At 40.1% G+C, this 144,179-nt stretch overlaps 1 protein-coding gene across 2 annotated transcripts; it reads left to right on the forward strand.

The window, feature by feature from the left end:
* Positions 1 to 21,288: 21,288 nt before the first annotated feature.
* On the forward strand, positions 21,289 to 102,538 carry LOC117426305 (probable RNA-binding protein 19). 2 transcript variants are annotated; one of them, XM_034043751.3, is made up of 24 exons: positions 21,289 to 21,607; positions 22,556 to 22,738; positions 23,781 to 23,906; positions 24,726 to 24,764; positions 25,162 to 25,372; positions 25,698 to 25,888; positions 27,447 to 27,506; positions 29,181 to 29,259; positions 29,462 to 29,533; positions 30,602 to 30,805; positions 31,441 to 31,571; positions 32,855 to 32,979; positions 33,522 to 33,618; positions 34,211 to 34,321; positions 39,043 to 39,243; positions 39,917 to 40,171; positions 42,885 to 42,945; positions 43,296 to 43,375; positions 44,175 to 44,230; positions 45,186 to 45,302; positions 73,623 to 73,728; positions 75,397 to 75,517; positions 90,569 to 90,653; positions 101,687 to 102,538. In XM_034043751.3, the coding sequence occupies exons 1-23, from the start codon at positions 21,572 to 21,574 to the stop codon at positions 90,640 to 90,642; spliced, it is 2,736 nt and encodes a 911-aa protein (XP_033899642.3). In that variant the 5' UTR covers positions 21,289 to 21,571; the 3' UTR covers positions 90,643 to 90,653; positions 101,687 to 102,538. The 2 variants fall into 2 exon arrangements, with proteins under 2 accessions (XP_033899642.3, XP_033899641.3); XM_034043750.3 differs by having other exon boundaries at positions 21,290 to 21,607; positions 25,695 to 25,888.
* Positions 102,539 to 144,179: the final 41,641 nt, after the last annotated feature.

Here is a 144,179-nt window from a genome sequence, read left to right on the forward strand (position 1 = left end):
GTGCAAGCTGTATTCGTGTACTGCGAGTTTCTGTGGGTGTCATTTATAAATTCTGTTATATGGCTACATGCAGTATGCAGAAACCATTTGAACTACATACCCATCTGAAGAGTTTTGGTTTTGACATATTTGCAAAGCATTTAGCTCCAATTTAGCAACACAATTTAGCAACACTTCCATTAGCTGTGTGGCATATGGACAGTTTTGAAAGAAACACAGGTACAGAAAAGGTCTCTTGCTGCAAAGGGTGGTTAATGACATGAAAGGTGGTTTTGAAGGACTGGAGTAGATTTACCTCTCAAAATGAAAAGACCTAGGAAGTGCAACAGAACTGAAAGTAAGGCATACAAACTGAGAGCTTACCTTAACCAAATATAGTAACAAATAGCATGTATTAAAATACAATTTTACTATGACATGAGCATAGTAAATGGAAGAACATGACAAGTCACTGTGTGGGATTATTTCATTAGCTATAACCACTTACAAGACTACAACTAAACAACTAAGTGATATAATTCAAGGTTCATTTTATAACCAGATTTTCTACCAGGTAAATTAGATATTTGAAATCATGACCCTTATGCTCATTTTGTTTAGTAGCTTAGGAAATCCCTCCCAGTTCCCCAGCTCTAAGCATTAGACCACACTGCCTCCTATTCTCTCAGCTCTAACCACTGGACCACACTGCCTCCAATTTCTCTGTGACCTATTAGGAAAACTGGAACCAATTTTCTAGACATGAAACAAAAAAGCTATTTGGTTTTGCTTTGCAATCCCTTGGTGAAAAACAGTTTTATTGGAGCGTTTATAGGCTTTCCTTGGCAATCAGACACAGTGGAGAGCACCTGGGTTTCATTAGAATGCGCATCTGCGGCTTTATGATGTAACCTGATGGGATTTCATTGGCAGTGCCCTCTGAGCTTTAGCCAGATTTCAGTGTGAGCTAGTAGCTGTGCCATTAGCTTTGCCAGTTGCATAGGGTGCCTTATAAAGTTGCCTGCATGTTTTTAACAGATCTCCCACTCGTTACACAGATTACTTACAGTGCCCATCACTGTTTTGGGAGAAAAATTTCACGAACATTTCCCAAGCATTGTGCCTGAAGGCTTCTTAAGCTTATTATTAATGATGTAAGCTTTGCACAAGAGTAAAGGCTACACATCCAGCCCTAAATATATATGCTGTTTACTTTAAGAAAGGTAGTGATATATATATATATGTGTGTGTGTGTGTGTGTGTGTGTGTGTGTGTGTGTGTGTGTGTGTGTGTGTGTGTGTGTGTGTGTTTCCTTCAGTCTTTAATATTTAGTGTAACATTTATTTCTCTTTGAAAACTAGCTAGTTTGTTATACACATGTATATAAAATTAGGGGATAATGCTTTGGTGTGTTACAAAGTAATAATGGAAGTCCCAGTCAATTATTTGAACAATTTAGTTATTTATTTAACTTTGTTCGTCTGAAATAATAAATGAAGTCTACTGAAATAATGAACTTGTAAAGGGCTCGGGTGTCCGTGGCAACATGTGTCATTAATTAGTGTCTCATTTGTGTTTTATTTGCCATTCCATTCTTGAGTAATAACAGAATGGTTGACCTCCATAGAAAGCAATGGGCGAGCAGTGTCTGGATGTTTGCAATCAATCTGAATGGCTCTTATTGCAATTGCTAAGATATTGTGTTTTTAGGGGACCTTTATGCATTGATCGTAGTAAGCGCCAGCACCCTCTAGTGTTTCCCTTTATTGCATACCCCCCCCCCCAGGATTTAAATCGCCTGCTTCCAATAATGAAGTAATTTACCCCAGTTCATTATTTGGAGGTTCCATAGCCCACTGCCAACTAACTGGACCACAGAACTCCCTTGTGATTTTGTTTGTATGTTTGTTTTTTCTACAAAGTGCTAATCCTTCCAACTGGAAACATCTTGTACCCTTTCCAAAACCAACACTGTCTCCAGAACTGCAACGATATACACTGAGCCAAGCGACACGGGAAAGCTTTGTCCTAGTAATTACAAATCAAAGGGAATGGGATAGGCAAGAGAGAAATATTCATTTCCTAAAAACCTAGGATCGTGATTCTGAATGAATCGTCTTTTACCGGTTATACTTATTATTGCAAATGTTGGAAATAAGTGGAAATGTTTTTGTTGGTGTTTGGGTCAAGACAAACAACTGCTGTATGCCAAAAAAGTTTTAATAAGAAAACAATTCTCCACGTCCTCTCTATTCAAAGAGTAACTTCAAATGTCTGAGTGGTTCTGAGATCTGTTTCTTTAAATCTGCCTTACTTTGAGCTGCTTTGTGAGCTTGTCTGGACTGAACTGCCTGTCTTGATCCAGTCAAATCCGGTGAGAATGTGTTTAAATCGAGGTAGTACACTATGACTGTAGTGCTATTGTGTCCTTTATCATATAGGAAAATCTGTCAGTATATATTAGGGATGAGATATTAGGCATCGAGTCTAACTCTTCTATGGTTGCTCCAAAAAGGGACATTTATTTCAGTGCAATTATTGGGGATGTTTAGAAAGATTTGTTCTTGCTCTGTTAAAGTAAATAAGAATAATGTTTATCCCTCACCTATGTATAGTCAATTTGAAACTAAAGTTCAGGGCACGTTTAGATTATTAACTTACACCTTTGTTTGTTACTGGTTAATATACACAATCTATTTCTAAACAAATAAAAAAGATAAGCTGATAATATATATTATAAACCTCACGAACCCTGTAACCTAAAAACACATTTATAATAGCATTAATACCCCACAGCAGTCGTTACTGCAGATCATTGCCCTGTAAAGCACACTCACCTTCATCTTGGGAGACTTACCTGTTTGTGGTCAAGTCAGAAAGAAATATCTGATTATGGCCTACCTGCAATTATCCCCACGATGAGTGTAATCAGCACACGTATTCATGACTCGTAGAGATCTGGTATTATTATTTGTTTATTTAGCAGACACCTTTATCCAAAGCGACTTACAGAGACTAGGGTGTGTGAACTATGGATCAGCTGCAGAGTCACTTGCAACTACGTCTCACCCAAAAGACAGAGCACAAGGAGGTTAAGTGTGTTGCTCAGGGTCACACAATGAGTCAGTGACTGAGGTGGGATTTGAACTGGGGACCTCTTGGTTACAAGCCTGTTTCTTTAACCACTGGACCACACAGCCTATAAGATCCAGGGAACAGCAGTATATGCCACTCAGTTTGATAGGTTTCACTACACACACATCATTTTAAACACACCCCATACGTTTTAATGAATAGCTTGATGGTATATTAGTTATGTTTGTCTTTTTAAAGACCCATTCAAATACAGGGAGTGCCTGTCTGTTCTACACTGTGAACACGAGGACTGCACTGATTTTCCATCAGTCTTCACCAATCTTTTGTCATGTGCTCCTAGCCCCTATAAGCATTGCTGGGTTGCATTTGGCTATGATCCGATAAACTCTTTACAAACATTTTTTAATATTTACAATACTCGATTTCTGAGGACCCTCTGTCTCACATCTGCAGGATTTCTGAAAAGTTTTAAAAAGCATTGTGGAAGTTCCAGAAAATGTGTAATGTTTAAATGTGTATGGCAGTGCTCTCTTCTGTCTGTGGAAACTTGTATACACCCTCATCGAAAGAATGTCTTTGCACATTAATCTTTCACTTTGGAAAGGATTTGATGGTTTAGTTCTGTAGTCATTTCCACAGCTATTCCTGTCATTTTTCTCTGGTTGGCCTTATAAGTTTACTGGTGAATTTTGCTCAATTTAGTTTGTTGAAGAATGGAGTAAAATGAAGGCAGTTATCTTGTTCAGCATGTAGAGTGTGACGGATGTACAGACAGACACGGTGAACGCATTGGGGTCTCTGGTTTTTGAATGAGGACCCTAAAAAAGATGAATGCAAAAATATAACTACCTTAAAATGATGAATGGGATTTACTGTTTTCATCAGTGAGTGATTACTGATAAGTGATCATTAAAGCAGATGTTCTCATTGTAAAGCCCAGAGAAGTATTGTAAAGCATGTTAAAATAAAATAAAATAAAGCATGGTAAACCACAGGAAGCGTTTGTAAATGCCAGAGTATAAGCCTGGAAAACTGCAAAAGCAGCTTGTACATTTACCATAGGAAACTTTCACAAGGAACACTATTCTAATCTGCGTGTTACAGTGCTTGTATGGTGCCTTGTAACACTAGCTATGTTCTAGAATTAAATATCTTGTACTGTGGTATTTTCAACACTCTTACTGAGGTCTTGGTGCAGCATTTCGTGGTAGGCAGTGCCACCTGCTGGTGTATTGGTGATATTACAGTGGGCATACTGAACATGAGAAATCTTCAGGAGATACATGCTTACTGCTGCATGTCTGTCTCTCTGCTGCTGTTTCTTACAAGATATATGTGAGTCCAAATATAGTTGATAAGAAATACAATGAAAAGTGCAGTTATGAGGCCCTGTTCACATTTTAATTGTAGGAACTATATACTTTGGACTCCTTGATTCTCGCTGTCAGCAATTTCTTTTTATATTAGTGTAGGTTACAATTACATTTCTACAGCTGCAGTCAGCATGCATTTCAATATGACAGCGATTATAGGTCAATGAGCATAATCAGGGTATAGAAGTCTACTGTAAATTGTATATCTGTCCAAACACATTTCACAGATACAAAAATAGCCAAGGAAGCAGAAAGGCTCCAGCCATGTAAAGATGTTATATGTACAGAAGAGGTCAAATTATATACAAAAAGGGTCAGCCTTTTTTATATAATATATTATATAGCTCATATATTATATATAATATATGGGCTATATAATATATTATATAGCCCATAAGGGTGGATATGTAAAAAAGTTGGATAATAAATCCTGTTTAAAATACCATTATACACAGTTGTAACAATTACTATATTCACACAATTATTGTTTTGAGATTCAGCTTTTATTAGGGAGCTCCACTGAATCCCTTGTTAGAAAGATACAGGGTATTAATGCTTGTGACAGAGTAACGGTCTGCTGTGTGGATGTGTACATTCACTGCTGATTGACAGGCAGGAGATCGAGACGGTGGTTGAAGTTGATAGGCCCTGCAGACGAACAGGATTTTTTTACATATCAACACAGTGAACAGTTCACATGACACTACCAGCAATGGTAGTGCATGGAGTATATACAACACATTGTACTAAAACTACAATCTCTGAACTAATCTTCTCTGTTCAATAATAAATGAACTCCGGCTACTCGCTAAGCTGTCGGCGATTCTGACTTGCTTATGTAAGACCACCTTACGTAGTCCTACTATATTACTACAGACACACTAACTCTGCCTGTAGCAAAGCAAAACAAAACCAACATTTACTACAGTACGATACCAGTACAAGCAAAACTCTTTTAAAATAATATTCAGACCCTACAGTAGTTATTATAGGCTAGTGACTTTGCGTTGTGTTATTTTCTTATTTCTTAATTTAGTTTTAAAATAAAAGTAATTCAACCTTTTGATATTTTGCGGGTGATCAAACACAGTTTTATTGTTTTTCCTTCTTTTGTTGGTGCAGTCACATCCAGACAGTCATCCAGTCTTCACAACAGAAAACAAAAACATTGCTTATGCAACAGATGTAAAACACTAAAATGTATTTAAGATCTTCCAAAATAAAATACAAATGCTCACCATTCCTGTATAACCATGAATCAAAACTACTTCATATCACTGCATCATAAATCACAAATCATAAAATAACATGTTTTGACAACAAATATAAATCAAAGGGTGTTTAACAGGTACTTATTAATTAATATCAAATGATAATAACAACGGATGGCAATTTTAAAGTAAGATTTGAACATAGATAAAAAGGGAGAATCATTCCATGTGGCTTACCAGAATCACCGTCGAGCCCTCTTGAGGTGTCGTGGGCTAGTCGACGAAACACTGAGGATGGAAGGTGCCCACTTGAAAACCCCAGAGATGTACCCTACTTAGCTCAATCCAGACGGTTGTCATGCTGATGCGCTGGGGAGGCCGCACTTTGGTTGATCCCCGGAGCCAGCATCGCAGCCGTTGTGTGTGCTGATGCGCCAGGGAGGCAAAATAAGCTGATCCCTGGGGCCAGCATTACACTTCAGCCATTAACACCAGACAGAAGGATATCTACATCATCATATGGAAGGAAACGTAAATGGATGGAGACACATATGGATCACATTAGTTTACTGTAAAACTACGTCTTAGTTGGTGCTTATCTTGGCGAGAGCCGAGTTCAAATCAGCATGAAGTTTTAACATCTACTCTCGTGTAATGGAAATCATGAAGATCTGGATACGTCCAGTGACTGCTGTGAATAGTGCAGCTGGCAACAAGGGAAAGACCTTGTGACAGCCTGGAGAGACAGCTGACAGGAGGAAAGAGACCCCATTGGGGCTGGTAAGGGTTAGCTACCCTTGTCGGCAGTATCCAGCTCTGTGTTTACAGGATGCTGGAGACACCCGCCCAAGGCTTCTAAGAAATTAAAGAGAAAAATACCCCTAGAGTCTGCGAGAGCGGGGGCGGAAGATGACTCAACGTTGGACAACACGGTTAACGACTTAGGAACGGAAACGGATATGAGTATGGAGAGTACTTCACAAAAGACTAGTTCAAGATCTGCAGTTAACAAAGACATGGAACTCCAGGTTTGTGTCTGCGGCTGGAGCAAGGCGACAACGGTCAGGGGTTTGAAGATTCATCAAGGGAGAATGAAATGCTTGAGAGAGAAGGGACAAGGGCCTCGCATTGATCAGTACTTCTTACGAAGTCAGTCAAGTCAGTCGAATGAAATCCAGCGACAGGAAGCAAACCACAGTTCGCAGGATATCAGCACCCCTGTCATAGATGTTAGGAGGACTTGCATGGACACAGTTAGTGATGAACCTAATGATCCTTGTGAACCCGGTCAGACAAACCAGCATAAGAGAGAAAAGAACCTCAACGGGCACAAGCCTGGAGTTAAATGGCCAAGAGCTTGTGAGAAAACTGCATGGGACACAGTAAACACAGATCTCTGCTTTGCATTGGAAAGATTAAGTGGAACAGTTGAAAAGAAGCTGGATAAATTTGGGGACATCATCTACGCATATGGAAGTGAGAGGTTTGGAGTTGAAAAAAGGAAGGAAAAAGTACAAACTATTCCTGGAAAGTCTAGACGGCAGCAGGAGATTGAACGCTTAGTTAGAGAAAGGAGACAGCTGAGGAACCAATGGAGAAGAGCAGAACAAAGTCAGAAGGAGGGACTCAATCTCTTACAAAGGGTCATAAAAGATAAGCTTGCAACATTGCGCAGAGCTGAGCGCCTACGGAAACGCTACAAAAAGAAGGAGCGTGCGAGAGCTAACTTTTATAAAGACCCATTCAAATTTGTAAAGAAGTTATTCACCAGTGAGAAGAATGGCACACTAAAAGCATCTAAGGTTGAGCTGGAGAGATATTTGGAGGAAACACATACAGATTCAAAAAGGCAGGAGCCTATGTCAATTCCGTCGGACATCCCACCTATCAATCCACCAGAATACCAAATGGAGGACTGTGCACCTAAGTGGAAAGAAATAGAGCAAGCTGTGAAAAAAGCAAGGGCTTCATCATCTCCAGGGCCTAATGGAGTTCCGTACAGAGTGTACAAGAGTGCTTCAGGAGTTCTACGAATTCTGTGGAAATTGATGAAAGTGGCATGGGAAAAACAGGTTGTACCAAGAGCATGGCGCCGAGCAGGTGGAGTCTTTATACCTAAAGAAAAAGATTCTACAAGCATCAGTCAGTTTCGTCCCATTTCCCTATTAAACGTAGAAGGCAAGATTTTCTTCAGCATTATTGCTCAGAGATTGTCAGCTTACCTATTAAAGAACTGCTTCATTGACACTTCAATACAAAAAGCGGGCATTCCAGGTTTCCCAGGTTGCTTAGAACACATCAATGTGATCTGGCAACAAATTCAATCAGCTAAAAAGGAGAGGAAGGAGCTCCATGTGACATTCCTGGATTTGGCTAATGCATATGGTTCAGTGCCACATGAACTACTTTGGGCAGCATTTGATTTTTTCAGTGTACCGATGACAATAACAAATTTAGTGAAAGCCTATTTTGGAGATTTGCAATTCAGTTTTTCAACTTCAGAATTCAGCACTACATGGCAATGCCTAGAGGTTGGAATAATGGCAGGATGCACCATTTCTCCACTGGCTTTTACCATGGCAATGGAAGTAATCATTAGGGCATCAAAATGGGTAGTAGGAGGAGAGCGCTTGGCTTCTGGAATGCGACTACCACCAATTCGAGCATACATGGATGACATGACAACCATGACTACAACAGTAGCCTGCACTAATCGATTATTGGGCAAATTAACCAATAACATTGAATGGGCACGAATGCAATTCAAGCCCACTAAATCAAGGAGCATCTCTATAATTAAAGGCAAAGTAGTAGATAAAACATTCTTCATTAATGGTGAGGCAATACCAACAGTGTCTGAGAAGCCAGTGAAGAGTCTTGGGAGATGGTACGACGGGGATCTAAAGGACACAGTTCGTGTGGGAGAAGTTAGACAACAAGCAGTGGAAGGGTTGAAGAGCATAGACAGCTGCGCTCTACCAGGTAAACTAAAACTCTGGTGGTTTCAGTTTGGTCTACTGCCGAGGTTGCTGTGGCCACTGACTGTGTACGAGGTTTCTTTGACAACAGTAGAGAAGCTGGAAGCTTTAATCAGTTCATACATCAGGAAATGGTTGGGAGTTCCACGCTGCCTCAGCAGAGTGGGACTTTATGGTAAAGGAATACTGCAGCTACCAGTCTCTGCTCTAACCGAGGAGTTTAAGTGCGCCAAGGTCAGACTGGAAATGACATTAGTAGAGTCACGCGATAAATGCGTAAGGGAGGCAGCACCTGTGTTGAAAACTGGAAGAAAGTGGGTGGCAAAGAAAGCTGTGGAAGATGCAAAGGCTGCCCTTCGAATTGGTGATATCATGGGGCAAGTTCAGCATGGAAGAGGGGGTCTTGGTTTCAGTTCAACTCCTCCTACATGGCACAAGGCAGCCCCAGCTCAAAGGAGGAAGCTGGTAGTCAACGAGGTGCAAAAGCAGGAGGAGAGGATGAGGTGTATAAAGGCCATTTCCCAGGCCAAGCAGGGAGAATGGATGAGATGTGAGAGTGTGGAACAACGCAAGATTGGCTGGCAAGACCTATGGTCAATGGAACAGAGCAGGATCAGTTTCCTCATCAGGTCAACATATGATGTTCTCCCATCACCACAGAACCTAAACCTCTGGGTAGGAGAGGATCCCTCATGTCCTTTGTGTTCATCACCTGCAACATTAAGGCACATTTTGACAGGATGTAAGGTGGCTCTTAGCCAAGGACAGTTTACTTGGCGCCATGACCAGGTGCTGCGATGTTTGGCCTTAGCATTGGAAGACAAGCGTAACATGACCAATAAGTTGTCACCTGTTCCATCAAAACATTATACACAAAAGACAACATTCCTCCGCCCAGGAGAGCAACCACCAAGAAAAGGTGTTAAAACCAATCCTCGCCCAGGACAACTGGAAGCTGCTAGAGACTGGAAAATGCTGGCAGATGTTGGTCAACGGCTTATTTTTCCACCGGAGATTGCCACCACTAACCTTCGACCAGATATTGTCTTGTGGTCTGGATCAGCATGCCTTGTTCACCTGGTAGAGTTAACAGTGCCATGGGAGGATGCTGTAGATGAGGCGTATGAGAGGAAGAAACTGCGGTATGCTCAACTAGCCACTGAAGCGGAACAGCGAGGATGGAGAGTTCGGGTTTACCCAGTGGAAGTGGGTTGTCGAGGATTTGTGGCACACTCTACAACCCGGTTTCTCAGAGACGTCGGATTCAGTGGCCAAGAGTTGCGTCGCACAGTGAAGAACTTATCTGAAGCAGCAGAGAGGAGCAGCAACTGGCTGTGGTTGAGACGGAAAGATTCTGGCTGGGGACAGGTAAGTAAACTGGGCTGAGTTGAGTGGGGGACGGAGGGGGGTGATGCTGGGACGCCAGAATCACCGTCGAGCCCTCTTGAGGTGTCGTGGGCTAGTCGACGAAACACTGAGGATGGAAGGTGCCCACTTGAAAACCCTACTTAGCTCAATCCAGACGGTTGTCATGCTGATGCGCTGGGGAGGCCGCACTTTGGTTGATCCCCGGAGCCAGCATCGCAGCCGTTGTGTGTGCTGATGCGCCAGGGAGGCAAAATAAGCTGATCCCTGGAGCCAGCATTACACTTCAGCCATTAACACCAGACAGAAGGATATCTACATCATCATATGGAAGGAAACGTAAATGGATGGAGACACATATGGATCACATTAGTTTACTGTAAAGCTACGTCTTAGTTGGTGCTTATCTTGGCGAGAGCCGAGTTCAAATCAGCATGAAGTTTTAACATCTACTCTCGTGTAATGGAAATCACAACAGAAAACAAAAACATTGACCTCTGACATGTGGGAAGTCACAATAGAATAGAGGGTACAATAAGACATTTCCACAGGGGGTCTCAATTAAACCAGCTCCCCCTGGTGGTAACAAACAGAAACTGTACTCTAGGCTACACTTACTCACTCTTCAGTATCCAACTCTGGTTCTCACTCACACACACACAAACTCACACATACACACACACACACACTGTGTTAAAAAGCTTGATCATGGCGGCTATGTGACGGGAGGATACACGATGGATTACTGTATATATAAAAAAGTGGGTGCCAAGTTTATCTCAAATGTGTCTTGTTTAACTTAGCCACAATACACTACTGTATATCTTTATAGGGCTGACCCTTTTTTGCAGATAACTTGGCCCATTTTTGGCCTTGTCGAACTATCACACTGAGTGCGGTGTCAAAAGAGCCAGAATTAATGGCAAAACAGACTAAAATTATTAACTTCCAGAGAAGTCTTTAAGCATCCTTTCAGGAGAGCTTGTATGAGTCTGTCAACCTGCTGTCGCTGACAGTGCACCGACCACAGCTAATATCTCATAAACCAGCAACTTTACATTTTCAATGTGTCGGCACCCTTCACTGACCTGTGAACTAAGATGACTGCCATATTGGGGTCATGTGACTTTTTGGTTTCCGGACGATAAAAAATTAACGCAAGTTAAATTGTGGGTGTCATTAGAAAAAAATTAAGTTTCTGAATTTCCTTTTGCAAAGTTGCCACCACTACAGTGTCAAAGCCTTGTATCTCTGAAACCATTTAAGATAGTGACTTCATATTTCCAGGGTTATATAAACTCTTCACGTTAAATGTGTTGCTAAAATGTACTTCTAAGCTAATATGACTTCCATTTTGAAGTTATAGATTTAGAGACAATACATGCTGAAAAATTGTCTTAATATTTGATACACAGCTGTATTGTTTGATTTTCTTATTTAAATTCCATTACCAGTGTTAAAAATTAACTCTTTCACTGTCACATTGCTTTAACCTCTCACCATATCAAAGATACAGACCACGTGTTATTGATGTGGGTTTTTTATAGTTGGTACATAGCTGTATTCTATGATTCTCTCAGTAATGTTATATTACAGGTGGTGGTGTCCTGTGAACATTAACCATATCACTACCATATTTTTTTAACCTCTCGATATACAATATGAATGATACAATCTTTTTCACTTTTCAAACCATTTGATCAGATATGATTTAATGTATTCCTTTTGTTCACTCCCATTTCTAGGTTAATTTAGGTTCAGAGTTTTTTTGAAGACTGTCGCATAACAGGTTCATTTTGACCTTCCTAGTCTCATTGTCCAGAAGTCAGGACGTTAAATCAACTGGATATATTGTCTTGATTTCGGTTCTCATCCTAAGGGGGGCAGACCTTGGTATCACCTTTCCCCATGATGGATGGCCTGTCAGCCAGCAAACTTCTCACCATATCTCCAGGCTTCGACAATCCGCCAGGCCGGGAGTCCCAGACGTGTAGTTCTGGCTCCGTAGGGTTGACTGATCTTACACTTTACGGATACCTGGATCGTTTTTCTGATGGGAAGTGTTGTATGTAACACATTCCTGGCACCCCTCGGCATTAAACATTCCCAGCTTCCTGTGTTGGAGCAGAGCGGAGCGATGTAGAGCTGTCACAGCAACATGATGAAGCCAGGCCCCAGATCAATAGGGGAGAAACCGGAGCTCTGCTACAAAATGGGGCTGTTATTTTTACTCAGACACCCTCTCATATATAATGTCTTGCGTGTCATCAATAACAGAGTTTCACTTGTGTTAACTGTTCAAGCCTATTGATCTACCAATGCATCTCTATTTGTTTTGTACCTACCACCCTGCCTGCCTGCCTGCCTGCCTGCCTGCCTGCCTGCCTGCCTGCTTTATTTCTCTGTCTGTACTTTATATGGCTGGTTTTACAGACCCTCATTAACCCTAATATTGGATTACCTTACACAAAGTAGCATTAAGTAGTGCTAATCAGGGTCTGTGAAACCAGCCAATAATGTTTACCATATTAAACAAGCACAATCAATTCAGTTTGCCATGCTTTGTCCATGCTGATACTGTGCTTACAATAGTTAGCCATAGCTTTGGCATACTTATCAACCATTAAACAGGGATAAATTAGGTGTCCATATTCCAAGAGTGTTTTCATTTTCCTTTTCATTGTGTTGCTGGTCCAGTTCATTGTGGTACTTGGATGCTCCTTGAATCACCCAAAACAATGAAACCTGGGCTGGTTTGTGGTTCTGAGGGTGGGGCATTTACATCAAGGAGCCCTACAGCAGATATCTGTGAGCTTCTAGCACCTGGAAAAGAAGGGCCTGAAGGTGTCCTCTTGAGGTGGCTGGCCAGTAGGGGCCGCTGTCGAGCAATGAAGAGAATGTCCCTGACTGGCAGCAGCACCAGTCAATGCACCTCTCCCTGTAAACTCCTGAACAAAGACCAGCAACATTACACAGCCAGGAGCCTGCACTGCCCTGACTGTGCGCACTACACAGCTGTGCCTTTACCAAGTTAGTCACTCAGTGTTTTATCTACTAAGACTTGCTAAATATCAGTTGGATGTCACAATTACTAGAAAATATGTAACTTTGACTTTAGCCATTTTTAATTGGTTGTGAAAATCAATGAACACATTGAATTAGTGATTGCAGATACAGTTTTTGTAAAATGTTTAAGTTATATTTTTGATACTGACAGTAAGTTAAAAAAGATCTCTATGGGGACTCACAGGCATGCAAAGGCAGGGGTGAATTTAAGAGAGCTGTAGGGATTCCTACAATCATGTTTAAAACCATTTTCATAGCTATATAACTATTTTCTAGAGTATTAAAATGAAAATGTGGTCCAACAGCTGGGAAAACTGAACTAGTTACAGTGTCACAGAAATCACGGTGATATGTGAACCACTTCCCCCTGCTGCTCTTTATTATAATTTCCACCGCCCTCATAAATTGAGTTACAATAGTGGTGAGATTAAACAAAAAAACTCTTTGGTACAATTATATATTGATCCATGCTGAACATTTCTGGATATGGAACTCAACTGGCAGTCTCCTCTCCTCTTGAAACCAATACATTTTCTATCAATAATTTTCTTTTTTTTTTAAATCCCGTACATATATATATTATTTGTTTATTTAGCAGACACCTTTATCCACGGCGACTTACAGACACTAGGGTGTGTGAACTACGCATTAGCTGTGGAGTCACTTACAACTACGTCTCACCCGAAAGACGGAGCACTAGGAGGTTAAGTGACTTGCTCAGGGTCACACAATTAGTTAGTGGCTGAGGTGGGATTTGAACCGGGAATCGCTTGGTTACAAACCCTTTTCTTTAACCACTGGACCTCACTGCCTCCTATACAAATTGTTCTGTTTAAACTACAGATATTGCTTGATTATAAATATGTTAAAGACCATAATTATAGAATATTGTTTCAGCTTCTATCTGAAATGATATACATGTCTTGTAATAGATTCCATGCCTGCTTTCTGTGTCAACTGATGCTTTTTTGTTCTACAGTTTAGTACGGATTCGTAATTTGAAAGATTGTAATATATAATGCTAGTTTTATTATACATTCTTAAGCACACTTCACAATTTATAGAACCTTATTTTATAATTGTATATCATGCATGTGCATTATGTGCATCATGTGAATTAACTACTGAGGTTTAAAAAAAATGAGGTTCGGCAAAAGCCCTTCAGCTTTGTAGAAAGAAAAGATTCATTAAATCATTTAATACCTTTGTCTGAAACAGCACACCATGCATGCAGCCTACCAGGCAAGACATATATGGAGACAGGCACTACAAAGGGATCGCAAGATACCCAGTTCTGCAGACTGGGGTTGGCAGAAGAGTGACGGTTCTGGATGGAAACCAATGTGGACAACCCTTAGTCACACTCATGACGCATGCTATGAGCTGAGGCACTGTAGCTGTAAGAGGGCATACAGAGGCCAGTGCAAATTCTTCAAGGCCAGCCTCAAATGTGCTGCTCTCTGTAACTGTTCAGGAAACTGCTTCCATGATTACTTAAATGGAGATGTCTTGCTTGACAGTACGATTGTGCTCATTTTGTTCTGTTACTGTTGAATATGACAATAGAAAATATGATAACAGATACAAGTTTTAAATGTATTATATTTTTGTTAGAACCTGTTTTAACAACAATGTATGATCAATTGAGTAAATTGTTTTAGTGCGGTTGCAGTTTTCCGCTATGTACTACACACAAAAATAAAAGTTTAACATTTTTCCACTTAGGAAGATCTGAGAGGGTGGTTCCATATCAGAAAATGTTGAGAGCATATTAATGATTATTCATACCAAGTTTCATGTTTCTAACCGAAAGCACAAGGTTTTGGCAATATCTCTGTTTAACCACACCACTACAATGATCAGATCCTTATAAATGAGATCTCATTTTAAATCCGCTGTTTATATGTGTACCATTATGGCAGGGCAATTTATATAATAAATGACTTATTGATTATCAATTAGGCCTGGCCACATGCTATAAAAAGGAGCTGGAAAGACTTTGTTTAACCAGGGTGAGCCAACAAGGAAGACAAACCAATTTTTCAAATGTCCACAGAACCTTTAGAGGTAGATTTATTTCAGGGGATTCTTATCCCACACCAGTAAAGAGATGGGTGAGTCAGGGTTGAAGGATTCTGGAGCAGGACCTTCCTTACAGTGGAAGCAATGCTCAACGACGCCTGTTCACCTTGTTTTCTTAGTTGTGTTACATAACATTTGTAGCTGTGTTTTGGTATACCATGTGTGTTACCTGAGCAGCCTAATGCTATGGCTACCATTGGTGCCTGTGTGGCATTGTCATCTGCAATCTCTGTGCCTCTCTCTCTTTCTCACTCTCTTGCAACTCTTGCAACTCCCACCACCTCTTTTGAACATATTACCCCTGTTTTGGCCTCTTACACTGGCTCCCTGTGCAGTATAGAATTGATTTTAAGATTTTGCTGTTAACTTACAAGGCCCTGAATGGATTAGCAAATCGCACTCTGAGATCACAGGATGCGGGGCTGCTGGTTATTCCTAGGGTCAACAAAAGCAACACAGGAGGTAGGGCTTTTTCTTGTAGAGCTCCGAAATTATAGAATGCTCTGCCTTCATTTGTCAGGGAAACTGGGACCGTTACAGTTTTCAAGTCAAGACTAAAAACGCACTTTTAGAAAATGGCTTTCTTATCTTAGTGGGTTTTAATGTAACTTTAAAATTGCTGCTTTTGTCTTATTATGTGTATACTGTTATTTAAATGGTCTGATTGTGGCAGTTGTATGTGTGACATGCTATACAAATGTATTGTGGTTTGTTCTTTTTTTCTGCTGTGTGCTGTACAGTGCTTTGCGATACTTTTGTATAATAAGCGTTATATAAATGCAATAAATAAATACATTTTACAACCATAATGCAAATAGAAAAATGTGCTTAAGTATCAGGAGAGTGCTTAAACAACAACAAAACACATGAAGGGCTATTAAAAAAGAGTTGAAGAGACAGAAAAAATAAATCTAATGGAAATCCATTTACTGTTCACTTTTGTTTCAATATATAAGGTTCTGGTGTATAGTAATGCAGATTTGTAATCATATTAGTCTCCTATTAGGGGTGGAACCACTACTAATTTGAGTCCAAGAGTTGAAGTGAAAATAGTCAGATATGTCAACTAGTCGCCACTTTATCATGTAATGAGGTATTTGATAGCGTCTTGTGTTCTATTTGTGAGCGTACTGTTTCGTAACATTTAGCAAGATATTTTAAAACAGCTTGGAATTAATTAATGCTCTTAAATCTAATTTATACGTTAATGGAAAGCAACCTCCGTTGTGCTTCCGTCCATCTGAAAGCGCACGCTTCACAACTACATCACAATAAGGTGACATGAGATTAGTGGACGAGCAGGGTCTGAGGTTGACTGTCACTTTTCTATTCCACTAGTCCACTATTCGGTTCTACCCCTAGCCTCTACACCTTGCATTAACTCTGATCTTCATTGTTGGAGGTGCATATACTCAGACACAGGCCTCTATGGGCTTCTGCGTTTTATCAGAAAACAGTGTGTTTGCTTGATTATACTGTAGAGAAATGTATTATTGTAATGAACAAGATGTCACAATATCTTGAGATCCCTCAATAGCTAAAAACAGGCATCAGATTTTAATAAGTCTGTTATCCACTAGCGCTGCTGTGGCACACTGTCTCTTTACAGCACAGTGTGGCTGCTGGTCCAGCTCAGGTTTCAGGTCAGTCAGCTCACTTGCCAGGTAAAGTCTAGAATTCTCCTATCTGGGTTTAGATCTGTATGGAAGTTAATAAGGGTCTGCCAGCACCGAGTAACACAAGCCCACTCCCTGTGCTCATTACACAGTGACTGAGATCAGGCTCACAGCCCTGGTATCAGTGGGATCTACTCTAACCCTTTTCATTTGCACTTGCATTTGTTGGGCAGATCAAGTGTTTTCTATCATTGTATTTCCCCTTCAATAATTGACTTGATTATACGCTCTGCAGCATATTGTGCACGTTGTTAATCTGGAGAATCGGTTATCAAAACGTGAGAAACATTTCCTTGCCATTACTTATTCTATACTACTCTGTAACACTGTTGATTAACATCACTGTTTCATCATACTGCTGGCTCTAGTTATGAATATACAGCCATGGGGGGGTGGGTGTTACTGACACACTTGTTAATTTATGTTCCTGTTAAAAAGGTACTATACAGTGCTGTTGAACTTCCAGGGAATCTGGGCTGAACTTTGGGTCAGATTTAAACGGACTATAAAACCCATGTCAAATGATCAATGAATCAGCCATCATTGCGCTCCACGTTTTGGCGAATGGAGGCTGCCTTCAGTGATGCAAATCGGGGGAGGATATCTCCGTCTCTGCCTGCCTGCCACTGAAGCACTAGAGCAAGGCTGGAGCTGAAATGTCTCATTTAATTAAAGTGATAAGATCGATGAGGAGTTAGATTAGAGACAACACGATGATGGCAGCTGTCAGGGGCCTGATTAAAAATGCATTCTGCTCGAAAGGTAACATTTCTAGTGTCTCCGAGCCGCAGCTCTGCACACAAGGTCGTGCAGAGAAAGCTGACAGGGCAGTGGGAGGGAGAATGCTTTTCTCTGCAGTTCAGTTACATCCCTTCTGATGAAACCCTCTGTGAAGAGGATATTGTGAAAGCGGTTCTATGTGCATTTATCTGATTACCATGAGACTATTAACCCTCCTGTTATGTTTCGGGTCAATTTCAAACACACTTAAACAGCCTTGAATTGATAACATATTTTTCTTTGCATAGCTTTTACTCTTTTGTTAAGGTGACCATATGGCTCCGTGTTCAGTGAGACTGTTTGGGACAATTCAGGCTTTTCAACTCACAACCCAATGCATCCTGGTATGTTTTACCTGTCAACCCAATGCATTCTGGTATGCTGTACCTCTCTCAGGTGCCATTCTTTCCTTTAAGAGAAGCAGGACTATGCTTACCAGAATGCATTGGGTTGCGAGTTGAAAAGCCTGAACTGTCCCAAACTGTCCCGCTGAACACGGTCACCTTATCTTTTGTTAAATATTGCAAATTAATATAAACTCTCATTATAATACACTGTGACAGGACTGAGACCCTCCAGGTTAAACTGTTTGTTTCTGTGGCTGGCAGCCATCTTGGCTCAAGAGTGGAGGAACAGCCTGGAATCAAGATGTCCACCCTCTGCACATCCACATGGCTATAATGAGTTCACTGGTCTGGTGTGCTGTCTTTCTGGGGAGGTGATTGTCTGATAGATCAGCCCAAGAATGCTAGCCATGCAGTTCCTGGTTGGCTGATCAATCAGTCAATGAAGCACCTGGAGAAGACGCCACACTATTTAAAAGAAGAACAAAGAAAAGTTTGTTTGGGAGGAAGGTTAGTTAGAGAGAAGACTGCAGCAGGTTGTGCTCCCTATGCGTTGGGATAGCCGTAGCTTGGGTGCTATTTCTAATTGGATTTGTTTATTTAAATCTTTTAATGAAGTACTAATTATAGCTATGGTACTTTAATTTTCAGTAACATTTCTTTATAAATGGGTCAATGGGTCATTTATAAATGGGTCATACAGCTTGCCAGCATTCCACATTACATTGACATCAGACTAAAGGACAAAAGCATTGTACACCAACACATCAACTATGTTGCAAAATCTGAGACAAAGAGAAAGTGAGCTAGCAAAAACAAGGTTTAGCTTCACACACACACAATTAGGAAATATATATAAGGCATGCATTTGAGACGCCTTCAAGATCCTCTTTGAACACACACCAGCACACATGTCCGATGCACTCCAGAGATTAGGTATCTAATCTGATTTCTGCACATAACTAGTGGCCTCATTATTGTGTCTAATGATAAAGATTATAGACATTATATTAGTCTCGTAACAGCAGCAATAAAATCAGCTTGAAATTGTCTGCAGGGAAGCTCACACTGTTACAGTAGGTTAGCCCTGGATTTACTTGAACCAAAGCTAATTGAAATGGTCTTTCGCTGCTATGAACCTGGCTAAGCTTTTTAACAATAAGAGATGAGAAGGTGTTTCTGAAAGCCTTCATTTAGACCTTTGAGTGATATTGCCCTCGCCAAAGCAGCTGCTCTTCTGCTGGGATTATCCTGGAGTTAGTTTGACCGGCCTTGCTATGGCAACGGAGTTATACCTAAACATAGGGAGCAGGTGTTTAAAGCCATTCCACATTCAAAGGATCATATCAAAGGCTGGCATGTTGTATAAAGATGATTTAAAGCGCTGCTGTTTTCCAGTTGAAGCACAAAGACTCGAGGGGAGTCTAATCTCTTTACAGCGGTTAGGAATACAAGATGGGGGTTAACACACAGACATTTTAAAGGTAATATCATCATCAGACCTTAAATGGGTAACGCTTTAGTTTAGGTATCTGTTATAACTGATCATAAACTATAAACATATTATTAATAATGCTATTAACAAATATTTAATGTAATTAGAAATATTAAGAATATTATTATACCATTTTTTGCTACACTATGTTATAAAAGTGTTATAATATACATTATAACGTGATTTATAATGTGATTTACAAGCTAATAACAATCGAGAGAGAATATTCAGAACCATTTATTAAGCTTTTATAAAGTATCTTCTGTCCTAAGACTTAGTTTCATTCAACTGTTTCCTTTTGTCCTAGTTTCTGTACTGTAAGAACATAAGTGGTAAGAGCTGAGGGACTGGTAGGGAGGCAGTGTGATCTAGTAATTGGAGCTGAGGGACTGGTAGGGAGGCAGTGTGATTTAGTAAATAGAGCTGAGGGACTGGGAGGGAGGCAGTCTGGTCTAGTGGTTAGAGCTGAGGGACTGGGAGGGAGGCAGTGTGGTCTAGTGGTAATGGCTAAGGGACTGGTAGGGAGGCAGTGTGGTCTAGTGGTTAGAGCTGAGGTACTGGGAGGGAGGCAGTGTGATCTAGTAATTAGAGCTGAGGGACTGGGAGGAAGGCAGTGTGGTCTAGTGGTTAGAGCTGAGGGACTGGTAGGGAGGCAGTGTGATCTAGTAATTAAAGCTGAGGGACTGGGAGGGAGGCAGTGTGGTCTAGTGGTTAGAGCTGAGGGGCTGGGAGGGAGGCAGTGTGATCTAGTAATTAGAGCTGAGGGACTGGGAGGGAGGCAGTGTGGTCTAGTGGTTAAGGCTAAGGGACTAGTAGGGAGGCAGTGTGGTCTAGTAATTAGAGCTGAGGGACTGGGAGGAAGGCAGTGTGGTCTAGTGTTTAGTGCTGAGGGACTGGGAGGGAGGCAGTGTGGTCTAGTGGTTAGAGCTGAGGGACTGGGAGGGAGGCAGTGTGATCTAGTGGTTAGAGCTGAGGGACTGGGAGGAAGGCAGTGTGATCTAGTGGTTAGAGCTGAGGGACTGGGAGGGAGGCAGTGTGATCTAGTGGTTAGAGCTGAGGGACTGGGAGGGAGGCAGTGTGGTTTAGTAATTAGAGCTGAGGGACTGGGAGGAAGGCAGTGAGGTCTAGTGGTTAGAGCTGAGGAGGTAGTGTATTTATTTTATTTTATTTATTTATTTCAGAGATATGGAGTTTATATGTGAGGCTGAGAATAATAAATGTGAATATGTTTCGTACTGCAGAGTTGTGGAGAGAAGGGGTTGAGTCCTGTATCTACCCGGGGTAGCTGAACAATTCAACTACCCCAGAGACTCTCTGAGCTGCCTGGTTACCTTGGAGCAGCTGGCTCTGCACAAGCCAGAGTTCTGTGTCCCTCACATACATTTAATATGGAATTCAACAACAAAATACATATAATCAAAGAAATGCAGGTTTAGGTTTCAACTCATGTATTTAAACATCCTCCACCCCCGTCTTACATACTGTTTTTGTTTTGGCAGAGAAATTTGTTTCTTGTAAATAGGTTGTCTAACACTGCCATCTGCTGGCGTGATTGGCAAATTACATTAAACAGAGAAATGGGCGTGTGCCCCATTGATCAGAGCTGAGGGACTTGGAGGAATGAAGGATAACGTGGTTAGAGCTGAGAGACTGGGAGCATGGCAGTGACAATACAGAGAAAAGTAGTTTCCGTAAACAAAAAAAACGACTTCACATGGGTGGGATCAGTGCATCAATGTGAGGGCTTGGAAATTGCGTCACTGTAGAGGCGGAGTTATAAGGGTGCCAGGCTTGGGATGTGAGGCTCGTGTCGTCCGTATTGCAAGTATACATTGTTGGAATCTGACCAGTTCATAGAAGATCATTGGATAAATTGGTCAGATTTTGCAGTGAATCTGCGCAGAATAATCTCCTTGAACGCACCCACTATGATCACATGACGAGGGCGCTTTAGAAACACGTGAGAAGGCAGAGCGCGTTCCCTTAGGCCACATGATCAGTGCCCACTAATTTTGATCACGTGTTGTGTGGAAGATGGCTGCGCTCTGAAAGTTCCACGCTTGTCTGTTTACATTTTTTACGTTTTTAAGTTTGACCGGATTGCCAGGCTTGCATCAACTGCGACCATGTCCAGGCTTATTGTCAAAAACCTCCCGAACGGGGTAAGTGAGGGGCAGTCATTGAAAATAAACTAGGCAACAGACCTGCATTGGCAGGTCTATGCGGTGCTGTGGCTGGTGAACGTCCTCTCTAGTTTGTGTAGATTTCGCAAAGAGAAATTGCATGAAGCAGTTCAAAACACATATTACGTATTACTCCAATGTTAATATAGCCCCCATATAAAATGTCGTCTTGTGTTGTGTGTCTGTGCGTGCGTGTGCATTATTGAAATCGAAATGTTGGGTAACGTCACAAAGAAAGGGAATAGAAATAGTTGCATTTGTTTTTTTATTTGTCAATAAGATGACTTTTCAAGTTTTGCCCAACGTTTTTTGGGCGGTGGACTAGCCCCGTGTTCGTTTAGGGATGCGTGGAAGGCAAGGTTAGGTTTATGTGTATTTAGAAAATGTTTCTCATTCATGATTCGCTGTGTCATGAGTTTGTGCAGCAGTATACATCTGCATAAGAGTATTCCTAGTACAATGCAGTATCTCACAATCATTTTATACTGAAATATGTTTCCTTTGAGATGATACAAATATGAAAAAAATAAAATACTAGGAAAAATATTTATATTCGTTCATATAATGAAATGTGTAAGTGGCTAATGTTGTGCAAAGGAAACCAATGCATACATGATGTCTGAAATTATTAGCACATATTTAGTATAGTGTTTCACCTTTCTATAATAGGTTTGTCCAACGCATTAATTGATACTGTTAGAGTATGTTTAATTTCTAAAACATTTCAACTTTCTGAAACACCTTGTATGTGCATAAGACTTGCATGTGTGCAACAATTCTGTGATGAAGGAAATAGCAATGAAAGACAATTAGCTATGCATTGCACACAGTTGCTTAATCCCACACATGAAGGTAAGGTCTGTAGTTGTAAATTTAACACTTGGACACCACTGTGCCTTTTGTTTTATTTTGTCTGCGTGTTTCTAGATGAAGGAAGAGCGGTTTCGAAGCATGTTTGCTGCTTTCGGCACCCTGACAGACTGCAGTCTGAAGTTCACCAAGGAGGGCAAGTTTCGCAAGTTTGGATTTGTGGGGTTCAGATCGGAGGAGGAGGCAGGGACTGCACTGAAACACTTCAATAAGAGCTTCGTGGACACTGCAAGAATAACGGTAGGGGCACTTGCATGAAAGACCATAATGAGTACAGTAGAACCTCAGAGTTAAAAACTGACTGCTGTACCGAACACCCCACTTTCAGCTGGAAGGATGCAATAACTTAACCATGCGTGCAATGCAGCCAGATAGGTACTCCGATAAGCAGTGTGCTGCTCATGGAGAAGGCAGAATTACTGAACCAACAAACATATCCAGACGAAGGTAAGGCACAACAGAAGCACGGGCAATTTTACTAGGAACATTTGAGTTTTAAAACAAAGAACAATTTTTTTTTTCCAAATCCAAAGGAGGATAGGCATTTAAAATCTGTGTTTTTGCTCCAGTTACCATTTCAATGGTAACAATAAATGTAGCCTTGTTCCATTTGTTGTACTCTTTTAAATTACCAATATTTAAAAAAATCCCATATGAGTCTTGCATTACTGTGCTGTATCCTTGTATTATTCACCTGGTTAAGGCTGTAGGTTGCAGGTACACATTTATTAAAACCATTACAAACTCATTTTCAGAGTTACGGAAATTCCTTCCCAAGGTGTTCTAATGCCTCAAATACAGAAGCACTGTATGTATCCATGTCTATGTGGCAAGGAGTGTACCTTCTAGGTTTCTGCTCATTCCTTCATTAAGCCAAGTGAAGGAATTGGCATTTGCTGAAACAATTTGCTACTTTAGGGACCTACTTTCGTTAGTTTAAGTAATATTTTTTTAAGTCTGTTAAATAAAGGTGTATAATGTGTTTAAATAAATCTAGCATCAAGTGTGTATTTCTTTTTTCTATTCAATACTGCTGTTATTTAATTTTGGAATCTAGTATCTTGCATTTATTAAAAATCCTACGAAGAGTTTCTAGCACTGGGTTAGCACATTGAGTGAAGGGTGCAGACGGTTTGCTTAAGATCTACACCGTTTCCAGGTCATGTCGCTCTTACAACCTCCTAATTAATTAAAACACCAGTATCCTTGCATTACCCAGCACTGTGGGTGTGTTTTGCAAGGTATATTTCACAGTTTAGTGAACTGTTTCCCTCTGTTGCAGGTGGAGTGTTGTAAACCCTTTGGGGATGCAACAAAGGCTAAAGCCTGGAGCAAACACTCTCGGAAGAGTGTATCCACTGAGGGCAAAGAGCCTGGCCAGCAGAAGGAGGCTGCGGCAGTGAAGAAGGTACAAGTTGCATCAACTTTCTTTTTGCTTTGCTGGGAGTGCACTGTTACTAGAGAAAAAAAAGACACCTCTGCTGATTTAGCCTGTGTTAATTATTGCTATGGCAGGAGATTTTAACTTAAGAGCATCTCCTGAATTAATTGTCAAAGCACTTCACCACAATCGTAAAAAAAAAATTAATACGAACCAATCACAGTGATTGAAAATAAGAGCAAGAGTAAAAAACAGGAGCCTCTGTTTTAATCTCTGGTCATATCAAGGAAGAGAATGCTAGCTTTGAGATATTGGAGTTTATTACATTGATCTAAGCAGGGTCAGATCTAAATGTTACTACTCTTAGTTAACACAGAAGACTTTTTTTTCCAAGGTGTTAGGGGAATCAAACACCGAATATTAGAGTATTAGAGTATTTCAGGCTCTGGTATCAGTTAGTACCTTGTGGATTGTCCTTTAGCCGTAAAAGACAGAGCAAAACGAACATCCCCAGAATGAGAGTGGCAATACTGTCCTGGGGTTTGTAGGTCAATCCATAAGGGTATCTTTCAGGGCTGGAATCCAATGCACTATGCCATTGGGGATGCTTTGATTATGAGTATCATGCAGTCATATCAATCAGTCCCATGCACAATGCCATTGGGGATGCTTTGATTATGAGTATCATGCAGTCATAATAGTCAGTCCATGCTCAATGCTGTTGGGGGTGCTTTGGTTTCGTTCTCATAACTCTGCATACAAGTTGGTTGGAAACTCACTCAGGGACTGAACAGCAATGATATTCAAAGAGAAGTGACAGTCTGTTATTTCTGTTTGTTTTTCCAGGAGAAAAAGAAGAAATCAATCACCAGCACCCTTGGCGAGGTAAGTGTAGGACAGCTGGGAGAGAGGAACCGTTTAGAATATATCTATTATCCTCCGCTATATGAAATATAGCTGGTTAATTTATTTCACTATATTGTCATGCATATTCATAAACCTATTCCTGCCCCTCTGAACCTGTTCTGGAGTGGCAGGCGGGATACAGGCAAAGATGACAGATGAACCAATTGAAATGCTGCATTTTGTGGGAGGAGTCGGGAACCAATTACATTTTTCTGATTGAACAGGTTGGATTCAACCAGCGGGTGTTGTGCATCCAGAAGACATTTTGACAGGAAGTCCCGATGCATAACCGATGTGAAGTGAAAATTGCTAGTAAAAATTGATTTATGACCAGGGATATGTTCATAAAACCCTCATATACGTTCGTTCTCTGCAGCTGAAAGAAGACCAAGACTTCAAGGAGTTCCTGGCTGTCCACCAGAACCGAGCCCAGGTGCCAACGTGGGCCAACGACACGCTGACAGAGCCCAAGAAAAACAAGGAGCAGGACGAGAAGAAGAAGAAGAAAGCAGCCACAGACTACCTGAACTTCGACTCGGACCAGTCCTCGGAGGAGGAGGAGGAGGAGGAGGAGAGCACAGAGAGGAGTAAGTGCACTTTAATGAGAAAACTTCCAACATTGAAGGAAAATACCAAAGAAAAACATTTAAATAAATAAGTAAACGTGTAAAGATAGATTTTCACCAGACTCCAGATATTTTTCAACATAATCTTGTTGGTTTTGATATATTTATTCATACATTATAAAATCAACTAGGGACTTTTTTTTGTTAAACGAGATTGTTTCTTCTAAATATCACAGTGTATCCAGATCATGCTCCCTCCTGCAGACCGAGAATCTGTAACTTGGCATTATTGCAGTAATTAATAAGTGAATGAAAGTTGTGTTTGTGTTTGCTGTTCACTCAGCAGGCAGGGAGACGGGGCTGTCAGACATGGATTACCTGCGTTCCAAAGTGGTGAGTGAGAGAGAGGAGGAGAGCGAGGAAGAAGAGAGCGCAGCAGACAGGAAGCCGCCCACACAGGCAGACAGCGCCTACGAGAGCGGAGACAAGGGCACGGCTCAAACACTGACAGATAAAAAGAAGGGCAAACAAAACCAGGTTTGATTATTGTTATTAACTGACTTGGAATTGTGTACGACTCCAGGATTACAATAACATCTGAGTATCAAGGGCAGCAAACAATCAGCAACTCATCCAGGCACCTTAATAGCCCCCCCCCCCCCCCCCAGCCATGAAATCAAAGCAGCTTTGAAAGATACTGAAAAATACTTCTAGTCGTAACTTTTGTAATTGAATTTGTTTCTTTCAGTGTTTCTGATTGTACAAAAACAGCCAGGTTAGGAGAAGGGATCAGCCATATAAACATGTGATAAGTATACCGAGCATCAAAAGAAACTTATCACTAAAATAAGGTATAGAAATGATGGACATAAAAGCAATAAAGAAAATCACAGAAAAAAAAAAGAAACAATCGGCATGTTGGAGGCTGGACTAGGGCAGCATACTGTGGCTCGTCGTCTTCGGTGCTCACAGCCAGCAATTTCAAACCTGGCGAGACGGTATAACCAGACACACTCTGTCAATGACAGGCCACGAACTGGGAGATCAAGAGTCACAACACCTGCCCAAGATCGACAGATCATTTTGCAGCATTTTCATGATGTCAGTTGTTAATCAGAACAATAAAAAGTCACTGCACCTGCTCTAAAACAGAGTTTGGCATTTCTCGATCACATCTAGTTAATTTTATCCAAATATAAGTGATAAGTTTCTTCTGATGCTCGGTATATAAAATGACCAACTTGGAAAAAGACTGATATACTTGCATTCATTTAGATTTAAAAAACAGATTTGTGCTACTATCATGAACATTGTAGTGTGAGAGATAGAGTTTGTAATTCTGTATTGTGGAAATAGATGATTGTTTGATCCCTAGGCGTGGGAGTTTGAACTCTCCACAGCGCTCATAATAGAATTCTACCTCCATGCAATGCACACGGTGTGAGAACAGCTGGCATTTTGCAAACTTATTATTTGCATATTGGTTTAAATTAATGTAGTGAAATACCAATTTTGCATGATGGAACTAAGTCGACATTGAAATCTGTCGTGGAAAAGCAGCGATTGGTTCTCTAAGTGAGAGAATGCGTCTAGCTCAGGGCTGGCTCTTCCAGTCCTGGTCTTTGTTCCAATCCTATTCTAAAATGTTTAATTGAACTAAGTAAAACTCTACACAGACCCTAAAGTAGTTTGTTTTACCTGTTTTACCTGTTTAACCTGGAGTGGAATGGCCGCTCCAGGATCGTGACTGGAAACCCCTGGTCTAGGTCCTGGCAGTTTGATTTCTTTTAAAGAAAAAGAAGTGGCAAACATTAAATGTGTGTGTGAATTTTGTCTTAAAGAAAAAAATCTGAAACATTCTGAATTGTTTTGCCTAGAAGGACTCAAACTCCCAGAAACGAGACTTGTGTGTCGGCAGCGTGGAAAAGACGCTCAAAAAAAAAAAAATACTATTAAAAATCCAATACATGTTTAACATTATGCATGCATCTTTCCTATGAGATAAGTGAGCTATGTGAAGTGATGGCGATACATATGATATACTGGAGTTGTTGTGTTCGCTCTGTGTATTTAAACATGTTGTTGTTCTCCTCAGACTGAGCCCACCACCCCGTACACTGTGAAACTGAGGGGAGCTCCATTCAACGTGAAAGAGGTGAGAGCACGAATCAATCCCTTCATTTTCAAGACATTCTTCTTTGTTTAGTTTGATGTGATGTACATGTTTTTCATGAACACATGCATTTTGCCATTTCCTCTTGCATGTTAATGGCCCGATAGACGTTAAGGGCAATCTGATGATGTTCTCGGTCACACTTGTTCTGGGTTCTTCTGCTCCAATATTGACTTCTTGTTCTTGTTAGATTCTGGCTTTACCCAGCTTTGAGCTTGTAAGGAGAATCCTAGGTGCCAGGGCTGTGACAATTTGGCCTTTCAACTACACTTGTCCCAAGGACTACCGTTGAAAATACCATTGTCACACAGTAATTACCCTTTTAATTCTGGAATATTAGCTGCAATGTCACCATCATCGCAATTCTCTTCAATCATGTTTTAAGTCCCATCAAGTGAGATTTTTTTTTTTCATGGTCTCTTTTTACTGCTTAAAAAAACCCACTGTACTACTCAAGAATACATGTGTTTTATGGTTGCGTTTAATGTGCATACCACTCGTGGCTACATTTCCATGAGTTACTGTTATGATATCACATGAAAAGTTAGTGGCTGTACTATTAATTACTGATGTTTTTCATTGTGACGTACTGCATTACAAATACATTCTATTGCTGAATGATACTGCATGTCATTTTAAAACAACACTGTTTACAAAACACTCGGAGTCACAGAATACTGTAAGATGGAAGTAAACTTTGGTCTCATTTTTTACTTGCTCAGGATATTTTAATAGCCTGCTCTGTACTGCTGCCTTGTATAAAGGAATATATTAGCGTACAGTACCTTCAAATGAGATAAGGAGCTCCAGTGTTGTTACTGATATCATATTTATAGAAAATGGAAACATTCGTGACATAAACGAGACACCAGTATGTCATGAAAACCATGACCTATGACTTTAAAATAAAATAGGATACATAACTAGATAAAGTAAACAATGTATTGTATTTATCAATTTGTGATTAGTAAGCCTATACAATCACCAGTAATTTAAAACATCGGCACTGGAAAGATAGCAAATTCTCCCAAGGGCTCGCTTGTTATCACCACGTCTGCCCGTCACAGAAATGCCATATCTCATGGATTTCCTGACATATCCTCAATATACTCTCCCAGTCTCATTTTTGTCTATTAACAAAATAGTCCATCATTAATTTGATTCCATCAGGCATTGCACAAGTAGCCTATCAGGACCATCACATATATTGTGATTCATGTCGTATTGCAACCTGCATGTCATGAAACACATGTTGACATTAGTGTATCGTTGCACCCCTACCACTCTGATCTCATGCAATAGTGGCCGGGACTGAATTCAGTTTTCGATGCCTAGTTTGCAAGGTACTTAACCCAGCATCTCTTTATGGACATGTCACTTGTATACAAGAAGAGAGAGGAACATCCTGGTAGCACTAGTGCTAATCCTTTAGGTTTAAATAACTCTCAGAAACACGATTCTCATTAATCTTACTAAATAATCAAGACCAAACAAATTGCTGTTAATGTCACGATAATACATTTTTATTCCAACCCTAACACACACTCACAGAGAGAATCCTAAAATGCTGCTGTTACATTTTTGGTTTGTCACAGTAGAAGGTGTTAATGCTTTTAAAGCACCGGTTTGTTACTGACGTGTATTTCTTTTCTTCAGCAACAAGTACAGGAATTCCTGGTGCCTTTGAAGCCGGTGGCTATCCGCATAGTAAGAAATGTACATGGGAATAAGACAGGTTGGTTGATTATCAGCGAGTAATAGAGCTCTTGCACCTTACAGATCTTCTTAAAAGTTTGAAATACAGAAGACACAGTGAACAAAGTGCAGTAACCCTTTATAAAGTGAATAGGCTGGGGTCCTGTTAAGCATTCAGTTTACACAATATGTTTTACCTGAATCATTTTTCCTTCAACCTTGTCTTTTTTTTTTTTTCTAAGGTTCCATTTTTGTTGATTTGAAGTCTGAAGATGAAGTCTTGAAAGCTCTCCAAAGAAACAAGGACTATTTGGGTATGTGCGTCTGACAAGCGTCTTTAAAAACGAAACAAGGTTGACTAGCTCCAAACCATTCTGGGCTTTGTTCAGAGATGTGTTGGATTTAAAATTTTAGTTTTTTTTTTTTTTGCGGCAGATAGTGATGTGTGTCTTTGCTTTGAATGAAACCAACACAAAGAACTCTCTTTCAGACATTCTGAATTGTTCTTTGTTAGAGGTGTTAAAAGAAAGTTGTCATATTGCAGGTAATGAGCTTTGGCGTGAAACCGGGCCGAGATGAGGAATTTTAATTAATTTAAATTCTTGTAAAGGAAATAAATGGCAGGCATGTTTAATGTTTATAATTTTTTTGATTATTCTTAATAAATGTATTTAAATATATACATAGATGCTCAATATGGGTTATAGTATAAAAGACATGATTGAACTGCATGGTTTAAGGGAGCACTCTGATTGGCTAGCGGCATTCTAGAGGGGGACCACTGGCTGCCTCCTCATCACACAAACTTAACACTCTGCAATTATTTTAGTATAACAGCCAACATTGTTTGTTGGTCCTATATGATGCTGTTGATGCTCAAGAAAGATAGAAAGTACATTTTTAAAGTTTCTCTTCCTGGTAGCAGCCCGGGTTTCCCCACCACAGAGCTACCAATGACAGGTGATCAGTTTATGATGTCATTCCTTTTAAAATAACTACTTTCTCAGTGGCATTGAGGTGCATTCGCACATTGAGGAAATGCAACAAAACGCTGAATGATAAAATTGAAAAACATGCTTTTGATTTAAAATGTTACATGCAAGCATTAAGCCAACTCCAGGCAGTGTTAAAAGGCCATGATAATGTTTTTAGGAGTGCTTGATGCTAAATTCAACATTCTGAATTGTTCTGAAGAGCTCCAACTCCCACAGGCAACTTGAAAAAGTGCAGTTTTCAGTGTAAAATATTTTTTTTAATAGGTATGAAAAAAATTCTATTAAAAAATCAAATACACATTTATCATAATGCTTTTAAAATGTGAGATCTATGAAGTGGTGATAATACATATTAGATAAGATTGACTTATTGTGTGTGTATACCAGGCGGTCGCTATATCGAGGTGTTCCGTGCCAAGGCTGCCCCTGCAGGCCGACCTGAAAAGCACGGGGGTGAGGAGAAGGATTGGAGGAGGCAGCTGAAGGAGGATGAAGAGGAGGAGGAGGTGTCCGAGTCAGGGAGGCTGTTTGTCAGGAACCTACCCTACACCTGCAGCGAGGAGGACATCTCAGGACTATTCAGCAAGTACGGTAGGTCAGGCACTTTACAAAGAACTGAACACAAAGACACACACAAGTTACAAGTACTGAAAGAGGTCTGGAACAAACCAGTGTGCAGGCAAGATCACAGTCGGTTTATATATTAGGGATAGAATAATAATATTCGATATGGACTATCTTCTACAATCCGTATAGAGAAAATGTAATGTGTTTAAGAAAATTTGGGAGCTAGTAGTATTTTAATACTGTACTTGGCATAGGCCTGTATGTATGTGTCACATTTTTGCATATGTCTTGAGAAACGCTTTTCATCTTTGAGTGAACTTCCTAAGGGTCTTCCTTGGCAGTTAATATGAGTATCAGAATGTGAGTGTATACTGAGGCACCTCTGTTCGTACGCCTCGCTTACATTTGCACAGTTCCAAAGAAGCACGTCTTCAATTGTGACAGAACTTGGTTGGAACATTTTGTAGCACAAGTTCTAGGGAGAATCTGCAGCTATATGGAAGCATCGGTTGATAAGTCTTACTTAAAGTATTGCATTCAACACGCCTGGGTCGTGTTCATGGTAGCTCTCGGTTTGCATTTCCACTTGGGATGTAATACATGCTGCGTGTTGTTTTTGGCTTGTGGGTTTAGCTGTCTCTCTTCCTCTGTGCCCCCAGGCCCCCTGTCAGAAGTGCACTTTCCAATCGACAGCCTCACTAAGAAGCCCAAGGGTTTTGCCTTCATCACCTTCCTGATTCCAGAGCACGCCGTCAAGGCACTGGCTGAGCTCGACGGGCACATCTTCCAGGTACGCAGGAACGGCGAGGTTACTGAGAGCATCACCAGGTACGCAGGGACACTGTGCAGAAACGGCGAGGTTACTGAGAGCATCACCAGGTACGCAGGCACACTGCGCAGGAACGGCACGGTTACTGAGAGCATCACCAGGTACGCAGGCACACTGCGCAGGAACGGCACGGTTACTGAGAGCATCACCAGGTACGCAGGCACACTGCGCAGGAACGGCACAGTTACTGAGAGCATCACCAGGTACACAGGGACACTGCGCAGGAACGGCACGGTTACTGAGAGCATCACCAGGTACGCAGGCACACTGCGCAGGAACGGCACGGTTACTGAGAGCATCACCAGGTACGCAGGCACACTGCGCAGGAACGGCACGGTTACTGAGAGCATCACCAGGTATGCAGGCACACTGCGCAGGAACGGCACGGTTACTGAGAGCATCACCAGGTACGCAGGGACACTGCGCAGGAACGGCACGGTTACTGAGAGCATCACCAGGTACGCAGGGACACTGCGCAGGAACGGCACGGTTACTGAGAACATCACCAGGTACGCAGGGACACTGCGCAGGAACGGCATGGTTACTGAGAGCCTCACAATCTCAGGGTATTGGAAGAGGCCTGTCCCTGTCTGTTCAAAGTTAATAAGTACATTAGTGTTTGAAATTTGGGTAAGTATAGTGGGGGCTCTCTGTCCTTCAGTTATGACCGCATGTTTACATGATCATGCAGTGGATGTAGGTCATTGTCATCTACTACGATACTGATGGCTATTTTATATTTACATCATTTTGTATTTGGCAATACAATTAGACAAGTGTTTCCATAACTGTGTACTAGTAGCAAAGGCTGCTGATGCCTCCTTCCAATCACTCTTGTAATGTGATTCTACGGGGATTCCAGAAACCAGAAAGGAAATGCACTTAAACAAGATGTTACAGTAGAGAGCGTCGCCTGTGGCATTCAAGTTGATGTGATTGACTTTGCGTTGGGATCGGAGGACACCCACTATGCTGTTCTCCTAAGCTGTTGTAAGGGAACAGAATTGGACTTTCTAAAATGGGGAGAAAAACATGAAAAAGAAATGCTTCAAATAGTGGATTTTTTTTTATTTTATTTATATAAACCGATGAAGGCAACATCAAATATATTTGCCTACTTGGGAAGTGGATAATTGTGACACACACACTATTTACAGCAGCAGGGCAGCAAATAAATAAATAAAATAAATCTATAGGCGCATTAGTTTTTAAACTGCTCCCTCTGTTTTTGTGTTTGTGTCCAGGGCCGGATGTTGCATCTCTTGCCCTCCACCATAAAGAAGGAGAAGGTGGAGGAGGGTCCCAGTGCACCTGGAGCCTCCTCCTACAAGAAGCAGAAAGACTCCAAGGACAAGGCCAGCGGTGCCAGGTGAGCCAGATGCTCTCTGTGTGCGTGTGTCTGTCTGTCTGTCTCTGTGTGCGAGATGGTTCAGAGTCTCATGAGCCAAAATTTTTTAAATCCGATTATGTCTTGCGGGCACTATTGCAACAGTCTCCAGTCCAGATGAGTTAGTCTTACAGAACCCCCTGCAGGGTTTACAAAAAACACATTACTTTGTCTTTGCTCTGTCCCATGCTGTCCATGTTGCAAAAAAAAAAAAAATTCAACATATTCCTGATAGTTTAGATATTTTTTTTATTCACACACATCGGTAAATCAACAAGGGATTTCTTTTTGTTTTTCAGGAACGCCAGGAGAAAGAGATTGTATCTTCTAAATATCATAGTGTATCCAGTCTGCTTCCTCGTGCCACCATGCTGGTGCTCTGATTGAAATGTGGGTACAGAAAACCAGCATTGTTTCAGGAGGGAACATGATCTGAATACACTGCGATCCTTAGAATCCTTTCTTTTTTTTCTCCTGTTGATTTGTGAATACCATGAATAACATCTATTCCTTCATTCTCTCAGCTCTCATAACTGGAACACACTGTTCGTCGGGACCAGTGCAGTGGCTGATGCCATCGCTCAGAAATACAACACCACCAAGAGCCAGGTTCTGGACCATGTGAGTACACTGCAGAGCTGTGCTGTGGAACCATGCTGTGATGCTGTGTGGTATTCATGCAGCACTTCACAGAGGAGTGCTAGCCATTAAAAAATGAATTAAACAAACAACCAAGTTACTAACTGAGAGAAAAGAAAGTGTGAGAGCAAAATAATGACTTTGTGGGATGTAGTTCATACTTGCGCCAATGGTTTACCTACAAGCAGACCATAGATGCGTTTACACCTACAAGTCAGACTTGAGCTGGTTTCGGGTCAATCATATTGAAAGATTCTTATCATTTGAGCTACCCATTTGCATCCAAGCACAGACCTAGGCTGGCTTTGGCCCCGTATGCCCCTGAACTGTAGTGCGTGCCCGATGACGTCATAATGACCACCCCTTGCGTGACGACACTTCATTCCCCAAAACACAGAAGCGGTAGTGTTTAAATCAACAAGCAGCCTGTCATTTGTGTCACGTGTGTGTTTCTACTTCAAGGTGGGCGTTCCGTAAAGATTCCTTGATGTGCAAATAACACCTGTTTCTTTAAATTTCCACTTCCAAAGTCTCAAAGACTTATATTTATTCACCTCTCTGTCTCCCCCTGCAGGAAGCTCGTGGCAGTGTGGCCGTGCGCATGGCTCTGGGGGAAACCCAGATCGTCCAGGAGACACGACAGTTCCTCCTTGACAACAAAGTGAGCCTGGACTCCTTCAGTCAGGTCAGTGCATATCTTCACATATCATTGACAGGCATTACATACATCTATTAATTAATGTGTTTATTTCAAAACAAGAAAAGCTGTCCTTCCTTCACCTTCACAATCAAGTACCAATCAATGGCAATTAACTTCCGCACTGAGGCTTTTAAAAGCCGTCTGGAAGCGAATTTTCCTCTCATCCGGGGCTCTGACATTTTTACTGCCGTACTGAGGCCGTCTGTTTAAGGGAAGGACGGCTTTTCCTGTTTTGATAACAGCAGGTTAATGAATGGATTTATTTAACACTTGCTAATTTTTTAAAATACTTCTTAAAGGCAGTTACGAGTATCAGCACCCCCCTAATCATTTCAATGTGCTGTCCATTCTGTCCCTGTTAGACACCACTAACAGTGACAGACTCACGCCTGGTTCATTTCACAGCTGCTTGTTTGCTTTTGATTTACTGAAATACTGTAGGTTTTATGAATTAAGGTAAACATGGAATTAACTACTTTGTCAAGGATGAGACCAGACATTTGAACAATGTTTTTACCATTAGTTAGTTCCAAATATCCACATCACATTCTACGTTGAGCGTTCTTGTTTAGATGCAGCTCGTGCCACTAGTATTGACAGAGGTAGGCAATTGATCAGATTACCTGAATCCCTGGACTGATTCACCACGGTGATCCTGGCGGTACTGGAGACTTCTCTGCACATCTGAGAACTATGTAGCCAATGCACAATATGTAAGGTGTATGGAATGATTTGGTTAGCTACAGTTACAATGACAAGTGGCATTGCCCCTCTCTCACGTTCAGATTTACAGTAGCATTCATCAGTGTCTGTTTGTCTACTACATTATTCTCATTGTTTCACTTCTACAAATAAGCAGGTATCGTGCTTGCAGCAACCGGATGTTACAAACGGAATCTTAAGGGATTCAGTCTAATCTGACAGATTCTAATTGGAGTCAATGAAGAGAAGCCCCTCATCTAGTTATTATTATACTCTGGTTAACTGCATTCATCAGACATGCAGCTGATATCCACCCTACAAAGCACATTGGGAAATAAGTAAGATCAGAAGGTTTACATATAGGATGTTTGCTGTAAACTACAATATGTAAATGCCAGGAGTGTGAACAATCAGGCCCCTGGTAAATCTTCTCTGAACTGATCACACCATGTCTGTAGGTTTACTAATAGAAGTTGTTCATGCAGCTATAATGTTGGAATAATGTATTTAACATCAGACTTGATCATTTAAATAATACTTCATTGAGGGTAGTTTTGAAACCCAGGACTGGGTGCAAGGCTAGTGTTTCAGATCCTGATATGACATTCAGTCTTGGACAGGCAAGTACTGGAAATCCAAACTGTCTGGAAGGGTTCATTTGTACAGCATTGTGTGTTTCTGTGTCTGCCTTGCTTTCCTGCACAGTGTGCTTTGTGTATTCAAACTGATTCTCTTTAGCTCATCTGTTGTAAATAGAAGTAAACGTGTGCCTAGCAGCCTGGAGCAACAGACAATAAACCTTAACGTTTGTGTGTGTGTGTGTGTGTGTGTGTGTGTGTGTGTGCCTGTGTGGTCATTTTGCACCCTGCTGTATATTTACAGGCTGTCGTATAAGTCAGTACGGGCCACCAGTAAGCCAGCCAGTGATCGAATCCAGTCTCAAATCTCATTGACCATATTTTATATGAAAGGTCTTTGCTCAATAAAATCTGAAAGAAATTCATTGTCATTTTGAAGAAATCGTGTTATCGAGAAAAACCTTCAAGATGGTTTCTAGAGATGGGATAGGAGATCAAAGTCATGATCACTTCAAGTTCCAAGATTCAAGTCATTACAGCAATAAGCTGAAGTGACTATATATTTTTAACATTAAGGCAATGCAAGTACTATATTAGTTTAAAATTATAATTTATGTAAACTTATATTCACAGCAAAATTATTGTAAAAAGGGACGCAATTAGTCAGATCATTTACTCCAATGCGTTTTAAACAATCGATTTAAAATAAGCTCCATGTTCATTTCACTAATATAAGACAAGTTAAAACATGCTTTTGTTGAAATAGATCGTCATTATCATTCAGTGACCTGCCTGTGAGTGAGAGTCTCTGTTGCCACTGCTTCAAAGAAACCCACTCAAGGACAGTGAAAATGGGATCTTGATTATAAATCACAGATGAGAGATGAACCAGTCATTGTTCAAGGGTTTTCAATATTCCAGTCCATCTTCCTGGGTACAGATGTCATCCCATGCATACGTCATAGTTCTGAAGTTAAAGCAACAACACTTGTATGTTTCTTCGTAGTTTGTTTTTGTGATGTATAATATAGTGTGTTGTGTGAATAGTGTATTGTCACAGAAATCATTTTACACAGTTTAAAACCCCTTTGCGGTCCTCTCGCCCAAACAGCACAACATGCCGTCTCGTGTAACAGTCAGAGACACCCTGCACAGGACATTTTAACTTGTATAACAGTGTTTTGATGATTTAGTAAGCAGTGGATAAGTAGCAAGTTTTTCTCCCAGTTTGTGAACTGTGGTATTGCTTGGCATGTCAAAAAATACAGGGGTCTGATCAGGGTCTGAGATTGTAAAAGCTTCTCTTCAGATTCCTCAGGAAGCTAATGGCACTTCTTTGAAAATGGCTGCCTGTATGTCATGGGTGATTCGAGATCAGGCAGTAACATTTTGGTTCGTCTTTTCTCGGCAGTCAGTCACGTTGCTGTTTGTGTACTCGGGTAGTCACGTCTTTTGGTGGTGATTTTAATACACGCATCACTACACTGTACTCGAATTTAAAACGCAGGTGATTTATGAGAAGCAAAAAATTGTTAGTGCGTCTTGAATTCGGAGGAATACGCTAGTTAACAAAATAATTCCATTAATCTTTCCTTTTGTGCACTTCTATTCATTATGTGGGTCTCAAATTTGCTGTATTGAAAGCAACAGATGGAATGGTAAAAAAAAGTGCAGTAGAACCTGTCCTATCTGACTGAATTGGTTCTAGGGGTCCATCGGATATGTAAAAATATCGTATCTCAGAGGGTGTCATTATACCGCTTTGTAGTTGATTTATTAATGTTGGGGCATTATAAATTAACAATTTCAGGTACATCAGTGTGTCTAAAACATCAATTTACAAAACGGCATTCAAAAAACAGTTCTTAGCATGCTTTCCCAGGCTGTGCCAGAGTAATGCCACAGGTTTTATTTGCACCGTGCATGGTAATCCGAGACAGTAACAACAAGAAAGCGCCCACACAAACACATCCCGGTATTAATGATACAAATCTCTTGCTTTCTGGTTTGCCAGACCCATTGGTTAAAGAGGGTATCGTATCTTGCAGGATCGGATTTGACAGGTTCTGCTGTATTTTATTTTAAAACATGATATCTGTATACTACTACAAGGTACTAGGTGACGCTGTTGTATAATGTTGAACGTCCCCAACCCTGAAACCAGGTTTTCCTGTCATTTAGCAACCAGCTAGTTCCCCTTGTTGACTGACATACTTTTAGCCTGTAACAGATTCCAGTTTAAAGCATTATATAACCTAATGTAGTACCAGATATCTTGTTTTAAAATTCAAAGTATATGTTTGCTATAACATGTGTTTCTTTCAAAACTGCACCTTTGCATGTAGGTAATGGAAGTGCAAAAATGATTTATGGAAGTGTTTTGCTTTCTACTGTAATTTAACCAGCAATTCAATGGATGTCTGACTATGGAACCACGGTAAAGATTGAAACCAGGTATTTTTCCACACAGTCCCTGGAGATGGATGTATTGGATCCTGGTTCTCTGTGCAGTCATGCATGTCTCTGCCTGCGTCACAGTGTGTGTGCTGATCAATCCCAGAGCCGCTGTGCGGAAAACAGCCTCCCGGCACAGCTGACTGCTGCTGCTGGGGGAGGGGGAGCCGACAATTGCAACAAGACCATTTCGAAATGTAACAAAAGAAATGGCATCAAACGCTCTTACCTACCAAACAGTCTTTCTCAATGTCTTAGACCCCAAAACTGCTGGAATGTGGAGAACAGCTGTTGCTCTGACCGCTTACTGAATGTCTTGGTACCCCTTAACAGATTTCATTTCTGCAAGTGCCAAGACTGATGCAGCATTCAATTAGATATCAGTCTTAGCAGACATCATTGCAGGAACCCATTCCAACATGTCCCCTGGTCCTGGTTTCTATACTGCACTTAATGTACTGACTGCGGTAATGTCAACTCTCTTTTAGATTTGAACAACCAATGAAGTTGTGGGGACCCCAATGAAGTACATATCTTTAGACACTTAATATTCGGTTCTCTCCTTTGCAGTTAGGAACCATAGTTGCAAGATTATCCTTTTTATGTGCTAGTGGAATGGCATTATGGGACAAAGGCAGCCATTACCATTATGCCTTATACAGGGATGGAAATAAGACTTCCATTGCATAGCAGTTTGCTCCATTCCTGGTTTTACTGTGAGTTTAATAAGACTGTGCCTGTTAACTATACACTGGGGCTATTCAAGTAGTAGCAACACCTGGAATGGGTGAAACTGCTATGCAGTAGGAGTCTTCTTTCCATTCCTATTATAACTGGTTCCACTATGAATGGATGACTTCTAAAGGGGAAGCACTGTTACTCTAGTATAAAACAAAAAAAACTAAAGTTTCACAGACGTTTGGGCTCATGCCTTTCACCAGTGGAAGCTGATTCCTGTAATTCCCTCCCCAGGCGTTGGGCTCTCGCAGTGGGACAGTGATCCTGGTGAAGAACCTTCCTGCAGGGGTGCAGGGGCCAGAGTTAGAGGCCGTGTTCGCTCCGTTTGGATCGCTGGGGCGAGTGCTGCTGCCCCCTGCTGGACTGACTGCCATAGTGGAGTTCCTGGAGCCAACTGAGGCCAAGCGTGCCTTCACTAAGCTGGCCTACACCAAGGTAAGAGAGCGTGAGAGGGAGCTCAGAGACTAGCTCAGTGTATCATTCAGACTGTGTGTGTGTGTGTGTGTGTGCCTCTGTGTATTGTTTAGACCTTGTGTGTCTCAGTGTATTGTTTAGGTTGTGTGTGTGTCTATTGTTTAGACTGTCTTAGTGTGTTTAGACTGTGTGTGTGTCTCGGTGTATTGTTTACACTCTGTGTGTGTGTGTCTTGGTGTATTTTTATACTGCGTGTGTTTGTGTGTGTGTGTCTATGTATTCTTTAGACTGTGTGTGAGAGTGTCTTAGTCTGTTCTTTAGACTTTTGACGTCAAAAGAGTAGAGCTTAGTGCTCCCACTAGCCCTGCACCCAGAGTTTCAGAACGTCCCTTCCTCAGGTGTATTATTGGAATGACCTACTGCCAGGCATTTGAACTCAGGCCTCTTTTAATTCTGGTCTGAAGTGATCACACTTCCCATCACAGCGTGAATAAATCATTACCTAGTAAGAGTTGTTCATGCAGCTGAAATGTTGGCACAGTTTACTTCATGTCAAGCTCCTAGCTCCTGATCATTTAAATAATCACTGAAGGTAGCTCTGAAACCCGGGACTGGGTGCAGGGCTAGTGCCAGTCTGAGTCTTGTTTCAGACTGTGTGTGTCTCCGCTTTGCTGTAATCCCGAGGGTGTCTCAGTTTCAGCACGTGCCCCTGTATCTGGAGTGGGCTCCCATGGATGTCTTCTCAGGACCCCTGCCCAACAGTGTACAGAAACAGGAGCCCCTCTCCTCCCCTGCTCTAGAGGTGAAGGAGACGAAGCCTGAGAGTTCAGGGGAGGGGGGCAGTGAGGAGGAGGAGGAGGAGGAGGAGGAGGAGGAGGAGAGCCAGCCTGGCTGCACACTCTTCATCAAGAACCTTAACTTCACCACAACCGAGGACACCCTGAGACAGGTAGGCTGACACACAGAGCTCCTTCCAGCTGTTTCTCTCCTGTTTCATTTATAGGACTTTTAGCACATGCTGTTGAAAGTACAACATCTGGGGATATTAAATATAAATAGACTTTTTCTTTGTGCTGGAACAAATCTTCACATATGTGAACAAACACTTCTTGAAATGCATTTGGTGGGAAAAAATAACCATTCAGATTCGTTCATTTAACATAGTTTTTAAATGACTAGAAGGTCATGCAAGGCAAATAAATAACACATTCTACTGTACAGAATGGTGTTTGTATCCTTTCTTTAATAGATGATCTGATGAGGCATGGGATTACTTTACTCCTGGAAAAATTATACTTTCTGTTTTCCTGCTAATGCGAAATTAAAAAAAAAATATATATATATATATATATATATAACCCCCATTTTTCCAGTTTTTATTGAAATTTAAGCAGTTCAAGTCCAGTGAATAACCTGAAATGGTACAAAGGTAAGCGGTAAACTGCCAGAGGTTAAAAAAAAAAGTTTAGGTTACCAAAAACTGAAAAATAATGTACATTTCAGAGTTATACAAAAAGGCCTTTTTCAGGGAACAAGTAATGGGTTAACAACTTACAGCCGTTCTGCAGCAATGGAAGTAAATTAAGCTGTGAAAGTTGATGCTAACAATTCCTACAGGTGTCCCAACTTTTGTTAATTACTTACAAACCCTCTGTCTGTATAAAAGCAGTGTTGGAACAGACTGTGTTACTACACCCTCTTAAGCATTATTTGGACAGTATTGTACTGCAGGAAGTAGTATATTGCTCTCATAATGGCGAGAAAAAGGCAATTAACAAAGGAAGACAGACAGACCATTATAACCCTTAAAAGTGTAGGTCTTTCCTTTAGAGAAATTGCAAAGAAAGCCAAGGTGTCAGTGAGTACAGTTTCCTATACCATCAAAAGGCACTTGGAAACTGGAGGAAACTCTGACAGGAAGAGGTCTGGCAGACCCAAAGCCACAACAGAATCAGAAGACAAGTTTCTGAGAGTCAACAGCTTGCGTGATAGGTGGCTCACAAGCACAACTTAACACTGGTCGAAGTAAGCAAGTCTCAGTTTCAACTGTGAAGAGAAGACTTCGAGCTGCAGGTTTGACAGGTCGAGTGGCAGTAAGAAAGCCATTGCTAAGATGGCAAAATAAGAAAAAGAGGCTTGCCTGGGCCATGAGGCACCGCCAGTTGACTACTGAAGACTGGAAGAAGGTCTTATGGACCGATGAATCAAAATTTGAAATCTTCGGTTCATCACGCAGAGTTTTTGTACGCCGTCGAATAGGCGAAAGGATGGTTCCTCGGTGTGTGACACCAACTGTCAAACATGGAGGAGGAAGCGTGATGGTCTGGGGCTCTTTTGCTGGATCCAGAGTCGGCGACTTGCACAGAGTGAGTGGCACCCTGAACCAAAACTGCTACCACAGCATTTTGCAGCGCCATGCCATACCGTCTGGTATACGCCTAGTTGGTCAGGGGTTCATCCTACAGCAAGATAATGACCCAAATCATACCTCCAGGCTATGTCAGAACTACCTTAGAAGAAAAGAACAAGACGGTAGGCTTCAAGTCATGGAATGGCCAGCACAGTCTCCAGACTTAAACCCCATCGAGCTGGTTTGGGATGAACTGGACAGAAGGGTGAAAGCAAAGCAACCTACAAGTGCAACACATTTGTGGGAACTTCTGCAACAGTGTTGGGAAGAACTTTCCGAACAATATTTGATTTCCATTGTAGAAAGAATGCCACGAGTGTGTTCGGCTGTTATATCTGCAAAAGGTGGCTACTTTGAGTCAAAAATTTAGATTAAATTTTGTTAAACAAAACGATTCCATGATTTCTTTTTTTATCTCCAATTGTTTATTTGTTCTATGCTTTTATTTCAGAGTACATTGAGACATTAAGCTGCGGAAATTTCAATAAAAACTGGAAAAATTGAGGTGTTCTAAAACTTTTGACCCGTAGTGTATATAGAAAGTATTCAAACATGAAAGAAAACAGATGTAGAGCAGGGTAAGACTACTCTTTCCCTTCTAGAGCAGGTCTTATTCCCAACCATATTATTGAGAGTTTGGCATAAGATGACTGCAGAGGTCATGTAACCTTGGTTTCCTCTTTGAAATATTGACTTCATACTCCGTACATAAGTGTATTCTATGATGATTGATTGTGGGTGCTGTGCTGTAAAAATGGATGCTGCATGTTTAGGTGACAATGACAATGACATTGACCTCTGGCCTACATTATGACATCACAGTGGACTGGAATTTCCAGGTATCTCAACAATACAAAGCCCATGCTTGTTGTATGAAATGTGATGAATGAAAGTTATTTTCGATCAGATCCTCCTCAATTTCATCTCAACACACCTTCTATATCAGTTTGTTTTAAGGAATGATTAGTAAACTAGCACTTTTAAAGCCTCTTGATTATTAAAGCAAATTTGTGTTCAGAGGGTTTTGTTGTTGTTGTTTATCTCATTCTTATGGTTTAACTTAAGAGTGTTTATAAACACTATAAAAACAACTCCATCAAAAACATTCTTAAAAGTCCTTAGTTTCATGAATGGAGCCCATTGTAACAGGAGCTGTAGGAGCTTATCTATGCCATGCGGACTGTATTGTGTATTGGTATAAGAGATGCCCCTGGATAATGTCTCCACCTCTGCCCTTCTCTTGTCTTTCCAGACATTCTCTAAGTGTGGGGCTCTGAGGAGCTGCTCTATCTCCAAGAAGAAGGACCGATCAGGTACCGCTCAACTCTTATTGCTGTCTTCAAAATATGTGACCTAATAAATAGCTTAAGCAGTTCACCTCCAGCCCCCTGAAAACTTAAGTGGATAAAATGGCAATAAATTCAAACAAAAGTCTTTGAGAACAAATACTTGGGTGCTTTTTTTTTTTTTTTAATAAGGTAGGTTGTAGCATTTTTACAATGCAAAAGAACCATCAATAAAGAAAATGTCATTTTAATCTGCTTTAATAGAAAACAGATGTAGGTAGAGCGAGATCTTCAGGTCCACATCCAAAGGGACAGTCGGCCTGGTCTTCATGCTGTATTTAACCCTGCTCTTGCTTTCTCCTCCTGCCTCTCTCCAGGCAACATGCTGTCAATGGGATATGGCTTTGTGGAGTTCAAGAAGGCTGAATCGGCACAGAAGGCTCTCCGGCAGCTACAGGTGAGGCAGTGCTATAGTACCTGGTCTCACAATACAAGCAGTGTTTAGCATTGGATTAACATTGGACTTGAAAAAATGTATTGCCAGTCAGGTCCTGCCTGTAATCTGTTAATCAAGAGTCACCTAAGATACCAGCAAAAGCAAAATGTGTGCATTAAAAGATTTACACTGTGAGGTCACGGGGAGGCTCACCTGTTACAAGCACGGCCGTGTGCTGTGCAGGGCATGTCATAGTCAGGGGAGAGCGGGTTCCTGGCTGTGTGAAGTTGATGGTTTTCACTGGGGATTCAAGAGGGGGTATCTCATTGGCTGTGGTACTCCTACAGCGCACCTGGTCAGGTGCACAGTGAGCTCAAGCGGGCACCTGCAGGGCTGTCCTCCAGAGCCTGGCACAGCTATAATGTAATTTGCTTACCAGATTACCATTTATACGCTTTTGCCTGTTTTAGAGAAAGAAAACACAATGTAGATACCTAAGAGATACAAAACCGAAGAATAGATAGCAAATCATACATGGTAAAAACAAAACAAACAAAAAAAAAAACACTTTCTAGGTGCAACTCTTACAACACAAATGTTTCCATTTGTTCATTATACCTTTTGTACCTCTCCAATGAATTAAAATAAGCTTGTACTTAACATAATTTCTTATGATGTAAATTAATAGAACGATCCATTCTGGGCAGTGCTGCTGATAGCTTCTAACAGTTGTCTGAACTCTTGCCAATGAGAGTGTAAGGGTTACTTTAAAAGGGAGTGTCTGGACTCGCTGACTCTCTGTGTCTCTGTGTTTCCTCAGCACTGCATGGTGGAGGAACATCAACTGGAACTGAAGCTGTCAGAGAGAGCAACCAAGTAAGTGACAGCCCACTTCCTGCTGATCAAACTGGGCCCTCCATGGCTATATGTAGTAATGTGGCTTCCTAGTTATGGTGTTGATGCTGGATCACCTGGATCCTTTAACACCCATCTTGACAAAGTTCTGAGCTACTCGGAGCCGGACAAACACTGATGGGTCGAATGTAGGGATGCAACAATCAATCTTATTGAAGTAGTGCTTTATATGTGGTAAATTTGAAAATAAACCCTTTTATGTTTAATTGTTCATTTAAATACGGCGTTTCGGCTGTGCAGATGTTCAATATGATGTGCTTGAATAAAACTTTTGAGTTGTATCTGATAGTTTGTCTTTTAATATTGCTGTTGTTTAAAATGTAACCGTCGTAATGACTGCCGACGGTGGTTTTAGGTATGAGTATAACCGCGACAGTCAAAGGGACATCTGATGCAGACGCATGCATATTCTTTCCAGTTGTTAAACACTCAAGTCCTTTGTATTTCTTTTTTAATAAGTGTTCTAAGTTGAATGCAAGTTGTTCCTTTGTGTTTAACTATTATGCACAACAGTGTTTTTAGTTATTGGGTCTTCTGTTAAACTAATGTTTGTTCTTTATTTTGAAAAATAAAATGTCAATGCATTGATTTATCATAGATAAATGCTTATTTATTTTGAAGAAGTACATCAAAAGAACTACTTGTGTTAATTTGTACGTTTCATCACAATTGAACAAGTTATATGAGGGATATAAGGTAGTGCCTGTTTGTCCATCTGCAACCGCACGCTTCACAATTGAGTCAGAAAGATGTGCGATTATTCGACTACCAGTTTCTGAGGTGGACTTTTCAGTGCTACCCCTGTAATATGCTAAGATTTACGTTTTGGCAAAGTTGGCTACAGTGTACATGCAGGGCTTCCCCTCGCCTCTCTGTCTTGCTTCCCTGTAACCCCAGTGTTTCTCTGTGTCCTCAGAGCCACAGTGACGTCGGTGCGGAAGAAGCAGCAGTCAAAGAAGCAGACGAGCTCCAAGATCCTGGTGCGCAACGTCCCCTTCCAGGCCAGCGTGAGGGAGGTGCGGGAGCTCTTCAGGTACGCACAGCTGTTCATTACACTGCTGAAATAAGAGCAATATCTGTACGGTGGTGCGTTATCAACACCTCCACTTTCGTCTGCAAGGATAGTGCAACCGAGCGCACTATGGCAACTCGAAGTGCATCATGGGGTCTGTAGTCCCCAAACAGCACTAAAATACAGTACAGAGGCGCCAATGTGGATGCAAGTTTATACATTTCCCAATATCCTTTGGACTCAGCTGTTTGCACGTTTTGTTTAATTCACATTTTTCTTCCCTGGGGGGGGCTCCAAAATAATTTTGCACGAACAGGAAATTCGTGTTGAGTGAATTCATATTATAAGAAGTCATTTACAATAAACGACTGCTTAATGTTGCTGGGACCTTGTAGAAACTTGGTACTTTGAGGAAATTCGTCTAATCCGAGTTTGTTTTAACAAGAATTGACTGCACTTAGAGTTTTATTAGGTATTATCCTCTTGTTACACATCAAGACTCTGGGTTTCCACTACACCTCTGCTACACCACCAATTCTCTGTTAAGTACATTTTAAGCAATTTGACAATTAGCAATCCGTATAACAAATAGCTAGATGACATTAAGCATCATCCTAAAAATATGGGCATAAAACCCTTTCATCTGGGAGGAGGTATTAGTTATCAGGGATAGCAATGAGACTCCTGTTGCATAGCAGTTTCACCCGTTCCAGGTTTTACTGTGAGCTTGATTATTCACAGTATATAGGTAACAAGCTCAGGAGTTTCCTAAAACTCATAGTAAAAACCAGTCTTGGTTATTTTTATCAAAGGTGAAGACTAATGTATTTAGTCCAGATGTTATCCAGGCAAAGAGAAACATACAATTTGTAATATTCTAATTTTAAATTTACTTTATAAAGAAAGTTATTAACACTGAAATGACTAACAAATAGTAGGCTATCCTGTTGAAGTTTGCAGTGTTTTTTCAGTTTACATTTTTCATCTTTTTTTTTTATCGTTATGTGGTCTAGCATTTATTTTTCTTGTGTGGGCGATGTTAGAGATTATTGAGTGTTTTAGCCAATGCAATGTAAATATCCAAGCAATTGTCGTGTTAAGTCTATTAACAACCAAGCAATGCTGTTGTGAGCTCTCTAAGCAAGGGTCTTGTATATTTCACCCACTAGGTGGCACCACTGAGAAGCGATCAGATGTGCCAAATTATATTATTATTATTATTATTATTATTATTATTATTATTATTTATTTCTTAGCAGACGCCCTTATCCAGGGCGACTTACAATCGTAAGCAAAAACATTTCAAGCGTTACAATACAAGTAATACAAGTAATACAAATTATAGATGCATTGCTTCGGTTGTTCGGCAGATCAATAATATACCATTTTAATTCTGTTTTGAGTGTATACATTTTTACTAGAACTACTTTTCTAACAGAAGCATGATGGTTATAAAGTCATTTTCTTTGCTGTTTTACTGTTCTCTAATGGGAATGTTCAAGTATTACGGTGTGAGACAGATTAGAGGAGTTTAAGCAGCCTGTAAAGCAGTATCTGTTACTAACTGTTCAATATATGAGAGGTGTAATATGAAGGTCATTTTATAGGTGTTTGCATTAAGTGTACAGTGTAGACCAATGTCTGTCGTTCAGTGTTTCTTCACAGTGTTTCATATATGCAGCGCACATGCACGTCTTCACAAGGACACACGCTGCAGTGATGTATTAAATAGTGATGGAGGGCTTCGTATCATGACTTTTCTGATGGGCTCCCAATTTGTTTAAAAGTTTGAAACCTGTTTAATCCTAAAATGTAAATGTTTAGAAAATTAAACGGAAACTAAGATTGCATATATTGAAATATATAAAGTGATAAGGAACAGACATGTAAATAGTGTTACTTGATATTACTTGAAGGGCAGCAGTGTGGAGTAGTGGTTAGGGCTCCGGACTCTTGACCGGAGGGTTGTGTGGGTTCAATCCCTAGTGGGGGACACTGCTGTTGTACCCTTGAGCAAGGTACTTTACCTAGATTGCTCCAGTAAAAACCCAACTGTGTAAATGGGTAATTGTATGTAAAAATAATGTGATATCTGTATAATGTGAAATAATGTATTATGTGATATCTTGTAACAATTGTAAGTCGCCCTGGATAAGGGCGTCTGCTAAGAAATAAATAATAATAATAATAATAATAATAATAGTCATTACTGATCTACTGAAGGATGTAAAATCTTAATAGTCGTCCTGACTGTAATCCAATATGAAGGCTGGAAGTGTGATAAATGAAATGCTTAACCCTTCTGTATACATTGTTGTTTACTGTTTAAACCGCCACACACATTTGAAATACCAGTATTTATAGTCATATTTTTTTAGTTTTGCATTTCAAACCAAGCGTTTGGTTTCCACATTTACAATTACAGTGGTTTACAATGCGTTGAGATGCAGGATAAGGTTTACAATGTGTCAAGATTTTTTTTAATTGAAAATTAGTGCATAATCCTCTTAGAAGTACTTTTTCAAGTAAACGTTCAGTACAGTAACATGCAGTTTTAGGATTTTTATATTTGTTTATGGTTTGCCTTTATTATTCATCAGCCTGCTACTACTAGTACTACAGCCACTGCACCTTACTGCAGATCTTCCCTTGTTTAGGTATAGTGTTGAAATGAGCAGGTACCAGGAGTTTGAACAGTCAGCCCCTTGGTAAGTGTGCTGTGAACTGATCACACTCAACACAGCATGAATAATCACACCTGAGGTTATGTAGGTTCGCTGATAGGAATTGTTCATGCAGCTATAAGGGTGGAGCAGTTTATTTAATATCACTCTCCTAGCTTCTGATCACTAAATACAATATGAAATTGAAGGTTGTGAAACTCAGCGCAGAGTGTAAGGCCAGTGTGAGTTTCAAGCCCTGTTACTAGATTGTCTTCTGCAACCATTTATTTGAAATGAATAAATACTGTTTAGGAGTGGGTCTTTATGGCACAACCTCTCCTGTCCAGCAGGTGGCAGTGTGGCTCCATGCGGAGTTGCTGACCCTTTTTCACTGGGGCTGAAGAGATATTAGAGGACACAATGAAAATGCTTTGGTTCAGCAGCCCAGGGGTGACTGTAATATTGCATTAGAGCAGAGCTGCTGTGCGCCCTGGCATGAAGATGGGCATATTAAACAGCACACACACACACCATTTACATACACACCTTATACATATACACGAGTACTGATTGGACATTCACATAATCCCCTTTTAAATATTTGAATATTATTACATTTTTATTTTGTTGGAGAATTATATATTTCATTCAGCAGTAACTAAGTAACGTTAATGAAAAATATATACAAATGGGCATTTGTATAGAATAATACTAATTTACTGTTGTTAAGTGGAGTTCTCTTTCTTCTACTACTGGAGTGGTGTGCAGTGTTGAGTGGATTCTCTTTCCTTGAACAACCCTCTGGTGGTCAAACACTGCATCACAGAGTCTCCTTCCACTAACATGTTTCTTTTGCATATCATCCTCCAAATCCCAGGATGCTTTGACAATGTTTTGCAAATTATGAACCCCCTGTATATATGCAGAGATTATTTAATAGGACTCAAGAACTACAATAAAAGTGTTGATGGCTACTAGTCACATAGATGCACTCAAACCGCTTCTGTTTCGGTTACAGTACTTCTGGTTTGTAAGTGTTATAGCAACATGTCATGGATATTATGTCGGTTTTCATAGCGATTTGACTTTCAGAGTGGAAAGCAAGCAATTGACTTTCACAGAATCCTCAGTATGCCAACCAATCCAGTTTCTTGTGACAAATCCACAGTTTAGTCAATTAATAAAATCAAAAGGGGGTGCCATAAAAAGTTTTAATTATGGATATTAGACTGAAGGCCTTTTAAAAGGGGCATGTAGGAGCATTGCTTTGTGTCGTTTGCGGTACAGTGTTGACACCATCTCATCTCTGAAGGTGAGGCACAATTGCACGTCAATCCTGACTTGAACACCCCCTGTCTGTAATTATGAACATTTTAGGAAATTAAAATGAAGTTTCAGCTCTAAACATGCTAGCATGGCATCAAAAGCAACATTTTAATATCTGTGGATAGATTGAGAGGCAGGTAGTCAAAAAAGGAAGGAAAAAAAACATTTTTGAAGAGGCAAAACTTAGTAAAACCAGACAGATGATAAGTCGTAGGAAATGAGATGAATGCAATGCAGTGTTGCTGCTGTAGTTTGCATTTGTTTTATTAACTGTCTTGACAACCTCAGTCACTCTTAACGTTACATTGTTAAAGAAAAGGGTTTGTAACCAGGAGGTCCCGGGTTCAAATGCCAGGTCAGCCACTGACTCACTGTGTAACTCTGAGCAAGTCACTTGACCTCCTTGTGCTCCGTCTTTTGGGTGAGACGTTGTTGTAATTGACTCTGCACCTGATGTATAGTTCACACACCCTAGTCTCTGTAAGTCACCTTGGATACAGGCATCTGCTAAATAAACAAATAATAATAATAATATTAATACTCTTTTCATATGCAATATTGCCCCTTTTTATAGATCATGCATCTTTATGAGGCCGGCCCCTGTATTGTCACTTGGCTGTTTTTGCACATGGAAAATGTTTTTGGACAGATACTCTATAACAGTATAGGTATCATTTCAGAATAAGAATTGATGAATAGGCACTGTACTGTATTAATTGACAGCAACATTCTCAATTCCGTCCTCCAGTAGTTGATAATAGAGTGTCTGTTCTCCATTCAAAGAGAATTAGTGACAAATCTTTCTGTGTGACAGATGTTTATTAAATGCTTGCCAGCTAAATGTTTCAGTGAGACAGTGGGTGTTATTAATACAGTGCATCATCACACTAAGACTGTTAATAACCACTCTGCTACAGAGCTGCAGCTATTCTCCTCCCATTGTGTTTAAACTTGGTAAGGACATTCTTTACACATTTGTCTGTCAGTAGATATGTACAATGCTGTACATACAGTCGATGTTCCGAGTGCTCCACTTTCATGATAAAAAAAGAACCACATCTTGTTCTTTAGCCACTCAGTGTGGATCATTTGGCCAACGTACCGGTACGCACTGGTACTGTTGCAAGTGCTTGTTCTGAGATATTGGACGGTCCGTATTTAGAGTGATATATTACATAATTAATAACTAGTGTGTTTATAAGTGTTACTTTTAATTGCTACATTATATATATATATATATATATATATATTGTTTTAAAGGCATGAAAATGTAATAAATAAATCAATGAATGAATTCTCTGGTTTACTCCTTTTGGTCCATGTGTTTTGATTTGAAGTTTGTCAAGCCAGTGTGCAGTGCAGAGATGACAGGGATTTAAATGTTATGTATGTACCACCTGTGCAGAAACAGGTAGAATAATGGTCTTTTATTCAAGGCTGAATTTGTTTCTCGTTGGAGAAATCCTCAACCACGTTTTGTTTGTGATTAGTCCCAGTTTCCATGGGTTATGCGTTGCGCACATGATGTACATGGCACTACCGTGCTGTCTGCTCATCTTGGTCCATTTTAATTAAATAGATCATCTTACTTCATTGCAAAATTACGCAGAATCAATGCTTGAGATTCAAGAAGCCATGCTCAGACAATTGAAGTGTCTCAAAACTCGAGCTGTATGTCAGGTTAGTTTAGGGGTGTAGAAGATGCTGGTGTCATGATTGGACGGCAGTAATGCCTGCTTGTTTTAAAAGACCACTTTAAAAAAGGAAAGAAATGTGGACCCTTGCGCACTGACTGTGTCAGTCTGTCTGCTTGCTACACTCTACTTGGTGAACACAGTAATATGCCTTGATCTTCACCAAACTTTTATCACAGATTTTCCAGATTGTATTTGACTTTAATGTGATTAACTCTTGATTTCTATTTGTGATGCTTCTGGTACTGTGTGATTTATTACTCACTTATGATGACCCATTTCGCTGGTCTCACATATTCCTATATAAAAAACGCACACATTATGGTGAAGGTGTTTTAGTTTTTTTTAATAGTCATTTATTTGAAACTGTTCGTGAATAGAATGTAGTGATCGATCCTCGCAGAAACCTTGCTACACTTCAGTTATGAATTGTTCTTCCCATAAGAACTGGAACTCCCATAAGAAACTTGTGTGGGTTGCATTCCTTTCAACGGAAAGTGCAGCGTGCAAAAGATGCTATGAAAAATACCATTAAACATCAAATGAGTGTTTAACATAATGTGTGCATCTTTCAAATAGGACATGACATGACGGTAATACATATTATAACCAAACCAAGGCAGACAGCTGCGTTTTAAATCACCAGCCAACATGACTTGCCAGTCGTTTCGACACAAAACTCCCAGGCAAAGCAAGTGGCCTGGAGAGCAGAGGACAGATGGACCTCATGTATGAGGGAGAACTGGCCCAGGGCAGGCACGCCAAACTGGGGAAGACAAAAACGATTAAGGAAGAGGGGGGGGGGGGGGGAATCGGGCAGGCTGGCATGGGCTACAGTGTGGACTTCCCCCAGATGGCAGTAATTCTTATCTAATATGTATTACCATCACTTTGTAAATCTCATATTTTCCTATATTAAAGATGCACAAATTATGTTAAACGTGCATTTTGTTTTAAAATGGTATTTTGTTCACAGCATTTCTTAACTAAAAAATAGGCAAACGTCTTTTGCAATGGTTTCCAGGCTGCACTTCCTGTTGATGGGACACAGTTGACCCACATTGGTTATCTGGAAGTTTGAGTTCTTTAGAAAAGACAAGAAGCATATAGATTTTTAAATGTACATTTCTCCAGAAAAAAAAAAAAAAGACTTTAAGCGTGCCATCGCCATGTATTTTTCTTTAAAAGAAAGAACTCAAGCTCCCAGAACCTTCACGCATGGTTCGCCTTTGATTGTCAATCGCTTTTCCTATGCCTTGCTTTGTGTTGAAAAGCCCTTTTATACAACCCCTCGAAGCGTAGCATATCTGCAAGGAGCAGCACATTTTCTTCACCAACAGCTTTAAATATTAGTCTAATATTTGCGTTTTTAATATAGGAAATTGTGAGATACAAAATTATGGCAATACATATTGGGTAAGATTTACTAGAATTATTTTGTTAGCACCTTGCACTTTAAAGAGGTGATATTTTCAACAGTCTCACAAGGTAAAAACTGTATTTAAACCATATTGAGGCTCTTTTATAAAGCACCTATATAGAAGGAGGCCCTGTCAGTTTGCTAAACAAAATTAACAAGCGTCTCCTTGTCCTCCTTTCCTTGGTCAATACGCCTCTCAAAGCAGATTGAGTTTATTTTTAGCATTGATTAGCAAGCCCTGTAAATGTGCAGGTGCTGTGCATGCAATCAGACTGGCACCCCGTCCATATTGACTGACTGACTGACACGCATTGATATGGACACGTAGAAGAATTACCCAGAGCTAGGCAGGTTTGTGCTTTGAAGCGCATGCTAGTGATTGATTGACTTGTGATCATTCAATGTAGTGGTGTCTGAAGTGCAGAAAAGATTCCCTTTGCGGTTAGAAATATAGAGGATGTGCGCCATGGAGGGTTGCCTGGAGTGGAGGAAGACTGATAGTGACCAAATAGAAAACAGTACAGTCATTAGAAACTTTCAGCCACTTCGCACCTGCCCCTGGGACAAGCGGTTTGAAATCCGACTCGTTCACTTCCATCAGCAGCAGCTCAAGATCAAATCCATTTCAACTGGGACTCGGTTAGGATTGTGGCCTGGCAGAACTCGGCCTCTCCACTCTGGTGGTAGAGCGTACGATGCGAAGGCAGATTTTAAATCTTGGATCGTCAAACATGACGGCTGTGAATATATTTTACTGTCAGCAAAATACTGGAGGTTGGTGAAGAAATTAACGGTGAAGAAAAACATGGTAAACGCGGATGACCTTTGACTTGTGTAATGCTGGTTTGTAGTTTGGACTGTAGACTGCAGATGGAATCGGCTGAAGCCTCAGTTTGATGTTGGAATGAGATGAGATTGAGTTGACTGGTGTCATGGGGCAGATGGGATTGTGGCATCAGTAATTCACTCCAAACAAAAAAAAAAAAAAAATGGTTTCATCCTTGTAGCCCAATCTGTATCCACAATTGATCTCTTTTTGGTATTCAGGTAAATGGAAATTGAAATTTGAAGGTTTGGATGTTTTATTCATTAACGTCATGAATGTAAATGTATTTGTTTTTAAATCCAGAGTAAACATGCTTTTAGTTTTAAACCCAATTAAAAAATAAAAATAAAAATGGGAAGCACTGTTGCCAGCTATGAATAGACACATCTACTTTAATGTAGATATAGAAGATTCTGTATAAAATACTGTAGAATTCATTATTAAAAAAAAAAAAAAAGTTAACGTTGTACATGATATTTCACACATGCTGTGCAATTAATAGCACCATAACATGACTGTACGATTCATAATGTCTTGCCATTTTATTAAGAAATTCTAGCTCCTGGAATTTGAATTAGTGATGCTTTCCATTCTCAATATCCGTGATTCTCCATATGTACGGTTCCCTCGCATGCTCTGCACAGTCACCCTTCCTTTATATCTGTAAAAAGCACAGGCTGGGGACTAAGACATGGTGGAGAGAATGAAACAGTAAGGAAGAGGGGGTGCAGATACCCGTATTCAGAGGTTGTTAGGTATAAATTAAATGGATTAAAACATGTTAATTACACAAAACAAAGCCCTCCCTCAGTTCCCCTTGTCTAAACAATTATTGACTTCCAGTCAATACCAATCTGACAGTCTAATGTAGAACCTGTCGTGATGAAACCAACTCGAATGTGAATTGTGTGTCTGGTGAGGTATAACCTCATTGAAGAAATGCATCTCCCAGTATACACAGTGATTTATTTGTGTTAATAATAATAATAATAATAATAATAATAATAATAATAATAATAATAATAATAATAATAATAATAATAATAACTCATTTAACAGACACTTTTATCCAAAGCGACTTAGAGACTAGGGGCGAACTATGCATCACAACTGCTGCTGCAGAGTCACTTCCAATAGGACCTCGGTTTTACATCTCATTATTAATTCAGGATATATCCTTGTGGCTGCAGCTAATAAACAGTGGCATCAAAGATCATGCATATGCCATTTTGAAAGGCACACATTCAGCAAACATGTTGCCTGGACTCTGCCTCAGACTGATAAAGTGTGTGCTGATTTTGCATGCACAGTCCTCTGATAATGACATTATTGGCTGCAACCGCTTTAATAGAGCATTGCAGTTTAGCCCCCAATGTGGTTTTTTAACCATCATGCATATCTCTATTTACTGTGTACACAGTATGCCCAGCACGCCTCTTTAAGGCCCCAGCAGGGTATGATGAGCTGTCGCCTGTACGAGGTCACATAGTGAAAGTGACTGCTGTAATCAGAGCGAGTGTGTCGCAGAGTGGTGATTGAGATCGCTTCACATTCACCAGGCTGTGATTTGCTTTGCCTCCTCGCCGTTACTGACACAGAGTGCTGCTGTCACTCACCCTGAGTGATGGCTCTCAGATTTGCTGTTAAAGGGCTAATTTCTGCTTCGAGTGACGCTCTGGCCTTATCAGCAGCCCTGCTGTAATGCTTCTCGAATGGCAGATGAGGCTTCTCTTACAGGCTGGTCCCTTATTAAATCTGTGAGGCTAACTGAGCTAGGCTGGTAAGCTGCAGAATGAAGAACAGCTCTGATAGGAGTGGGTCTTGTGGCATTAGCTGTACTCTAGTGGAGGCTACCTGACAATGCAATCAGAATTGTGTAAATATTTTAATAAAACCTGGATGGCTGTACCGGTGTTTCGACTGCTACCCCTCTTCTCTCTGTCTTTCACAGCAGATTCCCACACCCCTCATACAGTGACATCTTAAATTAGAAGTGTTTTCTCATCAGAAAATGCTGCCACACATCTCGGTCACTTTGAAGCCAGCATATTGGTTATATTTCGAAAAACATGAGCTGCAGTTCTACTCGGATATGATTTGCACGAGATTTGCCTCTTATACCCGACCACGGTGACCATGAGGGCACCAGGAAAATAAAAAAGTGTAATGTCTCATTACAGTATTTAATTCTTTCTACATTGCCTAATTCTATAATACACTGTTGTGAGCTTATATTATCACAGTTAAAAATAAAACTGTGTGTAATAATGGTATGTCCCGTTCCCTTAGCATCACAAAACAGTTTGGTTTTAAGCTTTCATTTCGGTTTCATTGAAACCGATTGAATGTCAAAAACAGCTGGACGAGTTGATAAAAAAGCAAACCAATCATAACCGACTTGCATAAAATAAATGTGGGGGCGTTGTACAAAGAAAAAAAACTCACTTTTGGAAAGGGTGCGTCATTTCGGAGTGACATAAAGCAATATATGTATGCAATAAGGCCCCGAGAAGTCTGTATATTCAACATATACGGACACCCTGAAGGGCCTTATTGCATTTATAATCCAGGTAAAACAGCGGATTTGAAGAAAAAAAAATGTTTAGGACAAAAAATGAGTGTTTTTTTTTTATTAAATGTCCTTACACCAATAAAGTAGTCCCATTTATAACTTTGAACTACACACTATTATTATTATTATTATTATTATTATTATTTATTTCTTAGCAGACGCCCTTATCCAGGGTGACTTACAATCGTAAGCAAATACATTAAGTGTTACAATACAAGTAATACAATAGGAGCAAGAAATACAATAACTTTTGTTCAAGCAAAGTACACATGTGATAAACCACAATTCAATAATACAGCAGATAATAGTGATAGTTACATCAGGATATGATTAAATACAAAATACTACAGGTTAAACACTTGGCAATTACAGTATTCTGAAGTACAGGATTAAATGCAGTAAAATAGGGGGCAGATAAGAGCAAAATAAAGCACATTTTAATGAAGGGTGATAGTGTCCCAGGATACAAACAGGAGTTCTACAGGTGCTGTTTGAAGAGGTGAGTCTTAAGGAGGCACCGGAATGTGGTCAGGGACTGGGCAGTCCTGACATCTGTAGGAAGGTCATTCCACCACTGCGGAGCAAGGGTGGAGAAGGAGTGGGCTCTGGAGGCAGGGGAGCGTAGCGGAGGTAGAGCCAGTCTTCTAGTGCAGGCGGAGCGGAGAGGTCGAGTGGGGGTGTAGGGAGAGATGAGGGTCTGGAGGTAGCTGGGTGCAGTCTGGTCAAGGCATCTGTAGGCTAGTACAAGAGTCTTGAACTGGATGCGAGCGGTGATCTGGAGCCAGTGGAGTAGTGGAGTGGCGTGGGCGAAGCGAGGCAGAGAGAACACCAGGCGGGCAGCAGAGTTCTGGATGAGCTGGAGCGGACGGGTGGCGGACGCAGGGAGGCCAGCCAGGAGGGAGTTGCAGTAGTCTAGGCGGGAGAGTACCAGGGCCTGGACCAGGAGCTGGGTAGCGTAGTTGGTGAGGAAGGGTCGGATTCTTCGGATGTTGCTCAGGAAGAATCGGCAAGTGCATGCCAGAGTGGAGATGTGCTGGGAATAAGAGAGGCAGGGGTCCAGGGTGACTCCGAGGTTCTTAGCGGAGGAAGAGGGAGAGAATGTGGTAGATTCCAGAGGAACAGAGATAGAGAGATCAGAGGAGGGGGAGGAGGAGGGAAAGAAAAGGAGGTCAGATTTAGAGAGGTTGAGTTTGAGGTTAAGATGAGTACACACATTTTATTGGAAAATGCAAAAGAAAGTATATTTGTATTTTTGATATTGTGGACATTGCCATTGAAATGATACTCCAGGGGGCAGAGTTGAGGCGTGCAGACACACTGTTTGAGCAGAACAGATGGGAGGAATAAAAATAAATACAATGACAACTCGGATTTCAGTAGTTTTTCAAGGTATGTGTCTGAGAGGGGTGCAGAAGTGTTTTTTTGTGTTTTTCTGTAGCATTTACAAACTGCTAAAAATTTCATTATTTGAAGTGACAAAGTCAAGGTGACTGAGTATAAAGACAGCAATTTTTTTCTATCTATATTCCAGTTCATTTCATTGTTCTTCATCCAAATCGGCATGTCTACTTACTTACCTTTTTTGCAGGTAACTGGTCACTCAGTTTCATACTTACAGCTGTACATCTGTAACTGTAAGCAAGATGGCTACCGATACTTTAAATTCTGTGTGGCACCGCAGTGATTTAGAAAATCCATCCCACACATCAGACAGAGCTGTTTTTTCACTTGTCATTTTAGAAACAAATTGTGGCAAGGTGGTAAATAGGGTGCAAGGCAGAACATGTTGTGGTACGTCTTTCTCAGTTCTGTTAATGATGTAATGTCTGATGGACACCAACATGGAGTTCTGCCTTCGGACACACGTGGATCAGTGTTCATTTGAATATTGTGATATTTGTCCCAGCAGTAGTTGTAACCCTCAATAACAAACCCCTCGCTTCCCTTTGTCAGTGCTAGTCTAGTCTTTATCTTTCCCTGGCTGTTGGCGCAGGGCTGAACTGTCTGTCACACTGACTGGCTGCTCTCTAGCTTGTCTGTGAAATGGCTGATGTTGTCAGTGTTTACCTGGCTGGATGACCAGTCTTATCTCCAAACCCTGTATCAATTGGGATGTCACTATAAACAGCCTATCTCCCAGTCCTGCAGAATGCGAGTGTGCTGATCCTGGTGTCTGCTGAGGAACGGGATGCTGTGAAATTGTCTAAACTGTACTTGATCCAAATACAGACCATTTACTGGATAAAACATGGACTTTGGGAATCAACATATTATTATTATTATTATTATTATTATTATTATTATTATTATTATTATTATTATTATTATTATTATTATTATTATTATTTGTTTATTTAGCAGACACCTTTATCCAAGATGACTTACAGAGGCTAGGGTGTGTGAACTATGCATCAGCTGCAGAGTCACTTACAATTACGTCTCACCCGAAAGACAGAGCACAAGGAGGTTAAGTAACTTGCTCAGGGTCACACAATGACTCCGTGGCTGAGGTGGGATTTGAACCCGGGGACCTTCTGGTTACAAGCCCTTTTCTTTAACCACTGTACCACACAGCCTCCCTTGAAGTACTTGTATCTAACTACATAATTCCAGTAAATCTCGCCTAATATATGTTGCCATTATTTCTTGCACCTCACATTTTCCCACATGAAAAATGCATACATTATGATAGTTGAATTTTTTTTTTTTATTGTAAATTTGGAAGCAATGCAGATACTTTAGTGCTGCACTTCCCGACCCGTATTCTGCTTTAAGAGGTCACAGGGAATGCAGTCAACTAAAAACAGGAAGGTGAACCATTGCCAGGACCTTCAGGAAATTTACATTTTTGTAAAGGAAATACATTTCAGCCATACATTTAATTTTTTGATTATTCTTGTTTTAAAAAAAACAATATTAAACACTATGCGCTGTTTTAGAGTTTATAAGAACTCAGGTTCCCAAAATAAATTAGTGTAAAAACACGGTGGTGTGCAGGGTGAGTCGTACAGTCGGAGTATGCAGGTTCACGTCCTGGCTGTGTGCAATCCCCTGTCTTCACTGGGGATTGCATTGGCTCTGGCACTCCCAAGGGTTAAAGAGGCTGAACCGGCAGGGACTGTTTATCCTCATCGTCGTGCTATAGCAGACCCGACTGGTCAGCAGCCCGGTGAGCTCCAGCGGAGATCTGGTGGGCTGGCTCTGGTCCTCCAGGGGGAGCTTGCCGACATCCGCTGCCACGTTCCTGGGTGCAAGAGGCAGTGGGCTTGGTTGTTGGATCACTGACCTTCAGTTCTCTTGTGTTGTTCTTGGGAATTGGGGAGAAAATAGAAGGAGATCGGATTGTATGTAGTATGAATTTGAAATACTAAAAAAAAAATAATTAGAATATCTAGAACATATTTCTTGTAATCCCTCATTTTACTATGCAAACAAGTGCATTACGACTGTATTTATTTTTTAAGCTTCAACATGTAAATGATTGTGATTTAATAATATAATATATCCCCATGTCTATTTTTAAATCTCTGCGGTTTAACAAGGCTTGTTAATCCATCCTGAGATTTCAAAAAGAATTAACAGCTTTGATTTTTTTTTTTTTACTTTTAAAGGAAACTGATTCCTCACGTAGCATTTTTAAACAATTAGCTTTAATTAAACAGAATCCTCTTTTTTTTTCAAAGGTAATTAATCAAAGGTAAAATGCAAATTAAAATGGTATATGTCTCATTTAATAAAATGAAAGTTATATCCAATCTAATTAGCATTCCTGTGAACGGATATTGGTGCGTGGGGGTGAAAGATGGGGGTGTCTGAGAATGTGGGTCTAATCGACACACATGTATATTATTATTATTATTATTATTTATTTCTTAGCAGACGCCCTTATCCAGGGCGACTTACAATTGTTACAAGATATCACATTATACATTATTTCACATTATACAGACATCACATTATTTTACATACAATTACCCATTTATACAGTTGGGTTTTTTTTTTACTGGAGCAATCTAGGTAAAGTACCTTGCTCAAGGGTACAACAGCAGTGTCCCCCACTGGGGATTGAACCTACAACCTTCCGGTCAAGAGTCCAGAGCCCTAACCACTACTCCACACTGCTGTATATGAAGGGCCATCGCTCCTTAAAATTTGACAGGAATTCATTCAGCCATATTGGAGCAATCCTGGTATCGAGAAAAACCTTTTTGAATAGTGGCTTAAAGTAAGGGTTCCATCCAATTCCCCATTCGTCCGTTCCCCATAAGCCAATACAGTAAATAGTCCTGGAGATACAGTGACAGCTAATACATCGGCCACCCATCATATAGCCTGCTTGTTTCTCCTGAAACCTTTCATGAATTGAGCATCAGAAAATGTACTTCAAGTTAATAATTGCTCCTCCGGTTCCTAGTAGTCTGGTCCGCTTCAAAAGCTTTTAAAGACCTATATAAACTTGCAAACGCAAATAAAATGTCTCAAGTGCATTTACTTGTCATAGCTGTCCACATGCTGTGCTGCAGGTACCCACCATGCTGCGCCATTGGGCTCTTGCGTTGCAGAATGACCTTGCAATATGATTGAAACCTAAAGGCTCAATTGAAAATTTAGTGGCAAGATTTTTCTTTCCTTCTAAAACTTGTGTGGACACTTAGTGTGACTAAACCAACTTGTTTCATTTCATTTAGTTGCATGAATTTAACTGGTGTCCCAAATCACATTGTTTTAATGAACCATTATACCCTGTGGGATGTGACGCTATTTTCACATCTCACAAATACATTATTTTAATCTCCCTCTTGAATTTGGCCAGTGGTCAGTCCCAGATACAGGTTGTATTATACACATATTTGAAGTAAACTCTGGACACAAAATGAGAGGGGCTTAAAAAAATACAATCTACAAAAGACTTCCCCTTTGAAGGATCTCAACTAGGGGGGAGGGGGTAAGAAAACCTGAACAAAAGGTACCCTAGTTTTAATAATATCAGTATCGTTAAACTTGTATATGAAAAGATTTTAGCAGTACCCTTAGTTAACACTATTCTTAGACACCTGAGCTTTCAGCCTGCTGTCTTACAGTACCATGCAACTTGGGTATTTCCAAAATATACTTTTTGCTTTTCTTTATAACCAATGAGGACATTACCTAAGCGGGGGGGGGCGGTCAACACTGAGGTGTGCTTGGCTGCTTGCAGAGCTGTGAGAGCAAGCTCTCATTGTGCCTCCCTGCCTGACCACACTGTACACTGTGGGTCATTGTTCCTCCCTGCCTGACCACACTGTACCATGTGGGTCATTGTGCCTCCCTGCCTGACCACACTGTACACTGTGGGTCATTGTGCCTCCCTGCCTGACCACACTGTACACTGTGGGTCATTGTGCCTCACCTTCAGTTTCTTTTGTGCAAGCTTCAAGATTCCTCATAAAATTAGCAGCCCAATTCTGGAATTAATGAAAGAATAAATACATGAATTCATTTAAAATAGTAAACGGTAAGCTCGATTTCAGATTGTAACATGAATGTGTATTGCTTGTTAATTTCATGTAGTATATGGCTTGTGTGGAATTTTCCAAGTGAAAGAACAAGGCACTGTGAAGATGACACCCCCTGGTTATGACACTCACTTGAGCAGAAGTGAAAAGGAGCTGCTTCTTTTTTGTGGTGGTTTTTTTTTGTCCCTGCTTTAATTTGCACGGCATTGAAAAGCAGGGTTTGGATTTCAAAGGCAGGCTGGAGTGTGAAAGTCTTTATGAAAGAAAGCTGAAGGAGCCAGCTGTTTTGTGCAGCCCAATGCTAATTGGCTTTTCCTGGCTGCAAGCACCACGTCGCCTGGTCCTCCTGGCTGCAAGCACCATGCCGCCGGATCCTCCTGGCTGCAAGCACCACACCGCCGGATCGCAAGCACCACGCCTCCGGATCCTCCTGGCTGCAAGCGCCACGCCTCCGGATCCTCCTGGCTGCAAGCGCCACGCCTCCGGATCCTCCTGGCTGCAAGCGCCACGCCTCCGGATCCTCCTGGCTGCAAGCACCACGCTGCCGGATCCTCCTGTCTGCAAGCACCACGCCTCCGGATCCTCCTGGCTGCAAGCACATCTGTAGATGTTAATAGTTTATATTTATCAATTAACAAAATGCAAAGTGAGTGAACAGAAGAAAAATCTACATCAAATCAATATTTGGTGTGACCACCCTTTGCCTTCCAAACAGCATCAATTCTTCTAGGTACACTTGCACACAGTTTTTGAAGGAACTCGGCAGGTAGGTTGGCCAAAACATCTTGGAGAACTAACCACAGTTCTTCTGTGGATTTAGGCAGCCTCAGTTGCTTCTCTCTCTTCATGTAATCCCAGACAGACTCGATGATGTTGAGATCAGGGCTCTGTGGGGGCCATACCATCACTTCCAGGACTCCTTGTTCTTCTTTACGCTGAAGATAGTTCTTAATGACTTTCGCTGTATGTTTGGGGTCGTTGTCATGCTGCAGAATAAATTTGGGGCCAATCAGATGCCTCCCTGATGGTATTGCATGATGGATAAGTATCTGCCTGTACTTCTCAGCATTGAGGAGACCATTAATTCTGACCAAATCCCCAACTCCATTTGCAGAAATGCAGCCCCAAACTTGCAAGGAACCTCCACCATGCTTCACTGTTGCCTGCAGACACTTATTCGTGTACCGCTCTCCAGCCCTTCGGCGAACAAACTGCCTTCTGCTACAGCCAAATATTTCAAATTTTGACTCATCAGTCCAGAGCACCTGCTGCCATTTTTCTGCACCCCAGTTCCTGTGTTTTCGTGCATAGTTGAGTCGCTTGGCCTTGTTTCCACGTCGGAGGTATGGCTTTTTGGCCGCAAGTCTTCCATGATGGCCACTTCTGACCAGACTTTTCCGGACAGTAGATGGGTGTACCAGGGCCCCACTGTTTTCTGCCAATTCTGAGCTGATGGCACTGCTGGACATCTTCCGATTGCGAAGGGAAGTAAGCATGATGTGTCTTTCATCTGCTGCAGTAAGTTTCCTTGGCCAACCACTGCGTCTACGGTCCTCAATGTTGCCCGTTTCTTTGTGCTGCTTCAAAAGAGCTTGGACAGCACATCTGGAAACCCATGTCTGCCTTGAAATTTCTGCCTGGGAGAGACCTTGCTGATGCAGTATAACTACCTTGTGTCTTGTTGCTGTGCTCAGTCTTGCCATGGTGTATGACTTTTGACAGTAAACTGTCTTCAGCAACCTCACCTTGTTAGCTGAGTTTGGCTGTCCTTCACCCAGTTTTATTCCTCCTACACAGCTGTTTCTGTTTCAGTTAATGATTGTGTTTCAACCTACATATTGAATTGATGATCATTAGCATCTGTTTGGTATAATTGTTTAATCATACACCTGACTATATGCCTACAAAATCCCTGACTTTGTGCAAGTGTACCTAGAAGAATTGATGCTGTTTTGAAGGCAAAGGGTGGTCACACCAAATATGGATTTGATTTAGATTTTTCTTCTGTTCACTCACTTTGCATTTAGTTAATTGATAAATATAATCTATTTAACATGTCTATTTTTGAAAGCATTCTTACTTTACAGCATTTTTTCACACCTTCCTAAAACTTGTGCACAGTACTGTATGTACATACTGATGTCAACTTTTTACATGTGAGATTGGGCAATTTGATTGAACAGGCATGTTTAATATACATTGCATGTAAAATATGTGCTTGTTTTGAACCTTTCTGCAACCCCAATTTTGAGAACCCCATTTCAGTAAAGGAAATCTCAGGAATTTCATGCATTGCTCAAACTTTTGTTTTGTAGGTATCGGCATCCAATGACGGCCTTTGTAATACCCAGTCTCCCCCACCTCGCGCCTTTTGTGCTGTTCCAGCAGAGAGCTTCTATGAAGTTTCTGCCAGGTTGCCACTGAAAGGAATTCTTTACGCTGCTAAAGCCTGCTAACAGGATTGGCAACAGAGGAAGAAAAAAAGGAGGGGGGGGGGGGGGGGGGTTGGCACTTTTTTCCATTTGCTTTTTTCTTTTTTTTCTCTCCTTTTTTTTTCTGTAACCAAATCCCCGGCTTTGGATAACACCATGGTAATACTCTCAATTAGTTCTTGTAAGGTGACATTTGGACCTGCTGCATTCTTCACGTGATTACATCAGGGGGCTGTTTGTCGTGTTCTAGAGGTAATAGGATTAAGCTTTCCTCAGCTTTGCCAGGCCTGATCAGCGCTCTGTCTGCTTCCTAGAGCTACAGTGGCGGCTGGAAGCTTCGTTTTATTTAAATGGCTTTATTAAGAAAAGCACTACGATAATAGCCCTCAGTTTGGCAGTCAATAGTAGCTCTAATTAGACTGAAAATATGTGCTATATAGAGAGCTTGTGGACGTTTAAAACTTTTTTTTAATCTTCCCTACCCCCTCAACCCTTGACATCTGAGCTTGTCAACTCTCATAAGCATGGTTAGGCCAGGTTAGTAGCTTAGTTGGTGCCTGAGCCTGGTGTTATTTAAAGCAGGGGTTCACAATGATTGTGGGTTGATTTCCTCTTTGACAAGCATAAAGAGCAGAGGGAAGGTGAAGAATGAACTGGCTGGGAATACAATCCAAGACAGTGGTACCCAACATGACCCTGTGTGCTTGAAGTGCAGCTTCACCTTTACCAGCTCGAGTGAGATCTCACTGCCTCACTGTTGTGTGTTTAAAACCTTCCAAACTTGAGTGAAATCTCAAACGGAGACATTGAATTGCAAAATAAACCAGTGGAGTTTTTTCAAAAGCGAGCGAGAAATTTCTACTAGGGGGGGAAAAAAGCTGCAACACCAACAGAACAATGTTTAAAAGCATCTTCGTTCCTGTAGATGCGATGAGAAGTAAAACTAATAGACCTGGATCCGACCCGAGCCTGAAGAATAATATTTAATGTGTTTTACAGACTTTCCCCATAATAGGTGCAGTCCTAAAAATGGAAACTGTACATGGACATTAAAACACTACCTAGGGGACATAGACAGAGACACACAAACTACTGGGAGAATATATATATATATATATATATATATATATATATATATATATATATATATATATATATATATATATATATATATATATAATATATCCCCTTTCTTTAATAGTAATGCATAGATTTTTTGCATTATGGAGATGGGATACACTAAGATGTTAACATTGATTGAATTGACCCGAACAGTGTTGCATACCATAACGTACGTTATGGTAAAGGTGAATTTTGAATTTTGTAATTTATTCAAAGCTGTTGAATATTTATTGTATGCCCCTTGCAGATACTTCATTATTAAGGGCAGTGGCACTTAATGGGTTAAGTCTCAGCCGTGCTTTATTTGGCATTCCATTATTGAGTAATAACAGAATGGCTGACCTCCATAGAAAACAATGGGAGAGCAGAGTCTGATTGTTTTATAATATGGTTTAGGTCAGTATTGTTTAACTGAAGGATCATGAGCTGTACATATGAGTCATTGAGCTCCAGGTTATTGATATAGCAAAGGTGAAGGTTGGACAATTAGTAGTGTTTGGTAGAAGCAAGAGTTGTTTTTTGATGGCTCTTTACGAACTCGTAGGTCAGATTTAATGGCTATTTTAGGCAATGTATTATCTCATTATAAATTACAAAAATAAAGATTTTATTCCTGAAGTACTATTAAACATCAAAAGCTGTAGAAATATGCTGAATGTTCAGTGCTCAAGGTGAACTCTTTACACCAGATAAGATGGACTGGAATTTTTACAGAATCATTGTTGCTTTCTCAGAAGCGATTTCCAGTCATTTGTTTGGTTGCAATTCTTTACCTGGCGAGGTTAAATGTAGCATTGAGCATCACGCTGTCAGCTGCCTGTCAAGGCTGAAGACAAATGTTGTGCTTTCTGAAGATCATCTGCTAGTTGCCGCAGTTATTGATTCCTGTCGTTAACATTCTGTAATGTTTTCTCCCTGTTCTGATCCAGTTCCCAGTACACACGGAGTGGCAGAAGGGTTCATTTATTTTATTTTATTTTATTTATTTTCTAGCGCAGTCTACAAACGTTTAATGCATATTGAACTTTTATTTTAATCATTAAAAACGTTTTCCTGCACAATAATGTTCACTAGTCTAAGCACGCCATTCTCAGCTCTCTAACACTGTAATCAACTTTAGCACTAATTCTTGGCAGTTGACACAGACCCTGACATTTTAAAGAAAACAGAGAGTCTGGAAGGTTATTAAATCTCTGTGTCCCCATTATTGTTCCTCTACTAAATCCCTGGAAGATTTCCTGTTCTATTTCCTATTAGCTACATGACTAATGTAGTGGAGCTGCAGACAGAGCAACCAATCTCATTCCAGCATGGCACTCCACAAGCACTAACACTCCCCATAGACAGACAGGAATCCACAGCTGTACATAGAAACAGATCCATGCAGATAAACACACCAGCACACCATTCCACATTTACAAATCCTTACTACACTGATGCACAGTGGGATAAGCATATCTCCTATGTGGAAATGCATCTCCAAATACATAATGCAGGTGCTGGCTGTGCTTGTATTGATTCAAATGGGCTTGTGTGAAGCTGAGAGGCGCAGTGAAATTATCTTTATCTTTATCTTTATCCCATTTCTTCAGCAAACATGCTGGTTCACAGCCCTGTATAAATAGTGATGTGTGTATTAAAATTGTCAACAAGATTGGAAATGCTCATCAAACTCCTGTATTTTTCGACATGCCAAGCAATACCACAGGTATTCCAGGTGCGAGTAATTGCTACTGGAAATGAGAAGCAGCACATAACTGTAATGCTCTGTGTGATAGCAGACGGCTGCAAACTGCCTCAATACATCGTTTTTGTATATATGTGTAATTGAGGTTGTAGCTTTTATAAATGCATGTTTTTTAATGTTTTGTTTTTTCCTCAAATTGAGGGTGGGACATTTAGGCTGTGTCTTCAATTCTTGGGCGTCTCAATTCGAAGGAATACAGGATTTCTTGAGATCCCTGCAGGTATTTTGTAGTAAAGTCAAAAAGACAAAAGTTTATCAAACTAATATCTAAACACAATATCACCGCCTTATTATGAAAAAGCAATCTACAGTGTTAGAACTGTATTTAATTAAATGTTCTTCTAGATTTTAATGTTTAAACAGCCTCCTTGTGCCTTATCACTCCTGTGCTGTAGGACAGTCCTATCCAGCCATTTGACCTACTGTAGAACACAGGAAGTGATGAGGAAGCAGGAAATGAACCCTTTTAACTGTACTGTCGTATTGAAGCCTGTGTGATGGGTTTCATACCTACCTTGGGTGAGATAGTCCAAGACTAGTGTGAATTTGAGGTCTGTGTAGCTTTTAACAAAAAAAATACCAAGAAGCAGTCATTTAAACTTTCAAAATCTATAGAGCTTTACTTAAAAACTGAGGCATAGCCCTAATAATGTTAACTACGGCAACTAATGATAATAATAATCATACCAGTGATACTATTACTGCTGGGATTACTACATTAATAATAATAATAATAAGCGGGACCCATAGCTCTTCAACACAACAGAAAGCAAGACCTAAAATGGCTGACACATTGTGGTCACATGACTTCTAGACTAGGCATCTTTCATATTTGTTAAACAGGTGTTTTCTATGATTCTCCCAGTCAGGTTTGGCATAATAAATATGAACTGTTTGCTGGTAGACAAGCATGCTGCAACACAAACCTCACTATCTAGAGGCAGTATAACGGCACTGTGGTTTGCAGAGAGTGGGGAGGCAAGCAGGCAGGGTAGCTGTGTCAGTGCGAGTCCTATGGTTTCTCCGTGTCTCTGATTTAAATCCTAACAAGCAGTGTGTGTCTCAGAACAGGCATCGCACAGGGAGGTCTGCCAAGCACACTCCACAGGAGACATTGTCTCTTTTTAACCCTTCTGATACAGGGGTTAGTCAGAGAGCTCCACTCAATAGCCAGCATTATGTAGAAGGCATGGGAAGATGAAGGAGAGAGGAGCCAGCAATGAGGAAACTGAAAACCCTAAATAACGGCCTCTGGCAATTGCTTGGAGACCATGTCACCACCAAATAATAAAAATACTGTTCCCTGTGTGCTTAGTAATATTACGCTTGCAGAGCCAAAATAATTTTTATATATATATACACATGGATGAAGGCTATATTTGCATCCTGAGCCATTTGAAAACAAGGCTTAATACCACAGTAGTGATGTCAAAAAAGTGATAATTCCTCTAGAGGAAAATATACTTGAACTTTGACCCATTCGACACCTCGAGACCATCACTTTCAATTGAAACACAAAATGTCTCGTTTTCAATCACTCGACAACACCCACAGTACAGAAATGGTCATTAATGATCAACAAAATGAGAATATGTTTAAAAAAAAAAAAAATGATGTAAGCTGGTACATTCGTATCTCAGAAACTGCAGAGGAATGGGAAATTAAAACAAGGTAAAGGCAATCATCTAAATAAAGCTGAAGCAATAACGGAGAACGACACAGAACGTCTGTACAGCACTGAAACACTACGTTTAAAAAGAAAAAAACTGCTGCTGAACCTCGTCTTCTTTAATATTAGCATCAACAGGGTATCCATGTATTATAAAAAATAATAGATGGCCCTCTTCAGTGAGTTACAGGAAAACAATTTCATCTTGGGTTTCTGTGACAGTTTATAAAAAGGGGTCTACCTAAATCGTCATTCTGCGGAAATCGTGAAATTGAGGGGTCACCGCGAAATTCACCTCTTAGGGGCCAATGCATACAAACAAGTACGGAGAGAAAAAAAAAAAAAACTTGTTTAAATGAACTACTGCACAACACAAGCAACGCAAACTACATATCTTCCTTCTGTAGATATCCCTTTTTTTGATTCAACCTGCTACCTTACTTTTTTTGCAGTTGGAATTTTAGACCCGAATAGCCACGTTTTCTTTGTTTTGACTTGGTACTAATAAAATAAGTTATTGGATGGGACAAATAACATGACAACAAACGTGCTGCTTACATTGCCTTTATTAAAGTATGCCAGATGCCCTTGGGTAAACGAGTTTTGGGGCTGTTTCTAATCGATTCATCTGTATAACGTGGCAAAGCTTTGCCTTAACTTCCAACCAATTCAGCGGATGCAGACGTGCATTCTCAATGTATGGGCAAGTCAACTGCTGGGGGATGCTGCATGCTTGCCTTTAACAAATGACAGCACTCTGTTTTAGTAAGGAAGCATGTACCACTATTTTTAGTCTTTATACTGTTCTGAAATACGTGTCTACTTAGGTTTGTTTAATGTTTAAACAGGTCTGCGAAATCCTAATTTTATTCCGCAACATACCCGTGAAAAATACGTAAATTTACCGCGACCCCTATTTATAAATGACTCGATCTTCGGTCTCGTATTTTATGACGTCACAGAAACCCTAGATGTAGTTATTTTCCTATAACTCCCTGAAGCCCATCTATTATTTTTCTCTCTCTCTCTCTCTCTTTCTCTCTGTATGTGTGTGTATATATGTGTGTGTGTATGTATATATGTGTGTGTGTGTGTGTGTGTGTGTGTGTGTGTGTGTGTGTGTGTATATATATATATATATAGGGCAGCAGTGTGGAGTAGTGGTTAGGGCTGTGGACTCTTAACCGGAGGGTTGTGGGTTCAATCCCCAGTGGGGGGCACTGCTGTTGTACCCTTGAGCAAGGTACTTTACCTAGATTGCTCCAGTAAAAACCCAACTGTATAAATGGGTAATTGTATGTAAAAATAATGTGATATCTGTATAATGTGAAATAATGTATAATGTGATATGTTGTAACAATTGTAAGTCGCCCTGGATAAGGGCGTCTGCTAAGAAATAAATAATAATAATAATAATAATATATATATATATATATATATATATATATATATATATATATATATATATATATATATATATACATACACTACCGGTCAAAACTTTTAGAACACCCCCATTTTTCCAGTTTTTATTGAAATTTAAGCAGTTCAAGTCCAGTGAATAACCTGAAATGGTACAAAGGTAAGCGGTAAACTGCCAGAGGTTAAAAAAAAGTTTAGGTTACCAAAACTTGAAAAATAATGTGTATTTCAGAGTTATACAAAAAGGCCTTTTTCAGGGAACAAGTAATGGGTTAACAACTTACAGCTGTTCTGCAGCAATGGAAGTAAATTAAGCCTTGAAAGTTGATGCTAACAATTCCTACAGGTGTCCCAACTTTTGTTGATTACTTACAAACCCTCTGTATAAAAGCAGTGTTGGAACAGACTGTGTTACTACACCCTCTTAAGCATTATTTGGACAGTATTGTACTACAGGAAGTAGTATATTGCTCTCATAATGGCGAGAAAAAGGCAATTAACAAAGGAAGACAGACAGACCATTATAACCCTTAAAAGTGTAGGTCTTTCCTTTAGAGAAATTGCAAAGAAAGCCAAGGTGTCAGTGAGTACAGTTTCCTACACCATCAAAAGGCACTTGGAAACTGGAGGAAACTCTGACAGGAAGAGGTCTGGCAGACCCAAAGCCACAACAGAATCAGAAGACAAGTTTCTGAGAGTCAACAGCTTGCGTGATAGGCGGCTCACAGGACAACAGCTTCAAGCACAGCTTAACACTGGTCGAAGTAAGCAAGTCTCAGTTTCAACTGTGAAGAGAAGACTTCGAGCTGCAGGTTTGACAGGTCGAGTGGCAGTAAGAAAGCCATTGCTAAGATGGCAAAATAAGAAAAAGGCTTGCCTGGGCCATGAAGCACCGCCAGTGGACTACTGAAGACTGGAAGAAGGTCTTATGGACCGATGAATCAAAATTTGAAATCTTCGGTTCATCACGCAGGGTTTTTGTACGCCGTCGAGTAGGCGAAAGGATGGTTCCTCGGTGTGCGACACCAACTGTCATACATGGAGGAGGAAGCGTGATGGTCTGGGGCTCTTTTGCTGGATCCAGTCGGCGACTTGCACAGAGTGAGTGGCACCTTGAACCAAAACTGCTACCACAGCATTTTGCAGCGCCATGCAATACCCTCTGGTATACGCCTAGTCGGTCAGGGGTTCATCCTACAGCAAGATAATGACCCAAAACATACCTCCAGGCTATGTCAGAACTACCTTAGAAGAAAAGAACAAGACGGTAGGCTTCAAATCATGGAATGGCCAGCACAGTCTCCAGACTTAAACCCCATCGAGCTGGTTTGGGATGAACTGGACAGAAGGGTGAAAGCAAAGCAACCTACAAGTGCAACACATTTGTGGGAACTTCTGCAACAGTGTTGGGAAGAACTTTCCGAACAATATTTGATTTCCATTGTAGAAAGAATGCCACGAGTGTGTTCGGCTGTTATATCTGCAAAAGGTGGCTACTTTGATGAGTCAAAAATTTAGATTAAATTGTTAAACAAAACGATTCCATGATTTATTTTTTATCTCCCAATTGTTTATTTGTTCTATGCTTTAATTTCAGAGTACATTGGGACATTAAACTGCGTAAATTTCAATAAAAACTGGAAAAATGGAGGTGTTCTAAAACTTTTGACCGGTAGTGTGTGTATAATTTTATATATATATATATATATATATATATATATATATATATATATATATATATATATATATATATATATATATTCGAGCGCCATCATTATATGATATTGTTTAAAGATAGTGATCACATTTGGAAAAGTGTAACTTCATAAGATTCTCTGCACATGGAAAAAAAGTAAGTACAATATAATAAAAGGGTATTTCTTGAAATGGTGGTTCCATTAAAACATGAAACAACTTCCATAGTAAATTGTCATTGTCAGCAAAATTCCCATCTTATGGACCATGTCCTTTCACTACCTGACCATCTGGCACAAAATACACAAGTCAACAATTGGAAGCTGGAGTGCAATATGTATACTATTGAATGTACTTTGGTTGCTTTGGTTGATGAGGATCAAACCCTGCCATGGTATTCTAGTGTGTGTGTTTTTTTTTTTTTTGTTTGTTTTTTTTGTGTTGCACCCCAAAATGTGGAATAGGCCACTTAATTTACATTTTCAAGTGGTCTTCTTGACTGAAGAAATCTTGCTGATTTTCAACCCCAACTCTTGGTCAAGTCTGATCATGGAAACCGTCTAGTGATGCACACTACAGGCTTGTAGATTATCGCATAGTCTTCCATCATCCACTGTCACCTTTTAGATTGTCCCATAGTCTCTCATCCACTGTCACCTTTTCAGCATTGGTATATTCTACTAAACACCAGTCTATCAGCCATTTCTCTTCTGTCTGTACACACCAGTCTACCAGCCATTTCACTGCTATCTGTACTCTACACACCACACTACCAGCCATTTCACTGCTATCTATGCTGTACACACCAGTCTACCAGCCATTTCACTGCTATCTGTACTGTACACACCAGTCTACCAGCAATTTCTCTTCTGTCTGTACACACCAGTCTACCAGCCATTTCACTGCTATCTATACTGTACACACCAGACTACCAGCCATTTCACTGCTATCTATACTGTACACACCAGTCTACCAGCCATTTCACTGCTATCTATACTGTACACACCAGTCTACCAGCCATTTCTCTTCTGTCTGTACACACCAGTCTGCCAGCCATTTCACTGCTATCTATACTGTACACACCAGACTACCAGCCATTTCACTGCTATCTGTACTGTACACACCAGTCTACCAGCCATTTGACTTTCAATGACCCAGAGAAGCTCCCTGTTTTGTTCACAAATCATTTACAGCACTGTTTACATTATTATATAAGGGTCGTCTATCTGTGTGTCACACTAACATTTTTGCATCTAGAGAACCTCATATTGTGTTTGGATGTCGTCCCATGCATAAAAAAAAATAGGTTTTGAAATATATAGACACAGTATATTATTATTATTATTATTATTATGTTCCTTATTTTATTTTTTTATGATTTTATAAAACATTAATACATCGTGTAGGGTGGCTCTTAATAATTTCTCCCAGTTTGAGCTGAAAGAACGTCTCTGTGGTCCTCTCATCCAGACAGCTCTATCTCTTGTAATAGAACTTTCTAGCTCATAAAATCTGCAGGTAGACAGAGGTCTGTATTTCACACGTTTTTACATATATCTAATTTAAAAGAAAGTGTTTTATTTGACTTACAAAGCTGTCCGCTCCACAGTGCCTCTCCTCTCCAGTGAATGCCCCCCTCCCCCAGTCTCGGCCGTGCTTCCTCAGCTGCAGTGCCTATCAGCCCCCCACCCCTCCCGCTCTCGGAAATGGGGGGAATGAATGCCTGCCGCGAGCAAGTAGCGCTGGTCTGCTTTCCACTGTTTAAATAAATAAATAAATAGCAGAGGGCTTGGGGGGCACAGTAAACACACTTGAATGCAATCTGTGTTGATAGACTAAAGCAGGTTCTGCAGTAAATGCATGTTAGAGACCCACAGCATAAAACAACACCACACTCTTCAGATGTTTCTATCGGATTTTTCATCTAAACTCTAGCCTGAAATTATATGCAGGTTCAGAGTAGGGATGTTTTAATAGTTCCCATTTTAATCATTTAAACAATTTTAAGTGCTGCTACAGTTTGAGGTGTACAGTGTAAGGTTATTCTATATTTATTAAGTCCTTTCTATGTACACATGCATGGTGCACACATGTTGTCTCATCCACATGGAATGTTGCATCATAAAAAGTAACAGCTCTCTAATGGAAGGGTTATCGTGATGGCGGTTTTGATTGCTTGCAAAACTTGCCAGTATGTTAATTAATTTAGCTTGAGCCGCATGGAATCTCATTGTCAGTTTCTGCGGGTTGTCTTGCAGCACATTTGGAGAGTTGAAGACAGTCCGTCTGCCTAAGAAGATGAGCGGGACCGGAACTCACAGAGGATTCGGATTCATCGACTTCCTCACCAAGCAGGACGCCAAGGTCTGTCTGTCTGTCTGTCTGTCCTTCCAAAGGTATTCCCTACTGGACAACAATCTATTGTGATTATTATAGGACAGTTCACAAACAACTGGAGAGGAGCTGCAGTACAAGCAGGGATGGTTAGATTTAGAGTCACGAGCAGGACTTTATTGTTCCTTGCCAAATTGTCTGCAGGCTCAATGTTCATTGAGGTCACTGAGAGAGACTTATAGTCATAGAGTTTATTGATTTTAGTATTTTGAAATTTAAACATCATCTCACTTCAAAGGTTCTGTGCAGAACACGCAATCATTCCTACATTATTGCATATTATGGCGATATAAGGGGATACAGACGGATAAGCCTCAAATGGGTTATTATAATAATTAAGTACTCAGTGACAGATGTGCTGCAGTAGGTTGAACAAAAATAAAAGATCTCATGTGGTTGGGATTGTTTTATTCATTTGATCATGATTGTTGTGATCATTTTCAAACTGTTTAATTATCGCACAACTCTACAAGGCACAATCAACATTATTACCAGCAACCGGATGACAGCGCGATTCCGTTATTGAAGCACTAATGCTGCTACTGTTTCCCAAACAATAATGCAAAGAAAACAGTTCAATCTAATTAGATGATCAACATGAATTAAGTCAATTACACATCAACATCAAAATGCAAAAAATAGACCAACAGCTTGCCTTTTTCTTTTTTAAAATAAACACAAAGGTAATTGTAAGTATGCCCCATACATTGAAATACAACACAAACATAAAAACATTTTTAAATTTACCTTCAATCTCCAATTAACACAATCGCTCGTCTCTCACTTCTGAGTCCACTCACATGGTCGTGCGCAGTGGTGGTTGTGCTCATGCAGAATATGTTATTTTATTGGGAAACACAGTTTTACATAGATTGTGTGCACTGCAGCGGGTAGGCTGTAAAAGTTGTGGACAGGGATCATTTGTTCAATGAAATACTTCTGTGATTAGGTTATTCATTTTTAATAAAGTTATTATTTTATATATATATATATATATATATATATATATATATATATATATATATATATATATATATATATATATATATAAAGTAAACTAGCCCAAACAAACCGCAAGACCTCTTGAAAGTAGCCCAAAAGGACCGACCTGCAATTACAGCTGTCTTTTTAAAGTAGCCCAGTTCTGCGTTGAAACCGTGGACCCGTCAACTCGTTTTAAACAGTAAGTGAAGTTAACTGTTCAACACGAAGAAATGGTGACAATTACATAAAACCTAAATAACATAAAGCAACATAAGATCGAGGGTTAATTTGGCTAGAGAACACAATTGATATTATCTGGACCACGATTTAGACACTTATTCAGTCAGTAATAATGTTGCGCAGGTAAACTAAACAGCAACTGGAATGTTTGTATTTTTGCAAAAAGGATTGATTTAAATAAAAGGAATATTTATTGATACTATACTGTAAGTCACATTGTGATGTCAGTGCTATGTTGTAATAACAAAACAAGCTACTACAGTAAGTAATAATAATTATTATTATTATTATTATTATTATTATTATTATTATTATTATTATTATTTTCACTTAAATAGATAAGCTCCTGCAGAATGTGAGTTTGCAGTGTTCTGTATAGGTGTGTGCGCCCCTGATTCCCCTGTCTCCCCTCAGAAAGCCTTCACAGCTCTGTGCCACAGCACCCATCTGTACGGACGCCGCCTGGTCCTGGAGTGGGCTGATTCAGAGGAGTCGGTGGAGACACTGAGGAGGAAGACTGCCCAGCACTTCCACGGTGAGTGACACTCTTCTTATCCCCGCTGCAGATAGAATACCCTACGAAGAGGATATAGTGCCGGGGCTTTATGTATATGTGTCACATCTTACATTGTTTCATATATCTGGAGAATTGCTGGTATTAGTTTTATTTAAGTTATTGAGTCTCTGATTCTAGATATATAGGTGGTCTGTCTGTTTATCCATACATCTATATGTTGCACTTACATATACCTGTATCTGGCAGAACCACATATCCAGTTGTCATGAAACTTGGTATTAACATCATATACCATAAGTTATTGAGAGTATCGGATTCTGGGGATATATGGAGGTGACTCTCTGTCCATCTTTATGTCTCACTTACAATTTTAGCAAATATATGGAGAATCACTTATCAAATTGTGATTAAACATTGCATTGCTAATTCTTATTTTATTCTATTCTGTGTGTACTGATATATGTGTCATGGTTACATTACTGGAATTCACAAACACAAAAAAAATCACACTTACTTTTAAGTTTGGCTACTTTATATTTTGTAGAATATGTCATACTGCCCCAGTGTGCATTATTCTAAATATTAGTAAGATATATCCTTGCTCAAAGCAATGTGGTGCTACAGTTTGTTAGAACAGTTTTAACATACAAAAAAATAAAGTGCTTTGTGTAGTTGTTGGTAAACAGAATTAGGAAATGATTAGTCATATTGCTTAACACAAATATTTTCTAATGCAGGTTATTTAAGAGCGGAGAAGAGGTATTTATTTTTGGCACAGGGCCCAAATATGGTTAGCAAAACCATAATAAAAAGTATTATAACACGGACATACAGTATGTTATTATAGCACAAGTAAGCTTCTAATGGTGTTACTAATGATATTACACATGGAGTTTGTAAAAAAAACAAACAAACAAACAAAAAAGTTGAATATTGTAAATAACTTGTTTAAACAAAATTACTTTTGGAGTAAGTAGGCTATCACCCAGCAGTCGCTTGTCTGCTATTTGAGACATTGACACTTATATTCTGTGTCGTTGATAGTTTCCTTCAAAGCTATTATCAAAATACGGTAAATAAGTTCACAAAAATATCTTCCTCGGACACTTTGCTAAGGCTGCAAGTATCATCGCTTGGTTTAAAAGCATGTTTGCAGTAGGCAAAAGCAAAGGCAAAACTGTGGTGGTGATGGTGATTGACAGCAAGGTAGAAGTGGATGGAATGTTCCAGTGTGAGGCTGGGTGAGGAAGCGGAGCAGGACTGAGGCTTGTTTGGAATGTGGATGGAATGCTCCAGTGTGAGGCTGGGTGAGGAAGCGGAGCAGGACTGAGACTTGTTTGGAATGTGGATGGAATGTTCCAGTGTGAGGCTGGGTGAGGAAGCAGAGCAGGACTGAGACTTGTTTGGAATTTGGATGGAATGCTCCAGTGTGAGGCTGGGTGAGGAAGCGGAGCAGGACTGAGACTTGTTTGGAATGTGGATGGAATGTTCCAGTGTGAGGCTGGGTGAGGAAGCGGAGCAGGACTGAGACTTGTTTGGAATTTGGATGGAATGTTCCAGTGTGAGGCTGGGTGAGGAAGTGGAGCAGGACTGAGACTTGTTTTGTACAGGACGTTAAATAAAAAGGTGTTCATATTAAATGGTCTTTTCCTTCACTTTGTTCATAGGAACACAAACATAGCATAAACCATTGTATACCGAAATTAAAATATTTGCGGTATAGCATAACAGAAACGGTGTTAATGTCGTAATGTACCTAAAACATGGTAAACCAGCTTACTGACATGTAGTTTCTCCTCACCGCGTTACATCGGACCCTACTGGCCAAGCGCCTGATGAGATCAAGCAGACACCTGCTGCTCTGGCCTATAGAGGCAGGTAGCTCTCTGACATCCTGGGTGTAAAGAGACAATTGGCTTGGTTCTTGGATCAGAGAACGACCACTGACCTTTAGTTCACCTGAGCTGTTGTGGCTAATTGCTGAGGTAAGGGAGCGTATTTGGACATTCTGAATTGGGGAGAACGTGGAAGTAAAATAATTTGGCAAAAAAAATCAGCAACCCACACTCAACTTCTCTGTCTACCACACTCCTCCCACACTTGCCCTCTCTCTGTCTACCACGCCCCTCCCACACCCCTCACACAATCTCTTGCTCTGTGCTCTGTGTTGTTCATGAAATTGTTTCGTGTTCCATAAAATACATGCTAGACATGCAAAAAGCCTCCTCCTCTCACTCTGTCTCTCTACCCGATCACTGTCGTTCTCTCTCCCTCACTCATGCTCTCTCTCTCTCTCTCTCGTCCCGCCTGCCTGCCTGTGTGAGAGCAGTCAGTGCTGCATCATTGTCCAGGGCTCAGGGGCAGGGATTGATGTTCTCTGTACATGTTTGTTTAGGGAGATCATTAGGCATTAAACAGCCGGCTCCTCAATCAATGCAGAGAATGCAGCACTCCTGCCCCCAGCTCGATGCGTGCATAGAGTGGAGTGACCAACTCAGTACAGGCCTGTGATCAGATTAGCTTCATTCTGCTCATCTTTGTAAGCACTGTCAATGATCAATTATACACAGTTAATGGCCCATGCAGAGCATAGTTATGCTAGTTGAAACAGAACAGTGTTTGTGTGTATACAGGCAGCGCCGTCTAATCGGGATCCTGATAATCGGGATTCATAAATTGAGTAAACCACGTTGAACTCTTGAAAGAGCTGGATTCTCCTGTGGGTTCTCAGGTTGCTGGTTGCAAAGAAAGGTGGGGCGTGTAAGCGGCACCGACTGTATTTTGAGCTCGATATTTTGAAATTTAAAGGGAGTGCATCTACCTGTGGGATGAAGACCGTCCTACTCTGAACCAGAGTTGTTTGAATCTGGGGCATGTTTTAAACACTGGGACACATCAAGGTTCTTAGTCCAGAAACCATCTATCACGAGGTTCTGAATCCAACCGAGTTGAAGAGGTTGAAGGAGAAAAGAACATAAGGGTTAATGAATGAGAGGAAGCCAGCTTGGCTCATCTGGTTCCTAACAGCTGATTGATCTCAAAACATTGTCACGTTGGGTTTTAAAGTATCCCAGTGATGCTGCCTCAACAACATGACTAAGTAGCCCATTTCATAGGACATATTGAAGAAAAATGTCAAATATTTGCCAGTAGAACAATGTTATTTTGTTAATTCCAAATGGGCTGTCTGTTTGGTTTAGCTGGGACCTAATTGGTCAAATCCTTGGCCCTGGTTATTTCATTGATAGGGGAGTTCTGTGAAACAGGACTGGATGCAGTATTAGTGTGTTTCTAATATTATCCTTACCAATGGTGATGAAACTTTGACATCTTCAGCACATGTTATTGGAAGTATCAGAGTCTTGGGGAATATGAAATGTTTGTCTGGTCTGTATGTTGCAGTGAAATTGTACATGTACATGCAAGGATTATCAGACAGTCACAATACAAAAAAGTTACAATATAAGAAAAGTATAGTTTAAACCTAATCCAAATGGAAATGTTTAGAATTTGGTCTGAACATCATCAGAACTGTAATGTGAAATCTAGTTGGTTTAGTGTTTATAGAGTTGTAACTATACAGCCGTGTTGGGCAATATACCAGTACCCACAATATATCGCAGTACTAAAATGTTACAATACCAGCGTGGGGCCATGATTATATCGTGGAGATGGTACTGCCATGCTTTGACATGGTTTAAAAATTAAGTATAGTAGTATAGTTAGAGCTCATTCAAAAACAGTTGCCCTGGCTTGTATCAACAGTGTAATGCAAACAGCACATCAAATGAGGACTTTAGATCAATCAAACTCATAATGAAACTCAATTCCTCAAATACAATTAACAACTCTTATAAAATAACCCTTAGGTAGAAAGAGGTGCACATGCATCATAAGTACATAAACACAACACAAAACCGGTATTATTAATCTTTAACAATTGTTGAATAAACGTTGTTTAGCAGTGCTAAGCCGTTTTTAAATATCTATTACACGATCAAAGTATTTTGCATGCCTGCCACTTTCGCCAGGTTTTATTAATATACGTGGTTCACACGCTTTTAAAATACATTGGAATGTGCTGCACAATCCACAATCCTAGTCCCAGGCAGGATGTGTAGAATTGTGGCAGCCTGCTCCGTTACTTGGAGAAACAGCCTGCATTATTATTTTATGTTCTAGGCTCCTAAGTTGATAAGAAGTACATTTTTTTGGCACTCCTTTTTTTTAGATAGTTTTAAAAATATTAAAATGCTTGAATATTGCTAAAGTATGATAACTAATTCTATTGTAAGGAACGCTTGGAAACGATCCCATTTGCCCTGGAATTGTTAAATCTTTGTAAAATGAACTCATAAGACAGTGGTTGTGCTGTGCAGTTTCTAAATAGTGAGCTTTCACGCGTAGAGAGAGATTCTTTATTATATTTCGTTTTATTGCAATAAAAGAACACAATTTAGAAGCTGATCCTTTTATTATGCATTTCTGTATATTTGACAGGTATGTTTATCCCCCCTTGTAATTATTTCTGTTGTAATACCCAGTAGTATTTCTTTAGTGCTGTAGTAATGTACATTTAATCAAGTGGTCCATGATGTATTTTTTTATAACACTGGTCTCTAAAGTGTTTAATTAGATGCACTTGAATTGTTTTGTTTTTATTGCAATATTTAATTTGTATTTTTCTGTAAATTGCTGGCTTTGTTTTTTGTAATTTTTGAATGTACTGTATATTGATGCGGTGGCTTGTGAATTGAAATTACCCTAAACCACATGAAGTTGGATTTCACCTAATTTTTGGATGGGATTTGTTGTGCGTGTGTTTTCTGTTTTATGCAACATGGGCATTCTGAAAAAAGTTTTATATGGAATAAAAGATTTGTTTACGGCTTAAACTGTAATGATAAAAATGTGATGAAGACTGCACTGGATGCGGTTAATTGAAATTGTTCTGTTCTAACTGCTGTGTTTACATGTCCTGTACATGTGCTTTGATACTAAAGCACCGTGGGGTCCGAATGGACCCCAGGTTACCTTATGAGAGTTAAACAGCTAGTCGACTCCTAGTACAGAACTGTGACAGGGGACCTCACAAGCTGGTCGTTAGCTAATCACACGCCCTGAGACTGGAATTAGGATGCATGCCGTTTCAGATGCAATTACAGGACCAGTGACGTTTTAGAACAAGCAATTCTCTGTTTAAAAAAATCCAAGTAGTTTTAAAACATAGTGCACAAACCGCAAACTGTTCTGAAGCAGTGCCAGACATTAGCAAATGCATGATTTTAATAATATATTATTTTAAAGTGGCGAGCAGTCCACCTATTCGATTTATTGTCATCTCAACCATTTGATTCGTAATCGTTCAACCCCTGGTACACAAGTATGCATCAATCTCGTATGGCGAATGGAGGTCATGGCGATGTATGCGCTGGTTCTGGTAGCTTTATTCTGTTTTCTAGTTTGATTTTAGTTTGAGGCAGATTGCAGTGCTGTTGGTTCTAACCTGATGGCTGTGTGTGTGTGTGTGTGTGTGTGGCTGGAGCAGTGCTGTGCTAGCTGTGCACACAAGTCAATATTAATTTGTCCTGATTGAGCCAGCACACCCTCTCTACACACAGGAGCAGCCCCGGGGAACTGTGGAAACAGACACACATACACAGCAGGCCAGCCCAGTGGCCTCACTCACACAATGTCAGATAAGACTGCCACAGCAGTTTGTCCTACTTTACTTTGAGCCTGCAAAAAGTCAGTCGCTAGAGACCTTAACCCCTTGAGTTTCTGAATCCTCCCTATGATGGGGGCTCGACGTTCCTGCCTGGACAAGAAGCTATAGTAAGCAAATGATATGAACCGATTGAGTGAACTACAGTACAGTAATTATTCTTTTAACAATCATGCTCCACTGACGAATGGGTCTAGCCAAAAAGTTTGTCCAATTGGCTTAAGCGTTTTTAAAGTCAGCAGTATTTTACAGCCCTGGGGAATAACCCTGGATTGCTTCAGGATTCAAATAAGTGGCTGGTGCAATCCAGGGTGATTCTCATCATTAAAAAAACAAAACAAAAAAAAACACTTTGTCCCAGCGTGGTCAAATCAACCCATTTGTTTGTTATTCATTTTACATTATATTGAATTTGCTTATATGATGTTTAAATTTGATCTCGCTGCAATATTGTGTACGTTCAGTTGAAGAAACTTAATAAAAATTGGTGTTATTCAAAGAAATTCTTATTTTTTTTCATTTAAATTGTTCTTATAAATCATTGTCTTAAATGAGTAGCCCTTATTGGATATGTCGAAGAAATAGTTTAAACTATTTTTTTTTTATTAACATAAAAGATGATAAAAGGTTCGGACAAAAATGTAAGCTTTGATTGATATATTGTGTCGCGAGATGGACCTCACATGACTGAGTCATGTGTTATGCTACTGGAATCTGCCATGCATTCTGCAGTATATGAAAGTTGCATCAAATAGCTGGTAATCATTTACGAATGGTCAGATTCTATAGTGAGGCCCTCACTTTCACCCCCAAATAAAAAATGTGTTTCTATCAAAAAGCTTTTCATAATCATACAGCAGCCCCTTGCTAAACCGGATATGTTTGTCCGACATTAGGAGGTGTCGGGTTTTAAAAAATACAATAACATTTCACACACACATTTACAAATCATTGCACTGAAATAACACAAATGTGTTTTGGGTAGGCTACTCATTACATTATGAACACAAATATAAATGTCTAAGGTACAGTAGTAAAATCAAATAAACACCTACTGCACTTTCTTTTTACTTTAGTCTGTAGGCTACCGGTATGGTAACACAAATTAAATCATGCTGCTACATTGTACACATTGGTGTACAATGCGAATTGAATTGAAACTAAATTATTTTCTTAGTAGTAGTAGTCGTAGTAACTTGACAGCCTAGACAATTAACACAAAATAGGTCATGGAGCTGCAGTAACAAGTTATGAACCTTCAGGAGGATAGTTAATTCTCAGTAATACGAATTTCAAAGGACCAGCAACAAATTTTGCAATATACCACAAATTCATATTATCAATAGTAGCCTATAAGCCAAATGTATACTGTCCATTTTTAAAACATAAAGTTTACAAACGAGAGGAGGCCATTCAGCCCATCTTGCTCGTTTGGTTGTTAGTAGCTTATTGATCCCATTTATTTAAGTTAGTCAGGGGTGCAGTGCTAAATTGTGCACAATTACAAACTACCTGCATATTAATAGAATAGGTGTGTTTCCTATTTCTATAAAGATGTTCTGAATGTGCTGGAGGGGTTAGCGGCACATGTGTGCAGTCTATTGCTCCCAACACGTTGGGGAAACTAGAAATGTCACAGACATTTATTTTCAAGGCTTGTAAGTACACCCTGCTTTTAGGGAAAAATAGGTATTTGGGTGTTCGCCTCACAAATGCAATGAGCACAACTGGCAACGCACGAGAAAAAGCTGACTGGGAAATGCCAGCAACAATTGCGACTATTTAAACATGCCTTCAAAGTTTTTAACAAATTGATGCAGTTGTAGTGTCGCAATTGCCTGCAGCTTTCCTACATCTCATTATAATATTTGAGAAACTTATGCGCACTATCTCCACCCCCTGTTTGCGAATTTATGCAGGAACACCCATAATTACATATTCATCTACGCTTGAACCGCAAATAGAAACTGCGGCCGCAAAGCATTCCCTAAAAAGTCACAAATAGCATTGTTTAGTACATTTCACCCAAGACTTCCAACTCGTTTTCATGTGGTTTGCGATTATTGCGACTGGCTCAACACTTTAGTACACCTACCCCTTAATCTTTAAGCTTTTCACACAGATTCATCAATGTACCGTTATAACAGGGAAGTACTGCACATACTGATTTTTTTTGTCTCGTTTCAAAAAAAGTTTACAAATGAGAGGCTATTCAGCCCATCTTGCTCGTTTGGTTGTTAGTAGATTATTGATCCCAGAATATCATCAAGCAGCTTCTTGAACGATCCCAGGGTGTCAGCTTCAACAACATTACTGGGGAGTTGGTTCCAGACCCTCACAATTCTCTGTGTAAAAAAGTGCCTCCTATTTTCTGTTCTGAATGCCCCTTTATATAATCACAGACATTTATTTTCAAGGCTTGTAAGTACACCCTGCTTTTAGGGAAAAATAGGTATTTGGGTGTTCGCCTCACAAATGCAATGAGCACAACTGGCAACGCACGAGAAAAAGCTGACTGGGAAATGCCAGCAACAATTGCGACTATTTAAACATGCCTTCAAAGTTTTTAACAAATTGATGCAGTTGTAGTGTCGCAATTGCCTGCAGCTTTCCTACATCTCATTATAATATTTGAGAAACTTATGCGCACTATCTCCACCCCCTGTTTGCGAATTTATGCAGGAACACCCATAATTACATATTCATCTACGCTTGAACCGCAAATAGAAACTGCGGCCGCAAAGCATTCCCTAAAAAGTCACAAATAGCATTGTTTAGTACATTTCACCCAAGACTTCCAACTCGTTTTCATGTGGTTTGCGATTATTGCGACTGGCTCAACACTTTAGTACACCTACCCCTTAATCTTTAAGCTTTTCACACAGATTCATCAATGTACCGTTATAACAGGGAAGTACTGCACATACTGATTTTTTTTGTCTCGTTTCAAAAAAAGTTTACAAATGAGAGGCTATTCAGCCCATCTTGCTCGTTTGGTTGTTAGTAGATTATTGATCCCAGAATATCATCAAGCAGCTTCTTGAACGATCCCAGGGTGTCAGCTTCAACAACATTACTGGGGAGTTGGTTCCAGACCCTCACAATTCTCTGTGTAAAAAAGTGCCTCCTATTTTCTGTTCTGAATGCCCCTTTATATAATCTCCATTTGCGACCCTGGTCCTTGTTTCTTTTTTCAGGTCAAAAAAGTCCCCTGGGTCAACATTGTCTATACCTTTTAGGATTTTGAATGCTTGAATCAGATCACCGTGTAGTCTTCTTTGGTCAAGACTTGAATATTGCGAGACGATATCCAGGAAAAATATAACCTTATTTTTCTTCAAAATCAATCCAAAAGGTGCAAGTTATCCAGACTAACACCCGCAGCAGCCGATGCCTTGGGCACAGTAGCCACTGCAAGGAGCGAGGGAGCAGGAACGATGTTAATTGAGCTCCCTGCTTATACTTTGTAGCCAGCACTGTTCATGGTTTTGAAACTGAATATTTAAAGAATTTGGTTCTTCTGTTACTGTGTTTAAACTCTTTCAAGAACTTGATCATCAGAAGTAGGGGAGTCTATCCGTATATATCACACTTCCATTTGTAGACACAGTAGATTCATGGTGATCTTGAGAACTGACCAAGTAGAAGGACATCTGGTATTATGTGAAAGTCAGTTTTTGCATGTGTGGGCTTTCTGTCATTCTGATAGCTGTGGTTGTGTATTTACAGCAGTGATCTGTGTGTTTCTTTGAAGACAGTGCCGCTCTGCAGTGTTATTTTTAACTAAGCCCACACTGGCAGACTGCAAGCTGCCCCCTGCTGGTGTGATTTGGCCACGGGCTCTTGTGGCGGCTCTGCAATCTGCCAACGTGTTTCCTGGCTGCATGTGGATGTGGAGCAGGGAGGCAGCATGGCCAAGGGCTCCCAACACCCATCCCCTGCTCGCTCTGCAGGATTAGCGCTTCCCCCAGTGCGCGTGGAGCTGCACTGCTCGCATTCATTTGTCGACACACCGAATAAACTTTTAGAGCGAGATGGGGGTTGTTTTTTGCTTTATTTCTCCAGCAGTCAACACATTTCATCTTGGTCTTGTTTACCAGGGTGAATAGTTTGACTGCACTATGTTAAGCATAAACTCTAGACTTGTTATACAGTAAGATAATCTCAACAAAAATCTTACATTTTGTTCTTAAACTAAATAAAGGCTGCACTGTAACATCAGCTGTTGCTGACAACTGCAAGAGAAACCGGTTACTACACATGTGAGAGCTGCAGTATGTAGTGAATGGGTGTGCATGTGAGAGCTGCAGTATGTAGTGATGGGTGTGCATGTGAGAGCTGCAGTATGTAGTGAATGGGTGTGCATGTGAGAGCTGCAGTATGTAGTGAATGGGTGTGCATGTGAGAGCTGCAGTATGTAGTGAATGGGTGTGCATGTGAGAGCTGCAGTATGTAGTGATGGGTGTGCATGTGAGAGCTGCAGTATGTAGTGATGGGTGTGCATGTGAGAGCTGCAGTATGTAGTGATGGGTGTGCATGTGAGAGCTGCAGTATGTAGTGAATGGGTGTGCATGTGAGAGCTGCAGTATGTAGTGAATGGGTGTGCATGTGAGAGCTGCAGTATGTAGTGATGGGTGTGCATGTGAGAGCTGCAGTATGTAGTGATGGGTGTGCATGTGAGAGCTGCAGTATGTAGTGATGGGTGTGCATGTGAGAGCTGCAGTATGTAGTGAATGGGTGTGCATGTGAGAGCTGCAGTATGTAGTGAATGGGTGTGCATGTGAGAGCTGCAGTATGTAGTGAATGGGTGTGCATGTGAGAGCTGCAGTATGTAGTGAATGGGTGTGCATGGCATAGAAGTTGTGTTTTTTATTTTGTTTGCTACAGTCACTTTGAGGTTTTAAAAGAAGATGGAAAATCAAATCAATTGATTCCGCTGTGAACCAACCTGAAATACAAAAGTAACTTTGAGCCACGTCACAAGCACATTACTTTGCGTGACTGTCTTTGGTTCTGTGTCTCCCTGCTGTTTCTTTGTCAACAGAATTGTGATTGCTTGATGTTTGCCATTCACTCTCCACCCTGGGTCACTCTGAGGACTAAAATCAAACACCATGCTTGAAACTGGTCTCAGAGCGGAGCGCTCTTATAGTATTGAGTATTCAAATATTAGCTTTACCTTCCAACCATGCTGAGAATATGCACATGGTAAAACCAAACCGCAAGACTGAAGCAGCCCAAACTCTCCTTCTATTCTCATCCTTTTCCCCTCCCTCTCATCTGCTTCTCCTTTTTCACAATCTTTTCTCCTTCTCTTTCTCCCACCCACCCCTATACTATATCCTTTACTCTGTCTCTCTCCTCTTCTCACCCCTTTCCTCTGCTTCTCCTCTTTGACCTCTCTCTCTCCCATTCTCTCCTTCTTTCTGACCCTCTTCCCCTCTCCTTCCTCTCACTCCCTCTTACCTTTTTCCATCCCCCTTTTCTCCTCTTTCACCTACTTCTATCTCCCTCCCTCATTCTTCTCCCCCTCCCCTTCTCTTCTTTCTCACTCATTTTCCATCTTTGCTTACCTTTTACTTTCTCTCAATCCTTAATTTCCCATTTGCTTTTCCTCTTTCATCTCTCCCTCTCTCTGTCTTGCTCCCAGATAAGCTTTATTGGCATGACAGGATTATTCCGGTTTTTCCAAAGCAATTAGTCAGCACAAATTAACAAGAAAGATCTTAGTGTACTTAAAAAAACAACACAAATAAAAACATTCTTGTGATTATACTTCTGATGTGTAACAGTAACAGATACAGTTGGAACAGAAATGTTTTTAAATTGAGTCTCAGGCTCTGACTGGCAGTGCTTCACATTCAGTCACAGGTTTTCTATACCTCTCCCAACAATCTGTTTTTTTCATTTGCATCAAGTCTTTAATCACTCAGATTTTGGGAAAGTGTGTGTCCCTGACTTGTGTGTCCAGAACCCGATGCGTCTCAGTTTCTGTCTCTCCCGTCTCATACTGGTTACACAGACTTCTCTCTGGTTTCCAGTTTGTTTTTTGTGACGGCTGTGGTTACTACTTTTGCTTCATATTTTTTCCCTTTTTCTGTTTGGAACCTGATAACATTCCAGTTTAGTTTGTGTTTCTGTTTCATATTTCTAGTGCGACAGAGATCTGTGTATTTGTTAAAGATGTTATAGTACTGTTCTGAAGCTCCACTAAGCCCCACTAATTGATATTAATGGGGCTAAGTTTGCGATTTGGTGCCTGATGGATAATGGTGTCTTTTCCTGGGGTTGGGCTCTTTGCACTGCTTTGTAGTCGGAGGAGCTTCTATCACCCTGACTTGGATGTTATTTCAGTGATCTTTTCTCTCTGTCACCCCTCTCCTCTCCTCTTCCCCTACTCAAGGAAGTACTGCTGGTTTCTTTTTTCTTTCTTTCTTTAAAATTCAATTTTGTCATTTAAAAAATAGGAGCCCTTTGAGCTGATCGTGTTTGTCTGTCAAACTCTACACAATGAATGTGATTTTGCTCTAATCTTCACCAAACTTTTGCCATATATTCTTTAGCCTTCTAGAGCCATGTCATATTGCATTTGGCTATAATTCGATAAGCTCTCAATTTTATACAGATATTCTTATGCAGTTCTATACCGATATTTTGTAACTTTTCAGGTTTGATCTCTCTCTCTCTTCTCGCTCTCTCTCTCTCTCTCGCTCTCGCACTCTCTCTCTCTCTCTCTTCTCGCTCTCGCTCTCTCTCTCTCTAGCACAGCTATTGTTGCTGTTAATGATGTCAGTGATTGAGAGTTCATGCTTAGCTGGCTGTCGTTCTATTTCTAGACACTTGCCTATTACCTCTGTGCAAATCCAATTTCCCGGCCCTATTGTCATGTGTATGCGCCTATTCAATACAGCAAGGCAAATGAGAGTTGAGGACTACCTCTGGGGAATGCGCTGGGGGGCTGGAATAAAAAAATCAAACCTAATTATTGCATATTGATTTCTTTTTTTTTGTTTAGTCAAAGAGAAAAATATTGTAACAGTATGAAAATACCAAGAACCAACATGGTTGCTGAATTAATTAGTGCCTTACCAGGTTAATACCGTTAATGATCTTACAAAGAATTTACTATTGAAGTGTCCTACAAAATTGAAACTTTTGTCATTGAATTTTGTTCTATTTCAGAAACACCTATAAGAAGTTCTCACTAAACCTGTTATGTGAGGTAGACTTTAGCATAAATGAAAACGTAGCTGGGGGGGGTACTCGGTAGGAGGACCACGGTCCAAATCCGGACCGCAAGTACATTTGGACCAGACCGCCAAGTCATATGCCTATCTGTGTTTTTACTTGCATTCACATTGGAAATGCTGTGCATTCTTTAGACCACATGGTTCTTCTGAGAGTGTGGTGCGTGGGGGTACAGTAGGTGTCACTGTTATAGTAAGTAGCAGATACTCTGTGAGAGCTATGAATGAAACAAAATGTACAAGTCAAGAGTATTAGCAGCTCAAATGAAGTGAAACTTGTGTGTGTTGGCTGCTGTGGCGTCAACACATCCCTTCTCTATGGCTAATAAACTGTCATTAGTAATTTTTTTTATAAAGTACTTTAGAAATAGACTTTTCATACCTGGTACGAGTTCAGAAAATCGCACTTCACAAAGACCAAGAAAACAATGACAAGTACCGGTGCGACAAAGCCCGCTTTTGTTAAGTAGCTTTTCCAAGCTGATTAAAAAATATTACAGGTAAAACAACATAATACTCTTTTTAAAAACACATAGGAGTCAATGCTTATTTGTGTTACTGTTGGTACTCCTGACTCTCGGAAAGCACACAATATGGGACCGTACTGTGCTACTCGTGTGTACGAAACTTCACTTTGCAAGCAGTGGTAGCGCAACGGACAGGACCCGGCCACGACAGATCTCATCATTCCACCATCCACCAAAATGTGCTGTGTGCAAAACTTACCAATGAGTATGCTGATTTATATTGGCGATTTTAAAATTGTCAAATTCTGCAATCCAGGCTTACAACACATGAAGTTAAACTGTTATTGTAATTTACTGTATTTTTTTTTTTTTTAATTATTATTTGTAAGGTGTTTTTATTTTTTATTTTTAATTAACTTGAAAGAGAAAGCAAATTATTTTTCAGTTCAGTTTTTTATCTTGTGCTTCAGTTTTGTTTGCTACAATTTGCTTTGCTTTTGCAATGGTGAAACACAATGTTTGGCTCCGCTAACTCACACATATGAATACAGCAGTGTGGAGTAGTGGTTAGGGCTCTGGACTCTTGACCGGAGGGTCGTGGGTTCAATCCCCAGTGAGGGACACTGCTGCTGTACCTTGAGCAAGGTACTTTACCTAGATTGCTCCAGTAAAAACCCAACTATATAAATGGGTAATTGTATGTAAAAATAATGTGATATTTTGTAACAATTGTAAGTCACCCTGGATAAGGGTGTCTGCTAAGAAATAAATAATACAGTAGATATATTCATTTAACCTAGAGAAGAACTCTCAAACCAACAACATGTGTAAAGCTATATTTGTGTAGCTCTGTGTTTGTTTGTCGGTATGGGGATGATAGTCAGAGTGACAGTGTGCTCCGGACCTTGGCCTTGCTGTAAGAATTTTGGACCTTCACTAAAATAATTGAGTACCCTTGGTATAGCTAATACCCCATTTCACATGAAACCAAGAAACATGAAAAAATGTATTTACTTGAAAATAATTTCCAGAACAAAATTATAAAATACTGAAGACACAATAACACAGTGCTGTACCTCCTAGAGTAGCAGCCTGTGCAGTTTAGCTGCCAAACTAGCACGGTAAAGCTAAACTGAAACTCTTCTTATGAGGGGTGTTGTGGCTGGTTTTATCTGTCCAAAAACAGCCAAGCATGAAGGGACCTAGCTTGGCTGGAGTGACTAGCATGACTCTCAGTATACAACTTCATCGTTCAAAGTTATTACTCGTTCCAAAATGATGCAGCATTTGCTACAGACCTCCTCAAGATGGCTGCCACAGGTATCACTCCAGACACAACAGTTTGCAAATCACAAAAACTCAACATGGCTGCTGTCAAATTGAAAAACGAACCATATAAATGCTGGTGTGCCAGAAGTCACACAAATGTAAAGACAACCTCCAATGAAACAACCGTAGAGATACTCATTGTGGGTATGAATGTTTAAATTTGTGACATTTTAAGTATACATTTTAGACATTTAATAAAGAGAAAATGTGGTGTGCTACATTGCTATTTTCCAATTGTCATGGTGTGCCTGGCACAGACTGCAGTGCCCTCTCTGACCTGTTCCTCTTTTCTTTTTTCCAGACGGTCCTAAGAAGAAGCGTTCTGAAGTGATGGGAGACATTATGGATCAGATGGAAACTGGAGAGGAAGACTAGAATGGACAGAGGTCAATACTATTTTCTGTTGCTTCAAAATCAATTTTCTCTCCAGCCAAAAAAGATGTATTGCTTATTAAAAACCCCTGTCTTTTTAGGATGTGTCCAATCGCTCTGAGTGCTTCTGCTGCTTCTGTATTGAATTGAATTTATTTTTGTATCTGTATCGGAATCCTTCTGGAACCAGCAGAGTTCTGGCCCTGTCAAGTATAGAATGCCACCTGTGTGAAGTTGCTTGGTGGTTTTGCGATGTGGAATGTACCATGTCGACTGATTGTTTGGTGGTTTTGTGATATGGAATATACCACATCTACTGATTGTTTAGTGGTTTTGCGATGTGGAATATACCATGTATTCTGGGGCTACATTAAAACTGAGGCTGTGTAGATAATGGAGTAATTCCCTCAACATGTTTACATTTGTTGGGTATTAACCCCTTTACAGCCAAGCATTCTTGTCATAGTCACCCGTATTTGAGACCCTAGTTAAACGTATTTGAGACCGTAGGGTGATAGATTTATTTCCAGACCCTTGCCAGATAAAAAGACATTTTCATGCTTCCAACACATTTATGTATTTTGTAAGATCACTAAATATACAAAAAAGTAAGAAAGAAAAAAAATATATATAATTTTAACCTGTATTCTAATACTCAACATAACCAACTTCACCACGTTATAAACTAGTAAACAACAGCAAAGGCACAGCCTGTAAATCAAGCTGTGTGAGTAAACAGAGACGAGTCTGGCAGGTTTGCAAAGGGCTTGACTGTCTCTAAGAAGTGAGGTGCAGTTTAATGATGAAGTTACACAGCTAGGATGGAATCAACCATGGCCGATGGCAGCTACCCAAAGACCACTAGGGGAATCAGACATAGCTGATTGAGACTGCAAAGGGGTTAATGACGTTCGAAAAAGTAGACTTGGTTATGTATTTATAGTCTTTAGATTTTACAACCATTGATTTTCACATACAGTATTCATTTACAATGGTTAACAATGCATTATGATGCTATAAATAATTAAACTTTAAAATTCATGCAAGATCACCATTAAAACAGGACATTTTAGGTTAAATGTTTAGTAAAATATATGCTGTTTTTGATTTGTGTTTTTAATTGTTTAAACCTTTACAGCCAATGTGTCAGTTTAAGGCCTTGGTGTAGCAGTACAATTGTCAGTGCCCCGGGTGAAAGGAAATTTCGCTTTTAAATAGTTCATTGCCATTGATTGGTACTGAATTGTATAGATGATGGCAAATGAGAGGAAGTCAGCTTTTCTTGTTGTGGAATTAACACATTCTTTGAAAGGCTTGTTTGGGTTTCATTTAATACCTATTGACCAAAAGGTATTTTTCTTAAAATCAGTGGGCGTTGTTACTTATTTATTTATTTATTTATTTTTATAAATATATATATACACACTACCGGCCAAAAGTTTTAGAACACCTCAATTTTTCCAGTTTTTATTGAAATTTACGCAGTTTAATGTCTCAATGTACTCTGAAATTAAAGCATAGAACAAATAAACAATTGGAGATAAAAAAAGAAATCATGGAATCGTTTTATTTATCAAAATTTAATCAAAATTTTTGACTCATCAAAGTAGCCACCTTTTGCAGATATAACAGCCGAACACACTCGTGGCATTCTTTCTACAATGGAAATCAAATATTGTTCAGAAAGTTCTTCCCAACACTGTTGCAGAAGTTCCCACAAATGTGTTGCACTTGTAGGTTGCTTTGCTTTCACCCTTCTGTCCAGTTCATCCCAAACCAGCTCGATGGGGTTTAAGTCTGGAGACTGTGCTGGCCATTCCATGATTTGAAGCCTACCGTCTTGTTCTTTTCTTCTAAGGTAGTTCTGACATAGCCTGGAGGTATGTTTTGGGTCATTATCTTGCTGTAGGATGAACCCCTGACCAACTAGGCGTATACCAGAGGGTATTTCCAGGGTATCAGGGCAGCAGTGTAGAATAGTGGTTAGGGCTCTAGACTCTTGACCGGAGGGTCGAGGGTTCAATCCCTGGTGGAGGACACTGCTGCTGTACCCTTGAGCAAGGTACTTTACCTAGATTGCTCCAGTAAAAACCCAACTGTATAAATGGGTAATTGTATGTAAAAATAATGTGTAAAAAATAATGTAATTGAATATAAAAAATAATGTGATATCTTGTAACAATTGTGAGTCGCCCTGGATAAGGGTGTCTGCTAAGAAATAAATAATAATAATAATAATATTGCATGGCGCTGCAAAATGCTGTGGTAGCAGTTTTGGTTCAGGGTGCCACTCACTCTGTGCAAGTCGCCGACTCTGGATCCAGCAAAAGAGCCCCAGACCATCACAGTTGGTGTCGCACACCGAGGAACCATCCTTTCGCCTACTCGACGACGTACAAAAACCCTGCTTGATGAACCGAAGATTTCAAATTTTGATTCATCGGTCCATAAGACCTTCTTCCAGTCTTCAGTAGTCAACTGGCGGTGCCTCGTGACCCAGACAAGCCTCTTTTTCTTATTCAATGGCTTTCTTACAGCCACTCGACCTGTCAAACCTGCAGCTCGAAGTCTTCTCTTCACAGTTGAAACTGAGACTTGCTTACTTCGACCAGTGTTAAGCTGTGCTTGAAGCTGTTGTCCTGTGAGCCGCCTATCACACAAGCTGTTGACTCTCAGAAACTTGTCTTCTGATTCTGTTGTGGCTTTGGGTCTGCCAGACCTCTTCCTGTCAGAGTTTCCTCCAGTTTCCAAGTGCCTTTTGATGGTGTAGGAAACTGTACTCACTGACACCTTGGCTTTCTTTGCAATTTCTCTAAAGGAAAGACCTACACTTTTAAGGGTTATAATGGTCTGTCTGTCTTCCTTTGTTAATTGCCTTTTTCTCGCCATTATGAGAGCAATATACTACTTCCTGCAGTACAATACTGTCCAAATAATGCTTAAGAGGGTGTAGTAACACAGTCTGTCCCAACACTGCTTTTATACAGACAGAGGGTTTGTAAGTAATTAACAAAAGTTGGGACACCTGTAGGAATTGTTAGCATCAACTTTCAAGGCTTAATTTACTTCCATTGCTGCAGAACAGCTGTAAGTTGTTAACCCATTACTTGTTCCCTGAAAAAGGCCTTTTTGTATAACTGTACATTATTTTTCAGTTTTTGGTAACATAAACTTTTTTTTTTTAACCTCTGGCAGTTTACCGCTTACCTTTGTACCATTTCAGGTTATTCACTGGACTTGAACTGCTTAAATTTCAATAAAAACTGGAAAAATGGGGTGTTCTAAAACTTTTGACCGGTAGTGTGTGTGTGTGTGTGTGTGTGTGTGTGTGTGTATGTGTGTGTGTGTATATATGTGTATATATATATATATATATATATATATATATATATATATATATATATATATATATATATATATATATATAATATATATATATGGCAGACGTCTTTATCCAAGGCACATTCCACTAGGACTTGAGTAACCAGATTTGAACCCAAGAATGAGGCAAGTGATGTTACCTGCCATCCAACATTAGTAAAACTATCTTGAAAACGAGTAGACATTGCCTTCATCAGCGTCTTTTGATTTATAATCTAGATTTACCTCTGAATTTGTAATCCAGTGTTTTGAAGTTCAGGGAAAACACAAGCTTGCTTCAGAGCCATTGCTAGAGTCAGCGTGCTCTTTAACCAAGCAGAATAAACACAGATGTGTCAGTAACACTTTGTTTTAACTTCTGGTAATTAATGTCGCAATGCATTGATTACTATGTAGTTCACACATAATAACTAAATAGAATCAGCTGCATAATGTGTGCATATCTGATTGGTTTAATTGGTAATTACAGTAACAAGGCCATTAGGACACTTTGACAGGCAGAAGTTCAATGTTTACCTCTGACACTCTTATAAACTAGCCACTTTCATCTGACTCAAGATGGCTGAGGTATTTATTTTGTAGAGTAAACGCAGCCGGCTCTGGTCCAGCCGTCCTAAAGTGTCCTGCTCCAGATGGGGCTTCGCGATGGCTTTGCTCTGTTTTTTGCTCTGCTGTGAACGCAGTGGCCCCTGAGACAGCTCATGTCTTGCCTTGGCAGCGCCCCTATTGTCCATGTCAAACGACAATAACAAGAAGTTGGGATTGTTACTCGGACAACAACCAAAAAATATCTTTGATAGAATGCTGAGAGGGGCACAGGATTCCAAAGTACAAACATCGTTTATGTTTGTGATATAATGTGGAAAGACATTTCATAATTCATGTGGGATGAATGTTAAACGAGCCTAATTGCCACAACACTTTATTGTCAGAAATATAGTTTTTCGCATATCTACATGATTTCCATTACACAAGAGTAGATGTTAAAACTTCATGCTGATTTGAACTTGGCTCTCGCCAAGATAAGCACCAACTAAGACGTAGCTTTACAGTAAACTAATGTGATCCATATGTGCCTCCATCCATTTGCGCTTCCTTCCATACGATGATGTAGATATCCTTCTGTCAGGTGTTGATGGCTAAAGTGTAATGCTGGCTCCAGGGATCAGCTTATTATGCCTCCCTAGCGCATCAGCACACACAACGGCTGCGATGCTGGCTCCAGGGATCAACCACAGTGCGGTCTCCCCAGCGCATCAGCATGACAACCATCTGGATTGAGCTAAGTAGGGTACATCTCTGGGATCTTCAAGTGGGCACCTTCCATCCTCTGTGTTTAGTCGACTAGCCCACGACACCTCAAGAGGGCTCGATGGTGTTATTCACTGTGCAACTCTTGGCCACTGAATCCGACGTCTTTGAGAAACCAGGTTGTAGAGAGTGCCACAAATCCTCGACAACCCACCTCCACTGGGTAAACCCGGACTCTCCATCCTCACTGTTCCACTTCAGTGGATAGTTGAGCATACCTTCCTCTCATACGCCTCATCTACAGCATCCTCCCATGGCACTGTTAACTCTACCAGGTGAACAAGGCATGCTGATCCAGACCACAAGACAATATCTGGTCGAAGGTTAGTGGTGGCAATCTCTGGTGGAAAAATAAGCCGTTGACCAACATCTGCCAGCATTTTCCAGTCTCTAGCAGCTTTCAGTTGTCCTGGGTGAGGATTGGTTTTAACACCTTTTCTTGGTGGTTGCTCTCCTGGAGGGAGAAATGTTGTCTTTTGTGTGTAATGTTTACAAACGTAGCTTGTGATCGTAGTTTGATACGTATCAATATGAGGAAATGTTCAGTTTTGTGGGTACCTCTATATCTAGAATTAAACAAGTCATTACAGTAAAGTCGGGGTGAAAACAGTCCTTTTGTTTAAATGCAACATGCTTCTGGACCTGCACGTAGCCCTTGTTTAATGATACGCATCACGACACTAACAATTATACAATTTGAAAAACAAAGCCACAAGCTTGTGGAAGTTGAATCAATTCAGATGTCTGGGCTTTATTTTTCAAACTGTCATCGGAAGTGCCGTTATGTGAAGAGGGTTACCAGACCTCCTCATTTTTTGTCCCAGACGGCAACCTGTAAAGTCTTTTGTATTCACATTTTGGGTACAAAAAAGTATCAGTGGTCTCAGCAAGTTAACAGCAGAGTATTTTATTAGGTTGTGTTAGCAGCATGCAAAATGAAATACTCTTATGCATTATGTGTTTACTGTGTATAATAAGGTTTACATGGTAATAGCTGAATTTTCGGTTGTATTTGTAGTGAAGTACATATCTAATTGCAATGAAACTTAGTAAGGACATTATTTACTACAAGTTATTGAGAGAATCTGAATGTGTGAGTGGGCATTATTACAATTAGTACAATTGTTCTGCATTATACCCCAAAACATGCTTCTGCACCATAACAAAAAATGTGTTTTGGGGTTAAATGAAGAACAGTTGTCATATGTAGTCATTCAGCAGTGGTACTGTATGATAGGTTTTTTTATATAAAAGAGGAGACAATTATTATTCAGAGATACTAAGATAGTGAGCAGTGAGCTTGTATGATAAACTAGGTGATTTAACCCTTTGCGGTCCATTGTCGGACCTGGTCCGACATTGCAATTATTCCTATCCAGTCCATTGTCGGACCCTGTCCGACATCATCAAAAAAAAACGCAAAAAACGGGTTTCTACTCGTTTTTTCTCCGGAAAAAGCCGAGAAAACCGTTCAATGGCCAAGTGGGAATGACAGGAGCCGAGACAAGCCGAAAAAAAAAAAAAAAAAGGCGTATCTCATGAATAGTCATACTTGCCGTTGGCATCCCATATGGGCGGTAATAAGGAAACAAGCTGGATGTTACTGAATCAGCGCACAGAGACTATCACGGACATTTGCAGAGCATTTTTGAGATGTTATAGTAATAAAATAATGACTTGGATTGCATTATTGAGGAGTTTGGTGATAAAACAAGTGATCAGGAGATGATTGATCGGTATATACTATTATTATTATTATTATTATTATTATTATTATTATTTCTTAGCATATGTGAAAGCGATAGCGAACGAAAGGGTGGGGCGGGGCTGGAGATGCCTAGTGAGTGCTTTGTTGTTATGCAGGGCCTTTTAAACCCGTTTGACTAAAAAAAAAAAAAAAAAAACTTTTAAACAGCGCGCTAAAATTAACTGCGCGTGTGAAAATAAATTGGACCTGACACGCACATAATAAATGGACTGCAAAGGGTTAAAGCCCCACCCCTAGTTAACATTTCTGATCGATCATTACATATTTCAAGTGGAGATGATTAGCTATTCAGGAATGCCAAGATAATTAGGGGCCTGAGTGGGGTAATTCTGTTTTCAAGACTGGTGACGCTATAATTTGGACCCCCATTGTATAGATTCATAGTCTCTTGATGATAGTTTTGAAAATAGATCCATGCCCACTCTCAGAGTTCACACTCTCGCTGTTCGCTGTTCCATCTGTCTACGAAAATAAAACAGACACATCAACCTTTGTACAAGTTTTTTGCATCTCTAAAGAGCGCAAGTGAAAATGCACCTTCCCAAGTGAGGCAATTAAAACCAGGACTTGAGAAGTTATGAATTCGTTTGCATTATTTCTCCCCCACGCTGAGCACTAAAGCTCCACTTTTACACCCCAATCGGATTGCAGATGTCCCCTTCCAGGCACAATATTCGTAGCATATGGAAAAGAACTGTTGTCTCGTGCGAAAGTGTCACCACAGTAAAGTGTTCATCTCGCCTGCCTGCGTGCTCAGCTGTTTCTTAATTCTCCAGAGAGAGACTATTATCCCAGAGGGGACCCGATACAAGTCCTTTTTAGCCTAAAAAGTGATGAGTGCTCACTTGCTTTGTCTTTGTTTGTTAATAGATTTCCACTTTACAAACTTGATTGTAGCTAACTAAATAGTTCCATTCAATTCACTATCTACGTCTCAAATGTGCAGCTTTGAAAGAAACATGTTTTACGTGTATTTTTCGTATTCATATTTTGGAAAGGGTTTTGTTAACTGTGGCAGGTCTGGGGTTAGAATCCCCTCCCTGCTAAAGCACGAGTGGAATGTGGCCAGGTGCTAATTGATTCATTGATGATCAGTTAGCCCTGGTCTGTGTTCTGTAAAGAAGCTGGAAAGCCAGTTCCTTTCTTCTGATTTTCATTAACACACTGTTTTTACCATTGCTGATATTACCCTATGCACCACTGGAGCACCTCTGGAGCACCTCTGCACTATTGCTGTCATTGCTGGTACCCTAGTGGGGTCACCTGCGACTGCAACAAACATTGGATCTGTTGTGTCTTTGTTTGTAAATAAACCCTGGGTGCCTGGGTGACATTTCGACTGCATCCCTCTGTGTCTCTGTCTCTCACAGCAGAGTCTCACACCTCTGTTACACTTGCCAATACCTTAATGCTTACATCAAGATTACTGCATAGATTTTGAATGTTTGTAGTGTTTTAAAATCAGAAACCTTTACATTTCTGCACACTCTGGACACCTGAAGTCATTTTGATTGTGGGCTCCAGCTTGTACTTTAAATGCAGCGTGTTACTGTGGAGCTGGGATTATGTGTTGACCCTTTGCGGTCCTATGTCGGAGATCGATAAGAGCGGAGAGAAGCCGAAAAAAAAGGGGCGTATCTCATGAATACAGATTGGCCCGGGCATCACACGGACATAAACAAACAAGATAACTGCTTCTGCATCCAGAGCTCAAAGAATATCACAGACATTTGCAGAGCTTTTTTTAGATTTTATAGTAATAAAATAATGACTTGGATCGCATTACAATGCCTTGCATAAGTATTCATCCCCCTTGGACTTTTCCACATTTTGTAGTGTTACAACCTGGAATTAAAATGGATTTAATTAGGATTTTTTATCACTGATCTACACAAATTAGTCCATAATGTTGAAGTGGGGAAAAAAATCTACATATTTTTCAAAATGATGTACAAATAAAAAACTGAAAAGTCTTGATTGCATAAGTATTCACCCCCTTTGCTGTGACAACCCTAAATAAGCTCTGGTGCAACCAATTGCCTTCAGAAGTCACATAATTAGTTGAATGGAGTCCACCTGTGTGGAATTAAAGTGTTGCATGATCTCAGATTAAATACACCTGTTTCTGGAAGGCCCCAGAGTTTGTTAGAGAGCATATCTAAACAAACAGCATCATGAAGACCAAGGAGCTATCAAAACAAGTCCAGGATAAAGTTCTGGAGAAGCACCAATCAGGGTTGGGTTATAAAAAAATATCCCAAACTTTGAACATCCCCCAGAGCACCGTTAAATCCATTATTAAAAAATGGAAGGAATATGGCACAACCGCGACTCTGCCTAGAGAAGGCCATCCACCAAAACTCAGCGACCAGGTAAGAAGGGCATTAGTCAGAGAAGCAACCAAGAGGCCAGTGGTAACTCTGAAGGAGCTGGAGAGATCTACAGCTGAGATGGGAGAAACCGTCCATGGGACAACTATAACCCGGACGCTCCACAAAGCTGGGCTTTATGGGAGAGTGGCGAGAAGAAAGCCATTGCTGAAAAAAACCCATATCAAATCCTGTTTAGATTTTGCCTAAAGGCATGTGGGAGACACAGCAAACATGTGGAAAAAGGTTATCTGGTCTGATGAGACCAAAATTGATCTTTTTGGTCTTAGCGCAAAACGCTATGTGTGGTGCAAAGCCAATACTGCTCATCACTTTGAGAACACCATCCCCACAGTGAAGCATGGTGGTGGCAGTATCATGTTATGGGGATGCTTTTCATCGGCAGGGACTGGGAAACTGGTCAGGATTGAGGGCAAGATGGATGGAGCCAAATACAGGGAAAACCTGTTTCAGTCTGCAAGAGACCTGGGACTGGGGCAGAGGTTCGCATTCCAGCAGGACAATGACCCTAAACACACAGCCAAAGCTACACTGGAGTGGTTTAAAAACAAGAACCTGAATGTCTTAGAATGGCCCAGTCAAAGACCTCAATCCGATTGAGAATCTGTGGCAAGACTTGAAAATTGCTGTTCACCAACGGTCCCCACCCAACTTGACAGAGCTTGAGCAATTTTGACAAGAAGAATGGGCAAAAATTGCAGGATCCAGATGTGCAAAGCTGGTAGAGACTTACCCAAAAAGACTCACAGCTGTAATTGCTGCCAAAGGTGCTTCTACCAAGTATTGACTCAGGGGGGTGAATACTTATGCAACCAACAAATGTCTTTTTTTTGTTTAATTAACTTTTGTGTCACAATAAAAAAATATTTTGCACCTTCAAAGTGTTAAGTATGTTGTGTAAATCAAATGGTAAAAATCCCAATTAAATCCATGTTAATTCCAGGTTGTAACACTACAGAATGTGGAAAAGTCCAAGGGGGGTGAATACTTATGCAAGGCACTGTATTGAGTAGTTTGGTGATAAAACAAGTGATCAGGAGATGATTTATCGGTATGCACGACTATCAAGAGGTATGTGAAAAAAACAGCGAACGAAGGGTGGGGCGGGGCTGGAGATGCAGTACTGAGTATCCTGTTGATATGCAGTCTAAAATAAAGCGCATCTAAAGTAAACTGCCCATGTGAAAATAAATTGGACCTGACGCGCCTGAGACGCGCTGAATAAATGGACCACTAAGGGTTAATACAGTGTGTTACTGTGGAGCTGGGGTTAGGTGTTAATGCAGTGTGTTACTGTGGTGTGTTACTGTGGAGCCGGGGTTAGGTGTTAATGCAGTGTTACTGTGGAGCTGGGATTAGGTGTTAATGTTAATTGATAATTGTATCTTTCAGCAAGATTTATTAACATTTGTTTCTTTTTCAACTGTAAGTCACCTTTCACAGATTCCCACTGTCAAAACATATTGTATAAAATCATGACTTTAATTGAATCAAGGTATTCTGAGCAATTCTAACAAAGTCAGCAAAACATGGGCTTTAGAACATGACAGTCCTTGTAGCTGTTTGATCTCAAAACTTTGTCAAATTTGGGTCTTAAAGGACCAGAGTGATTTAGCCTCAACAACATGACTAGGTAGCCCATTCCATACCCTCACCACTCTGTGAAGAAGTGTCTCTTTCCTTCTGTCCCAAGTTAACTTCCAACTGTCCTCTGGTCCTGGTTTCTGTAGGGTTAACTTTGTCAGTCAACTCTTATTTTAAGATCTAGAAGAATTCCATTCCATCATATGTTCCCCCCCCCCCCCCCCCCCCCCGTCCCCCCGACACTCACACACATACACACACACACTCAGTTGTGTTGGAGAACCCTTTTGTCAGCCCTCATAGAGTGCAAAATAAAAACACAATAACTCACGAAACTCATGTTTTGGTGCAGTTTTGTAACGCATCATTAGCAAATGTACGTGTTTTTTGGAAATTTTGAATCACTTGCAGATTGGCACATCAACCTTCTGATCAAAAATAATGTTTGGCAAATCACAGCAAGTATTTATTCAACGTTATCTGCTTTCTCGTCTAGATATATAGGCAGTTAAGAGATAATCCTTGGAAATGTATTTCAGAACCGTACAGGGTGAATGTGTGTTCCACCTCCAGATTCTCAGTAATATGGTATGCTTCTTATTGTGTTTTTTAGGTTGAACACCACGTAGGTGTGAACACTGTGTATCCCCTGATGAGAAGACCAAAGCCTTGGGGAATTAACTCCACAATAAGCAGAGCCTTCACAGCGGCAGCCTCATTCAGTTCTCCCAATACAGGAAGATAATGTGTTGTGTAGTCCTGTTCATCAGCCTCCAAATGTATAGAAATGGCAGGGCCATGACCCAGGGCACACTGACACAGGGAGGATTGTCTCCTGCGGCTTCCTCTCACAAAGAGAATGGACCTCTTGATCTCTTGTTTATCTGTTCACAGCACAACTTGTGGGGTTTTATTTGTAAACCGTCGACTGGCTATGTTTTTTTTTAAATATTGTACACTCCTTTAATTAAGGATTGTTGAAAACACAGAAAAGTTTTCAACAATCCTTAATTAAAGGAGTGTACAATATTTAAAAAAAAAACATTTTAACCTCTGTGATTCATTATGGCAGAAGCATTTCCCTGGCAATGAGGATATTGACTGTTATCGTATTACCTCCATATTATCGTATAGTGCTGAAACTGGATCTTCTAAAGTCAGGGCAGAAGGTGTCTGTCCGTATGGCAATATGTCACTATTCTTAGGAAGAACATGTGATTTTGACAGTTTCAGTATCTGGGAATAAATAACTCACACTGTTTTTTGTACATCCTGTGGATGTAGGACATGGTGACATACTTGCGTCTTGGGTTTCCACTCCACTAATCTGCTGAACATGTTGGAGCATCTCTGTACCGCTCTGTGGTCCTGTTTTCTAGTTGCTGTTTATCTATCTGTTAAAGTGTAACAACATGATGCCATTTGGAATACAATTTCCCCCAAATAAAAAGACCAATGAAAACCATTGTGCTGTATTGTGGGGTTTTTTTCTATTTTAAATGTATTTCTTTTCCCTATTACTACTGCTGTTTCTCCCCAATTTAGAATGATGTCCTGCAGTAACCACATATACTTCCCCATAGCAGCTTAGAAGGTGGTCAATGTGATTCGACTCCCACTGCCAAGACAATCTCCTCTTTACTCCCATGAGCTCTACAGCGGATGTCAGCAATCTACTGGCCTTTAGAGGACGAAGTCCAGCTTACAGGTGTCTGCTTGATGCATGGCCAGTAGGGGCCACTGTAGAGCAGTGAGGAGAGACGGTCCCTGGTGATTTTGTCTTCTGAACCCGTAGGAGCGGCAGAGCTAATGTGACGCTCCCTGTGAATCCGCAGCGAGGAATGGAAACTTTACACAGCCTGAACGCAAACCAGCGCTGCCCTGACTATGTCACACAGCACAACATGCATTAGCGCCTTTAGTCAGATTTAGAAAACACCCATAAAATGGTGATTTCTAGAAAATGAAGTATAGTTTAGGTTACCACGGCACTTGAAGAGTGGATGATATCAGTGCAGGTATGCCATGGTATTTAGTAAGCAAGTGATCTGAGTAGTAAACCCCTAGCTCTCAGCACAGGTTAACTAATATATTAGAATGAGGTCTGAATGACTCAAGCTCGGTAGACCTAGTGGGGTCAAGATCTCTTTTTAAAAGCATTTGTGTCCTGTGTCAATTACTACTAAAACAGTATCTCTTAATCCCTGGCCAACTAAGGGGTTGTCCATAATTATCATCAATTACAGCAAGCATACACTGTCCTATATTTTTTAAATGTAATTACTCGCTTTAGTGAATGTGAAATAGGCACTTTTTAATGGTTTACTGTATGCTATGTTATACACAAACATGTAGAAATTGCACCGGTTCAAAATATTATAGTAATCTATCTCTGTGGCTCGCAAGAGGATCATAATCTGTAACTTAATTGGCGCATGGATTTCCAGTGGTATAAATGTTGTTCTTTTTTTCTTTGTGTAAAAAACAAAACAAAAAATGTTTCATTCTTATATTGATCACTGCAGAAAGCAGATAGTACTGGGCTTTACATATTTCCCATCTACCAAGAGAGGCAGCTCAAATCACTTTAAGGTCAATTATATTTTATTACATATCCCCCAAGAGGTTATATTTTAGTAACTACGAATAAATTGCAAGAAATATGTCCCGTTTTCTAATCGCATTTCTCAATGAAACAGTAGAATTGTGTGAGAAGTGGAAGCTTTTTGTGTGGTAAGGTGTAGATTATGAGAAACAGATTTTAGACATGTTATTTTTGTATGTATTTGAATGAATTGTGCACATATTTGCAAACTGGGAGAATACAGTAACAAATAAAAACTTTTTTCCCACCATTTAACAATGAATTGTATTATATTTAGTGTGGTTCTGTCTTTCAGTACCATTTGTTATTCAAATGATCGCCCTTGACATACACTGATATAGCTAACAACATTGCATTAGTAAGGAACTTAATATTCCCAGAAAAGTTGTAATCTTACAGAAAATAACCAGAGCTTGCTGACGCTCCATTGCCTTCTATGCTCTGGAAAACTACGAGGATCAATTTTCTCAATCAAAAGTAAAATATCATGAACTGTGGCCACAGCTCTTTTGCGGAATGGTCTGTGAATATTTGAAGCTATATAAAAATTGATCATATTTTTTAGATGTGCCCAATTATTTGACCCCCCCCTGATTTTCTCCCCAGTTTCGAATGTCCAATTACATTTCCTCACCGCAGGAATTCCCCACAACAGCCCAGCAGATCAGTGAGCGTCCTACGATTCCACTACCAAGCTAATCCTGACACGGAAAGGGCGATTTCAGCGAGTTACCAACCTCTCCAGGCACCTGACCAGCAGGGTCCGCTGTAGTGCGACAAGGAGAAACAGCCCCTAACGGGTTTGCCTCCCTGACCAGCAGGGTTTGCTGTAGTGCAACAAGGAGAAACAGTCCCTAATGGGTTTGCATCCCTGACCAGCAGGAGCACCAGAGCCAATGTAACCATCGTTCAAGCATAATCTTTAAATCTGGCTTTAAACCACAAGACTTAACTCGTTCGAGTTGTAAATGATTTCCTAATCACTTATTCGCTATATCTTTGACTTGTTTTATCCTGTGAAGGAGATATAGATGTAGTGGAGGTGCTCAGATGTACGTATGTCACACCTCACCGTCTTCACTATATCTTTGTCTTGTATTGTCCTGTGAAGGAGATATAGGGGGTGACCGTCTGTCTGTTTATCCATTGGTCTGTATGTCTAGGAGGCATTTACATGAGTGTTATTTTTTGCATAGTTCTGAAGAACCACTTACTAATGAACCTACACACAGGCACAAAATAAATAGTCTGATAACAGGTTTGTTTGTTTGACAGCAATTGCAGAAAGTGGTATACAAATGCAAATTCTATTGTAAATTGTAACGTAACGTTCTACACAATAGTCAGTCGAATGTTTCTTGTAACGACAAAGGAGACGTGATGTATTGCACTGCTAGTAAATCAAATCTTATTAGATATGATATTATATTGAATAGGCTGTGTCGTTTTGCATTGAAAGAGAAGTAGACACATCACCGAGTTGTACAAGAGGCTGGGATGGGAGTCACTACAGTAAAACACGACACTAGCATCCTCATCCTCATAAATAAATAAAAAAAAACAAAATGAATACTGTCCTCGGGGACTTTTTTTTAAAATATGTACATAAACCCTGTTTCTCTCTTAGATGTCTGTAAAAAACATTACTAGCACTTCAATCCTATGGCCTACTTTTTAAGGTATATTGCATGATAAACAAAATACTGATTACATTAACAGGAGGCTTCGTGGTCCAGTGGTTAAAGAAATGGGCTTGATACCAGGAGGCTTCTGGTTCAAATCCCTGCTCAGCCACTGACTAACTGTGACCCTATGCTCCGTCCTTCGGATGAGACGTAAAACAAAGTTGTTCCTATTGTAAGTGAATCTCCAGCAGCAGTTGTTGATGCATAGGACCTTAAAATGAGCAGCAGTTGTTGATGATAATAGGACCTTAAAATGAGCAAAAGTACTCAAATGGGCCTGCATAGGACTCAATACACGTGAAATAATAAAAATGTGGCAATAGACCATTTCATTTCTGCAGATATACCCTCTGTGGTAGTTCAATTTAAAGGTAAAATAACATCCTACCTGCCACTTGTAGGCAAAATGCCCATCTTATAATATAGTGCTTTGTTCTGCATGTATATTAATAATTGTTTTTTGTAAAGGAAGTTAAAAAAAATAACATATTTTTCTCAGGAAAAGGTGACTGCTATCACAAATACTCATTTGGTATTTTGCGCCTAATTACTGAAGCTCAATTCCTGACAGAACAGGGTGAACTTGCACTCTGAAACAAACAACAGATGTGCAGGTGAAAGAGGGGCTCTTCGCACTGTCATTTAAACTGCAGGCTGTGTGGGAGGCTGACAGTCTCGTGTGGGGTGAGGAGAGACAACATTGTTTACCAACACGCCAAGTTGTATTTAGTGCTGCGGCCTGGATCTTTACTTTTTGTGTTTGTGTATTTACTCTCAGAACATATGCACTTCACCAAATGAGGGGATGTGTGAGCTTTACAGCATTGCTGTCTAATCTGCACTACTTAAACCCCATTTGATTGCCAATTGCAAATTGTATGTACATATCAAACAGTAGAAATAGATTATATTCAAATAAATAGCTGCCCTTTAATGTAGGACCATACTTATATGTACAATTCTGTACAGCAGTGTACTTGCATGTAGCCCTTCTAATGTTATGCTTTTATTTCCCACAGTGATATTAGGTGGGAGTTGTGTGAATGTTAGAGTGATATTAACAGTGTAACATTAAGTGGAGGGTGACATTCACAGAAGAGATATTTACTGGGTTTGACTACTTCCCAATCTCATTACTCTGATCAAGGAATTCATTGAAACGTTTGTCTGTTTGACCTAATAACTTCTAGTTTAGCAAGTCATTCAGAGGAGTCTAGACTGTTTAGGTGATTCCCTGTAGGAAAAAAAAAACATTGCTCTTTGTGCTAGAACTAAGCCCAGCCTGTCATGCTGCAGTTTTGACATGAGAAATGAAGTCCTTGTATTCTTTCTCTCCCTGGTGCTTTCCTGTCACTAACCCTGTGACCTGCATGGCTGAAAAGAAGAGGCAGAAAGGATAGCTCGAGGCAAGGTGCTGCCGATGTCTCCCTCGGTGTCTCTCTCTTTCTTCCACTCTCATCCTCTTCTTTCTCTCAGTGATGGAAGTGTCCACTTTGGTGTGAAATCTAACAGTGGAACCAAATATTATTTAGAAAGTTACTGTACGTTTTAACTACAAATGTGATGTTTTGATCTAAACATAGCTTGTGAAATCTGCTTGCAGTTTTTCTGATGTTTATTAGAAATCATCTTTTTCTTGACAAGTACCATTTTGCTGTTGAGTTCTCATCTCACCTAAAAGATGTTTTGCCTTCATTTCTATCAACTTTCTTTTTAGTAGTGCTATATACCCTGTGATTGACTCTGCATTTCTATCAACTTTCTTTTTAGTAGTGCTATATACCCTGTGATTGACTCTGCATTTCTATCAACTTTCTTTTTAGTAGTGCTATATATCCTGTGACTGAGTGTGCATATCTTACATTTAAATATGTCTCCCCCCTCCCCTCACCTCACCTCCCCTCTCTCTCTCCTGGCGCCGGTGTGATTGACACTTACAAATTACCCAGCCGCGGCCGGCGCTCTGGTGACCTGCAGTAGCATCTCCACAGCGCTGCATCTGCCTTCGTTTTGTCATCTAATTACTGCAAATCCCAGGAACATTCCCTCTGCTGAATTTATAATGTGAGAATCAGCTGTCTCACAGTGAGGCCTTACTTCTTCTTTCTTTCTTTCTTTCTTTCTTTCTTTCTTTTTTTCTTTCTTTCTACCTTGAAGAACTATCTTAAAACTATTTTATTTTCTCCTTTTTACTCCTTTCTCTTGATTTTCACAACTGTTTAAGTGTGTGTAAATTGAAATTTGTTATTGTAGGTTTTATTGTTACAGTAAATCTCTTGAATTGTCTATAATTTGGCCTGTGCAAAATAAAATTGAATAGACCTGAAACATGAGGTCACACCCTCAAATAATTCTGACCTGGGTGTCAAAAGATGCATAAGATGTAGTAGATTGTTTTAATTTTTCCTTCTCTCCTCCTTTCTGTTTTTTACTTTTCATTCCCATTTTTCCTTTTTTTATTATATTCTTTCTCTCTTCCTCCTCTTTCCCTTGCACTCCTTCTTTCTTACTTTCTAATCTGATGTGCTTGGTGGTTGCTGCCCCCATTATAAATCTCTACTTGAGAGAGGCTCAGGACTGAACGGTGTGACGGGGTGCTGTGACGGGGTGCTTGCTGGTGCCTGACAGTATGCCACTGGTGTGAGTGTGTGTGTGTGTGTGTGTATGTACAGTATGTCTGTTTGTGTATCTGTGTGTGTGTTTCTCATAATGTCGACCACGCTTTGTTCTCACTACACAGAGCTCACTCCTTCTTGTGACGTGGTACACTTTTTTATTTTAACAACATGAAAATGTCTAGAAAATAGCTAGAAATCAGTCAGGCTTGTCTGCCTGACAGTGAGGAAGTAGGAGGCACAGGGAATTGTAGAGAGAGGGAGTGGAGGACGGGCTGTGTTCTCACATGTCAACACAAGCTCCAGAGAGAGAGAGAGACTGTCACAGGAACCATGCTTTAGACGGCTCCTGCATTGTAATGGACCTCTATTACAGATTGTGACCCGGGTAGGAACCCAGGCAGGAGTGCCATTGTAAAAGGGGCTTTAATTTGTTTGTGATGTCATTTACTGCATAGTTAATGATGAAGCAATCTTTCTATTTAAACCTTCAGGCGTCTTGTTATTCATTCTAATAATCCATACATTTATTACTCAGTCCACAAGGTGTAGTTCTCTGTTTTGTCCAGTAAGTGCACTGCAATCACATTCAAAGCGCTGTCCTGATTTTGTTTTTCAACAATCTGAGTTTTAAATTTACCTGTGAAACTGAGCATCAGGCACCACCTTGTAACTGGGGATGCAGTTTAAAAAATAAAATAACAAGGAGCGTGATTCTCATGAGAGGGGAGAACATGTCTGTTAGCAGAAACCTGTCCAGGAATCAGAGAAGCCACTGCATTCACGGGGTCACTTTATAAACGTTCATTCGGTATTGCTCATTAAACAGGGAGCACTGGGTTAGCAATGCAGTGATTAATCACACATTATCTAAACATGTTACTTTTTCATTCGGTGAGTTGGGCCCTTTCTTGTGCTGCTTCTTTGTGAATTTAGCATCTCATTATCCCTCAGACCTAAATACAGCCGCTGTTTAAATCATTCAAACAGAGCCTCTTGATTCCCAGTGTTACAGAAATAAAACATCTCCCAGTGCATGGGAATCTCATTAGTGTTATATACAGTATAAACCGCCAACAACAAGAACAACAACGACTGCAATCTGCCACTGTTTATATCAGTTGAACAGATTCCAGTCTAAACCCTTTTTAGAATTGTGTTACCATTCGAAGAGGTACATGAATGAGATGCTTAAAAAAACACAGTGCCAATATATATTTGGCTTTGCTCCTTTGCTTGTTCCCCATTTATGTCCTAATACCAAGGTGTTAATACAAAGGGATAATGGAAGTCTTTAATAAACTCCTGTATTGTGAAAGGATAGTTGAAAATGAGACTCAAACAACGCAAGATTACATCTTTAATGTAGCCTCTATCATATTCAAAGAGTTTCTGGTGGAGGTGGAATAAGTTTATTTAAGTGGGCAAGTGTATTAACTCAGTGTTATCAAAGCCAGTGTGTGGAAAACAAACTACTAGAGTTGTAATTAATAGGAGTTCAAACATTAGGCCAATAACCATTTTTTAGCCAATGATCGATAACTAAAAAAAAATGTCATTATCTGCAGAATGGTTGCTATTGTCACTGAGCCTGCAGAGCTGTGAAGACGGGGAGTCTGAAAAAATAAACAAAGCACTAGGAAACAGGGCCATTGAAACCAGGAGCAGTTTCCTTCACGAGGAGATAGCGCTCAATCAATCATCTTTAAACAAAGCGCTGGGCCCAGGAGCTCTTTTAAAGGCAGCTTATTTAATTACAAGTCCCATTTTCCATATTTATGGCCTCTTCCTTCAAATATTAACCTTCTGGGCCACGGCAGGTTTATATTGAGTGCAGGGGGAGTGTGGCTCTTCATTAATATCAGCTAAATTTATCAGAGCCGGGCTAGGGACAGCTTCATTGATCGGAGGAGATGCCATTGTACACCCAGGGAAGCCTCTGCAATGAACCTCAGGCTGTGATGTGGAAACCTATTCTACTTGCTGGTTTACAACCATTTTGGTTTTATATTGTCATTACTTAGAAGTCTCTGGTGCTTGCTTTAAATAAGCAACATACTATATATATATATATATATATATATATATATATATATATATATATATATATATATATTATTTATTTCTTAGCAGACGCCCTTATCCAGGGCAATTTACAATCGTAAGCAAATACATTTCAAGTGTTACAGTACAAGTAATACAATAAGAGCAAGATAAATACAATGACTTTGGTTCAAGCAAATACAAGTGTGACAAAATACAATTCAATAATACAGCAGATAACAGTGACAGTGATAGTTACATCAAAATATGATTAAATACAAAATACTACAGATTAAACACTTGGCAGATTACAGTACTCTGAAGTACAGGATTAAATGCAGTAAAATATATAATGGCACACAATATATATTGTAGTTATGTTTTTTAATATGTAACATACAACCTGGATGTACCAACCAATTCAGTGTTCCTTCATCTTTAACTACTAGTCAACACTATCTCCTTCCCAGTCCTTCAGCTCTAACCACCAGACTGCACGGCCCTGCAGCACTCAACCGAGAGCCTGAGAAAAGTGTCTAAACAAGGCATGCATCCACAATCATCTGTGGGTGATTTTCCTCTCAGACTAAATGAAATGACACCCAATATTTCTGAACGGAGAGACCAAGGGGGGAGTTAGGTAGTTCTGAGGGAATGGGTGTGCGTGTGCGTGTGTGTGTGTGTGTGTGTGTGTGTGAGTTGTTAAATAGCTTGTTTCTCCAGGGGACGGTACAGGCCTGGGTTATCACAGAGAAGCGTGAAGACAATAATGCAAACTGACACTTCTGAAATGAGACACTGGTTGCCGAGGCAACGGGCCACGGGGGAGGGGCTCCCGGGAGGGCGCTCGGAGATGGAGACTAAATGATGTTTGATTAGAACTTAAATCATTTAGGCGGGGGGAAGACAGGCCTTTTGTCAGCAAGGGACCTGGGGTCAGCAGAGAAGCAGCCATGGGGCGGGAATGGATTAGAGATGAGCTTCAGGTCTGAGAGGAGGGGGTGTATTTATTTATTTATTAATTTAGCAAATAAAAACTTTAAAATAGAAAGCTGTTATTATTAATTATTATTATTATTATTATTATTATTATTATTATTATTATTATTATTATTATTATTAATGGACTGTGTCTATATATTTCAGAATATATTCGAATACATTGTTTAATATATCATCCTATAGTGTATATATAAAGCAGATTAAATTGGACCATATTATTTCACTATATATTATAATACTGTGCGATAATACAGGGTTATAGGATGCAGAATTTCTGTGAGTGAAAGTGTTGAAGTTACCCTTAATACACACATTAAAAACACAGCTCTATTTGTTTTTTAATCCTTTATTTAGTCTATCGTGATTTTCATTGAAAAGAGGGAAAAGGTCGAAGAGAATACCGTTAAGTCCCTGAGGTAGGTGGCCAATTGTGATGTCACTGTTTCGAATCGATTGTGATGTCACTGTTTCGAATTGATTGTGATGTCACTGTTTCGAATCGATTGTGATGTCACTGTTTCGAATTGATTGTGATGTCACTGTTTCGAATCGATTGTGATGTCACTGTTTCGAATCGATTGTGATGTCACTGTTTTTCGAATCGATTGTGATGTCACTGTTTTGAATATATTTTGATATCACTGTTTCGAATAGATTGTGATGTCACTGTTTCGAATAGATTTTGCAGTTGCAGTTGAATTATTTTTAAGCAGATGACGTCAACCATACCAATATTGACAATAAAGCATGGTAAAAATATGGCACAGCTGATCTTTATGAATTGGGTTTCTCTGTGATGTGTCAAGGAACACAGCAGGTGAAACATGTGCTTTGATTGTCTGAAAGATCCTCAGCAGTCTCTAATATATATGTAGTGCCATGATTTTGAGTGAGCCTAAATTATAGCCTGAAGATTACTTGTGTAAACCAATAGCTAGTTCAGCCATTGCATGAGTACAAAATAGTCTTGTTTCAGAATCTACATGGAAAAGATACATTCTGCTGCATCAGTGGATGTTTACACTACAGCTGCCACAGACACCACAAGTTTGCAAATTAATAAATATTTACCAGAAATATTTTTTGAGACCACCAGAATGATTGCAAAGGTTGTCAGTTCAATATATATATATATATATTATAGGGTATTAACTATGTCCAGTTGGTGGTGCTAAAGATTTGCAAAATGTCTACTGGGTTGTTTATTTTTTTACAGTTTTATAGTTTCTGCTTATCTTTGAATTCCGTTTAGCTTGCTTGGTTTTTGAACAATATTGCTGGTTCTCTGTTCCTTGTTGGCTTTCTAAAACAAAGACCTACTGGATCACTGTGAGTACTCGCTATAGAATAGTACAGACAGCATCGTGTGGGATGGATTACACAGTGTGATGGTTTACAGCAGTACTGTCAAATCGAGTACTGAACCTAAAAAAGGGGTTTGAAAATACATACAGCAGAAGAAGCCCTGCCGTGTAATTCAAGGATTGCATTCATTTTCATTTTACTTTCAGTATTATGCAAACACAGGTTTTACTGTACTATACCCACGGGACACAGTTACGCAACATAATCTCAGAAAATAAACATCACATGACTTAGTGTTGGACTGCAGAGATACACATAGCTTGTAACAGCCAGTGCTGTGTGATACACTGCCGTTACAGATTCTGTCCTGTCCTCTGTCGGTGAGATGAGATGAGGTTAAAAGCAGACCACACATGCAGACGGCCTGGCTCTTTTGCACTGTGGTTGAGCTGCTTGCTGGTAGTGCGCGGGGGCGCTGGTCTGTGCCCAGCCTCCACCCTGTTACACAAGCAAGACTAACAAATCAAGCCGGATTCCTGAATGCATAGGTACCGGATTGTAGAGGGTATCACAACATTCATTTCACTTGGGGTTCGGTTGGGTTTGTAGAGGGGCTGGATTAGGCAGGTTTTACTGTAATAACCATGTATTGATTTCTCATCATATGTATAATGTGAAAGCCATGTGTTTACTGTGCCAGAATGCCCTTGTTGCATTGCTTCATTCTCTAACCTGTCATACAATTCTCATTAACACCACTGTCATCTGAATTCAGTGACTTTAACCCTTTGCGGTCCATTTATTAAATGCGCGTCAGGCATGCCAGGTCCAATTTATTTTCACACGCGCAGTTAATTTTAGACGCCCTGTTTAAAAGTATTTTGTCACAGTCAAATGGGTTTAAATGGCCCTGCATATCAACAAAGCACTCACTAGGCATCTCCAGCCCCGCCCCACCCTTTCGTTCGCTATAGCTTTCACCTATGTAAGAAATAAATAATAATAATAATAATAATAGTCGTACATACCGATCAATCATCTCCTGATCACTCGTTTTATCACCAAACTCCTCAATAATGCGATCCAAGTCATTATTTTATTACTATAACATCTCAAAAAAGCTCTGCAAATGTCCGTGTTCTCTGTGCGGGGACTCGCTATCAGGCAGCTTGTTTACTTGACCGCCCCGTTATCTGATACCAGGGCCATGTATGACTATTCATGAGATACGCCTTTTTTTTTTTTTTCCCCGACTTGTCTCGGCTCCTGTTGTTCCCACTCGGCCATTGAATGGTTTTCTCAACTTTTTCCGGAGAAAAAACGACTAAAACCCGTTTTTTGCGTTTCTGTAATGATGTCGGACAGGGTCCGACAATGGACCTGATAGGAATAATTGCAATGTCGGACCAGGTCCGACAATGGACCGCAAAGGGTTAAATCATTCTACACGTTTTCTTTCTGCCTTTGAACAAGGCAGTTTAAATGGTCTCAAATGACACTGTTTTTTAATAAAACTGTCCACCTTACCTTGCTACGATATTTGCAATCACTCTGAGTGGTCCCTTTTGCAGTTACTTAAATATTGTGATTTTTAAAAACATTTTTGGTATGTTATGGTGCTTTGACTTCAGGATTCTTTATAGAAGAGCGCCATCTAGTGTACAACAGTGTATTGCCAGCAAAACAAAAGGAATCACAAGTGTTTATGCTTCTAATACAACAGGACAAGGTTCTTTAAGATATTTACTTACTTGAAATATTTACTGTAGTTGTTTCACCTTTAATGGGCCTATTGTAGGGTGTATTTGCAGAAACATGTCTATTGTCACGTTCTACTTTTGCTCCTATTTTTAATGTGAGCACCATCTTAAAGCTTCAGTCTTCAGTATATTGTTTAGCATGCTGAGATATGATAAATGTTAAAAGATGATATTACTTAAAGGTGGTGATCACATTAAAAACAAGATGCAAAGTATGGAAAAAAAATACCTTAAAATTTGCACAATTGCGCAAGTTGGCTTACATGGGATTTGATACATGTGGGGGAAATATAGACAAGTTCATTTCTGCAAATATTTCTATGGCAGATCCACTAAAGGAGAACAACTTCCACAGTACATTTTTTGCCCCTCACTTGTAGACACAATTCAAACCTTACAGAACTTTATGAGCAATATTGCATTTGATCAAATCAATATAATCACATTTATCAATGAAAAATCCCTGAAGCTTTTGTTGACTGCAGTTCTTGTGGCAGCCAGTAGAGGGTGCACTTTCACCTCCTGAATTTCTGATTGCTACAGACAGCGTGTATCTGGTTCTGATGACCTCCCTGTTTTTATTACATACTTTTTAAAGACCAAAATACACCAGAGAGACTTGCATGCACTGCCACAAATATTTACTTGACTTATTTACCTATTTTATTATCATGCAATAGACAACGCTATTTTGCAGTGTGCGAAAGATGTTTTTTTTTGTATTATTGCTGTTGTTTTTTCACTGCTCTTATCAATATGTAGCTCACATTTTAATTTCTGACACCTTTTCTTAAATTATCTGTGAAGGTACAATGCAATTTCATATTTATATATTGTCCCACACATTTCAAACCTAAATGTGATGATGAAAACAAATAATGCATTAAATTTCTTGTTAACTATCTATCTTTAATGGTTAACAAGGGCAGATATGAATACCTCTGCTGTGTGTGTGTGTTACTGATTGGGTAATAAAATGCAGTTAATTTGAGTGATTTCATTGCCAGAGGTTATGCAATATCTGATTACATTTTCATACAGCAGGCAACTGCAAACAGCATTTTTTTTTTTTAATTAAATTTGTTAAGATAATCTACAATGCTATTATTCCATGGCAAAGTTGACAACATTTTTTGTGTGTAATACAATGTTTAATTTTGAATGTATTCCTTTATTCTCTCCACAATCTGTGAATGTATTATCAATTCTTTAGGACTTTTAGATTGTAAACCAACAACTGTGGATGTTTATTTTGTGACATCATCCCTCAATCACATGTCCAATTTTGCAATAACATCTTATTATTCCTGGTTAAAAGTTTATTACCTTCCATAGCTTTCTGTGCACTCTGCTTCTTCAGAAATCAGTCGTTGTTGACTTACCAGTTTATTTATATTACCTTGATTTTTCCCCCTATTTTAAATGCAATTTTCCACAACAGCCCAAGAGAACTGAAGGTCAGTGGGTGTCCTCCAATCCCTGGAGGACAAAGGCCAGCCCTGCAAGTGTCCACTTGAGCTCACTAGGCGCATGGCCAGTAGGGTTCACTGTAGCACAATGAGCAGAAACAGTCATCAGGTTTGCCTTCCTAACCCACGGGAGCACCAGAGCCAATGCAACGGCCTCTGGAATCCCTAGAGAAGATGAGCAACTTTGCACAACCAGGAACCTGCGCTGCCCTGAGTGTACGACTCGCCCTGCACACCATTCTCTGCCAAACGCTTTACATTTATATGGACAGATAGACAAGCTTGCACCTTCATGGTCATTTCACCTGGAAAGGGAAATTGTCTCTACGTCTTCAGGGTCTTTTTTCCCTAATGACTGACCTGCTTTACAGACAGTAAGACGTTTCAGCCCCCAGGACACTACTGGAAATGATCTAGGAAGTGAAGCAGTAACAGACTTCCAGGAAGACAAGCACCAGACGTGGTACCAGGTGTCATGCATTACAATGAAAATACACGATGCTACAACATGTGTTTCTTTCCAAACTGCACATTGATGCAGTTACTGAGAGTGGAAATGTACAACAGCTGCAAATAGTTTAATATGCAAATTCCATGACATTATCATTTATTCAATATGGGATCAGAAACCTGTGTACATTTTTTTATTCTATTATTAAAATACAGTATTCATTCAAGTGTAGAATCCACTTTTTAATCAATTTCTTCTCAGAAATATCCTGCGTCTTAAATTCGAGTACAGTTTAGTGATGCGTGCATTAAAATCTCCAACAAAAGACATGACTACCCGAGTACACAAACAGCAACGTGACTGACTGCCAAGAAAAGATTAACCAAAATGTTACTGTCCGATCTCGAATCATCCATGACATACAGGCAGCCATTTTCAAAGAAGCGTCATTAGCTTCCTGAAGAATTCAAAGAGAAGCTTTTACAATTTCAGCGTTTCTAACAAAGTACCAGCTTGGACAGATTGGAAATGCAGATCAGACCCCTGTATTTTTTTGACATGCTAAGCAATACCACAGTTCACAAATTGGGAGAAAAATCACAACTGGAAATGAAAAGCAGCACATAACTGTAATGCTCTGTGTGATAGCAGACTGGAAATAAGAAGCAGCACATAAGTGTAATGCTCTGTGTGACAGCAGAGAGGCGCAAACTGCCTCCATAGGAGTAATTGAGGTTGTATCTTTGTAAATGCATATTTATTTGACATTTTATTTTTTCCTCAAATTGAAGGTGGGAAATTTGGGCTGTGTCTTAACCCTTTGCGGTCCATTGTCGGACCTGGCCCGACATTGCAATTATTCATATCCGATCCATTGTCGGACCCTGTCCGACATCATCAAAAAAACGCAAACAACGGGTTTCTAGTCGTTTTTTCTCCGGAAAAAGCTGAGAAAACCATTCAATGGCTAAGTGGGAGAGACAGGAGCCGAGAAAAAAAGAAAAAAAAGGTGTATCTCATGAATAGTCATACCTGCCCCTGGCATCCCATATGGGCGGTCATAAGGAAACAAGCTAGCTGATACTGCATCAGCGCACAGAGACTGTCACGGACGGCTTTTTTTGAGATGTTATAGTAATAAAATAATGACTTGGATTGCATTATTGAGGAGTTTGGTGATAAAACGAGTGATCAGGAGATGATTGATCGGTATGTACGACTATTATTATTATTATTATTTATTTCTTAGCATATGTGAAAGCGATAGCGAATGAAAGGGTGGGGCGGGGCTGGAGATGCCTAGTGAGTGCTTTGTTGATATGCAGGGCTTTTTAAACCCATTTGACTGTGAAAAAAAATACTTTTAAACAGGGCGTCTAAAATTAACTGCGCGTGTGAAAATAAATTGGACCTGACGCGCCTGACGCACACTTAATAAATGGACTGCAAAGGGTTAAATTTGAGGCGTCTTAAATTCGAAGGCATACGGTAATTACAAGTCAGAAATACGTAAAGGACTATACCACTTTCTGATTCACTATACCTAGATCAGACATGAGCCCATACTGTGTGTCCTCAGTGGAGAATATGATTGACTTCCTAGTTCAATTAACTTTACATTGTTTACCACCCACTCAGTCAAATGCAGTGTGGAAAACAGCTGGCCAAAGTCAATGGAATATAATCACAATTATCAAGGATTCAGAATTTTTTCAACAACAACAAAAAAAAACAGAATAGGCATAAAACAAATATGTTTCTATATAAGGCAAGTCATTTATTACAGTACTTTGGGCAATCGTATAAAAAAATAAAAGAACACAGACATGTTCAAACCCTATGTGTAGGTGTGACAAAGAGCGAAGAAATTCAAACTGTAAATCTCCCTCCCCACCAGAAAGGGCGCTGTGTAAGGTTGTTGGTATGGGCAGCCTCGACGGTAGGCAGAAACCGGAATGAATGTTAAGACTATGTTATGACACTCGTTTTCAATACAGCATCCCTGTTTAAACCTGTCTTCCTGAATGGCATGCAGGGAGGATTGAGCTGTGCGCTCAAATCCCTTCCCCCAATAAATAAAGACAAACATTCACCACAGTTTACAGAGTAGAAAAAGGAAAGTCTCATTTAATCTGGCACGGATTCAAGGATTTGTAATTTAACTGTTTTATTATCCTCACAGAAAAAAAAAATTATTTTTGCAGCTGTACATTCTACAAAGCATGCTTTAATATCAATAGACAGGTTTAAACTGGAGCGATGCATTGGACATGTTAAAGAGTGCCATGACATAGTCCTGACATTTATTCTTAAGTAGTTTACATTGCCGTAGACACCACTTAAAGTGGTTATACAGCAGCTAACACAGTCATTCCTGAAATCTCTCCTGCCATGCACTTCATTACACTATAGTTCAAAAGAGCAGTTTTAAAAGAAATGATGTTTAGGCAAACAGATATTTTCTATTTAAAAATATTTGTTTGCAAGCCTTGCTTATAAGTAGTCTTGCACTGCCTTGGTCGTTTTGCCGATATGTTTTTCCTGTTGCCCCTGTAACATTCTTTGACTCAGAAGACACTGCAGTGAAATTACCTAGGAAGTGTAAAATAATAATAATAAAAAAAATTAAACCTGATAATTTTACACAATTTAAAATGTAAAAATACTTCCCTAATTCCTACAGGTTGTGTACCTCAAGTCATTATATAAGTTCAAATGTTCAGTTTTAAAAGAAACACATGTTATAGTAAACTTGCAGTTTTATTTTTCAATATGATACATGGTACTACACTTGGCTAAATAAATCTATGTTTGTAAGTCATGCTTTCAGTTAGGGTTGCACTTGCTTGGTCATTTCATCTGGAGGGTAAAATTGTCCCCACCCCTTCAAGGACTTCATTATCCAGCCATCTGCTTCCCCTATTGACTGGCATGCTTTCAGCCAATGAAATGCTTTGACCCAGAAGACAATGCTGAGATTAAATAAACCAAGGTCTCCGAGGAGTCGAGGCTGCGTGGGCTGGCATCAAGCTTTGCTCTCCTGAGAGGGAGACTGGCATGGGTGAAAAAGGATAGAGCGAGCAGAGAAAAAGAAAACAAAAGAGTTAGGATCCCCTCTGGCGCACGGAGAAGCTTTATTGTGGAGGATGAGGCCGACGTGACCGGGCCTCTGAGGATGAGAAGTGAGCTTCATTTACCCCCAAAAACAGGACCCCTGGCACCCCACAACTGTACCACCAATGCAAAGGAAAATAAATAGAAAAGAGATAAAGGCTCATTCATTTTTTGAAAGTTATAAAAACTAATCTCACCACTGAAATGGCGAGAAACAAAAAACCCTGTGGGAGGAAACCTCTGGTGGTCCCAACGGAGAGACGCCATATTAGTAATACTATATTGTGCAAAATAAATATCATGAAGAGAGTGAATGTAAGACTCCACTGTGGTGGAAAACCACTGTCTTATTCTTTTATGAGATGCTGGTTGACATTGACTTTGGCTGCTGAGGATGCTGCTCCTATACAGAAGGAATACATTGACTTTACATGGACAAGGAATACCAGAATGCAGTCCTGGCTGAAGGGGAGATCCTGTTGAAGGTGGTGAAGGCAGACCAGCCGGTCACAGTGGAGAGGGTAGAATGAGCGAGGGCAGCGGCCGTTTAGTCTTGGGTGGAGGTGAGGAGATTGTGCAAGGATGAATTGAATTATTATTATTATTATTTATTTCTTAGCAGATGCCCTTGTCCAGGGCAAATTGAATACCAGATCACTGAACTGAAGAATAGGTGGGGGGGGGGGGGGGTGAGATGAAGGGACCAGCATCTGAACCAGGGAGCCTTCCATAATGATGCGCCACAGCAATGGAGAGACAGAGTGCCAGCAGAGGAGGAGGCAGATCTGGAAGCAGTAGCAGGGTGAAGATGGGCAGCTTGATGGCCGGGCAGGTGCAATGGGAATGATGGAATGGTGGGTGTGACTGGAGTAGCTGATACAGCTGGTGAGGGGGAGGGAGGCTGATTCCAAGTGAGTAATACGATTTTCAAGCACATCCAGGCGATCAGTGACTGAAGAAGCTGTGGTGTTGAGTGGTCGAATGTCATGGTGATTTTTTGAAGCATGTTGGAGGAAGGATCAGTTGTAAGCTGCATAGACAAATATTGAAATGATATAAAGTTGCAGTCTTTCAGAAGAGCTCTGTCTAATAGCAGTGAAAAGGTTAAAGAAGTAACAGTTTGAAGTAAAATCTGAAAAAGGGTTGAAATTGTTTCTGAAGATTTCCTTCGGTGAACAGCCTTTGCATTTTAAATCTCTCAGCACCGCAGAGCGTAGAAAGGTGCACTGGCCTTGTGTGAAACCAATTTTCTATATGCAAATCACCTTCATTCTTTGCTGCTCCCCAAGATTGGTATATTTAGAACTTGTTTTATTAAAATTGTTACTGCAACGTACCTTTTACACTCAGCTGCTATAGCAGAACAAATTGAAAGTTTTAGGAAAGACACCAAGCAAAGAGAGATCTTTTGAATTTGGTAAAAGGCCTGTTCTGCAAGATTTGAAAGCTAGATCAAATAGCATTGACTTTTTATTTCTTTAATTCATCTTTCAGCTAAAAAAAATGTTTTTTTTGCTTACAGGGAGCCTTAAGCCTCTTCTCTTACTTTTCATTGTAATGTGATCCCCATTGACTGTGCTAAGGATCTCTTGATTTTTTAGATTATTTATTTCATTTTAAAGCTGACTTAAATGTGACCACTTCCTTTGCTGTTGGTCAGTTTCACTGCACTGTTGCAGCTGAAATCAGTCCATTCTTGCCAGTATATTTGGAGACACAACAAACGCAATACAATGTGCACGGGTAGTAAATGGAGAACATTGAGCTAGTATAGTGCAGGCAAAAGCGGTGTGTTTTCCTTTTTTTGTCTGAGACAAGGTGCAGGCTAGGCTGATGTAATTAGTTAGTTAATTGATTGCTGCTGTGTTTCAGCCTTTATAAACCTGGCAGAAAGCAATGGAGAGGGAGTGAGAACAGGAAAGTAACCAGAAGGAGAAATCACGGAGACGCAGTTATGTTTTGTTTTGTCGGGTTTCATTATTATTATTATTTATTTCTTAGCGGACGCCCATATCCAGGGCAACTTACAATTGTTACAAGATATCACATTATTTTTACATACAATTACCCATTTATACAGGTTTTTACTGGAGCAATCTAGGTAAAGTACCTTGCTCAAGGGTACAGCAGCAGTGTCCCCCACCTGGGATTGAACCCACGACCCTCCGGTTAAGAGTCCAGAGCCCTAGCCACTACTCCACACTGCTGCCCCTCATTTAGCTAAGTATACAGTTTGTCAATTGCGATTTAATTGCTGAGAAACCTTGATCCTGAAGAATGTTTTTGCTTGATGTTGTATACAGTAATTATTGTTATTTTATGACACTTATTTTTCTGTGCAATATTATTGTGTGCAGTATATTGATTTTTGTGTTGCAGTGAATCTGAACATGCTCTGTGCCTCGCGCCTTGCTGTGTTGCCGTGAATCTGAACGTACTCCATGCCTCGCTGTGTTGTAGTGAATCTGAACGTACTCCGTGCCTCGCTGTGTTGTAGTGAATCTGAACGTGCTCCGTGCCTCGCTGTGTCGTAGTGAATCTGAACGTGCTCCGTGCCACGCTGTGTTGTAGTGAATCTGACCCTGCTCCGTGCCTCGCTGTGTTGTAGTGAATCTGAACCTGCTCCGTGCCTCGCTGTGTTGTAGTGAATCTGACCCTGCTCCGTGCCTCGCTGTGTTGTAGTGAATCTGAACCTGCTTCGTGCCTCGCTGTGTTGTAGTGAATCTGACCCTGCTCCGTGCCTCGCTGTGTTGTAGTGAATCTGAACGTGCTCCGTGCCTCGCTGTGTTGTAGTGAATCTGAACGTGCTCCGTGCCACGCTGTGTTGTAGTGAATCTGAACGTGCTCCGTGCCTCGCTGTGTTGTAGTGAATCTGAACGTGCTCCGTGCCACGCTGTGTTGTAGTGAATCTGACCCTGCTCCGTGCCTCGCTGTGTTGTAGTGAATCTGAACCTGCTCCGTGCCTCGCTGTGTTGTAGTGAATCTGACCCTGCTCCGTGCCTCGCTGTGTTGTAGTGGATCTGAACGTGCTCCGTGCCTCGCTGTGTTGTAGTGAATCTGAACGTGCTCCGTGCCTCGCTGTGTTGTAGTGAATCTGAACGTGCTCCGTGCCTCGCTGTGTTGTAGTGAATCTGAACGTGCTCCGTGCCTCGCTGTGTTGTAGTGAATCTGAACGTGCTCCCTGCCTCGCTGTGTTGTAGTGAATCTGAACCTGCTCCGTGCCTCGCTGTGTTGTAGTGAATCTGAACGTGCTCCGTGCCACGCTGTGTTGTAGTGAATCTGACCCTGCTCCGTGCCTCGCTGTGTTGTAGTGAATCTGAACGTACTCCATGCCTCGCTGTGTTGTAGTGAATCTGAACGTGCTCCGTGCCTCTCTGTGTTGTAGTGAATCTGAACGTGCTCCGTGCCTCTCTGTGTTGTAGTGAATCTGAACGTGCTCCGTGCCTCGCTGTGTTGTAGTGAATCTGAACGTGCTCCATGCCTCGCTGTGTTGTAGTGAATCTGACCCTGCTCCGTGCCTCGCTGTGTTGTAGTGAATCTGAACATGCTCCGTGCCTCGCTGTGTTGTAGTGAATCTGAACGTGGGGTTTAAATGTGATTTGCCATTAAGGATTGTTACCGAGAGATTGTATCTAACCAATTGTCGGATGTATGGCAATTGGTTAGATAGGCTGCCCAGAATATCGAGATGCCAGGTTAAACAAAAAAACAGGTGCTGGATGCGAGTGAGGGGTTAGGGGCAGTGTATGCTTTTTGATTTTAAAAAATGATGATATTTTTTATATAGCTTATATGCACATGCCTTCCCGAAAAAGAACTGTAACCACCAGAAATGTAATTTTTGTCACAGTTAGATATTTAACTTTTGGTTGAGAAAAAAAGGATCCTCTAATGTGAGCACATGTTTCCTTTCCAGCGCACAAGAAAGTATAGAAGGCACTGGAGCGTCAAGCTCCGGTTATTTTTTTCTGTTTAAAGCTTTCATTTGAATGACAAAAGGCACAGCCAGACAGCACTACAGTTTCATAAAAAAGGCCTATAATTCATTGTTAAATGGCGAAAAAATATGTTTTTATTTGTTACAATATTTCCTCAGTTTTTCAATTCATTGACAAACAATACATACAATGATAATACATCTACACTCTGTTTCTCATCACTAAATTCAAGAGACGCATCGCATGTTTATTTTAATAATACTAATCCGTTTTGCATGTTTATAACAACTTTCCTGATATGTGTCTAAAGGCTATATAGCTGACCAAAAACAATTAAATCAATGAGATACAATGTAACTGCTTCTTTCTTTATTTTGTGAATGATCTTTTGGAGTTGTTTGTGTGTTCATCATTACCTACCTATAGCACAGCAAGTCAATCCCAGTTCAAAATTATTGTAATGCTTTTTTAAACATTAGGTTTTACAGTGATACAGTACACCGTACCCTACAAAAAGCTCCTTTTGAATTAAAATAAATAAAGTAAATACAAAATGTCTGAAGGCCAGTATTGTGTTCAGATAAAGAAACTAAAGATATATACAGTATATAAGCCCAATTATTAAAAAATTAAACTCGATATGTACATACCTCAGCACAAGCTAATGACTAAGGTATCCGCACACGTGTTAACACAGTTATGTGAAAGGTAGCATACAGCAACTGGACTCTGCTCTCCCATTGTTTTCTATGGAGGTCAGCCGTTCTGTTATTACTCAATAATGGCGTGACTAATAAAGCACAGCTAAGAAGATGGCACTAATTAATGATGCCTGTTCACATGGAAACCACAGCCCTGCCTCAACAAGTTTAAATGGACTACAATTTCAGACAAAGTAGTTAACAGTGTGCAGGTGCAGGATTGCAACAGTGATCAATGAACAGACATACAACGATAATCCAGGTGCAATGATGTTTTATTTGTAAATCCAATGGTCTGATGACACAAATACAACAAACAATAACAATGCTAGCAGGCAATACAGCGGTGTGTATTGCTCTGTTTTAATCCACGGGTTGGTCCCAAAATAATGATAGTCCCGTTCCTAAACACCCACACGTAACACAACACTCAAACACAAGTCTACAGTGAGTGCGATATAGCGTGTGGTGTAAATACAGTTTATTCGTGAACAAGGTGCAGTGTTGTCCAGGTTTAGTGCTAGCCTTTAGCAACAACTCCGGATCGTGGTAGCCATCTAATAACAATAAACAAACAGTTTTTAGACACGACAAAGAAACAAAACACTCACGATTACAATACAGGTCTCCTTCCGGTTTAGCATTTAACCATAACAAGGAACAGATCACTTCACTACACCCCCTTTTGTACCGTCAATCATGACCCCTTGGTTAACTAGTGCAACTGCTCCGTAGTATTGTATTCAATGACAGTGCATCCTATCTAGGCTCAGTGGAATGGTGCTCTGTCCTGAATCAGTGAAACCGGCAAGCATTTAATAGATATGTTTGCGAGTGACTGCTGCCATATCCTTCCAAGACGTTCTCCGAGGGCGGGGCTTACTAGATAGCCTCAGCAAAGACTGGACAATAGTGTGTGCCTATTACTGACGTGACTTAACCCAATCATAGTAAATAATAAACTGCATTACACCGCTATACACACGACTGGGATACAGTATTTGTCAATTGACTCACTCGAATCTTTTACAGTGGTTGAATTCTAATTTCCACTTTTATACAGGTATCGTCTGTACAATTAAAACCCCTTTTTTCGTCATGAAAACATAAAAAGATGGTCAATGAGAAACACAGCATTTTCCCCAGTCTGTGAAGCTAAGGTTCTAAAATCTACATAATTTTTGCTTTGCACTTAACTCAAAACCAGTCCTGCTGCGGAAGGGACACGGTTACTGGGTAGTTGAAACCCTCAGGGAGGGTTGCATTTAGCGGAGGTGAATATAAACGAGCATATACTTTACTAAAGGTGGAAATCATGGAACAATCAAATGGAATCATCATTTTATCTAGCGGAAACACATTTTATAATTTCTTCATGTTTTAATTAGGAAACTGCTCTGTTGTACACTCTCATTACAATATTAACAAACCTCTTCATCATTCTAAGTTTATTGCAGATGCTGGTTGATGACAGTAGTTTATACTGAAGTGAAGATGGAGCACCGTGGTATAAAGAAGCATTGGAGTTAAAATGCTTAACCCTTCCGCTCCAGTGAACATTCTACCTGTTAGAGGTCTGACTGACAATACCTACACCTTTCTAAAGCTATTATTATAAATATAATTTATTTCTGTGTAAAATGTATTATTGAAGAAGTATATTCTATCCTGCAAAGGTTAATGCTATCTGTTGCATACATGTGATGGCTATATGAGGTATTTTATAAGTACCGTATTCCTTTGAATTTAAGATATCCTTGAATTTAAAACGCAGCACAAATTTCCTATATGGAACAAAATATATTTTTAATATATAATAAGAAATGTATGATACTTATATTTTCCCAACATCATTCTTGAATTAAATAGAATATAATAAAAATATATTACTACAAGATATTTTATAAATTTTTTAAAAGATATATGGTAAATATATGTTTTATGTATTTAAAATATATAAATGTGTATATATGTTACAAATATCGTTAATACTTTTAAAATATAAAGTAAATATATTGAGACTTATAAAATTCATATGAGAAAAATGCATTACGTATACATTTGAAATATGACATCGAGAGGAACGGTAGTTCCTTGCGTCAAGTTACAGCGAAGCGCGAGAACTGCAGTGACTATCTATACAGCACGGATAGTTTACGTGTTTTCAGTTTATTGGCACAGCAAAAAAGCACCATTCCACATTTAATCTGTAGTTCCCAACACTCTTACAAGAAATGTAGAACAAAAAGTAAATACCTGTCATACAGTAAAAGAAATAAGTCGCCAAAGGTAGGTAAAAATGTTGATACAGAACACATATAATAAGATATTAAACAGGCAAGATGAACAGTTGGGTCATATAAAGTGTTCCTTTATGTAAGAGGTGATGTTTCTTATTGTCTAAGAGATGTCATCTTGTACAGTTCTGGACTTGCTTTCTGTTATAATATGACAGCCTCCACACGATGTAGTTTTATAACTTAGAAATCACACAAACATAACATACACAGCAATTAAATCTGAAAAAATAAATCGGGGTTTTCACAAAATAAATATTTATTTTGCCAACTAAATCTGAAGCTAACATGCAAGCTTTTGATTTGGCATTGTATGCTGCAGAGCTGACCTTACACTCCGAGAGCCAATCCCTCCGCTTCCTTGACTCATCTACATACAATACCAATGCTCATTGGGCACATACATAATGTGATTTGCATTTTAAAGAGTGAGCAGATAGGTTTGTTGATTGTTTAAGTAGTATTGTTCCTTGGGATAACAAAATACTGAGCTCAAGTCATGTGATTTCATAAAAATGCCACGTGCTCAGTGTTTGTTATTTGAGTTAAGTTAAAATTGCCAAAATGAGTTGAATAAGAATCTGTATAAATAGATATTCGAAAATTTATGATTTTAATTAATGCAACAGTGAAAGATACTACCGTGCTCCGCTTGAAGATCGTCTGGTTGCTATCAACATGATTGAAGGTGGCGTGTCTGTGAGAGAAGTTGCCTGGAGAATGAGATGTTCTGCTTCAATCGGCAGACTAGTCAAGAGAAACCAGGAAACCGGCTCTGTGAGGGACTGGCCACGTCCTGGAAGGCAGAGGGTCACACACCGACCCAGGACCGTTATGCTGACTGTTGCGTTGTTCAAGCCAATCGGTGGGGCAACGACGACTAGCCAACCTTCGCCAGCTGGCTGCAGCTGCACAGGAAGAGTGTAGGAACATCCCACAGCAGTTTATCCAGAGGCTGATCAGGTTTATGTGTCAGCATTGCCAGGATTGTGTTAAAGCTCAGGGAGCTGCAAATATAATAATTGATTCAGCATAATGCAATCGACATATCCAAATTCTATCATGATTTCATATTCATCAACAGTATACCATAAATACATACAATTGAAACTATCAACAATATATATATATATATATATGCATGTTAAAGTTATGTGTGCAAAAGTATGTATGTTCAATGAAAGTGTCATTCATATCAACTACATTTTCTTCACATGTGGTTGTTACACATAAATAAAATACATTATTTTTTTTAAGTTTGCAATAAAAACCCTGTGTGGGAATCTAACCCAAGACATGCTTCTAATGGAGATTGTCGTGCAGCCGCTGTAACTTTCATGCCACAAAGTAATATGCAAGTTTACCAGTAGTATAGCAGTCAAGTTACAGGTTTTATAACAAGTAATGAGATTAACAAGATTTTGTAAATAATGTATTATCCTGATTGTATTGAACATTTTCATCTAATTTTGCAAACTATCATAATAAGCTTGATCTATTAATTTAGTATATTGTAACGTGTTCATGTTTAGGAAGTCGTACTCAGGGTAGGGCTGCCATTTTTTCCACAGGCCAACCCGGACATATTTCTCAGTTAGCCTTGGTCTATCAAAACTGCAGTATACTGTAATACAGTTTAACACAGTTAAGCAGGTTGGTGATTCCCAGTCCTTACATAAAATATGCCTTTACCGTTAACAGAATGCATTATGTTACATGTATTATTTTACTGAACTAATATGAAATCAAAAGATGTTACAAGTTTATGTACAAACAACAAAGAAATACTGTATATAATTCATATTAGTACTGTATTTTGTAACAAACTATTGAAAATGTATTTTTTCTTAATAATATGTACCGGTAAGTACGTTTTCTTAAAAGGAAAAAAGAATCTTAGTCAAATCACAAATTCCAAGTACCTGGCACATCATAAATTATATATTTTTAATATATCCTGTGACAAGGTATAAGAAGAATACTCTGTGGTTGCAAAATACTGACAGTATGTAGCCTGCTGGGGTCACCTGACTGCAACTTGGGTTGTTTACATCACGTGGTTCTGTTCATTGTCTTCAGAATTATTCAAATGCTGGGGACAAAGTTTTTAAATATGTATTTTTATTTTTTTGGCATTGAATGCAGAGGACTCGAGGAAGTGGAGGGATTGGCTCTCGAAGTGTAAGGTCAGCTCTGCAGCATACAATGCCAAATCAAACACTTCAAAGGGTGGGGGCTCATTTGCATGTTAGCTTCAGATTTAGTTGGCAAAATAAATATTTATTTTGTGAAAACCCTGATTTATTTTTTCAGATTTAATTGCTGTGTATGTTGTGTTTGTGTGATTTCTAAGTTATGTTACTACGTCGTGTGGAGGCTGTCATATTATAACAGAAAGCAAGTCCAGAACTGTACAAGATGATATCTCTTAGACAATAAGAAACATCACCTCTTACATAAAGGAACACTTTATATAACCCAACTGTTCATCTTGCCTGTTTAATATCCTATTATATGTGTTCTGTATTATTTTCTATTGTTGGTTCTGCTTAGATCATTATTTGCCAGGCTTGCTAAACATTCCAGCAAAGCTTGCTTCTCCAGTTCTCCACTGGTACGATTACCAACTCCATTGACATCCTAATAATGAAACATTCTACCCAGGACTGGTACCGACTCTATTTGTCTATGGGTGATATTTCAAATCTTATGAAATTGAACCTTGACACATGGCCATATAAATATTGTAAAAGCTGTCTTTATATTAGCCTAAGCTATGTGGTCATCTGCTGCTCCCAAAACAGGTATTTCTTTCCAATAGAAATGCTTTATTATACTGTGTATATGCCATACTGTGTGTATTTCTATTCTTTTGTATGCTATATGCTCAGCTGCTGAGAGAGCGAGAGAGCAGCCACACTCCAACGCAGTTCATCTCTCTGAGCAGCACACACACACTTGTATTGAATGTGATTGAGAAGTAAAAACTGATTAACCCTGGGTCAGCTCTCCGCCTCGATCTGCACGCAACTCAAAGCTCATCTTCTGCCTGATTTACAGCCGGCATGTACCGCTGCACACATTTGCATATATTTATTAAATTCATGTTGTATTAAAGAATAAAACGAGAAGGGGGGGGGGGGGTATATTTAAAGAAACAGCGTTTCATTTTTAAAGATTTCCCTCCTGGTCTGTGTCTGCCCACAATCATTTGCATGCCTTCTGGTTCTGAAATGGTAATATATATATATATATATATATATATATATATATATATATATACACACACAGTACTGTGCAAAAGTTTTAGGCAGGTGTGAAAAAATGCCGTAAAGTAAGAATACTTTCAAAAATAGACATGTTAATAGTTTATATTTATCAATTAACTAAATGCAAAGTGAGTGAACAGAAGAAAAATCTACATCAAATCAATATTTGGTGTGACCACCCTTTGCCTTCAAAACAGCATCAATTCTTCTGGGTACACTTGCACACAGTTTTTGAAGGAACTCGGCAGGTAGGTTGGCCCAAACATCTTGGAGAACTAACCACAGTTCTTCTGTGGATTTAGGCAGCCTCAGTTGCTTCTCTCTCTTCATGTAATCCCAGACAGACTCGATGATGTTGAGATCAGGGCTCTGTGGGGGCCATACCATCACTTCCAGGACTCCTTGTTCTTCTTTACGCTGAAGATAGTTCTTAATGACTTTCGCTGTATGTTTGGGGTTGTTGTCATGCTGCAGAATAAATTTGGGGCCAATCAGATGCCTCCCTGATGGTATTGCATGATGGATAAGTATCTGCCTGTACTTCTCAGCATTGAGGAGACCATTAATTCTGACCAAATCCCCAACTCCATTTGCAGAAATGCAGCCCCAAACCTGCAAGGAACCTCCACCATGCTTCACTGTTGCCTGCAGACACTCATTCGTGTACCACTCTCCAGCCCTTTGGCGAACAAACTGCCTCCTGCTACAGCCAAATATTTCAAATTTTGACTCATCAGTCCAGAGCACCTGCTGCCATTTTTCTGCACCCCAGTTCCTGTGTTTTCGTGCATAGTTGAGTCGCTTGGCCTTGTTTCCACGTCGGAGGTATGGCTTTTTGGCCGCAAGTCTTCCATGAAGGCCACTTCTGACCAGACTTCTCCGGACAGTAGCTGGGTGTACCAGGGTCCCACTGTTTTCTGCCAATTCTGAGCTGATGGCACTGCTGAACATCTTCCGATTGCGAAAGGAAGTAAGCATGATGTGTCTTTCATCTGCTGCAGTAAGTTTCCTTGGCCAACCACTGCGTCTACGGTCCTCAACGTTGCCCATTTCTTTGTGCTTCTTCAAAAGAGCTTGGACAGCACATCTGGAAACCCCTGTCTGCCTTGAAATTTCTGCCTGGGAGAGACCTTGCTTATGCAGTATAACTACCTTGTGTCTTGTTGCTGTGCTCAGTCTTGCCATGGTGTATGACTTTTGACAGTAAACTGTCTTCAGCAACCTCACCTTGTTAGCTGAGTTTGGCTGTCCTTCACCCAGTTTTATTCCTCCTACACAGCTGTTTCTGTTTCAGTTAATGATTGTGTTTCAACCTACATATTGAATTGATGATCATTAGCACCTGTTTGGTATAATTGTTTAATCATACAACTGACTATATGCCTACAAAATCCCTGACTTTGTGCAAGTGTACCTAGAAGAATTGATGCTGTTTTGAAGGCAAAGGGTGGTCACACCAGATATGGATTTGATTTAGATTTTTCTTCTGTTCACTCACTTTGCATTTAGTTAATTGATAAATATAATCTATTAACATGTCTATTTTTGAAAGCATTCTTACTTTACAGCATTTTTTCACACCTGCCTAAAACTTTTGCACAGTACTGTGTATATACAGTGCCTTGCGAAAGTATTCGGCCCCCTTGAACTTTGCGACCTTTTGCCACATTTCAGGCTTCAAACATAAAGATATGAAACTGTAATTTTTTGTGAAGAATCAACAACAAGTGGGACACAATCATGAAGTGGAACGAAATTTATTGGATATTTCAAACTTTTTTAACAAATAAAAAACTGAAAAATTGGGCATGCAAAATTATTCAGCCCCCTTAAGTTAATACTTTGTAGCGCCACCTTTTGCTGCGATTACAGCTGTAAGTCGCTTGGGGTATGTCTCTATCAGTTTTGCACATCGAGAGACTGAAATTTTTGCCCATTCCTCCTTGCAAAACAGCTCGAGCTCAGTGAGGTTGGATGGAGAGCATTTGTGAACAGCAGTTTTCAGTTCTTTCCACAGATTCTCGATTGGATTCAGGTCTGGACTTTGACTTGGCCATTCTAACACCTGGATATGTTTATTTGTGAACCATTCCATTGTAGATTTTGCTTTATGTTTTGGATCATTGTCTTGTTGGAAGACAAATCTCCGTCCCAGTCTCAGGTCTTTTGCAGACTCCATCAGGTTTTCTTCCAGAATGGTCCTGTATTTGGCTCCATCCATCTTCCCATCAATTTTAACCATCTTCCCTGTCCCTGCTGAAGAAAAGCAGGCCCAAACCATGATGCTGCCACCACCATGTTTGACAGTGGGGATGGTGTGTTCAGGGTGATGAGCTGTGTTGCTTTTACGCCAAACATAACGTTTTGCATTGTTGCCAAAAAGTTCGATTTTGGTTTCATCTGACCAGAGCACCTTCTTCCACATGTTTGGTGTGTCTCCCAGGTGGCTTGTGGCAAACTGTAAACGACACTTTTTATGGATATCTTTAAGAAATGGCTTTCTTCTTGCCACTCTTCCATAAAGGCCAGATTTGTGCAGTATACGACTGATTGTTGTCCTATGGACAGAGTCTCCCACCTCAGCTGTAGATCTCTGCAGTTCATCCAGAGTGATCATGGGCCTCTTGGCTGCATCTCTGATCAGACTTCTCCTTGTATGAGCTGAAAGTTTAGAGGGACGGCCAGGTCTTGGTAGATTTGCAGTGGTCTGATACTCCTTCCATTTCAATATTATCGCTTGCACAGTGCTCCTTGGGATGTTTAAAGCTTGGGAAATCTTTTTGTATCCAAATCCGGCTTTAAACTTCTCCACAACAGTATCTCGGACCTGCCTGGTGTGTTCCTTGTTCTTCATGATGCTCTCTGCGCTTTAAACGGACCTCTGAGACTATCACAGTGCAGGTGCATTTATACGGAGACTTGATTACACACAGGTGGATTCTATTTATCATCATTAGTCATTTAGGTCAACATTGGATCATTCAGAGATCCTCACTGAACTTCTGGAGAGAGTTTGCTGCACTGAAAGTAAAGGGGCTGAATAATTTTGCACGCCCAATTTTTCAGTTTTTTATTTGTTAAAAAAGTTTGAAATATCCAATAAATTTCGTTCCACTTCATGATTGTGTCCCACTTGTTGTTGATTCTTCACAAAAAATTACAGTTTCATATCTTTATGTTTGAAGCCTGAAATGTGGCAAAAGGTCGCAAAGTTCAAGGGGGCCGAATACTTTTGCAAGGCACTGTATATATATATATATATATATATATATATATATATATATATATATATATATATATATATATACAGACATGCCCAAATTTGTTGGTACCCTTACAGCTCATTGAAATAATGCTGATGAAATTAAAAGCTATTTTGTCATGTATACTTGCATGTCTTTGGTATGTCATAGAATAAAGCAAAGAAGCTGTGAAAAGAGATGAATTATTGCTTTTTCTACAAAGATATTCTAAAATGGCCTGGACACATTTGTTGGTACCCCTTAGAAAAGATAATAAATATTTGGATTATAGTGATATTTCAAACTAATTAGTTTCTTTAATTAGTATCACACATGTCTCCAATCTTGTAAGCAGTCATTCAGCCTATTTAAATGGAGGAAAGTAGTCACTGTGCTGTTTGGTATCATTGTGTGCACCACACTGAACATGGACCAGAGAAAGCAAAGGAGAGAGTTGTCTGAGGAGATCAGAAAGAAAATAATATAGTTATAGGTAATAGGTAAGTTATAGGTATAGGTAAAATAATAGTTAAAGGTAAAGGCTACAAGACCATCTCCAAGCAGCTTGATATTCCTGTGACAACAGTTGCAAATATTATTAAGAAGTTTAAGGTCCATGGAACTGTAGCCAACCTCCCTGGGCGCGGCCGCAAGAGGAAAATCGACCCCAGATTGAACAGAAGGATAGTGCGAATGGTAAAAAGAGAACCAAGGATAACTGCCAAAGAGATACAAGTTGAACTCCAAGGTGAAGGTACGTCAGTTTCTGATTGCACCATCCATCGCTTTTTGAGCGAAAGTGGGCTCCATGGAAGAAGACCCAGGAGGACTCCACTTTTGAAAGAAAAACATAAAAAAGCCAGACTGGAATTTGTTAAAATGCATATTGACAAGCCACAATCCTTCTGGGAGAATGTCCTTTGGACAGATGAGTCAAAACTGGAGCTTTTTGGCAAGTCACATCAGCTCTATGTTCACAGACAAAAAATGAAGCTTTCAAAGAAAAGAACACCATACCTACAGTGAAACATGGAGGAGGCTCGGTTATGTTTTGGGGCTGCTTTGCTGCGCCTGGCACAGGGTGCCTTGAATCTGTGCCGGGCACAATGAAATCTCAAGACTATCAAGGCATTCTGGAGCGAAACGTACTGCCCAGTGTCAGAAAGCTCTGTCTCAGTCGCAGGTCATGGGTCCTCCAACAGGATAATGACCCAAAACACACAGCTAAAAGCACCCAAGAATGGATAAGAACAAAACATTGGACTATTCTGAAGTGGCCTTCTATGAGTCCTGATCTGAATCCTATCGAACATCTATGGAAAGAGCTAAAACTTGCAGTCTAGAGAAGGCACCCATCAAACCTGAGACAGCTGGAGCAGTTTGCTCAGGAAGAGTGGGCCAAACTACCTGTTAACAGGTGCAGAAGTCTCATTGAGAGCTACAGAAAACGTTTGATTGCAGTGATTGCCTCTAAAGGTTGTGCAACAAAATATTAGGTTAGCGGTCCCATCATTTTTGTCCATGCCATTTTCATTTGTTTTATTATTTACAATATTATGTTGAATAAAAAATCAAAAGCAAAGTCTGATTTCTATTAAATATGGAATAAACAATGGTGGATGCCAATTACTTTTGTCAGTTTCAAGTTATTTCAGAGAAAATTGTGCATTCTTCGTTTTTTGTGGAGGGGTACCAACAAATTTGAGCACGTCTGTATATATATATATACTTACACATAATTACATGTTATTATGCATAGTTACAACGTGCTTAATGTGTCTCTAACCCTATCCCTAACTCTAAACCTAAATCTAAGCCTAACCATAACCTTTTTCAGATGCAATTGTCTACTGACTATATATCGTGCAAAATGCTGTACACGTTAAGTACGTTGTAACTGTGCATAATAACATTGCAATGACGATGTGTACATACACAAGTATTGACTGTTACTGATTTTACTTCCAAACCCATGTTCCAGATCTAACAATGCTGCCTGTAGAATCCCAAGCAAAAACCTGCAGTTGTGCACAGCCAGGACATGAACATGGACTCACTGTGCAGAACAGAGGTGAGTCACTCGGGGACCCTGTCATATAGATCTGACACTGTTCTCAAAGTTGGGTCCGTGATAGCCATGTGTTGTGTCCCCAGTGCCAGAGCAACTCATCACAATTTAATATTCTTTTGCTGCCAATCTGTGCTTTCATTCCATTGGATAAATCACATGTGCCCATGGGCAAACCCATTCATTCCTCCTTAGTGTATATTGATCATACATTTTAAATATATGGATTCACGACACATGCTGAAGCACCAATATATTTAAAATAGGTGAAACATATGGGAAATACGTGTCTTTGAACATAGTTTTAAACACTTATTTTCAAAGTGTCATTTTCATTGTGTAAGTATGGACTTATCATACATGGAAGAATCTGTTACCCAGGTACATATCTGTTTGAAAACATAGAAGAGTAATATTACTTTGAAGTAAGTTGTTTTACATTCCTGTTAGTCTTAACCCTTTGCGGTCCTTTGTCGGACTAGGTTCGACATTACAATTTTCCCTTTCCGGTCCAATGTCGGACCCTGTCCGATATCATCAAAAAGACAGGTCTCTAGTCATTTTTTTCTCCGGAAAAAGCAGAGAAAACCATTCAATGGCTGAGTGAGACCGATAGGAGCTGAGAGAAGCTGAAAATAAGGGGGTGGATCTGAGATAGATGTTACAGTAATAAAATAATTACTTGGATCGCATTATTGAGGAGTCTGGTGATAAAACAAGTGATCAGGAGATGATTTATCGGTATGCACTACTATGAAGAGGTATGTGAAAAATACAGCGAACAAGAGGTGGGGCAGGGCTGGAGATGCAGTACTGAGTGTCCTGTTGATATGCAGTGCCTTTTAAACCTGTTTTACTGTGAAAAAATACTTTTAAACGGCGCGTCTAAAATAAACTGCGCGTGTGAAAATAAATTGGACCTGACGTGCCTGAGACATGCTGAATAAATGGACCGCTAAGGGTTAAAGTGGCAAGAGCATTTTTACAAAAGTCGAGCAGCAAGTTTTGTTGGACAAGCTAGCGAACAACAAATAAGTGCTGTTTGCAAAGAACAGCAGTAAAGTTAGATGCAGTCAGTAATCACATATCCGACTCTATAAAATGTTGACTTCAGTGACGGTTAAACGCATGTGACGCATATCAGATTATTTAATTGTGGCCTGTTCCAACCCTGTTTTTCAGGGAACAAAAATGATATAATATGAAAAATACATATCAAATAAGTAGGCTTCCATTTAGATGTACTGTATTGGTTTTGTTGGTACAGTACTATATTTTCAACAGAAGTAGTATTTTAATTCAGAACAATATGATTCTGAAAATATCACTTGCCAAAAGAGATGACATATGGACTGTAATACAGTACATGCTATTAAAGCCAGTACGTATTGTAGCAGTATGTAAAATTCCCTGTTAACAACCCAACAGCAAAATAAAATCTAAATGTTGCCCATGCACAGAACTGCATACAACGTTAAAGGTAATGCAATTTTTAGCAAAAGATTTTAAACAGTTTCCAGAATTAAAACAGTATCCAAAGTCAGTATTCAAAATTGCGGAATATAGTGCTTGATAAGGCCTTAATGTACCAGTTTACTTGCAAATGAAAAAAACAACTAAAAATCACAGATTAAAAAAAATACATCACAGTATCTAAAACTGTTTAATAATTAACTGTTACATTACTGTAGCTTGTCTCGTTCGCTTTGTTTTGGCTGCATTTTCGTCAGGTGAAACAGGAGGAAGAGTTGTGTAACTGCACAATAAAGACAGACTGATTTGGCATTAGAGAGAAAAAGAAAACGCGGGCTGAGACAGATATTCAAATAAATTGTAACATTGAAGAGATGGGCTTTGTATCAGAAAACTGGTGACGGAGTAGGAAATCTCGTGTGACGGGGAAGTGCATTCATTTGTTACAGATATATATATATACAAGTGTCCAGTGTGATTTTTGACACGTCTTCCGAAGGCTTGCACCACCCATTTCTGTCAATTTTCTTTTCTTTTTATGATTTCAAGGCGAATAAACCTGGCTTGTTTTGTGCTGATGTCATGTTCATACCTTCTGTAGATACTGTTTCAGTCAGCACAGCGATTGCCCAAACGTTCTCGGCTAACTTGGAAAAATGTCAGAAACCAGAAATGCTACACGTCATATTTCACATTTAAAGTGTGTATACTGAGATTTTTTCCCCTGATTTTTACTGATGTTTCAATTAAAAACTATTTTTTACCGATTCTATCCCTATTTTAATATATGGAAAATAAATTCTGAAAAATTCCTGGAAAAGTAAAAACCGAAAACGCAAAATACTAATTATAACTCGCACAGTCCCCCAAAAACACAAAAAACAGCTGAAATACCAACACAAAAAAAACCTTTAAAAAAAGTATATGCTAATCGCTTTTTTCATAGACAAATGAAAAAAAAACGTAATTTCATTTAAGCGTGCACACGGATATAATGAATAACCTTAAAAAAAGAATAAAATCTCCAAATAAACCTAATATGAACTTAAAAAATAAAATGTAATAATAATTATGAGGAACTGTGGCAATGTGGCCACGCCCTTGTGCGTAGTTTGTTTATATGTTACATGTTGTGTGTTCAGGGCAAAGGAACGGGAGAGAGTGAGGAGATAATTAAAGTTAAAAAGCAATTGCTACGTGGTACGTGTTTGTTTTAGTGTTCGTCCCTGTGTGTCAGTGTCTGTTCGTTTTGTTTCTCTGTTTATTTTGGCTAAAGTGCCGTGTCCTGTGTTTTTGTTACAACATTTTTATTTTCTGTTTTGTTTAATTATTAAATGCTGAGCGCGATCACGCGCTCAGCTTCATCAAAACCCCAAGTCTCTGTGTGTTACTGCCTGTTTCTGGTCTGACGTCACCCACTGCAGTCGTCTTTGTGACACGTGGTGTCAGAAGAAGGATTATCAGCGCCTCCTAGACTCAGACCAGAGCAGGAGTAGCATGTGTGTTTTTTAGGAAAGAAAAAAAAATGGATTTTTTTTTGGAGAAATGGAGGAAGGAAAGACGCTAGAGAGGAAGCAACAGCAGCACCCATCCTGCAGGCCAGTGACAGAGGAGGTGATCGACTGGCTGCTGGATCAGGAGAAGCAAGGGGGGCCCAGAGTAACATCAGCGCAGCAGATGCAGGCGGTGTTAAAAAGGTGCCCTGCACCGCTACTAGCAAGGCTGTTGTCCTCTCTAGCGCCCAAAGGGGAGGAGCCCGAATGTCCTACGCCTGAGTGGGAGGAGCCCGAACGTCCTACGCCTGAGTGGGGGGAGCCCGAACGTCCTAAGCCCAAGAGGGGGGAGTCGGTGCGTCCACAGCTCAAGAGGGAGGAGTAGGTGTGTCCACAGCCCAAAAGGGAGGAGTCGGTGCTTCCATAGCCCAAGAGGGGGAAGTTGGTGCTTCCACAGCCCTAGGACCCAAGCTGCCAGCAGAGGGAGAATGCCTGCTGGTTCCATCTCCACCAGCAGAGGAACAATGCCTGCTGCCCAGTGTCCACCAGCAGAGGAAGAATGCCTGCTGTCCCTGTGTCCATCAGCAGTGGAAGAATGCCTGCTGTCCCCGTGTCCACTAGCAGAGGGTGAACGTCTGCTGGTATCACTTCCCCCTCTGTCACCACCCAGAGAAGAGGAGCAGGAGCTGCCACTGCCTCCACCACAGTCCCCTGCAAGAGCGGGAGAGCCACACCAGTCCCCTGCAACAGTAGGAGACTACACGCTGCTCGCACCTCCGTCGTCAGGAGACTACATGCTGCTCCCACCTCCACGGCTTCCGCCACTAGGAGCAGAGCAGCAGGAGCTGTCTCTGCCTCCGCCCGGAGCAGAGGAGCAGGAGCTGCCTCTGCCTCCTCCACTTTCAGGAGCAGAGCAGCAGGAGCTGCCTCTGCCTCCAACACCACCAGGAGCAGAGCAGCAGGAGCTGCCTCTGCCTCCGCCACCTCCAGGAGCAGAGCTGCAGGAGCTGCCTCTACCTCTGCCACCTTCACCAGCAGAGGGTGAATACCTGCTGGTTCCATCTCAACCGCCGTGGGAGGACTGCTTGCCCCTCCCACCTCCACCAGCAGAGGGTTAATACCTGCTGGTCCGACACCACTAGGAGCACAGCAGCAGGAGCTGCCTCTGCCTCCACCACCTCCACCACCACCAGGAGCAGAGCAGCAGGAGCTGCCTCTGCCTCCGCCACTGCCCGGAGCAGAGGAGCAGGAGCTGCCTCTGCCTCCACCACCGCCAGGAGGAGAGCAGCAGGAGCTGCCTCTGCCTCCGCCACTGCCAGGAGCAGAACAGCAGGAGCTGTCTCTGCTCCCCGCACCTCCACCACAGGGAGTACGGTGGCCGGAGCCCAGGAAGGGAGCTACCGGCTACAAAGACAGGGGGAGAGGTCAGGAGACCACTTTCCCCAGCAGCCGTTTCGCTGCAGGAGTTCTTGTGGCCGGAGCCCCACAGGAGGGAGCTACCGGCTACGAAGAAAGGGGGAGAGGTCAGGAGACCAGCATCCCCCGCAGCAATTTCGCTGCAGGAGTGGACCAGCATGCTGTCAGCCGTGCCACTACCGGCAGGGGTGCTGACAGCATTGCCAGCCATGGGCCCACTGAAGCCTCCCTTCCCAGCCCGAGACGTTGTCCTGGACTGCTGGGTTTTTAAGGGGGGAGGTGGCCGTTGAGGCCATGTGTGCTGTGCACAAGGGAGGGTATATGTGGCAATGTGGCCACGCCCTTGTGTGTAGTTTGTTTATATGTTACGTGTTGTGTGTTCAGGGCAAAGGAACGGGAGAGAGTGAGGAGATAATTAAAGTTAAAAAGCAATTGCTACGTGGTACGTGTTTGTTTTAGTGTTCGTCCCTGTGTGTCAGTGTCTGTTCGTTTTGTTTCTCTGTTTATTTTGGCTAAAGTGCCGTGTCCTGTGTTTTTGTTACAACCTTTTTATTTTCTGTTTTGTTTAATTATTAAATGCTGAGCGCGATCATGCGCTCAGCTTCATCAAAACCCCAAGACTCTGTGTGTTACTGCCTGTTTCTGGTCTGACGTCACCCACTGCAGCCGTCTTTGTGACAGGAACAAATGGAAAACATTTTTTCGATAACTCCAAAAAAATATTAAAGAAAGGATTGCACATCGCAGTGCTGTTTGAGACATTCTCACGATTAAGTGGTAAGGTTTTATCAGTTGGCTCATTTTGCAGAAGAGTGAAAAAACACAGCTACTGCATTTGTATTAGCAAGTGTGCATAAGTTAAGCTGTCTTTGATGTAAAATGTCTGCTGGGTGTAATACTAAAAAAATATACACAGACTCCATCTTGAAGTATAAATCGAATAATCAATACACATCAACACATTCAATACCCTTAACTAAGATCCTTTTTACTTTGCCAGGGGAATGGTTAACCACAATGAAAATTAATGTTTAGGACCTCATTTAAAGAGCCTTTGTGCTGGCTGGCTGGATTTATATTATCCTGTTCAAACTCCAACACCTCTTGATATTTCAAAGAGCCTTTTGAAATCCAGTCTTTTGAAGCGACATTGTGGATAGCTGAGTGATTAGAGAGGATCCCAGCTGACCCCTCCATTCGTGTCTCATTGTATTAGCAGCGCTGTCTCTCCATGGGTATTGTTCTGTCAGTGTGTCAATATGCCATGGAGGGAAGTCATTGATGTGCCTGTCTGCAGGTATTGTCGGTGCCACCCTTCGCTGTTTCCCTGTCACAGTAAATAGAATGATAGCTCTTCTGCTGCAACTTTACATAGTTTAATTATTGTCTTTGTTGATGCATTTTACAACCACCTACCCTTGAAAAATTCTAAAATAAATGATTTTGTAAAACAGGTTGTGATGCACTACCATTATAGATTCAGTCCACTGTTAGTCCGATGAGATGAGGTTAAAGGCTCTATAATCACTAATGCAGATGAGTTTGGCTCATTTGCACAGGGGTTAAGAATCTCGCTTGTTGCGTTCAGGTTTGCTGGTTCGTGCCCAGCCTCCACCCTGTTACATTGGTGCCGTGACCCGGATCTCAGATCGCCATGGTTAACGAGGGGGGGGAGTGTAATGGGCAGTGTTGTGAGATGATGTTCGTATGTGGTTGGCATGGTCACCAGTTCACACTGTGATGGAGTGATCCATCCCCCATTAAGATGTAGATAATAAAAGCAGAGCATACAAAATAGAAACACAAAAAGAGACTGATTGTAGCTCTGTGTCTTAGACTCAAAAACCCTGTAACAAAAAATGTAAATAATAATGTATTTCCTGCTCCTTTTTATCAAAACCACACATTAGGGCTTTAAAACATCAAATCACTCTCAAACTTTGAGTGCTAGAAATGCTTTTGTATATATTTATAGGACTTTCATCAATTGTTTTCTACTTTCTATAAGTTAATTTTAAGTGATATTTCACAAGATCACATTTGCCCAAGAAAAGATCTTTCTCACAATGCAATGTGCCTTTATTAGATTGTGAGGCATAGGGATACAGATAACAGAAGTGCCGGTTCTTATTTCAACCACCCAGCCTGACTCGCTTTGTCACATTATTGTTTCAGTTGCTTTGCCTGACACACACATGTGCTTGTCCATTGGTATCACCACTTTGTTGACATGTTTGTGGTTACTGTGGACATCAATAATAGAACCTCAGTCTCAAGCTCATATCTTCTATAACTTTCATCCATAACTATTAACCACTTGCTGGTGGTGAATTTAGAAATAGTAACAGAAGCTAAAATTCAATGACAAACATTTCCACTCATAGTCTTTTTCAATTGGTCATATGATTTTAGTGTCTTTTTTTCTATAACTTTGCAATAGATTTGCCCAGAAACCCTACAGCTAGGCTGCTTTTTGACTTGCATGCTGTAATTCACCAGCAATGCTATTCTGATCAATTTGTAGTTTGTTTTCAGCAGGGCATGATGGTTCGGGAGACCTAATGCTAGTTGATGAGCTGTCTTAGCGGGGCTAACAAAAACAGTGCCTTCACTGTAGATTTATATAATACATTTAGAGAGCCCAATTATATTACCCCAATGATATTATATTTAGAATGGCCACGTATGCTCCCTCAGTCCTGCTGAGCCGTTGTGTATGGAACCATCACTTTGACTTCTAATCCTGAAATAAAAAATAAAAAAACTGTAATCTGGCAAGAAACCTCTGGTTGGTGATTTATGTGAGACGGCTAGCAAAGAGAATGACATGACTGAGGAGGGGTGGACCACTAAATGTTCTGAAGGAACAGAAAATGGATAGGAAGTGTTCATTGGCTTTAGTGGTGTGGGTAAAAAACTGAAATGTTAATGCCATTAGTCATTTACCCTCAGCTATGGGAATGATTTGGCACAGGTAGGTACACTGCATTTCATTGCATCATAATTTAAATGTCAAAAAAGGTCTGGATCGACTGTACGATGCTGTGAATGACTAATATAGTCTAGGGATTAGTGATTCAAGAGAAGAGGGCGTGTCAGCGGGAATTCCTTTTAGTAGAAGCAGTACATCACCATTCCACAGCAACTGCTTATTTCTTAGCTTGTTTTCACTGTGTTGTATTTAGCATTTTAGTTTTCTTTTGTACACTTGTTGTATGGTTGCCTGTAATATACCATATTGGTATAAATACATGGCTATTGCTTCTGCTGACAAAAATAATAAATTCGAGTGCCTGTTGAGGGTGAGCCAATGAGGCAATATCTATTGTAGCTGTACCTGTAACTGTGATATTGATATCTTTATATCTGTATCTGTATCTGTGCCAAAAATAGGATCTGGCTTTAAAAACTGTTTTTCTGCACTTACTTTCACTCTAAATATGTATGTACATCTATTTAACATAACATGAAGAAGTGTTATGCATGTTTAAGAGCCCTGACTGTTGTTTTTAATTAGTGGGGTGGCCAACAAAAGAGTGCTTGTTTTAAACATGTGTCAGTAGTGCACAGGGCTCAGTTTTCGAGCGCTGCTTATGGGAGCTACAGCTACATCACCTAGAGACATAATTAAAAAAACTATATGAACATCATTTAGATATTTTATTTAACATCACGTAATCAAATAAACTAGAAAATGATATCGCAAAAGTCTACCAGAAGCCATCATAGTAGTGCAGTATTTCATGTGAGAATTCGAAATGTCACATTGTTCACAAAGTGGTGTGTAATTCAATATTTTAACGTAACATTATTCAGCAGGTTTCATTCGACTTTATGAAGCAAAATTAGTTAATTCTATAGGGTGATGCAAAACCTTTGGCCATAGCTGTAGGGTTTAGTGGCACTGGCTGTGTTGTTGCTTAGGCACTGGTAAGGTGGCAGCAGTAGGGTTTGGATATTTGGAGGGCGGTAACGGCTTGCAGGATCTCAATATGCACCACCTACAATGTCTTCTTTGGGGAGATGGCTTGTGTCTCCCTTTTCAGTGTTATATTACATGGTGGACCTGCTGCTTGTGCTTCATGAACTGATGCAACTATAATACAATAAAATTACCTCCAGAAGTTGTGTTTTTTTTTCATTGAGCAGTAAGGCTGAAAAGGTTTCAGTTAGAAGTCAACAAAAAAGAGAACTGAAAGAAAATATTTGCAAAAAAAGGTTTATTCTGCAGACACAAGTCCAGTACACCCTGTCAGTCAACTTCTATGACCAGCACAGTAGCGTGTGTTTTTTTGGATGGCGATGGTGGGGTAGCAGACTCTTATCTCATGACACATGGATATGGATGGAGGGCTCACACTTTTATGTCTCTAAAATACTGGAAAAGGAACAGGCTTCCTAATTGATAGGCACGTTTGCAACTTTGCTTTCTTGCACTGACATTTTAATAAGAAAAAAGACGTTATCTCAGATTGAATGGATTACATCTGTGCTGTTTATGAAGACCTGCCGAAATGAACTGACCGTTAGAATTAATTTCTTGCATGCGTGTACAGGTTTTCATTTCCAAACTAAATTATTGATAAGCAAGATGTCTAAAATAATTTATCTTGTAAATAAAGTGACTTGGTAGGTTAATCAATATATTTTGAATTAGGTAACTTAAATTCACCTCTGTTTGCCTGAGCAATGTAATGAGGAATAAACCGATTGTGATTTAGACAAGAAATTATATTAGTCAGTTGGTTTTATACAGTGAGAAAGGTAAAAATCCAACTTCACATAGTGTAAAACATTGCAATGGAAAAGTCTTTTTAGTCTGTTTTTTAACTCAAGCTTGACTTTCCATAGGTTATCATTGAGCTCAAAGGAGCCTGTTTGCAAGTTGAACATCAGAAGTCCTGTGCAGCTGTAATATTTATAAAGGAAGTGAAGTTACAATCAGGACTAGCAGAGAGTTTAATAACTCCAATCTAAGGTTGCCAGATACTAATCTGAAAATCAGTCATTAAATAGATTTTTTAAATTCCCCAATATGGTTGGTTTTGCCCCCATCATTTTATTTTATTTATTTCTTAGCAGCGCCCTTATCCAAGGTGACTTACAATTGTTACAAGATATCACATTATTTTTACATACAGTTACCATTTATACAGTTGG

Source organism: Acipenser ruthenus, chromosome 11 (genome assembly GCF_902713425.1).
Source record: "Acipenser ruthenus chromosome 11, fAciRut3.2 maternal haplotype, whole genome shotgun sequence".
Classification (NCBI taxonomy): Eukaryota; Metazoa; Chordata; class Actinopteri; order Acipenseriformes; family Acipenseridae; genus Acipenser; species Acipenser ruthenus.

What these genes read in the sequence shown, in the direction of transcription:
- LOC117426305 (XM_034043750.3), top strand. Translation starts at nt 21,572, where the DNA reads ATGTCCAGGCTTATTGTCAAAAACCTCCCGAACGGG. An exon ending in TGGACACTGCAAGAATAACG is followed by an intron (nt 22,739 to 23,780) that starts GTAGGGGCACTT and finishes CCTCTGTTGCAG; the next exon opens with GTGGAGTGTTGTAAACCCTT. An exon ending in GACTGCCCAGCACTTCCACG is followed by an intron (nt 75,518 to 90,568) that starts GTGAGTGACACT and finishes TCTTTTTTCCAG; the next exon opens with ACGGTCCTAAGAAGAAGCGT.